At 33.6% G+C, this 125,671-nt stretch overlaps 8 protein-coding genes, 1 long non-coding RNA gene and 2 pseudogenes across 13 annotated transcripts; 5 read left to right on the top strand and 6 right to left on the bottom strand.

Annotated features, from left to right (window-relative positions):
* The first annotated feature begins 1,168 nt into the window (after nucleotides 1-1,168).
* LOC132050797 (acyltransferase Pun1-like) lies at nucleotides 1,169-3,285 on the top strand. Its single transcript, XM_059442154.1, has 2 exons — nucleotides 1,169-1,568; nucleotides 2,299-3,285. The coding sequence occupies exons 1-2, from the start codon at nucleotides 1,272-1,274 to the stop codon at nucleotides 3,172-3,174; spliced, it is 1,173 nt and encodes a 390-aa protein (XP_059298137.1). The 5' UTR covers nucleotides 1,169-1,271; the 3' UTR covers nucleotides 3,175-3,285.
* A 7,436-nt stretch (nucleotides 3,286-10,721) lies between these two features.
* On the top strand, nucleotides 10,722-12,132 carry LOC132050717 (acyltransferase Pun1-like). The gene is made up of 2 exons (XM_059442087.1): nucleotides 10,722-11,024; nucleotides 11,533-12,132. Exons 1-2 carry the CDS (start codon nucleotides 10,722-10,724, stop codon nucleotides 12,130-12,132), a joined length of 903 nt encoding a protein of 300 aa, XP_059298070.1.
* Nucleotides 12,133-17,383: 5,251 nt separating this feature from the next.
* Nucleotides 17,384-71,725, bottom strand: LOC132049094 (uncharacterized). Of its 2 annotated transcripts, none has more exons than XM_059439758.1 (3): nucleotides 71,714-71,725; nucleotides 18,359-18,824; nucleotides 17,384-17,772 (listed from the first exon to the last, which is right to left on the bottom strand). In XM_059439758.1, exons 2-3 carry the CDS (start codon nucleotides 18,800-18,802, stop codon nucleotides 17,611-17,613), a joined length of 606 nt encoding a protein of 201 aa, XP_059295741.1. In that variant the 5' UTR covers nucleotides 18,803-18,824; nucleotides 71,714-71,725; the 3' UTR covers nucleotides 17,384-17,610. The 2 variants fall into 2 exon arrangements, with proteins under 2 accessions (XP_059295741.1, XP_059295740.1); XM_059439757.1 differs by lacking the exon at nucleotides 71,714-71,725 and adding an exon at nucleotides 21,670-21,940.
* Nucleotides 25,140-37,454, bottom strand: LOC132049092 (uncharacterized). 2 transcript variants are annotated; one of them, XM_059439754.1, is made up of 7 exons: nucleotides 37,320-37,454; nucleotides 35,352-35,427; nucleotides 33,832-33,937; nucleotides 32,509-32,682; nucleotides 25,715-26,191; nucleotides 25,551-25,634; nucleotides 25,140-25,471 (listed from the first exon to the last, which is right to left on the bottom strand). In XM_059439754.1, exons 2-7 carry the CDS (start codon nucleotides 35,397-35,399, stop codon nucleotides 25,410-25,412), a joined length of 951 nt encoding a protein of 316 aa, XP_059295737.1. In that variant the 5' UTR covers nucleotides 35,400-35,427; nucleotides 37,320-37,454; the 3' UTR covers nucleotides 25,140-25,409. The 2 variants fall into 2 exon arrangements, with proteins under 2 accessions (XP_059295737.1, XP_059295738.1); XM_059439755.1 differs by having other exon boundaries at nucleotides 35,352-35,497; nucleotides 37,320-37,431.
* Nucleotides 42,507-44,687, bottom strand: LOC132049093 (two-component response regulator ORR9-like). The gene is made up of 5 exons (XM_059439756.1): nucleotides 44,238-44,687; nucleotides 43,851-43,954; nucleotides 43,672-43,749; nucleotides 43,219-43,289; nucleotides 42,507-43,112 (listed from the first exon to the last, which is right to left on the bottom strand). Exons 1-5 carry the CDS (start codon nucleotides 44,341-44,343, stop codon nucleotides 42,779-42,781), a joined length of 693 nt encoding a protein of 230 aa, XP_059295739.1. The 5' UTR covers nucleotides 44,344-44,687; the 3' UTR covers nucleotides 42,507-42,778.
* LOC132049091 (protein STRICTOSIDINE SYNTHASE-LIKE 10-like) lies at nucleotides 65,310-70,070 on the top strand. The gene is made up of 3 exons (XM_059439753.1): nucleotides 65,310-65,805; nucleotides 68,723-68,986; nucleotides 69,404-70,070. The coding sequence occupies exons 1-3, from the start codon at nucleotides 65,522-65,524 to the stop codon at nucleotides 69,972-69,974; spliced, it is 1,119 nt and encodes a 372-aa protein (XP_059295736.1). The 5' UTR covers nucleotides 65,310-65,521; the 3' UTR covers nucleotides 69,975-70,070.
* A 1,157-nt stretch (nucleotides 71,726-72,882) lies between the features above and the next one.
* LOC132049090 (uncharacterized) lies at nucleotides 72,883-76,676 on the top strand. Of its 2 annotated transcripts, none has more exons than XR_009413048.1 (3): nucleotides 72,883-74,112; nucleotides 75,178-75,339; nucleotides 76,405-76,676. It is a non-coding gene; the product is annotated as an uncharacterized LOC132049090 (long non-coding RNA). The 2 variants fall into 2 exon arrangements; XR_009413049.1 differs by having other exon boundaries at nucleotides 75,178-75,349; nucleotides 76,440-76,676.
* Nucleotides 76,677-89,401: 12,725 nt separating this feature from the next.
* Nucleotides 89,402-94,485, top strand: LOC132049089 (uncharacterized). Of its 2 annotated transcripts, none has more exons than XM_059439750.1 (6): nucleotides 89,402-89,869; nucleotides 91,783-91,889; nucleotides 93,098-93,206; nucleotides 93,314-93,475; nucleotides 93,856-94,029; nucleotides 94,257-94,485. In XM_059439750.1, the coding sequence occupies exons 1-6, from the start codon at nucleotides 89,597-89,599 to the stop codon at nucleotides 94,284-94,286; spliced, it is 855 nt and encodes a 284-aa protein (XP_059295733.1). In that variant the 5' UTR covers nucleotides 89,402-89,596; the 3' UTR covers nucleotides 94,287-94,485. The 2 variants fall into 2 exon arrangements, with proteins under 2 accessions (XP_059295733.1, XP_059295734.1); XM_059439751.1 differs by lacking the exon at nucleotides 89,402-89,869 and adding an exon at nucleotides 90,608-91,196.
* Nucleotides 94,486-97,228: 2,743 nt separating this feature from the next.
* LOC132050715 (protein HYPER-SENSITIVITY-RELATED 4-like) lies at nucleotides 97,229-98,615 on the bottom strand (annotated as a pseudogene).
* A 775-nt stretch (nucleotides 98,616-99,390) lies between these two features.
* On the bottom strand, nucleotides 99,391-102,013 carry LOC132050796 (protein HYPER-SENSITIVITY-RELATED 4-like; annotated as a pseudogene).
* A 4,743-nt stretch (nucleotides 102,014-106,756) lies between these two features.
* On the bottom strand, nucleotides 106,757-116,258 carry LOC132049087 (IAA-amino acid hydrolase ILR1-like 6). Its single transcript, XM_059439749.1, has 5 exons — nucleotides 115,547-116,258; nucleotides 113,814-113,939; nucleotides 109,071-109,385; nucleotides 108,270-108,398; nucleotides 106,757-107,482 (listed from the first exon to the last, which is right to left on the bottom strand). The coding sequence occupies exons 1-5, from the start codon at nucleotides 116,084-116,086 to the stop codon at nucleotides 107,114-107,116; spliced, it is 1,479 nt and encodes a 492-aa protein (XP_059295732.1). The 5' UTR covers nucleotides 116,087-116,258; the 3' UTR covers nucleotides 106,757-107,113.
* Nucleotides 116,259-125,671: the final 9,413 nt, after the last annotated feature.

Below are 125,671 nucleotides of genomic sequence, written 5' to 3'. Positions count from 1 at the left end.
GCCACATGATCTTTCCTTCATAGTAAATCTAAGTAGGCATTTGGCCATAGAAACTAAATTGGAATAGTATTTTCAAAGCATGGCCCCATTTGTAATAGACGTGTTCAATGAATTATTGGTAATGGTCACATCATCAACTTTTGTAACACTCAATGAATCCTTAATAATATTGCAACTCTCAAATCTTGTATACAAGGATCAGTTCTCATGATCAGAAATGAATTAAACATCAAGATCAACTGCACGTCTAATGGCTAATGGCTCGTGGCATATTCACAACCATTTCTTTTGAATCCCAGTCATTGTGCACGTCAGAGGTGTCAAAAGATATAGACATGTCACAACCCATAGGTTCGAACACGCAACGTTAGGGAAATTTTGCAACCTCTTAACCGCTGCGCCAAATCTTCAGCTTGTGTTTTGGGGTGTCAACACTGGAATACATACCTATAAAATCAAAATTTCACCTATCTATACAATGTAATTTCCAAGAGAAGGGTGTCGCTTGACACCCTCGAGAAAGGGTAGCTCCGCCCCTGGTGCAGGCGATTAATATTATTACAGATAAGACGTGGAAGAAAGATGCATGCTCTATATTCTAATGTCAAGATCCAAATTAACTTGAAAATACAATAATGCAGTATTAGTTGTATATTCTGGATTAACTACATGTTGGATGAAATTAATTATAATTCGTTGGCCTTAATATATATGATATATGATCGAAGGATTTAGAAGAAAAAAAAGAGGATATTTCTTCTCTTCTTTTTATTAGGTATCTTCACCAAGCACCCAAAAACGTGGTAGCTTGAGTCTAGTGATTACTCGGGTAACATAACAGAAAGAAAGAAAAGAAAAGATTATGATTCGTGGGTATCTTCTAACTTCGAGAGAAATGCATCCATTTTTTTGTTTGATTAAGCCGTTATAGAAAACATACGTTTATGAAAACATACGTTTATTAAATTAATTACAGTGTGTGTGTATATATATGTGTTATATTCTCAACACATACACCCCATGAACCGACCCGATCTTATGTGCAAGAACTACAGTGTCAAAGATCCACTGTTGAACTGTTAGCAGTAATTAATCCTTCAAAAATCCATATATATATAATACATGTAACCTATTCTCATAAAAGATCCACAAAGCATATAATGGCTGCATCACTTGCATCATTGATTTCCAAGAAAATAATCAAACCCTCTATTCTCACTCCTCCTTCTCTAAGATCTCACAAACTTTCCTTTATTGATCAAGCTATTCATATGTCTATTTCTATGGCATTTTTCTACCCAAAAACTGGCACTAATGTTCACAAGTCATATGAACTTCTTGAAAAATCCCTTTCTAAAACACTTTCATTTTATTATCCTTATGCTGGAAGGTTGAATAAGGATGGTCGCTCTGTTGATTGTAATGATATGGGAGTTGAGTTATCACACGTTCGTGTACATTGCCCCATGTCTCAAATTCTTAAACAACCTTACACTCATGCTGAACATGTAGTTTTTCCAGTAGATCAACCTCATGGCCACCAGAAAGGAAATTTAGCCATAACTCAGGTAAGTTAAATACTCCCTCTTTTCATTTTATGTGTCTAAGTGGCGTTTAATTTGAATATAGATTAAGTAATATTTGAAGAAAAAAAAGTGGTATTTGAAGTTAAGTTGGAAAAACATATTTGAAAAAATGTTAAATTTTTTTGAGGAATTCCCTTTTTACTTGAAAAAACTTCCTTTTCAATTTTGGAGTGAAAATTGACACAACCTATAACATGTTTTTGAAAAAGAAGCTTGAAAAAAAAAAAGTATGTCCAATTTACATGTCCTTAATTTGGCTAGACACGAAGTTCAAAAAAATAAGGGAGGCTTTTTTTAATCTCGTCGTCTTAATCTAAATATGTGTATATAATGTACCAAAATGTCATTTAAGTTTTGTGGTCTTAAAGATGCCACGTGGGATATCAGAAAAAAAAAAAAGAATTACTCCCTCCATTTCATTTTACGTGTCTTAGTTTGATTGAGCAAAAAATATAAGAAAATACGAAAAACATTTAAATCTTTTGGTCTTAAATTAAAAATGTGTATATAATGTAACAAAGTGTTCTTAAATCTTGTGGTCTTAAACATGTCATGTTGATGTTGGAATTAATGAATTGCTAAATACAAAAGGTGAAATTCTTTTTAAACAAACCAAAAAAATAAGACACGTAAATTAAAACAGAAGAAATTAATCATCTGACATTCAAAATTTACTGACGTGACTAATCTAGACTCGCGATATTTTGATCAGGTAAGCCATTTTGATTGTGGAGGAATAGCAATTGGTGGATGTACATCACACAAGATTGGAGATGGTTGTACAGCCAGCAATTTCTTCAACAACTGGGGAGTATTGACCCGTGATATAAGTGCAACACCATCTCCTCATTTTGTTGGAAAATCCATCTACCCTCAATCTAATAATCCTTTTGTTATATCAACTATCGAGTTCGAAGAACCAACATATCTAGGAAAAAGGTTCATATTCCCAATTGATAAATTGAATTCACTCAAAGCTAAAATTGCTCATGAATCAGGAGTTCAAAATCCGAGCAGAACTGAAATTGTGAGCGCACTTCTTTACAAATGTGCTCATGTAGCTGTTGCTGGAAGAAGATCGACAAATTTTGATTCATTTAAACCATCTTCCTTGTTTCAAGTTGCAAATATGCGCCAAAGGCTCAACCCACCTTTGTCACAAGATGCATGTGGAAATGTCATATCAGGTTATTTTGTGAAAATAAATAATGAACGAGATGTAAATTGTCCGAAATTGGTAAGCGAATTGAGGAAGGAAAAAATGAAAATTAACGCTACAAAAAATGTCATTATCTCAGAAGTAATTGATTCACTTGAAAAAGGAAATACACCATTTCATAGCAATATAATTGATAACTTTTTTTGTACCAGTTTGATGTCATACCCGTTTTATAAAATAGACTTTGGTTGGGGGAGGCCAGCTAGAGTGAGTTTTGCAACAGGGCCTTTCAATAGGTGGTTTTATTTGTTGGATAATCAAAGTGGAGGTGGAGTTGAAGTCATAGTCAATTTGGACGAACAAGATATGGCTATATTTGAAAGAGATCCCGAGCTTCTCGAGTTTGCTAGTCCAATTTCAAATATCTAATTAAAAGTAGGGGGAATTTAATCTCATATTGTCTTATAAATAATTAAAATGTGTTCAAGTCCAGCTTATTGTGACTTGTGCTAGACTAGTATGTTGCGTTTTCAGTCGTTGCTTTATGTTGTTTAACGTACAATATCTGAGTAATACATATTAATTATGTTGCGTTTAAATCTAGTATTTATTTATTCTAATAATTGTCGTTATCGGATAAATAACAAACCTGAAAACAAGTGGCTTTAATTGTGAAGATTGAGGATGATATGAGTATACATGGAACCAATATAATATAAAATACTATGTACCACCAAAAGTTTGTGTCGGAATAGTAATCATTCTTTATCATAACAAGGGTTTTGAATGGATATGGAAGTAACTTTAAGAGAGAAGCGCTTTTACTTTCAAAGTTGGACTTTCCGGCGTGAAATCAAACTAGTCGGCCCCAAAATAGGTACTTCATACCGGGTAGGAAACAAATTTTATAAAATTAATATCGTATTTGAACTAACTGAAATCATTAGGTACTGCCGAACCGTACCTAACATTCAAGAAAACGTATGTGTACTTCCAAGCTCAAGAGTCCTATGGTACAATATTTACTGGGTGCACCTTTACAAATGAAATAGAGATTTCAAATCCTACATCTATCTTATTTTTCTAGAATAGATCCCCAATGTTCAAATCTCACGTCTGTCTAGTTGTTTTTTTTACCTTATTCTTTTAGAATTGGGTTCACGTACGTACCCATGGGGGATTGGGATGTCTTATGTCCCCACTTTCGTTTTAATTAAGTACAGTTTCTTTCTTTCTTCGATTTATTCTTTCAAAATCTCAAATCTGACAAATTGAGATCCCTATTTTCTTTTATTGACATTAAATGTTCTATAACAAAATCGAATGTCTATAATATTAATTAGCAGCTGTAAGGGACGCAACATTTAGTCAAAAGGTTCAACTGATCTCAATATTTTTCAATATGGATCTAGTGTGTATATATATAATTTCAGAAGTGTAATGAGTTCATGCTAAGAACATAAAGGTTGAACCCGTCGAATGAAAATTCTGAGTTCACTTTTTTGTAACAGTGCATTCATCCTATTAAAATCCTGGATATACGCCTCTGCTATTATACATGTTTCTATACAATATCGATGCATTCTTTGTATAAGTGAATAAATACTGTACAATAATGTACAAGGACGTATAAAACATTGTTGCAAAAATTACCTTGTCTATGAGGTTGTAAACACATGACTACGTGGGTGCAAAGTATTGTGATCTTTCCTGTATATTTTTTAGAATCCTTCTTTATAGTATTAATCATCTAGTATTCAGAAGAGAAAATGGCCAAATGCACCCTCAACGTTTGGCCAAAATTCCAACTGACCACTTAATCTTTGCGGGAATTCTGTCACCCCCTTGAACCTTTTTAAAATGGAATATATTGCTCCCTAAAATGTCAATCCCACTTATGTGTTGGAAAGTGAAGTTCACACGCCTAATCCATTAAATTTGACCCCAAACAAAAAATAAAAATCTAATCCTTTCCTTATTTTCTCTTTTTCTTTTCTTATACTTTCTCTTTCTTCTCTAAAATCCACTAGTGACCCTATCACCGGTGTCTTCTCCACTGCCATGGCTGACCACCTTCACACCAAAAAAAAAATAATAATAATAATAATCCACCTCTATCTATCATCTCCGACCAGCCCCTCCACCACTTCGTCTCCCTCTCCACCAACATCGATCACAAACTACCACCGTACCCTTTTTGACCTCTCTCGTCTCCCCCACCGCCTCCGGCAAACACCACGGGGCCGACTTCTCTCTTTCTTTGCTCTTCATCACTGTCAAAAAGAGCAAGATCAGTTCGTTTTTTTTTTTTGTATATTTTTCCGGCGTACGCCGTTGAAAGCAACGCCGACAAGATCCGCAGCTAAAATATGGCCGGAAGAACCTTATTTTTCTCTATTCTTTTATCTTGTTGATGACTACAAGAAGACCACTAGATTTGGTGGCTTTTCAGTTGTTGTTGTCGGAGTTGATCGGAAAATATTTTTCGCCAAAGACTGACTGGAAAATGCCATCTCTGGGAACCTTTTTGATCGGTTAATCCAATGTTCCGTTTGCTTTTTTTAGCTGCTGAGGAGAGAAAGAAGAGAGAGACTAGAAAAAAAAAAAAAGTGAAAGACTTAAAAAAAATCAGAAAATTAATATTAAATAAAAATGCTTATATAAAAATAAAGTTTTAATAATTCATTTTTACCTCTCACTCACTCTCTCAAAGAGAGTGAGATACACTCTCTTTGCCACCTCAGTATTTTGAGAGCAATATATTCCATTGTAAAAAGGTCCAGGGGGTAATAAGGACCCGCAAAGGTTGAGTATTCAGTTGGGATTTCGGCCAAACGTTGAGGGTGCATTTGGCTATTTTCTGTATTCAGAACCACTGGCCAACTAATCCAAACTCATGACTTTTTGATCAGGTAAGTGGAGGAATATAGATTGATGGATGTTTTGACTTCTTTTTTTTTTGGAGTTGAAGCCATAGTAATGCTGACGAACAAGATATGGCTATATTTGATAGAGATCCCGAACTTCTGGAGTTTGCTACTCCAATTTCAAATCTTTAATTAAAAGTATGTGGTATTTAATCTCAAATTATTGTGACTAGTACCAAATTAGTATGTTGTGTTTTAAAGCAATCTTTAAGCCCTGCATGATCTATATAAAATATAAAGCTGGCGTAGATTTGTACGTATAAGCACATCTCTGTAGCTACTTAGAATAACATTTATCTTTTTTCTCTTTTTTTGGACTTTTCTCTCATTTTTAATGTGTTATATATTAAAAAAATAAATCAAAAGCTACTCTCTTAATTCTCTTAATTGCAGCTCTTAATTCTCTTAATGAATTGCATCTTTCCCCATTCCTCTATAACTTTCAAAGAGAAATCGATACATCTTATTAAATGAGAAATGATGGGTGAATGGTGATATGACTATTGTTTCATTTGTTGTGGATTGGTATATAGGGCAGAAACGGATAAGCTAAAAATTGTTATATGGCTAATGGCTACAACAGGTATCTTAATGACAAAATTCTTTTCCTTCAAATCTCTTTCTTCATATATGCCTACCTATGCACGGTTAAGCAAATGGAGGAGAAAAGGTTTCTCTTCTTCTCCTTAATTAGTTTCTGCTACGGATGAAGTCCAATTCTAGATATATTTATACTATAGAATGAATTATTTGTAGACTCTCTTATCATTTTTTTTATGTGTGTAACATATGCAGATAAATTGAGATCTGGAAGAAAAAGTATAAAATGAGGTGATAGCATCCTAAATTTAGGCATAATAAGGAACTCTTTGTCCTGATAGACATGGCTTGTAACCAAGATTACAAGCCAATTTTTTTCTTGCTGTGATGGATTTATGCCCTCCATAAGTTAACCATGATTTTTCATCCTTGAAGGTTAGAGTTTAAAATATATGATGCAGCTTTTACTAATTTCTAACAACTAAATTTCATAGCATAAAGTTTACTTCTTAAGTCTCATTTTGTTTGTTAGTTGCATTTGTTTTAGAGAGAGTATGAAAGAATTAAGCGTTTTTTTTTTTTTTTTAAAGATAACTCTCTTGAAACGTTTCTCTTTTTTCTGTTTTTAGTTGACATGTTCTCAAGAATTTAGCAGATTGGCTAAAGCACAAGTAAATGATAAGGAGGAGTTTTTAATTTTTTTCTTTGGCCTAATTTATAATTTTAATGGTGGCAGGTAACATTTCTAATGTGTAGAAGAAATTTCTTTTATTTTTTCCAATAAAGTTTTATATATGTTTTACACCTTGGAAATCTCGCATTATTCGTATTACGAGTAGACTAACGTAAGTCTAGGGTGTACATGAAGTCCCTATAAGTAAGAAAGGATATTTAATAATTCTAATTAAGATTCCAAAGACATTTGAGGCGAAAGAAACAAGTTCGTCGAAGAAAGATAAGGTTGAGCCATGTTTTGGGAAATTTCGTATCATTTGAGCTATACATTGTCTAGCATCATTTGGAAGAAGAGATATAAAGCCCCTTGGATGGTTAATGAAGTTTTATATAAGTGCCAATAAGGTTCCATAAGGATTGGAGGTTAAACGAATCAAAAGAACGCATTTTCGCGAAATCGGACAAAACAGGGCCATATGCGGCCGCATACTCAGTATGCTGGACCGCAAACCCCCCAAAATGGAATCCCTCACTGCCCAGCCTCCTCCCTAAGGAGAGGAAGGGAGATGCGGCCGCATCTCCACCATGCGGCGCCGCATCTCCACCGCAAGGCGGTGCGGGAGTACGAAGTTACCACCTTTTTAAATCCGAAACGACCCTACATTCATTTCTAACTTTTCCCACTTATTTCTCCACCTCTCTAGAGACTTTCAAGAGGTTCTCGAAGGTTCCCTAACACTCTACATCCTTCTGTAGTCATCCAAAGAGAGAATCAACATTAACACCCCAAGGTAATCCAAAGAAAGTGATTGTTCTTGATTTCTTTCAAGGTTGGAGTGAACTTGGTCTTGAAGGGAATTGAGCTAAGCGAGGTTCCTTGACCATAAGGTATGTATTTCATCTTGGTTATGTGGTTAGATTGATGTGGAGATTTAGTGACTCCTTAGAAAGGAAAAGAATTAAAGTGGAGAAGCTATGGAGGTTGTAGTGAAGAAGATGTCTATGGTGTGCACTTAAAGAGGGGATTTTGGATGAATTGATATTAAATTGCATATAATTCCTTGATCATGATATTATGGATGTTGTTAATGTTGTTTGGGGGCTGTTTTATGAAATAGTGGAAGTTGACGAAATAGGGGAAATGCTACCCAAATTCCGTTAGCTTTCTCAATCGCATTAGTTTGGGCTTAAGCATGTTCCCAAAACTAACTTTGGTATGAATTCCCTTGAAGGTAGAACTTGCGAGCTTTGAAGGAAAACATTTAGTCGTTAAGGAGACGTGAACGTATGTAAGGCTAACCCTTTCTTTCAAAGGCATGATTCCGATGTTACGATCCCAATTATGCTATCCATAATACCTTTATTTCTAAAGAGGGCTAGAAATCCATTGTTCTCAAGATTCTTATGATGACCCCATGTTTAGCTAAACCGAGGTCGAAGGATTAAATGTTCTCACGTTAGGGTTGAGTCTTACTGTAATGAATCGGATTATATTCTAATGAATCGGATTATATTCGTTATAATTGGCCTCATCTATGTTATTGTTATTTCAAAGGAAACAAGACAGTGATGATGATAGTCTCACTAAATTTCAAAGCTTGAGGTTCTTATTGTTCTCAGATTGTTATTGAACTGTCATGACTATTGATTGTATTCCTTGTTGTTGATCTCACCTTTTGATACTTGTTCTCTCAAGGTGAGATATCGCGATGATGATTGTTTTATAATGTAAATCGGAGGCTACTGACCTTACGTCACTCCGATAGAGTTGTAGCTTTTGATTGAGCTCTCATGCATGCTATATGTATATGTATGATTACACCGCGCCTATTTGGCCGGGCAAACACCACTTCAGTGGGCGGCTTATATAATCAATATGAAGTAGGTTTAATTTATGTCTACACTAAGGTACCTCGCATTCAGTAGAATCCGAGGAAATACTTTTCATTTTCAAAGATGAACTATTAGAAAAAAAATTCACTTTTTCAATGACTTTAATTTCATCTCCAAACTATATAGATGGCTCTACTTCATTTCTTGATTTTTAACATAACAAAATAGTATTCTCAAATTAAATTACCACACTCACAACCACATATCTCTTTTCTCACTTCTCTGTAGACTTATTAACCTATTTTTGTTAATTTGGGTCATCTCCAAACTATATAATTTCTTTATATATATATATATATATATATATATATATATATATATATATATATATATATATATTCTTAGATTATTTATTGAATTTATTACAAACTAATGTCTAATTCTTAAATCCATCCGTTACAAAAAGTCCTTATTATTTTAAGTTCTCTACTTAAGTCTAATCCATTTACATCCTCCATCGAGACAAAGTTTGCATATGGGCAAAAAAAAAAAAAAAATGTATGGCACGTGATTTTTAGGGATAAAGTTTGGGATTACCAGGATGGAATATAAAGAGAAAAAGAATAAAAAGGTGTATAAAGGCCAACAAAAGATAATATTTCAACATACAAAATTCTATTCCTTTATGAGTATGGTTGAATATTAATACATATAGATCTTTCTAGAATTAATTTGCTTGCTGTTCAATATTAAACATGGATCTTTAATTTTGAGGGGCAGATTTAATGTGAATGTTGGGTATAGGTTCGGCCGCCGTACCTAATGATTTTAATTAATTCGAATACTATTTTTATAGTAATTTTTTTTTTTGGGATAATAACACTTTCTTCAATTATTGGTAAACTCTAATTTTAGTCCTTGTGATATCTAACTAACCATATTAGCCTTCAACTACTTGAAATGTGTATGTTTAATCCCTCTATGTAGGAAATATGTTATACTTAGACATATTCTTAGAGGTATATGACTTTCAAATGTGGAGTAACAATACAAATTTAACGTAATACAAAGGTAATTAGATGGTGAAATGGTTATACTTTAGGAAATTTGTGATTATTCACAAGCAAAGGGACTAAAAGTGCATGTTTCAAGTAATTGAAGGTTAAATGTGCTTAGTTAAATTTCACAGGGACTAACATCAGAAGTCACCAACATTGAGGGACCAAAAGTGGTATTAACCCTATTTTTTTTTAATTTCCCACCCGGTGCTCGGTACCTGTTTTGATGCCCCAACTAATTTGAATTTACGCCAGAAAATCTCACTTTGGGGACTCCCTACCAAAAACGACTTTATAGAATATGTGCACTTCATTGCATGCACACTTATCTCCCACCTTTCATGTAGCCAATAGAATTTGTCCAAACAATTTTTTGAAATAGATATAGTTTTACCAACAGTACTTACCACTCTACCATAATTTTTGGTGATAAATATTCTTTTTATTAAGAAATCATTAAATATGTGTCAAAATTAAATACAAAACCCAGTTATTAGCATCTGTCCTCGGTATTCTAAAATTTAAAACTCATATTTCCGGTTTTGCCTGTGGATCTTTAATTTGACACTGTAATTCATGCAGATAAGATCGAGCCGGTTCAAGGAGCACAATCGATCTGATCTGCATTGTCTGTACATTCAAAATAAATAAAACAATCGATCTGATCTGCATGGTGGGTATATTCAAAATAAATAAACACTCTTGCTTTAAACTCTAGTAGTAATATACATTAAATGAGAAGATGCAATAAATAGTAGCTCTATGGAATAGTTTTGTCGACTTACCCAAATAGGAAATTTTTTGGTATTGCTCAAGAGCAGAAGTATAATGGTGTCATCACTTGTTTCATCGATTTCCAAGAAAATAATCAAACCCTCTATTTTGACTCCTCCTTCTCTAAAATCTCACAAACTTTCCTTTTGTTGATCAAGTTATTCCTATCATGACTGTTTCTTTGGCATTTTTCTATCCAAAAATTGGCAATGATCGCAAATCATATGGACCTACACATGTATCTCAAATTCTTGAGAAATCACTTTCTAAAACACTATCATTCTATTATCCCTATGCTGGAAGGTTGAAGGATAATGGTTGCTCTGTTGATTGTAATGACATGGGAGTTGAGTTATCACACGTTCGTGTACATTGTCCCATGTCTCAAATATTTAGACAACCTTACACTCAGGCTGAACATGTTGTCTTTCCTGTATACGCCAACAATGAAGGAAGTTTAGCTCTAACTCAGGTAAGTTTAACTCTTTTTTTAACCATTTGGTATTCCTGATTATATTAGGGTGTCAAATGAGCGGGTTGAACTGAACTTGAACGGGTTAAAATAAGATGAGTTAATAGATAGGCGGGTCATTGGTTGCTTGGGTTGAGATAAACTGGGCCAATGCTCAACCCGCCCAACTCTTACATAGTATTTATTTCTTTGTTTGTTTTCTCATAATTTGTTTAATTAAAAACTCTTTTATTTTCTTTATAATGGTTATATATGATGTATCAAACCAAAAAAGTCTGTTTAAAAGAATTTTGATAAGCTCTCTAATGGGTCAATTTGGAAAATACATTTAGCCAAATCAACTTATTTTTTAGATGAACTGAATTGGAAGTATCAAAATGGGCTGAATAAATGAATAAACATGTCATTATCCTGCCCAAACTTGGACGGGTTTAGTGAATCATGTTTTCATGAATTAGTTTTGTCATTCCTATTCTCGACTAATCCAAATTTGCGGCATTTTGATCAGGTAAGCCATTTTGATTGTGGAGGAATAGCTATTGGTGGACGCTTATCACACAAGATCGGAGATAGTTGCACCGCCAATAATTTCTTCTACAATTGGGGAGTTTTGAGCCGTGATATAAATGCAACACCACCAGCTAATACTCACTTTGTTGGAGACTCCATATACCCCCAACCTAATGATCTTTTTGTTATATCAACTATAAAGTCAGGAGAACAAGAAGGATATATAGGAAAAAGGTTCCAGTTCCCAGCTGATAAAGTAAAGGCACTCAAGGCCAAATTAGCTGTTGATTCAAGAGTTCAGAATCCTACTCGTTGTGAAGTTTTGAGCGCGCTTATTTACAAATGCGCTGTAGCTACAGGAAGAATACTGAATTCTGGTTCATTTAAACCATCTTCATTGTTACAAGTTGCAGATATGCGTCAAAGACTCAACCCACCTTTGTCACACGATGCATGCGAAAATATCATATCAGGTTATTTCGTGGAAATAAATAATGTAAGAGACATAAATTGTACGAAATTGGTAAGCGAAATGAGGAAAGGGAAACTGAAACTTCAGGACAAAGAGAATGCTACAAAAACACAATCATCTCAGTAGTTGATTCAATTGAGAAAGGAAAAACGCCATTCCATAGCGATACATATGATAATTTTTTTTGTAGTAATTTGATCGCGTTACCGCATTATAAAATGGACTTTGGTTGGGGCAGGGCCATTAGAGTGAGCAAGGGAAATGGGCCTTTCAACAGGTGGTTTTATTTATTGGATAACCAAAGTGGAGGTGGAGTTGAGGCTATAGTCACATTAGACGAACAAAACAGGGCTATATTTGAAAGAGATCCAGAGCTTCTCGAGTTTGCTATTCCAGTTCCAAGTCTTTAATTAAAAGAATGTAGTATTTAATCTCCTGTTGTTTTATAAAATCTTTAATATATGTTGTTCATGTCCAAGTGTCGACATAAAGGCGTGACAATTTTATACCCCATAGTCTTAGCTTAAGGGAAGTTATTGAGGGATCCCTAAACAGAAATGAAGAGTTACAAAGAATGTCTGACATAAACCATAATGGGACAGGGCAACTTAATAATCTCTCCTTTGAGCTGCCTGAAACTGTCAAAGAGGTTATTGCCAATACCTATATCAACCCTTATTGCACTGAAGAAGATTATAATCACTGGAAGCTTACTAGCAATGGAAAATTTAGCTCTAGCTCAACCTATAAAATGCTTGATACTAGAACTACTGATAGTGCTCCTGGAGCCTTCATGAACTTTAATGATATCTGGAAAATCAAGGCTCCAAACAAAATCAAGTTCTTCTTTTGGCTCTTAAACCATAATAGATTGCCAACAACATCCTATCTCCACTCCACAGGCATTCATATTAGCCCCAATCAAGTGCATCTTGTGGACACTCCTAGGAAGACGTCAGCCACATATTTTTTGAGTGCTACATTAGTAAACAATTCTGGAGTTGTGTGACTCAAAAATGTAACCTCACCATTAGCAGTTCCTCTTTCAACAACATTGCAAACTGGATCATCACCTGGAATAGATTACAAAAGCAAAACTTTGATCGCTTAATCCATTGGACCCACTTGATGCCTTCTTGTTTCTGGGGGATATGGCTTAACAGAAACCACAACCTCTTCAATCACAAACAGGATCATCCTTCTTTCAAGCATATCTATAATCAGGCCATAGAATACTCTATGATAGGCCTAAATGTCACTCCTCTTAACCCAAAAATCACCATTTCTATTAAATGGGAACCTCCTAAAAACAATGGTTTTAAACTCGGTACTGATGGAGCCTGCCAAGGAAACCCAGGCATGGGAGGACAGGGGGAGTGATTCAGGATAGTAGTGGGAAATGGGTGATAGAATACATGAAAGGATTAGCCCACACTACTAATACACTTGCTGAACCAACAGCTATCATACAGGTACTCAGAATTGCAGCGGAACATAATCTAGTTCCTCTTGGGATCAATTCAGACTCAACGGAGGTAATTAAAATGATCAAGGAAGGTTATCTGCCTTACATGTCTATCATTTCTGAATGCAAGTACTCAATAAGAAAGCTGGGTCATCCGGAGCTAAGGCATAGCTATAAAGAATAGAACAAGGTGGCAGATCTGTTAGCTAAGGAAGGAAGGAAGCAACGACTTTTTGAAGTAGTAAAATTTTTAGAAGTTCCTCCCCTTTTTGTAAGAAGTGTATATTGGGCAGACCATTGTGATATTGTTTTTAATCGTTGTGTTCCTTTTTGCGACCCCCATAAGTGTGGTGTTTTTGGACGACCAAACGGCTTTACGCTAATGTAGCTAGTATGTAGATATATGTTAATATATATGGAAAAGGGCCAAATATACCCCTGTACTATTGGAAAAGGGTCAAATATATCCTTCGTTATACTTTGGGTTCAAATATACCCCTACCATTATACTTTGGGATCAAATATACCCCTCCTTCGTTAAAATTATCCAAGGTGGATGTTAGATCTGACGTGGCATGACAACTCAGTGAGGTGGACGCCACGTGGCATGCCACCTCACCACCCAACTCATTTAACCCTCACTTCCCCTTCTTCATCCACCACTACCATCTCCTCTCCCTTCACAACCACTACCGCCATTAGCACCACCACACCACCATCTCCACCTTCACTCTTTCTGATCTTCCTTTTAGGCAATTACCATTCAAAAAATTGCGAATTCTTTCTCGATAATTACTTTGTATAGGGGATATGGCATAAGATTCATAAGATAAAAAAAGCTTCAGCAATATTAGTATTAGCATCTAAGTAATTGCTCTGATTGTCCACCAAGCTACTGAAATTCAAGTAAAACTGAAACCCACCAGTCAACATAACAACCAAAAGAAACAGACATAAAATGGGATCAAAATAAAAACAAAAATGAAAGAAAGTTCTTGGGAGAGATGCAAATACAGTACACCAATTAGGACCTAGAATCACAAACTCAATGTTGAAACAAGAACCCAGAAATGAAAATACAATGGTAGTAGCTAATAGCTTCATTGATATTCAGACTATTAAACCCAGTAGAGATTAAGAACTTGAGCAAGCAACCAAAACATGAAAAGTGAGGTCCGGCGATGCTATAGAATTATGAAGTCATTGGAGTTTGACTCTATTGGAACAAAGCAAAGAAGGAGGCGGAATGGAGAAAGGAAAGGGACAAGGGCGGTCTTGCTTGGCGCGAAGGCTGCTGGTTCGGGGGTAGAGTACAGTACTAAAGGTCCTCGGACTTCCAGGCGGTTTTTCTTTTGGGCAGCTGTTCACCGTTGGATCTCGCCAAAAATTTTGGTTATTCGTTGTGTAAAAACGAGGAGAAGATGAGCAGGGGGAGGAAGAGTGAAGGTGGAGATGGTGGTGTGGTGGTGCTAATGGCAGTAGTAGTTATGAAGGGAGAGGAGATGGTAGTGGTGGGTGAAGAAGGAGAAGTGAGGGCTAAATGAGTTGGGTGGTGAGGTGGCATGCCACGTGGCGTCCACCTCACTGAGTTGTCATGCCACGTCAGATCTAACATTCACCTTGGACAATGTTAATGGAGAAAGGGTATATTTGATCCCAAAGTATAACGGTAGGAGTATATTTGACCCTTTTCCAATAGTACAGGGGTATATTTGACGCTTTTCCGTAATATATATCAGCAGTATCTTTTTAACCAAAAAAAAAAAAAAGTCCTAGTGTCGAACTTATTGTGACTAGAGTTAAATTAGTTTGTTGTGTTTTTAGTTGTTGCTTTATGTTGTTTAACATACCCAAAAGCTGATCTAGCATGTGGCATATGTATTCAAATCAATTCATTTATATGAATTAAGAAACTTACCAATTATGTATGAATATTTAAGTATTAACTATGAGGGTAAGACTTAGGAGAAGATGCTGAGTATGAGACCAATATAAACTTTCGCCTTACTAATTCAACTATTCTATTTGCACGCCTTCGCATGGTTGCAAAACAATTCACCCATTTACGAACGATTCTTTTGTCAAATACTCAAATATTAAAAATAAAAAAAGGTTATTTTTTGGGCAACAACTAGAATATCTTTAGTTTTTGTTTAAAAGTGTAATCTAAACATATAACTTCAACCCCAATGTATAATCTAAACATATAACTTCAACCCCAATGTATTTTCCGATACATCAATTTTCAAAAACTAAACCGAAAATTCAAATCAATAAATAATCTTAAATAGAAAAGGCAAAAGACATAAATTTACTCCTAAATTATACCCGAAATCTCGATATCACACTCAAACTATTAGGCGACCTATTACTCCCCTACACATTTAAAAGGCGAATTTATTTAACCCCTGATACACATAACCAGTTGCACAAGGAGAGGTGTCACACACTCGCCCGCCACGTTAGCACCATGTCAGAAATATTTTAAATTTTAATTTTTATATTCTTTTCCTTATTATTCATTTGATTTTTCTTTTATTAATTATATTTACACCAATTAATCCCTAATAACCATTAAAATCCTCCAATAATTAAATCTTCTTCCTCACTAAGTCATACCACCACCACATCTCACCGGAAATATCATATCCACCACCACCACGCACAACCGCCGTTTCGAATACAGTACCACCAAAAATCACAGTATTAAAGAGAACTATTTTTTTTTCATTGACATCAATCTTCAACTCTTGTAAATCTTGATTCTTCCCATTGAAATGAAAAAAAAACTCCAACAAGAACACAAACGACCAAACACGAAGGAACTCCCATTTTTTGCTTGTTTGAAAATTGATGAGAAATTAAATAGACTTGGCTATTTCCTCTGTATATCACCGTGGAAGGGTGATGGGGCTACTAGCACAAGTTGAAAAAATCAAAAAACAAGAGAATGGTAAAAGAAAAGGAAGGAGAAATAAGATGGAGGAGGCGTGAGGGTGTGCAGATTAACAAGAAAGGGAGACGAGCTCATCGAAGCTCCAGCAGTGGCGGAAATGGGATGATTTCGTGAGATGGGGGAAAATGATAAAGAAAGAGAGAGTGGGGGTGAAGGTGGAGGAGAAGGGGGTTGGGGGGTGCGTGTGAAATCAGTTTTTTATTAAAATTAAAATTTATTTTTACTTTAATTTTGACCTCTCCTATTATTTAATCATAATTTTTTTTAATGTGCCACATAAGCTCATAGGGTGGTATAAATTTACTTTTAAGATTGTCGGGGATGTAATAGGTCGTCTTCTTGATAGTTTTGAGTGTGATATCGAGTATAGTGTAAGGGGTCAATCTATGTCTTTTGCCAAGAGAATATAAAAAGAAGTAGCCCTGATGGCACAACAAGAGGAAAACCTACAAGTGTATTTTCTTTTTTTTGCGTGGATTGCCCTTCATTTGGGGTGTTTAAGTTTTGCCCTTCAAATTGGCCATTTTAAAGGTTTGCTCACAGTGACCTCTTGGTCACGGGTTCGAACCCCCGCTCAATGAAAAGTTTAAATTTTTTTCGCAAGGCAGAAGTTGTAAAAAAAGACAGAACTTGCATCGGACAGAATTTGCAAATTCTGCCCATTTCTGCAAATTCTGCCAAAGGGAGAGTTATAACTCCGCCTTTTTTCTGAACTTATGCCTTGCGAAATTTTTTTAAAATTTTCACATGAGTGGGGGTTTGAACCCGTGACTAAGCGGTCTAGCGAAGGGCAAACTTTAAAGACCACCGTTTTGAAGGGCAAAACTCAAAGACCACCCCGTAATAAGGGCATTCCTGCTAATTGCCCGTGTACTTTCATATCTTTCTCCTATTTTAACTTGTTATCAGGATGAAGTGAAAGAAGAAAAAGAATACCACAAAACCCACACACAAGCTTTCACACTCCTGCAATAGCTTCATATATATAAGTTAATCTCCTACATGTTCACTTGACACATATATTAGAGTACATTTAGGCCAAAATACAATTCAAGATCAACCAAACTATTATAGGGTGAGCTACTATCTACTGCCTTAAATATGATCTTCAGAAAAAGCAAACCATGCCAAAACGCCGAGAAGCTGAATCTTTAGGTCTATGTTAGTTTGTTGTGCAAAATGTTTATTGGTGCTCAGCATCTGCAACACGCACTCTGTAACGTTCTGCCAAACGGTCAGCAACTCTGTTGCCAACAACAGTGTCTATGAGTTCAAACTTCTTATAGCTTGCGTTCAAGATCTCCGTCTGTTTTTTTGCAAGATTTTCTTCCTCCTCTAGTTGTTGCTGCATGCATAGGAGAAAATAAAACTACCGACAATGCGAGAAAATGACAAAAATGGTCGTTTATGTTTTGAGGGTAAGTTTAACATAGACCCTTAAGTATGCAAACTTTTAGTCTCTGTCAGATATCTACCGAACTATGTTCGTTAGATTTGACATGAACTATGCAAAAATATTAGCGGGAACTCACATTTAAAGGTACAATTTTTGTAAAGTTTTTGCTACTTTTGATTTATTTCTAGAATCTGGTGCAGCTTTTCGAGATATAATTTCTGCAATTTTTTTTTTTTTTTTAAACATCTTTTTAGTGTTTAATGCAGTTTTTTGTGTTGCATATTTTAGGATTTGATGGGACTTTCTTGGTGTTCATGGTTAATTCCTTTTTTCTACTGATTCTATCAAACCTAAAGTACATAAATTGTTAAATATTTTGACAGAGACTAAAAGTGTTAATTTTTGACAAACTTAAAAGACCAAAACTGTTCAGTGCATACTTAAGGGACTATTTTGAACCTATCCTCAAACAAAAGGGACTATTTTTGTCATTTTCCGATAATATAACACTGAAATGAAAAAAAAGAAAGTTTACCTTGAGCAAAAACTTGGCTTCCTCTGCTTGTTTCCTAATCTTAAGCTTGATCTTCTTGGCCACCTCGAAATCTGGATCGCTGGAATCCAACCATTTGCACACTATCTTCCGACCCGGTTTTCTAGGACGGTCATCAAACATCTCTGCTTCAGCAGCCTGTGCCTTAACAGGCCTTGGCATACCACAAACCATAAACGAGGAATTGCTTATTTCAGACACTATAGTTTTCGCCTGCTCTGGATTTTCCAGCTCAACTAATGCAGCTTGTCCAATGTTCTTTGGTTCGAGGTAGTTTGGGATAAACTTGACCTGAATGACGTTTCCAAATTGATCGAGAGCAGCTTTAACAACAGATTCAGTAGCCACAGGTGAAAGGTTGTCAATGTATATAGTACGGTTCACTTTCTTTAGAAAAGCAGCATACTCTTCACTTAGAGTTTCCATGATGAGTAATGCCAAATTTCACCTAAACAGAAGCAATTCACCAGCATCATTAGAAAATGCGGTAAACCACAGTTCACATAATTTTTGATAGCACAACAAATTACTCACGGAACAAATATATCATTTAGTGCTAATAATGATGCAACCAACTTAATGTGATCAAAGGGTATTATGTGAGTAGCAGTTCAAAAGAAATTTTAACTCCGTGGGAGATTCGTTTGTCTTAAGGCTTACTGAGATAAGAGGAGCGGTACTCATTGCGAGTTGGCAAATGATACAGTAGAGAGGGACTTGGCGGTGACATTGGAGGGGTTCATCGACAATGGGAAAGAGAGAAAACCTAAGTTACTCGGACTCTCCTAAAATGTCATCGGGTGCGTGTCGGATCCTTCAAAAGTAGTGTATTTTTGGAGGGTCCGACACGGGTGCGGCAACACTTTCGAAGAGTCCGAGTAACTTAGGAGAAAACTGGCTGTCAAATAGATGAAATTCATACGAGCTATACAAGTAACAAGCCAGTGTGTAAACACCGGTGTTTTTAAAAACGTGGTTGTGTTTTTCTATGATTTAGCAACAGCAAAAGGTTTATGGGACGCACTCAGGTGTCTCGGAGTAACTCAATGAGATGCATTTTCTGGAAGAAAGATCAAATAAGTACTGTAACTTCTCGATATGATGGAATTTTCAGAATTAATTCTGGACATGGACTTGATAGAGATTCCATTGACAGGAGGGAAATTCACTTGGTCTGAGAGGAGAAAACACAGGGAAGTTTTACAGGCTTGAACAATTTTAATCTCAGATTCTCAGTTAATTGGGAAGAGAAATAAGCAAATACAAGGCAGTCTTTACTATCAAGAGACCTTTCAGATTCCAAGAATGTTGAGGACTCTCGACCTTGCAACTAAGTCCAAGAAGTTGACGATAGGATTTATCATGAAATGCTGAAAGGAAAGCTGAGAAGATTGGCATCAATGAAGGACATCATATGGCAACAAAAATATAGAACATGGTGGATCAAGGAAGCAGACAAAAACACTAGATTTTGTATAGCATGGCAAGTGCACATCATCACTACTACAGTATCTTCAAAATGTTCATTAAGGGCAGAATAATTGAGAACTCAAATGAGAATAAGAATAAAATCTTTTTTCTATCAGAATCTATTCTCAGACATTTAGCAGTTAGCACTAGTGGCAACAGCTGAAGAAATTCATTCTACAGGTTTACCAGAAGAAGAGTAAGCTTAGCTACAGAGTTATTGAAGCAGTTATAGAAGCAGGAGATATGTTACCATCTAGGATGGCTTCACAATGGAGTTTATTTTATTTTAGAAGTGTTGGGCGATAGGTAAGAGAATTGTTCTGAAAACCTTTTATTTTCAGGATAGCTGCATCTTCAAGAAAAGAGATGAGCATGATTAAGCTTCAGATTTCCACTCAATTAGCATAATTGGCGGTATCTATAACTATTAGATTAACACCAAAGTTGCTGTCTTTGAGGTCAAAAGAAGCCAAAGACTATATTGTATCAGATGAATTGAACAAAATTTTTTTTGTGAAAGCCAGGCAAAGTAACGCTCAGATAAGAAATGAATGTCTGTATGTGAAATGAAAGAAGCAATTCTATACTAGCTTGCTAAGTTGCTCGGACTCTCCAAAATTGTTGCCGCACCTGTGTCGGATCCTCCAAAAATGCACTACTTTTGGACGATCCGACACACACCAGTCAACATTTTTGAAGAGTCAAAGCAACATAGCTAGCTTGTAAGCTTATAGTGAAAAAGCATGTAATCACGTGAACCAGGAAAGGAGAAAGAAACAATGAATCATCTAACAATGGATCATCTCCTTATTGGGCAATGCCTAAAGCTGTTATAAAGTGCTCAACTGCCTTGAGGTGCTTAGCAGATTTTTTTTTTTTTTTTTTTTGAAAAAAAAAAAAAAGAGTGCAAACCTAAGAACCTAACAGCTTACGTGATTCATCGCAATGTAGGCAAGAAATATGAACCTATTTAGCAGCTACAGAAAGAAGATTTGTAAAGCTTTTGCAGCACCACGCCACAACTTGGTGCCTTCAATATATTTGTGAATGAACAACTTTACTTATCAAAACAAATATAGCACAGGTGCAATTATCAATAACATCACTTTATTAAAAAAAAAAAAAAAAAAGTCTCCACTGTGTATTTGTGCCTCGCAATTCAAAAAATCTTTTGTACCTTTCTCAACATACTGCTATCTTTTTCCATAACTATCTTTCTTTATCGAATTAGAGACTTGTTGATACAACAGTTAGCTAGCACCTAACAATATGTTTTCACATAATACATGGCCATTATTTTTGCTACAACTCGACACGCGCTGTACCTACTTGTATAAAAATCACAAATACCAAAGCTCAAGCATCATCCAAATTACCTTCTGTTTATTACAATTACATATTTATGTTCATCCATAACTCAAACTTTGAAGTCTTTATGTAGCACATCCAGCATAATTTTCAAACCCAACCATAACTCAATTTACACATCAACATCTACAAGGCAAAGTGGTTCCAAATGTTCAGTAACAGAAAAGAAAAAAAAAACCATTTTTTTTTCTCAAAGAGATCAAGAATCCATCTAGTAGAAACCCTTCTCCTCCAACAATGAGATTAAGAAAAATAATTTTTAAAAAAAATCCACTTTAAAGAGACAGTAATCATGAAATCAAGAAGACAGTTCAATTTTCATATGCTAAACCTAAGTCTCAATTTCAAGAATCATTTTTTGCACAACCCAACCCCCCCCCCCTGTCCCCCCCGCCCCCAACAAAATAAAATAAATAAATAAATTTAAAAAAAAGGGGTTTCTTGATTGTGCTTACCTTTGAGCTCGCCTAGGTTTTACTCTTCTATACCTTCATCGGACTTCATATTGTGTTCTTATGGTTGTTTTTTATGTTTTCAGTTAACTCTTAGGATATCTGTTTTGTTTTGTTTTAACCCCTGGAACTATTTTGAAAATTACATATTGGGTCCAAATTATCATCCCTTTATAGTTGTTTCATGTTGGTTCTTGAATGCAAGCCAAATAAGAAAAGGACTGGGAGAATAACCTAATGGTATAAATATTATAAAGAATGTTACATTAAACAACATTTAAGGGACTAAAGAGTGAGTTGATAGCAAAAGATTTTAGAAATATAGATACATTTTAGAAAAGAATAAGTGAAAGCTGGAACGAATTGTAAATACTAAAATTTTGGCAAGTAATAGAAAGGAAATAATGGGTGAATAAAAGGGGGGGAAAAAGTTGTAACTGGTAAAAGATTTAAGGTAAAACTGATGAAATTAAAAAGTTGTGTCCTATTATTGTAGAGTAATTTCTTATATTAATTTTTAGGTTTCTTAAATGATTTGTTTTGTGTAGAAAAATCTCTGTTTTCCGTTCATTACGTAATTCGATAAATCATGTTACTGTGTAGAGTATATCATCTGAAATTTTTTCAGTGTATCGTGGGTAAGAATTTATTTGTATCCGATATTTATATCAAATCACTCTTGTTAAGAAAATCAATTTTTTGCACGGATTGCCCTTCAAAAGCACTGGTCTTTAATTTTTGTTCCTCAAATTGCTGGTCTTTAATTTTTGCCCCTCAAATTGCTGGTCTTTAATTTTTGCCTTTCGCTTAAAAAGGTGACCGAAAATACCTCGAGGTTCTGATTTCGAACTCCCGCAGTCAAAAAAAAAAAAAAAAAAAAAATCGCAAGGCAAAGCTTTCTAAAAGTACGTCTTATGCGAAATATAGCAGTTTGCCTTGAGACATAATTAAAGGGGAAAAGGACACGTAAAGATTTGTAAAACGCGTCCACTCACCCAAACTAATCCCACATTTAACCATGTTACTGTGTTTGGGCTTAATCCCACTAGGTGTCCGTTCGCCCAAAATAATCCAAAAAAATGGCCGGTTGGCCCAAAATAATAGGCCTTGAGGCATAACTAAAGGGGAAACCAACAAACGCGCTTTTTTTAAAAAAAAAAGACTTTTTGTGGTGATAAAACGTCGCCATTATATAAGGGTTATATACAAGATATATACATATATACATATGCTGGAATTAATGTTATATTTATTACACATAAATTATACGTTAATTATACATTTATTATACACATATTATACAATAATGATATGATATTTATTTTTAACATATACAATAGTGATACATATTATATACCACAATGATACGGTTTCTATGATACATTTTTTATACGTATGATGCACTTTCTATACAAGACTGATATAGTTTATATACACATGCTGGAATTATATATACACTTTCTATATAAAAATGATACATATTATATACAAAAATGATACAATTTTCTATTCTATAATACACATTATATACACAAATGATACATATTATATACAAAATTGATACATACCTTAGTGATTCATATTTTATACAGTTTCTATACATTATAGATAGGTACTGATACATATTTTTATACACAAACGATACATATTATATACAAAAATCGCCTCAGAGTTTTTTGGGATATTTCTTATTAAATATACACATATTATACATGTTTTGGGATATTTAACCTTTTAGTGGCGACTTTTTTAATTGCCACTAAAAAGCCTGATTTTCTGTAGCAGCCCTAAAAGTCGCCACAAAAAGTCTGACTTTTTTTTTTTTTTTTTAAGAAAAGCGATGGGGCTGTTGGACTACGCGGCCTTTAGTGGCGACTTTTTAGATCTGTTGTGGCGACTAAAAGTCGCCACAAAAGGCTTGCTACAGATTTGGCTACCAGGTAGGAATAGTTTATGGACTAATTTTTGGGTTTGGGAATAGATGGGCCAGTGCATGGGATTATTTATGGCCCAGCGGCCATTTGTGTCCTTTTCCCTAACTAAAATCTGCCGCACAAGGCAGACTTTAGTTATGCGTCAAGGCAAACTCTACTTCATAAGACAGACTTTTTGCCTTAAGACTTTTAGTTATGCCGTAAGGCAGACTTTTCGTGAAGCCTTGCCTTGCTAATTTTTATTTTTATTTTTATTTTTATGACTAAGTCAGAGTTCGAACCCCGAACCTCGATATATTTTAGAGGAAGGACAAAAATTAAAGACCAGCAATTTGAGGGACAAAAATTAAAATCCATTGCCCAAAAGAAGGGCGATTGTGCAAATTCTCCCTTGGGTCTAACCATAGGGGTTTTAGTTAATCTATTAGCCTATTAATTGGTCCTCCTCTTAACCCTACCCTATAATGAATGCTAAAAATTTCACGGGTTTTCCACCATAATATGATGGCTAGGATTCAAAGAGAAAACGCTACTCCGCATCTTCCACGATATCTAGGCGGGAGGATTCCCGATGACCGGTGACTCATGTGAGGTTGTTGCAAATTCCGTTTCAGAAAAATTCTGATGATCGGTAACTCAAGTCGAGGTTATTGCAGAAACTCATAAGTCTCCTAACAAATATTTTTTACACTAATTTATCATGGTTAAATCACAAATTAGGGGAGAAAGTACACCAATTAACTACGATTTAACGATAAAAATATATGAAAAGACATGTATCATATATTTATTGGAATTGGTGTTAACAAGGAATAAAGGTAAGTCCTGTATGGGTAAAGCAAAGTTGAATGGAGAACTCGTACAACACGTATAAACATTAATTTGAATGGTGTATACACTGTTTCAACTCATATGATGGATTATACAGAAATCCATTAGTAACTTTCTATTTCGCCAGCTTATCTGTCGTACTAGTGGTATCGTAGCTCTTCATTTTGTACTATCTATCGCAATTGATGAACATTAGATGTTAAAGATTTTGAAGATTTAACCCTCCTTATGACCTTTTTGCTTTGGTAACTTGCAGGTTAGCTTTCTCACTCCAGTTGGTGCACAAGTTCAAAACTTTGCTTATATTTGCTTATATCATTTCTACTTGTTAAAAAAAAAAAAAAAAAAGACCTAGGCACGAGCAAGGAAGATTGGTTTCCCCACCTTAAACTCTTAAAGTACCGAGCATTTTACGGGTCTAGTTCGCTGATACTATAATAAACAAACAGATGATTCAATCCAGTCGCAAGCATCCCTTGATTGAATCCTTAGTTAGAGAGGGGCTAAGCTAAACCTACGTAATACCGCGAGAACAACCTTTTTTTGTCCTCGTTCAGGTAAATAAGTAGCTTCTAGAATGGAATCCAGTGCAGCTAAGTAAGAAAAGGTCAAGTAGCTTGCAGGCCGGTCATCATTGCACACTAGCTAGTTAGTGGGAGGAAGAGAGTGTTCCATTGGTGTTCTCAATCGAACCACATGAATCAATACTTTCAAAAGAAACCAAAGCACTTTCACTTCACAATTCTATTCACGAGCAATTGGACAAGCAAACTTTGAAGTCGATACAAAGAGAAAACCATGGCAATAGCCAATAGGTGCTACAACCAGTTTAACAAAAAGCAAACAGCAAACAGTCTAATGCACAACTTGCTTTGCTATGGACATTAAGCTAGGATACTCGAACATACTATACCCCCCTAAACCTGATAAGATTACACAGTCAGGGTAACTTTGCAAAATGGTAATCTGAATAGTCATTCAATCACTGGCAAAATCTTCATAACTCAAGCCTTCTGATATAGCATCCATCCCGTTAGTGTCTGCCAAAATAATCGGGATGGATATTAGTATTGGTATATACTAAGCTAAAGAACTCAATGTCACATCCACACAGCTAACCTTGATGTTCTCCCCTACCCTGAGGATCCAAAAAGTTGGTATCTGTTGCAAGGAAAGCTGATCCAGAGTAGCTCTCTAGAATCTCTGTATAGAACAGACAGTCAAAACATATAAGTAATGTGAAATTGATTAAGCTATTAATCTACAAGAGCAGAAGCACAAACCAGAACTGTTGGTAAAATCAGCTGTTAAGTCCGACAGACTGAAGTTTCGAGGAATCCGTCCCAAGAAACCAAAGGAACGAGTATCAGCACCCAAGGCATTCTCATTCAACGGTTGTACGTTTGATTGTACATTGCTGAAAGGTGAAATAGATGGATCCCCAATTCCAGGACGAGCCTGCAGGACATTGTTCTCACCACCATATGAGAAGTGAGAGTCGCCTGAATAACCAGCTGATCTGAAAATCCCCCCATTTGGTCCTTGCATCATTCCCACGTTTACACTCTGAGACAATAGCATGTTTGAAGATACATCAATTCTTCTTGCATGAGCAGAAACATCCATAGCAGCTTGCGCATATGATTGGACTGACGACGCACCATTTGTGTAAACATGAGGTGAATTGTCATTAATAGTCTGGTGCATGTTCTCAGGATTTCCATTAGGCTCTGTTGCTTGACGTGTTGAGTTCTGTGGCACTGTCAATATGTGATAGCACAAAATTACTTTCTTTTCCTTTATCAGTATTTAATAGGATGAAATCGTACAAAACTTAAAGCAATATAACAGGTATACAACTGCATAAGATGTGTTTAATTTCAGAGTTGTAATGTACACTCCTTTCAGCCTGAATCTAGACAAAATAAAAACGGAAAATTAAAATAATAATATAAATACCATGCTTATCTCAAGTTTGACATGCATCTAGAAACTAAAGCAAACAAGGCAAAAGGAATACCGTGTGTTCATCCCAAGATTCTGCTGCTACAGCTTGAAGAAATCAAACCAGGAAGAGAAAATAGGAAACTTTGCTTTGTTCAGCTAACACTAGACTGGAGTTTGTCTTCTGGAAACAAGAGAAGTAAACATGACGTTTTCAACCAAGCACCATATTGAACTCTCACTAGATTGTCTTTTAAACTTCAGAAGAGATTAACAATGCCTGAATGAACTATTCTTCAGAAAACAACAAGATGATGAACAAATTTCCAAATCGACTTCCTCATCTCTAGACTGTTTCTTTACAATCCTTAATCGAAGTGTGGAACTTGAGGATAGGCTATTCCCTACCTTTGCACTTACCATAAATCCCACAGGAGTTATCACAACTGAAATTTATTGTAACTGAGAATTTAACCTTCTCTGATGATGTTTATCAAAAAAATCTACCTTCGATTTAGTGTAATGCTTGTCAACTAGAGGTAGAAACATACCCAAATATTCATGGTTAAAACAGATTTGTCTACAATCGGAATGTCAAAGAGATGATTAGTAAAACTGATTGGTAAATATTAAGCTGCAATAAGTATTGCTTCATATCTTGTGTCTCACAAAAGAAGCATGTAACAGTAGATTGCCATTTTATTGTTAAGCCAGGATGTGTTGCCAGTAGCTTCATCCTTCAAATGACCAACTAATATATATCCTCACAAATCATGTCAAGGCTCCAAAATATATAAGCTGCATCTTGAGGGGATTGTCTGAAATACTTGAAAGTATATACTCCATTAATTAAAAGCTCAGATCAGTTTTTTTTTCCTATAACCAAGCAATCTCCTATGAGTTAGTTCGCCCAACATCAGTTGGCCCACAGGTTTGGAATTTGGGGGAGTATGGGTCCTCCCCTCTACCATGCTCCCGCTTAAATACTAGGCTCCTTATGTGGCAGCGTTCGAACACGTGACGTGTTCCTTATCCATACATGTGTGTGTCCTTACTACTGAACCAGAGCCATCCTGGCTAGATTAGGAAAATAGTTCGTGTATTAATTAAAAAGATTTCAGATCGTAATATCTTACTCGAATTTTGGAGCAAGTAAATGTTAGTTCACCAGTTTTTAATATTTGAATTTTAGAAATGAATCCAATGGCATCAAATTAAGGTATTTTAAGATTATACGAACCAAAACTGTGAAAGCCTAGAAATGTACATTACAAGTAAACCCACTGTTGATTGATATGGATTTCCTAGCATAATTATAGGAGTAATTGATATAGATTGATTATGTAATGATTGTGTAATATTCTCTTTCATTATGTAATATTCTCTTTCTTTATTTAGTTATAGGACTTATTGTATAAATACCCATTGTCATGGGATGTAAATTATCAAGAAATACAAAGAATACTTTCTCTTCTTCTTGAAATTCTACATGGTATCAAGAGCCATTGCTGCCTTTTAGAGGTGAGTTATCTCCCTCGCAGCACTAGGGTTCCTTTTTTTTTTTTTTTTCCTCAAAGAGGTCGAGTTTTCTCTCTCTTGGTGGCTGTCCGCAACACAAGCTCCTTCCGGTCAGTTTTTCAGAATTTTTTTTTTCTTCCATTGGAGTTACTGGAACATTCCGAGTCAGCCCTACCAGTTTTTGATTTTTTCCGATCACCGGAAATTAAGGTTCCGGAGTGGCAGCCATTTTTCCAGCAAGATCTACTATTTTTTAGAGATCTGCAGTTTTATTTTCGGGCTATATTTTGCACCTACAGCCACTGTTTCAGATTTTCCGGCGTGTTTTCCGGCGACTTTTCAGGTTCAGATTTTTTTCTTTTTTTCGACAGTGTTTACCCACGGCATCTGTTTGTGAGGTATTTCTTTCTTGGAACACATCTAAATTATTTAGATCTATGACTGTTGTCTGTTCAAACTATGAGAGATACAAAGGGAGCAGATAATAGTTCTCTTTCACAAATCAGTGCTGGTCAGTCTAATATTGCAGAAAATGTGGAGACGTTTAGAGACACTACTTCTGGAGAGACTTTGTCTCCGGATGAAGTTCAACAACTTCGTCGTCTTTTGAACAAACTTGACTCTTCAAGTGCTGCTAGTTTCAATTATGTGCAGTCAGGTATTGCCTTTAATGCTCAGCTTAATTCTTGGATTATTGATTCTGGTGCGAATAGACACATGACAGGCTCTTCTAAAGGCCTTCAAAATTACTCTCCTAGTCCCAAAGGGGATTATGTCCGAATAGCCAATGGCTCCCTAACCCCTATCTCTGGAACATGTTCACTCCTTTGTACCCCTGATATTACCTTGTCATCCATTCTTCATGTTCCTGACTTTCCTGTTATCTATTATCTGTTAGCGCTATCACAAAAGCACTAAACTGTGGTGTAAAATTCTTTCCTGATCATTGTGTTTTTAAGGACCTTCAAACAGGGAAGAAGATTGGCAGTGGTAGATTGTATGATGGCTTATATTTGATCAATGGAGCTCGAGATTCTGGTCAGGCTTATTTAGGAACAAATAAGGATGTCAACCAAGAAATAATGCAGTGGCATAGACGGTTGGGACACCCTCCTTTTTTTTTTTGCTTTGAAAAGGTTATATCCCTAGAACTGAGTATGAATCTGTCTTGTGATGCTTGTGAATATGCCGAGCACACTAAAAACTCTTATCCTCTGAGTGACAATAAAAGCACAATTCCTTTTTCGACCATTCATTCTGATGTATGGGGCCCTACTGAAACACCTTCTTTGTCTGGTAGTCGATGGTTTGTCACTTTTATTGATTGTTGCACTAGAATAACATGGGTATATCTGTTGACAGCCAAAAGCGAAGTTTTCACATGTTTTCAGTCATTTTATAAGATGATCTGTACTCAATTTGAGGCTAAGATAAAGATCTTTCGAACTGACAATGGTACAGAATACTCTGAATAAAACTTTTGGAGCTTACTTGGAGTCTTTTGGGATAATCCACCAAACTATTTGTCTTTATACTAGTGCACAAAATGGGGTTGCTGAAAGGAAAAATAGGCATTTGTTAGAAGTAGCAAGATCCCTTTTGTTTACCATGAATCTGCCGAAACCTTACTGGGGGATGCCATTCTAGTAGCTGCCTACCTCATCAAGAGAATGCCACTTAAAACTCTCAACTTTCAGAGTCCTTTGGAAGCTTTAAAGGGTAGAAATGACTATATTGTTCCTCCTAAGAAATTTGGATGTGTTTGCTTTGTACACACTAGGAACTCCGGAAAACTTGATCTTAGAGCTCTTAAGTGTGTCTTTATTGGGTATTCTCCAACACATAAAGGGTACAAATGTTATCACCCTCCTTCCCGGAGAACTTTCGTCAGCATGGATGTTACCTTTCGAGAATCTGAATCCTATTTCAGTATTACACCATCACCTCTTCACGGAGAGAATTATAAGGAAGAAGAGATAGTTTTTCCTAATTCCATTGTTGAAACAAGAGAAAATGAAATTGGAGAAAGAATTCAGGGGGAGACTGTTGATCGTTTGGATAGGCACGATTTGATAACTTACTCGAGGAGGAATAGAGCGAGAAGAAGCTATCATGCAATACGCCGGCCGAACCTTCTTCGTCCGGTGAGTCATCTATAGTTCCTAATGAGTTAGATTTGTCTATTGCTCACAGTAAAGGAGTTAGATCTTGCACCAAACACCCTTTATCTAACTTTGTCTCTTATAATTCTTTATCTATAGTTCCTAATGAGTTAGATTTGCCTTGTCTATTTCTTTTGTGTCTATTCCCGTAATTGGAGGGAAGCTTTTGCAGATTCCAAATGGAAGCAAGCTATGCCTGAAGAAATGAAAGCCTTGTCAAAGAATGAGACTTGGGAACTTGTCACACCACCTCTAGACAAAAAACTAGTTGGTTGTAAATGGGTCTTCAATGTGAAACATAAAGCTGATGGTTCGATTGAAAGATTCAAAGCGAGATTGGTGGCTAAGGGATTTACTCAGACACATGGAGTGGATTATCGAGAGACATTTGCCCCTGTTGCAAAAATGAACACCATTAGAATTCTTTTGTCTTGTGTAGCTAATATTGATTGGGACTTACAACAGTTTGATGTGAAGAATGCATTTCTTCATGGAGACTTAGAAGAAGAAGTGTATATAGAGATTCCTCCTGGTTTTGCTAATAAACAGAGTCAAGGAAAGGTATGACTGAAGAAAGCCTTGTATGAACTGAAGCAGTATCCCAGAGCTTGGTTTGACAGATTCTGCAAAGCAATGATCTCTTTCGGTTACCAACAAAGCAATGTTGATCACACTCTTTTCATAAGACGTCAGAAGGGTAAACTCACTCTTCTCATAGTTTATGTTGAAGACATAGTAATGACAGGAGATGACAAGGAGGAAATGACCCGATTGAAGAAGTTGTTGGCTCAAGAATTTGAGATCAAGGATCTTGGAAAATTGCAATACTTCTTGGGTATCGAGGTTGCTAGATCAAATAGAGGAATCTTTATTTCCCAAAGAAAGTATATTCTGGACCTCTTGAAAGAAACTGGTATGACAGGTTGCAAGCCAGCAGAATCACCCATGGAAAGCAATCACAAACTACAGAATGGAGTTGGAAAGTCAGTTGATAAGGAGAGATATCAGAGGCTGGTTGGAAGACTCATTTATCTCTCTCACACTATTCTAGATATAGCCTATTCAGTCAGCCTGGTGAGTCAGTTCATGCATGATCCTTGAGATCCTCATATGGAAGCTGTCTTTCGCATTTTGCAGTATCTGAAGTCTGTGCCAGGGAAAGGTCTACTTTTCTCCAGACATGGTCACCTCAAAATAGAAGCCTTTACAGATGCGGATTGGACAGGATCTCTAGATGACCGAAGATCTACATCCTGTTACTGTACACTCGTAGGAGGAAACCAGATCACTTGGAGAAGCAAGAAGCAAAGTGTTTTTGCTAGATCAAGTGCGGAAGCAGAATATAAAGCTATGGCTCAGGGTGTTTGTGAACTTTTATGGTTACGAAAGCTATAAGAGGAATTGAGATTGTCTGAAAAGGGAAAGATTTTCTTGTATTGTGACAACAAAGCTACAATCAGTATAGCTCATAATCCAGTTCAGCATGACCGAACAAAGCATGTTGAAATTGATCGACACTTCATCAAAGAAAAAGTTACGGATGGTGTCTTGAGTTTGTTCCATGTGTCATCAGGAAAGCAGCTAGCTGATATGTTTACCAAAGGCCTTACCAAACGGACTTTCCATACACTAGTTTGCAAGTTGGGCATGTGCGACATCTTTGCCCCAACTTGAGGGGAAGTGTTGATTGATATGGATTTCCTAGCATAATTATAGGAGTAATTGATATAGATTGATTATGTAATAATTGTATAATATTCTCTTTGATTATGTAATATTCTCTTTCTTTATTTAGTTATAGGACTTATTGTATAAATACCCATTGTCATGGGATGTAAATTATCAAGAAATACAAAGAATACTTTCCCTTCTTCTTGAAATTCTACACCCACAAATCCAAAGATCAGAGATGTTGTCATAATAGGTTGAGAATGTATTCAGGTGATTGAAGGATCTATCAAGTCATTAATTTCCCGATGGGAAACTTTGGATACAAGTTTCTACAAAGGAAGATTTTGAGACTATAACGTGGTGATTTGGAGAAAGCTAAAACTTCATTTATTGCTTCCTCAATTTCTCTCAACATTTACTCAATTTCACATTTCAAGATCCAGAAACTACTTTTACCATATTCACCAACTTCAACAAGTATCAACGGTCTCAATTTGAAAATACAAGAGCCCAAAGACTGATCCTTTGGGACACTTTTCCTGATAAAATCCTTCCCAGAACTATCCCTTAGATTCACGTTTTGATCTGCCACTTTAAAACCTCAGACCTTTCCTTTGACTATCCAACCTAAAATCCTACAACTATATGAAAATATAAAGCAAGGAAGCTGAAAATTGGAAAAGAGTGGGATCTATGACGAATATCATTATGGAAAAGAAAAACACAGGCATAATAATTTTTCCAAGAAGATCAATTGGAGATCTATGATATTCATGTCCTACCTGGTCGAAGCTGAGATCCATTAGACACGGGAATGGATCCAGTTGCAAACATATGCATTGACTCAACCTGTCTCTCAAGCAAGTCATTGAATCTCTGAATTTGATCCTTCACTGCCAACCTCAAATAATAAGCCCTGAAAAACTCCTGGTTTTCTTCTTCAAGCTTTTGCCACACTGGAAAAGAGGTCAAGATGTCAAATTTACCTTCCAGTAGACACATGAAGCACATATCAAAACCATCCGCTACTTGAGATAACACGGGCCAAGCATATTTTGAAACAAATACTATAGATAATTTCATACATTTTCATCTCCATCAGAAATGAGCTCAAATATTTTAATTCTGATGGATAATTAATACTTCTCTGAAAAGGAAGTAGGGGGAGGAACGCCTTCCATTGAAAGAGAAAATGATCTTCTATTATTTTCTTCCTCTTCATCAAATCTTCATAATAGAGTTAATTCCTTAAATGGCCATCCAAGTAATGAAACTAACCTAACAAATTCACTTTTGTTTTGTTTATGACAAGAAAACCATTCGACTATTACTTTATCTCTTATAGAATCATCCTAACCTTTTAAGCTAGTAAACTCACCTAATCTGCATCCCATTTTAATGACAAACCCCATTAAATGAACCCACCTAAGACCCAAAATCTGAGCCAACAACAAATTAACCCTTCCGCATGCTAAGTCCAGTATTCCGCTAACATCAAAATCATTTAATCATAAAATCAATTGGCGACGTTCGTGTGGATAATCATTTGGCTGCTATTATCCGACATACCTGAAGTATAAAATGACGGAAAGGAGGCTAGTTTTCTTTTCTCTGTTTTTATTGTTTATATTTGTTTAGCTCCATCATCAACTGATATAAAAGGCACAATGCGTTTGTTAGATATTCCATTAAATTAATCAACATGTGGTTTATATATTACTAGTTATTTATTTATTTATAGATATTGTATAATACATACAAATGGGATTTAAGATGCCAACTAAGCAATTTAGGTGAGCTTAGTAGCTTAAAAGGCTAGGATGATTTTATAAGAGATAAAGTGATAGTAGAATGACTTTGTTGTCATAAAAAAAAGGTGACTTTCTGAGCTTATTTCAATTACTTGGATGGCCATACAAGGAATTAACACAATAATGCTCATAATAGATCGTTTTTTCTCTTTTTTCCCTCAGGCTGATTGTCTTCCAAATTAAGTAACTTCTAAGAAAATTAAGAGTACAGGATAAATATGTTTTTCCACAAAAGTCAAAAGCTTAATATTAGCAAAATATTTGGAACAAAACAGAGAGAGAGAGAGGACCCACCAAGTTCAGTGAAACCAGGCTCAATCTTTGCCTGCTGTAAGAGAGTACTAATAACTTCCTTCTGGTTCATGTAAAGCTGTAGACATCTTTCAATGAGATTTTGCACCTGAAATCAAAGAAGCTCATAGTTAGGAAAGAAAATCTTGTGCAATGCAAGAAATTTTAGAATTATCAAAGAACTAAATTTGAACTCCAGGTCATTTTTAGGAAGAATGAACTAAAAGATGCCAAAAGTTATCTCACCAACAAAAAACTAAAGGTTCTAATTATTGCCATGAGAACCTATTTTTTGGGGGGATAAATCACCACACAAACCCAATAGAACTAGAACGGCAGCAACTATATCTGAAAGTCCTGACCTGAGAAACAGAAAACACGGAGCTAGAAACCTACAAGAAATTCACAAGTAATCAACTACATCAACACCTAGGATACAAAACTACCATATTTGGCCCAAGAAGCCCATTTTTTTGAAAAGGTGCATCAGAAGACTGCGATGCTGTTCTCTATGATAATTTTCCGTAGAATTTAGATGAAATGTTAAATAGCAGATAGGTCTATAAGAATATTGCAGTATTCTCCTCTATGATAATCTACTATAACCCTTCCAACAGGAAAGAGGGTTAACTCCGTAGTTCCTTTTTGATCTGTAACTCATATATCTACTGATAGTTGATCTTACATAATATATTGTACTTGAATTTCTTTTCTAGTCCACAAAATTAGAAACCAACAATGAACAACTTGCTAGCTGCAACTACTGATACAATCATACAATAACTGTACATTATGAGGTTAAGATCTATTAGTTTGGAGAAAATTAGATGGAAAGAAGAGGAGCAGCATCTCCTTGATTTAAAAGATTATTGAGAGCCATCCATTAGAAGTCATGCAGTGGAAGGACACAAAATTATGTTACAAAGTCTGAATTCCACATGTATTTGTCTGTTTCTACCCCTTTGTTAGGATCCCCACAACATGTAATCCCCTCATATTACTCGCTGCATTAACCTTATGTCCTCAGCAACAACAAAAATTGGGTCATCAAATACTTCCTGAAGTGCAGATAATTCAGCTTAATATGGAATTGTATAAATGATCTAGATGGTAAGGTTCTAAATATTGAGTCTAACAGTGGTGATCTGTGATATAACCTATCACCACAAGTAAATCTAACACAATCAAAATGCAAAAACTGGGAGCCAGGCTAAACTAGAGGAAGATAATTTCAAAATAACGCTCTTGCCTGCATGCTCTGGTATTTGCGTTAATGGAACGATACATTCTTGTTACAGGGTTAGGAAACAATTCTTGTGCCTTCAAGTAACTGAAAGAGCTATAAGTAGCAAGAATTATGTCTACAGATTATGAAATTATCCACACAATTCAATCAACTACCTGCTCTATATGCTCAAAGAAAATGTGCATGCTCTATCTCTTTCCATTTGATTCAGGGCTTATTAAATGATTCATATAGAGAAATAGGAAAGCCAACGTTATGATTGCGGCTCAATGCTTACCACTTGTATATCTTCACGTGAGACTTTCTTAACCTCCCCATTAGGCATTTTTCAATCTTCCAATGCGATGCAATTTCTGTTGACAAGGCCAGGTAAAGGAAAAGTTCAACTCTTGCTAACAAATGTAAATAACAACTGATATAAACCTGATAAGATAAGGTAATTTCTAGATAATTAGGGTGTAATTAACAAAGCACCATAAAAAGTAAATAGTAAACAATACACAGTGAAGCTAGTAATACACATATGAAAGACCCAACACTATGGCATCAAGCAAAACCACAGCAAACTGTTGGTTGTTGAGTTAAGGAGAAATATCTAAAGCATGTAACCCTACGTGTTAAGAATATTGTGAATATATTGTAATCTCAATAAGGGAGATCCATTATCAGTTAGGATCAATTAAGAAGATTCTTTGCTTGTTTATATACTCTTTGAATTCCTTCTATTTTAGGATGCTATACATCACTGTTTAAACTCCCATTAGCTTGAAAGAACAATCAAGCTGAAATATTGCCCGAAAGTCTTTTCTCCCCTTTAGTACATGGTACCAGAGATAGGGTTTTGAGTACCTTCTCTGAAACTTCAATTATTTCTATATTCTACTAAAGAGACAGAGAGAGAGAGAGAGAGAGAAGCGCCAGAAATGGAGAACTATAGCTTCATCTACACTAATATCTCCTTGTCAATGGCAAGCATTCCCTATCGCTTATCACAAGGCACTTATAGCATAGAAGACACACTTAATCATACAATTCGAAGAGAAGGCAAAAATACTAGGTAGTTTCTTCTTATCTGTCCTGTCAAGCCTCGGTGAACAAACTTACTCGATACCAGTTTTGGTGGGAAGTCGTATGTGCCCCATGGAATTAGTCAAGATGCACACAAGCTGGCCTCACCATGATATAAAAAAAGACACACTTAGGGTGTGTTCAGTATGGAGGAAACATTTCTAAAAAATGTTTTCTAATTTTGTCATGTTCGGCTGGTCAAAATTTTTGGAAAACATTTTCTTTAGGAAAATAAGTTCCTTAAAAGTGAGGAAATTGACTTCCCTAATGAAAGAAGGGAAAACAAGTTCCACAAGTGATTATCTCCTCCTCACCCTTGAACGCACCTTATCTTCACCACCCAACACCCACCTCAACCCCCAACCCACCCACCCACCACCACCACCACCCATCACACCACCACACCCACCTCCAAGCACTCACCACCACCCCCACCCCACCACACCACACACACACACTCCCACACACACACCACACACACACCACACACACACCTCAAAGTATTTTGTTTAGATTATATATAAATGCTTTTCCATAACATTTTTTGCTTACGTACCAAACACAAGAAAATAAGCTTATTTTCCTAGTAAACATTTTCCTTCGTACCGAACACACCCTTAATCATAACCACCATAACTCCATGATCCTATAAAACTCCCATATCATACAAGCAAAACTTCACATCCAAAAAAAGAAATCAAAAACAAACAACAAAAATCAAAACTTTCTAAACCTTTTCAAACATATACACAACTACAACTACTACACCTCAATCCCAACCCCAAATTCAGCTATACACGTGGAATTAGTCGAGGTGCACGCAAGTTGGTTGGACACCATGGTTTTATTAAAAAAAAGACACACTTAATCATAACCATCATCATAACTCTATGATCCTATAAAATTCCCACATCCTACAAGCAAAATTTCACATCCAAAAAAAAATAACAACAACAACTTCAACAGAAATCAAAACCTTTTCAAACATATACACAACTACAACTACTACTACACCTCAATCCCAAATTCAACTATATATTCATCCTTCACTATGCATGTAACTCAATCTAAACATATCTCAATCCAACATTACAAAAAAAAAAAAAAAAAAAAAAACATAATTTGTCTATGTTACCACATTTATTCTATTCAGTATATTCAATAAAGGAAACTTTACCTCTAAATAATATCGCCGGACAAGCCAAATCGGAAAATTCGCCGGTGCCACGTGGCGTCTGATTCGATTCACCGCTTTTTCTTTTTTTTTTTGTCTCTTTGTTTTATGTTGTAATAACGTAAAGATGTTCGAACAGATCAATGAAATGCCAAATTCTTATATGCGGTCTATTTTCGATGTAGTTGTCTTTCTGACCCCACTAGTTTGGTAATATTATGAATTGACCCCTGATACGAAATGGAAACAGTTACGACAGTTACCTTTCTTTTTCAATAGTGTTTTAGAATTTTAAAGATTTTTCCTTTTTAGCTCCCTATCTTTCCAGGTTTTTGTATTGGATACTTGGGTTTTTCATACTTATGGTAATAGTCACGTAAAAATATTTACATAATCAAATTACTTATATAGTACTCTCTGATTCTCTTCGTCCTAATTTATATGACACCATCTGATTAAGTATGGAGTTTAAGAAATAAAGAAATATTTTCAAAACTTGTGATCCAAAATAAGTTTTAGAAGTTAAATTGTTTCTTTATATAAAAAGGTAACATTATTTTTGGACAAACTAAAAAGAAAATTGTGCCTTTAATAATATTAATAAATTTCTACAATAAGTTTAGTTTGTAACTTAATAAAAATGTTAAATTATTATAATAGGTCAGAAAACACATGCATGTAAACAAAATATTATCTTTTACCAAGTTAATTTACTATTTTAGTAAAATAGAAACAGTTACCTACCTTTTTGGATAGTGTTTCAATCACATTAAAAAGATTTTTCCTTTATATAGAAACTTTCCAAGTTTTACGTATTTGATAACATTTTTATGTATATGGTAACAATCGCGTGATTATTTGCATAATCTAGTTACTTATATAGTAACAATATAAATGAATTTCTACAATAAGTTTAGTTTGTAACTTAATAAAAATGGTCACTTATTATAATAGGCCAGAAAACACATGTAAACAAAATATTATCTTTTACCAATTTAATTTACTATTTTAGTAATATACGAACAGTTACGACAGTTACTTATCTTTTTCAATAGTGTTTCAATCACATTAAAAAGATTTTTCCTTTTCAGCTCCCCAACTTTGCAAGTTTTCTGTATTTGATAACATTTTTATGTTTATGGTAACAATCGCGTGATTATTTGCATAATCTAGTTACTTATATAGTAACAATATAAATGAATTTCTACAATAAGTTTAGTTTGTAACTTAATAAAAATGGTAACTTATTTATAATAGGTCAAAATACACATTTAAGTAAAATATTATCAAGCTATTAATTGTAATACTTACGATAGAGATTTTGTCTACAATTGCTGTGTTTATACTTATTTCTACCAGACTACCAATCAATACTTTTATCAGTAACCAACTTATTTCCAAATCTTTGCTTAAATATGTAGATTTCTTCTTGGTAAAAATAGTAACTTAAAAATAAAGTGTGTGCTATAGCATACATTTTAAGCGAGTTATTTTCATGCGAGCATTTCTACTCCTTATTTCATGTATATCACTTGCAGAGGTGGACCAAGGATTTGAAGACGACGGAGGCACCATCAAATGCAGATGCACGTTAGTCGAAGAGATGTCACGTAACTCCGCCTTCTCTGATGTTTTATTAAAACACCCATAGAACCGATATAGTAACATATAAATACTAATTGAATGGTACATGTGGATGAGACTTGTACCACGGACTAGTGGTTTGGACACTCCTTTTCATGCGGTAGGTTGCCTGTTCGAAACTCGCTACAACACCTTTTCTTGAAGCATTTTTTGTAATTGTCAACTGAAAACGAAAATGAAAAAAAAGTATGCTACAGCCCAGAAGCGAACTTGGGTTGCACAGTTGAGATTAAGGCCCTGAGGGCATGCTGACCAATGAGCTGGCCCAGCGGATTTGTTAGAGGGGTCCTTTGAAATATATGATAGAAATTCAAGGTATATACACATATATATACAGAGGTTGTTCCGAAATTAACGGGGGCACGTGGCCCTTCTCTGTAGGTCCGCCCCTGATCACTTGCTTCAATTAATATGCAGATATTGATATTATATTACTATATATTCTGGCATATTTAACAATCATCACAGGACTAGTTTTACTTTTTCTTTGTTTGCACCCTCCTTCACTACTATAACATGTCACTAAACTTTATTCAATCAAATACCAAAAATGATTCTCCTTGCTAACATATTATTCATGGAGGATATTTTCATGCAAATCACTTTACATTATACCAAACATTTAACTAATATGGTAAATTACGTATATATACATATTAAGGAGAAATATTTACGAAACGTGACAATAGTTTTCTATTTACAAAACATAACATTACAAACCCTTTTTAAAAAAAAAAAATTAAAATGTTTTTTATTTTTTATTTTTTTGGCTAAAAAATTTATGTATGAAATGTGTATATCTCGCTCAAGGCTTAAAAAGTTTGCTCAAAATATAGTGGATGAAAATGGTATGAAAACTGTATGACATGTGTATATCTCATTCGAGGCTTAAAAAATCACCTCAAAATTGTATGTATGAAAACGGTATGAAATTTATATCTAGCTCAAGGCTTAGAATTTCGCTCACATTTTCGTGTATAAAGTTCATGTTAGATTTCTCTAAAATTAATACAATTACAACAACATTTATACAACATTCAAGATTTAAAATAATCACTTAAATTTTTGTGTATGAAACGTGTATATCTTGCTTAAGGCTTAAAAAATTCACTCAAATTTTGTGTATGAAAAAGGAATGAAATGTGTATATTTCGATCGGGACTTAAACATTATTCCTTCAAAATTTTATGTACGAGAATGGTATGAAATGTGCATATCTCGTATATTCAAGACTTAGAATTTCATTCACATTTTGTGTATGAAAAACTATATTAAAAATTTCGTTACACATACACATTTCATACATTTTTCATACATGTACTCTACTTCCTTTTTCATACACAATAAATTGAGGTAATTTTTTTAAGCCTTTGAGCAAAAAAAAAAAAAGTTTAAAATAGTTTTTTTTTTTAAATAAAATTATTTTAAAAAAAAAATTATTTTCTGAAAATAAAATTAAAAAACAAAAAATATATGAAAATCCGTCATGTTTCGTAAAATATCGTTATGTTTTGTAAATATAGGAAAACTATCGTCAAGTTTCGTAAATATTTCTCCCTAACATGTATATATACGTAGTTTTCCCTAACTAATACTAGTAACTATTACGTCACCAATTCTTTTAAATACAAAAGTTTTGTTTTCCCACAAGGAGGTATATATAAGGAGTGATACATGGACATTCATATAATGTTTTCTTATGTGATTTTTTCATGATCATTTACAAAAAATCACACCCGATATTCATACCAAATAACAAATATTGAGTAGCGACCCTACTACCTAATGTCGTAATTGAATTTAACGAATGAAGCATTTTCTCCATTGTTTTGCCACTTTTTTTTTTTTTTTTTTTTTTTTTTTTTTTTTAAGTTTTCCAAAACTTTGTAGCTCAAAATGCACATATTGGACCTAGTTGAGCCCATAGTGTCATAAAAGTGGCAAGCCCAAAAGACTTTGACATAGCCAGGGTCACTCAGGCCCATAGCTAACAATATTAAGGTTGACCAAGTAAAGGATTGATGGAATATGTGACTAGTTCTGCAATAATTTTATCATGTAATAGTCATCTCTTGTAAAAAACATGTAAAACCCCTAAAAATAACGTTAGCGAAATCGCTCAGCAATAATAGAGTCAATTATTTTTTTAATCAAATAGCTGCAAGTTTTATGATTAAATCAAGCTTTCACAATGCCACCTCATTTATAAATTAAAAAAAAAAAAAAGTAGTTACATTTGACTCCAGCATCAAATCATCTTTTAGAAGAAAAGGTACAAGAAAGCCACCATTTTCAAACATCCAAAGCAAAAAATGCAACCCATCAATTGGGATCTTGTAAAGCTACCCAAATCTTTCGTCTTTAAAGAAGAAGATTTTGAGGAAGCTAAAGAAGAAAGATTTTGATGAAGCTAAGCAACTTTTAAACAAAGATGGGCATGAAACTTTGAGAGTCAATATTGCATTCATTAAAGTTAGTACTTAGTACTAATTCTTGCAAGCAATTAATATTTGAGAGTTTTTGATATTCCTCGATCACGTATATACTTGAAATATAACCAAATGTACAAGCGAACAATGCATAACAAACCAATAATGTAGAGCTGAGTTTGTCTTGTGCAACCCAAGAGATAGAATTTTAACAAAGCATGTATATGGGAAAGCTCTAATGCTACAAACGGTCAAAAAGAGAGTGAAACGCTAAACAAGAACGTGTAGGAGGGAAGATCACTGACCAGTAATAGGAGCCATCGTCTTTCTACGACAAGTGTCTTTTAATTTAGATAAGTAAAATGTTCTTTAAAGATGTCACTTTTTTACATTTCATTTGACTCAGATTATCAATCAGAAGAAGAAAAGGCAAAAAAAGACCAATATTTTCAACCATATAAAGCAAAACTTATGCAACCTATCAATTGCTATCTTGAAAAGTTACCCAAATCTTTCATGCAAAGAAGAAGATTTTGAGGAAGCTAAATACTTTATACAAAGTAAACAAGGATAGGCGTGAAACTCTAATAGTCAATGTTCCATATCTTAAAGTTCTTGTTGATATTCCTCTTACAAATGCTTGGGAAAAGACCACCGCTACCAAACCCACCCCCCTCCACCCCCACGCGCCACCCCACCCCCCACGCAAAAAAAAAAAACTTATAAATATATAATCCACCATCTGAAAAACTATGTTGGCAAGTGTGTGTCGTATTCTTCAAAAATAGTACTCCTTCCGTCCCAATTTATATAGTACTGTTTGATTTAGCACAAAATTTAAGAAAGGAGAAATTTTTTTTAAAATGTGATCTAAAACAGACGTTAGACATTTGTATAACTATAAATCATTTTATTAAGAATAAAAGAGAAATCTTAAAGTTAAATTATTTTTAATTATAGAAAATTGACATTCTTTTTGGGATAGAATAGAAAGAAAATAGTATCACACATTGGGACGGAGAGAGTACTACATTTTTTAAAAATTCAACGCGAATACGAGACATCTTTAGAGAGTCCGAGCAATTAGCAACAAGTTAAGGGTAATACTCGAGGAAAGTGAGGAAAGAAAAAAGAAACACTTTATGTTATATATTTGTCAATTTACAAGAAGCAAATACAAGATCTAGTCCCTCCTTAGATTAGCTAAAATAGAATTGGCTGTGAAATGTGTATGGACCTTCTACATGTCACTTAATATTGTATTACCCAAGCTGTGTAAGTAAGTAGAAAACATTATAACAAAACCAAAAAAGAATTAACCTAAAAAATGATATCAAAGTTACAAATTTGTGGACGAAAAGTAAAAATTATACTATATGCATCATTAGATCAGACAGCAGTAGTAAGGCTACTGTATCTTGGTCTTGTTCTGTCTTGTGATAAATTTTCTTCCATGGCCTTTCTCTTGTTGTTATTATTACTATTGCCTTGTGATTTTTGCTGCTGCTGTTGTTGTACTGTGTCTGATCCTGTTAGTGGTACTTCTGATGGAACAACATATGCAATTTCTATTGATTCTTGATTTTCTTCTGTGACAATTATCTCAGGTTCTTCTTGTAACTGGCTCTGACATTTTGTTTTCATCATATGTGGTCTAAGTTTATTGACATCTGATAATCTCACTGGCTTCAAGAAAAATTCTTCTGCCCCTTCTTCTAAACATCTGTAAAATTAATACACAATTGAATTAGCACACATCCAATACAGGAAGAAGATAAAATTGTTTCATTTGTATACTACAAAAAAAGATTTAACTGTTCTGTTCTTACCTATTGATTCTTGAAGGAACATTTTCAGATGACATAATCACCACAGGTATGTTTCTCAGAGATGAAGATTCCTGTTCAGAGAACAAACCAAACTGTTAATTACCAAAATTGGCCCAACATTCAGTACAAGATCTAAATACAAAGCTAAAAATAGGGTCCCAAAAAGGGTAACTAGTTATCAAGTATATAGTCGATCAAAAACTTCCCAATCAGATTCAAGATCTAAATTTTGTAAGGTAAAATAAGAGAGAAAAAAGATCAATATTTTTTGGGAGCACAAAAAGATTGAATTTTTACAATGCTTCAAACAACTTGATGGGTAAAATTTTGTTCTGATAAAGAACCCCATGAGGGAGAGAGCCCCTTGGAGACACAAAAGATAAATTTTTCACAATGCTACAAACAACATAATTGGGAGAATTTTCTTCTAAACTAATCTGAAAGAATAAATACCTTAATTTTCTTAAGCAAATCATAGCCAGTCATCCCAGGCATACAGTAATCCGTGATAATAAGATTGATTTGTGCTTCCTGCAAATCCCAGAAACAGAAAGAAGTTTTAACTTTTTCTGCTAAACATTTATGGAAATTCAGAACTAAAATGGACAGTTCCACCAAAGGAAATTAATTACCTGATGGTTATCAAGAGAAACACAAGGTTGATTTGTACGATTCTTGTCATGTTCATGTAAACCAAGAAATTCTAAAGCTTTACTTCCAGAATCTACTGTTGTAACTGCATAAACAAAACACACAATATGTATAAATAAATTGTAACTGCAAGAACAAAAACACAAAATACTCACACAAAAAAAAAAAAAAAAAAATCAATACCAAAACAAAACAACCATAAATTAAATAACTTTAGCTCAAATCTTAAATTGTATTTAAAAATCCACTTAATAAGTATGAATAAATTATCAAAGAACCTAATAAGCTACTACAATTTTTTTTGGAATTCCGAACTCATAAATTTAAAATCGTAGTTATATCTTGAATGACTTAAATCAAGAAAGTACCTTGACAAGCAGAAGTTTTCAATAGCCTTTCAATAAGCTTCCTATCAATTACACTGTCATCAACAGCTAAAACATGAAACTTAGACTCAGTAGCTGCCATTCCCATTGCTCCAAATTTTCACAAAGAGGAAAAAAAAAAAAACAGATCTTTAAAAGAAGAAAGAAAAAAAGTTGGTTTCTTTTTTTGACGAGGTTCTTGCTTTTTTTTCTTTCTTAAAAAAGAAGATGCCTTTGTATAGAAGTAACAAACCCAACAAAATCTCCACAACTCACAAAGCAAGATCTGACCAAATCTCTCCAAATTTCTGAGCTGATTTTTCTTTTGAATTAAAAGGCAAGCAATTAAAAAAGAAATGAAATTTATAATCTTTTTACAAATCTAGAACATGAGGTATATGATTCTTGGAAGCTAGAGTTCTTTTTGTAGTAGTAATATGTACTATATGAAAATAAAAATACACTTAACACTATAAATATTGAAGGGAAAAAAATGTTTTGAGGAAAAAGGGAAAGTGGGGGGTCGGTTATTTTTGGAAGGTGGAGGAGGCAGGGGGTGAGGGAGTAGTGGGACCCACAAAATCCACCCAAAAGATACAGGTGATGTCAGCAGTGATACCTTTTTTCCTAGAGTGAAATCTTGTGTGTGATTACCGTATCTTGAGCAGGTGCAAGGTGGTGCAAAAGTGCAATTTTTAAAACTTTTTATTGAAATAAAATTTTAATTTATTTTAGTTATATACACCGACTATATATTAAGTAATTACACATTCGAGTCACTGTAAGGTATTTACCGGTAAATTTAGTCACTCCCTCGTCATATTAGACTAAACATAGAGTTCAAGATTTTTGAAATATGTAGCAAAAATAATTTTAGATTTGTGTAAATAAATTTTAAAGTTAAATTATTTCTTAGAAATATAACATTCTTATTGAGACAAATTAAAATAAAAAGTGTGACATGTAAACTGGAATAATAGAAGTAATTGATAATCTGATAAAATGACAATGGATTGTATTATGTTAATAGGGTAAAAAACTATGTACATACTTAGAGCCCGTTTGAATTGGCTTATAAGTTGTTTTCAGTTTTTTTGAGTATTTGACTGATCAGTTTAAAGTCATTTTGTGCTTAAACTAAACATAAAAAAATAATTGAGCCAGTTTGGCTTAGCTTATCTAAAGCAGTTTATAAGTTGTCTTTGAAAACAGCTTATAAGCCAAAAAAAAAATAAGTTGAGCTATCTCAACTTATTTTTTTTTTAAAAACTGCTTTTTTTAAGCTCATCCAAACAGGCTCTTAATCTTTTTAGCTTTTTCATGTGTTAACTTCTTTATGACTTCTATTAGTGAAATTCTAACTCTACTACTATTACATCTTATTATACTAATAGAAATGATTCATGGTTAATTTAAAAATAGATTTAAATAAATTAACTACACTTAGTGCGTATGTATCTTGTGGGTAAGTTTTTCCATTCGATATGTACCCCCATTAATATGTGTTTCGTCTGATCCATTGTTATTCATGTGTTATTATATATATTATCATCTCACTCACCATCTAATGCAAAACAAATAACACCACCAGAAATTTTTGTTATTGTTTTCATTTGCAGTAAAGCTACTAGTTAATAATCTCATAAAGGTGAATCCCACTTGATTTGGTCTGCTTCCATTATTCTCTATTTAAAGCATCATAGGTTAGTTGATATAGTACCACTGCAATTTATTAATGAGAGATAAACATGTGCTAAGTACACAAATTTGTTGTTCTGAACAAAAGATTTGGTAACTTACATATTGGCCTACAAATTTGGGAGATCCATTAGTTGAGGTAGACTAGGAGACAAAGTTTTAGTGGACAGATAAATGTCACAAATTAGATTAATTTACAATTATGTTAGTACCTTTTATTCCCTCCCTCCAATATTAGTTGTCACGTTTTCCTTTTACACGCCCGATTTGTAGTTTTACTACATTACTCTTATCTCTCTCCAATATATTACACCCTAATCAATATTGATTATTTTCATGAACACTTAATAATAAGGTTAAATGGGCTTGAATTTGTAAATGAAAAGTATTTTGGGATAAATATTTTTAGTAACCTTGACAACTAATATGGGACGGAAGGGGTAATTAATTAGAGAATTTTTGGTATAATTGAGAATATTGCAAAAGATTTTGAACATCGAATCCAAAGTCATTATGAAATTGCATTGAAAGTGTAAGGTCGATGCTGTATTTTTGTTGTTATGAGGTGGATCGCCATGGATATTCGTGGAACTTGCTAACAATTTGACTGAAAATTACTACGTAATTTCATATTTCTTCGGATTAAAGATTGGCTATCGTGATTTTTTAAAATAATTTAATGGATACTATTCTGAGTATATGATTCTTTGATATATCTTTCCTTATCGGGAAAAGGGTCAAAAAGACTCCTCTACTTTCGAAAAAAAGCTAAAAATATCCTCCGAACTTATTTTGAAGTCAAAAATACCCCTCCCATCCTTAAAGTTTTCAAATATATCCTTGTCTTGGTAAATTATCCTCCAAAATAACCTGAAATTATTTTTTAAATCTGCTCCATCATTTATACCCGACCCAACTAAACAATACCCCATAAGATCCCCTTATTCCCCCAATACGTAGGTTTGAAGTTTGAGGAATTGGGGGAATAAGGGATCTTATGAGTTATTATTCGGTTAGGTCGTAGGTTTAAATGATTCAACATACATAAATATTGAATACGAACAAATCTTTAGCTTTTTTTTTATTGAAAATTTTCATTTAAAAATGATTTCTTGATTTTGCCGTTATTTTGGAGTCGACATGATACACCTTCATTTTGATAGATAATAAAAGAGAGAATTGCAAAAAGATTTTCAATAGAATATATAACATCAGATAGGGACCCACATAAGATTCTTCAAAATATGAAGGTATCAAGTATTAACCACCACTTAATTTATAGCAGTGATGATATTTGAAACTTTAAGGATGAGAGGGATATTTTGATCCAAAATAAGTTCGGAGGTTATTTTTAGCCTTTTTCCAAATTAGATATTTAATTATATTTTTTAAGTATTTGAAGAGATTTTTTACCCTTTTCCTAGAAACAAATGAGAATATTTACGCATGCATAATGCTATATATTTGGGAGAACTTGATAAATAACTTCGTATCCACTTATTAGAAACTCTGCAGCCAATATAAATCCATTCTTCCCTTCGTTAGTTTACCCATTCAATAATTGTCACGTCCAACGAGAGCGTGAGCATCTCATTTTTGTCATTCGTTTCCTTTCAGGATCAGTCGTGATCTTTCAAAATTTACCGAGAGTATGGACACCTCCCTTCATCCATATGTGTAAAAGACACTAGCCCCATTTACAATTCAAGTATTCTATCGTTGAGTTAGCAATCCAAAGTAGGTGAAAGAAAAGTGTACCTTCCTTAATTGATTCAACACATAAATATTGAATACGAACAAATCTTTATCGGCATGCTGGGGTGAAGCTAAGGGGATGCAAGAAATTCATTATCCGAATCTTTTTTATTGAAAAATTTCATTATGTATATATTTAACGTTGAATTTTCTTGATTTTTCCTTATATCTTACGTCTTGAATTTTCTTAAATAAAAATTTTGTTTCCGTTACAGTCGACATGATACACCTTCATTTTGCATCATTTGTTCAACCCGTAGTAATTGGATAGATAATAAAAGAGAGACTTTTGACCATAGGAGAGAAAGAAAAGGGATTTGCTCATGCAAAAAGATTTTCAATAGAATATATAACATCAGATAGGGACCCACATAAGATTCTTCAAAATATGAAGGCCCATTACTGTCAAGTATTAACCACCACTTAATTTATAGCAGTGATGAGAACCATTCTTTTTTTTTTTACGTAGGAAGAAAATTGAATGCAATCTCAGTTGCATATTCAAAATGTTATTCCATGAGACTACATTTTTTTCTTAAAAGGAATTAATTTAATATTTAGTAATAGTGTAATGGATTTTTTTATCTTTATAAGTGCAATTTAATATGCAACAAAAATATTTATCATAAATTTATGAGTATTTAATTATATTTTAAATATTTTAAGAATATATGATTTGTTACACTATTAAAGAGACTCTATATACCTTCTGGTTTTGAGAAGGGAAAAGTAAAAGGTAGTAGAAACAAATGAGAATGGATGCTTTACCAAAAAAAAAATGAGAATGGATGCTGGTACTATTACCTATTCACCTCCATTCTAGTTTACGTGACCTTATTATTATTATTATTATTATTTTTTTAGTAATTTCTCATTTTACTCTTAATCAAAAAAAATTATAGCCACAATAAATATTGTGACATGTTTAAGTCAACGACTATCAAAATTTTATAACCATACAAATATATTGACATATTTAGACTACAGTTTTAAAACTTTTCATTTATTTCGTAACTTTCATGTCTAATCAATAAAATCACATAAATGCGCGCCGGATGGAGTGATATTTGCCTTTTTTGTTTTAATTTCTACTAGGCTTCCAATATCTTCTTCGATGCCCGACTAGTCTAAATTTCATATTGGAAAGTTTCATTTTTAGAAGTAAAACCCTTCCTGTCAAAGACGGCTAATAATGTATTATTCGCGAGCTTACTGTAAGAATCACAAACAACGATTATCAAAGAACACACAAAAAATGTACAACAGGTACTAAGATCATAAACAGTATACATGTCTAGTATAAAAGATTCCCCGACTCACCATACAATCTGTCTCACTTAATCCACACTCCTAATATCATCAATAGGATATTCTGTGGGTCCAAAATTGATTTTACCGACAGATACATGATAGCTCTTTTATTATATAGTTTTTTTTTTTTTTTTTTACAAATAAATAAACAAACAATATAGCGTTTCCACACGTATGATATCACAATAAGAAAGGCATTTTAATGTGGAAAGAATATGTCGTTTAATGTGAAAAAAATATAATATTTAAAAATATTTGAGTTTGAATGGAAAGATAGAACTACTTACATTTTAATTTTAATTGAAAAAATAATATATTTGAATTGAGATAAAGAATCTTAGATTTGCAAAAGTGGCTTAATAGAAAATATGGTTTGATTTCTTTGCCGCATTTTAACCGGGTTATATTTGATTGAGTATAAAATATAGGTTTGGTTAAATAGGTTTTTGATGAGTTCAATAGATCTATTATTTTATATTAAAAAAGGCTTTAATGGCATGGCATGCCAACTAATAGAGAAAGAGGCTTTTGAGGTGTTTATTATATTTTGAGGAAAATAGAGATAGTTGAGTGACGTTTAGCCAGTTTGGCCAAGCTTCTAAAAATTAGCTTATTTTAGAAAGTGTTTTTTTCAAAAAATTACTTTTGGCTAAAAGCAGTTTGTGTTTGACCAATTAATTTAAAAAGTACTTTTGAGCAACAATTATTGTTTGGCTAAGCTTTTAAAAGTGCTTCTAAATGTATGTTTCTCAAAAATATTTTTCAAAAAAGTGCTTTTGAGCAAAAGCTATTTTTTTAGCTTCTGAAAAACTGCTTTTGCTACTCCCCAAAAGTACTTATTTTCTCCCAAGGCTTGGCCAAACACCTCACTTTTTTTAAAATAAGGGGGTTCAAAATATGTAAAAGTGAGCACACGAAGAAGTCGAAGGGGGTTCAACATCTACTAAATATACATAAAAAATAATTTTAACCATGTATAAATAGTATAATTTTTCGCCTAAGGGGGTTCGGAACCCCTTGCTCTCTGCCCTGTGTGTATATATAGAGAGTGCTAGAATTCTACTCACGGGTTTGACAAAATCTAATAACTAGCTTTGGTCCAGATCTTGTATTTGTATTTAAAAATGCGCTTAATATATGTAATTTATAAGCCCAATAAGCTACTTTTGCTAAAATTACGAACCCATAAACTCAAAATTCTAGTTCCGCCTTTGTGTATATATATAAAAATAATAATGTGTATATATGTAACTTGTTGAATTACCTTTGTATAAAAAGAAAGATATTTTGACCAAATATTCCATGATTCCGCTTGAAGGGATCCTTGGAGTAACGGTAAAGTTGTCTCCATGCGACCTATAGTTAGTCACGAATTCCAACCATAAAATCAATCATTACTGCTTGCATTAGGATAAGCTGTCTATATTATACTCCTTAATTTTGAGGTGCAATCTTGTCCTGATCAAACTTTGCGTGAACTTGAAATATTTCTTACACCAAACTATTTTGTAATATTATTTGAATCCGCTTGTTAGAATTTTCGAATCAGTTATTGGTAGTGTGGGCTGGGGCTTGACCTTTCTAGGCCACTACCCCTCCATCTTTAGGACAAGAAGAGTATTATGAATAATGCAACCAATAGATTCCAACAGATTGTGTCCACCCCTTAGGAACCTTGCATGTTTCTCTTCCTATTTTTCATCATCAATTTTGACCCTACCAATGTTTGATGGACATTTCCATGCATGTTTTGTGGATCCACAAAACCCAACTTATGGTCTTTTTCCTTAGGGGTATTAGTTACTCTACAACGAGGATGATATAGTTTTTAAATCGCAATTAAACTAATATTGAACCCTTTCGCGGGTAAATTACTATATATATAAGTGGAAAATCCATGTTCTTGTTTCTCTTTTGGTTGGGACTGGGGGGGATCTGAAAGAAACAAAAATAAAAAATAATTAAAGTCAAAAAAATTCTCCTTTGAATAGAATCAGGTCTGCAAAAAAATTCTTTGGTACCAACCCATTTAGCCCTTTAGTTTTGACTGACTTTTAATCAAAACCTTCAATAAGATTAGAGAGTTTGGCAATTTGAAATCACAACCGATTTAGTTTACTATTTTGAGATTTGACGTACCCGATTCGATGATACAAGCTGGCTGATGTGCCTTTTTTTTTTTTTTTTTGGTTTCTAATAAACATCAAACGTACGTAGGCCAGTTAGGAACACATATTAATTGCTAGGAACATAATATTCGTTATGAGCTGTTGAAATTATTGATTGCTAAATGACTAAAATAATTTGTCACATACACGTCTTCCACCATGGCTATTACTTTTAACATTTGTATATATATTCTTGCTTTGATATCTTGTTTGATGGTCATGACTCATGATACACATAAAATACTTACACCCCATTTGTTTATACTTGATGAGACTCTAAATTTGAATCATTCACACCTCAATTCCTCAAGTATATTTGTTTCTTGTTTTTGCACTTACTTATTTGCTATGAATATATAGGTCAGATAGAATCACAACTCAATCATTACGATCAATCACCTCCACTACCTTCGACAATCACGACTACCTTTACGATCAACCTCCATTGCATGGATCTTGAGCCTAAATCAACCCAAAAGCTAGCTGAAAGCTCAAGATCATATAAGGGATCAACTCCTCATCCCTTAGCCGAGATGACACTCAACCCCCCCCCCCCCTCTCCCATTCCCCCGCATGCCCATGTTACACCCCTCGTCTTCGTAGTGGTAGAACTTATGATTTCCTAGTTGGGTATGCCTTGGGAATCGAGACCCAAGCCCGAGTTTTGTAGATAGAAAGTGTCCTACCGCGTGTGCAATGGTACCAGCAGGAATTCCTGGTGATTTACAGGGTTAGAAGTTGAACGAATCGAATCGACGCGATCTGAACCGAATTGGAAAAGTCTGCAGACACCAGTCATGATCGACGGGTCGTCGAACCTGTCAACGGGCCGTCGTTGTGCGGCGTCGACAGGGTTTTGCAGCCCTGCATTCTGCAGGCACAGGTCGACGAGCATGTCGACGGACCGTCGACACGTCGACGAGTCGTCGATCCGCTCGTCGAATCGGACCACTGAAACATTTAATTCTCCGAGTATAAATACGTGGTCCATGACTTTATGTCTTATTTTCTCTCATTCCCAGATCAGAAAACCCTAATATTTTGCTCTCCCAACATTTATGGCATAGTAGTGAAGATTTGACAAGACCCGGACCCCCGTAAACCCGAGCTTGTGAAGAAGAAGGTTGTTTCTAGGGTTTCTCCAAGAATGGGAAGCTTAGGGAGTTGAAGTTAAAGTGATTCTTGGGATTCTTGACCCCTCAAGGTATGTAAATGATTTCTACCCTTGTATTTAAGTTAGTTACTAAGAGTTTTGGTGGTTCGTGAAGAGAAGATAGCTATGAAAGTGATAAGTCAATGAAAGGTTAAATAGTGCTTTTGGGGTTATGTCAAGAGATGATTGAGGGATGTGCTTAGGTATATCTTGTTATGAGAGTGTTGCCATCAATGTTATCCTTGATATTGTAGTTGAGATTGGATGGAATTAGGAGTTGAGGGTTTTCTACGTTTTCAAGGGATATGCTGTCCATAGTTGTTAAGCTCTTTTGTAATTATGATGATTAGTAAGTAAGATGAATAGCCTAATTAAGGCCTATGTTATCTTAATTGTAGACTTACGAGTTCAAGGAATAAGAGTTGGACGATTGAATATATCTCCAGGTATGTTAAGGTTATTCCTTTTTTTTTTTTTTTTTTTGGGATGATCCTATGAAATGAACCGATAAACGAGTAAGAGAGTTTCCATATTACTCTATTCTTATAAGTACTAAGAGAAATGCAGTTTTGATGTTCCCGTACCCCGGCTACGGTATTTCCCCATATTCAGACCTTGTGATTTCTTGTCCTAGTAGTATGAGTCCAGTAAGGCCCATGAGAGACAAACTGTCATTTTATTGTTTTAAGAATCCTGTCATTCAGTTCTACTTATACTATGCATTCACTTTCAGTTCTCAGGGGTACAGTGAAAGGCACACTTGACAGGGTGTGACATGTGATATTACGTTGTACATATGAAAGGCACGCTTGACAGGGGGTGAAGGTGTGGCCTATGAGTGGCCTATGATGTTGGGATATGTACATGAGAAAGGCACGCTTGACAGGGGGTGAAGGTGTGGCCTGTGATGTAACAATGAGGTGTGTACCTACTAGATATACATATATATATGCATGTCCATGTGTTCCGACATACAGATTCAGTCAGATGCAGACAGATACTAGTTCATACAGATTCATGCAGATAGTTATTTCAGCTTATGAGTTCAGATCTTATCCATGATTTCTATACATATATACATGTTGTCTTTATGCTTTACATATTCAGTACATTATCCGTACTGACTCCCCGTTGCTCGGGGGGCTGCGCTCATGCCCGCAGGTACAGGTAGACAGGGAGGTGGTCCAGCTTAGTAGGACCCTTATCCAAATAGAGATCGGTGCGCACTCCATTCGATCCGGAGTTGCGTCTATTTTAGTAGGCCATTCTTTTGAGATGTATATAGATGGGTACGACGGGGCCCCGTCCGTCCTTTCTGCAGCTTTATTCCGGTAGGGTACGTCGACGGTTGTATGTAGTAGTCGACGATGTAGCTTTGTCGGCTTATATTCTTTTGTGTACAAGATATATAGCAGCCTAGCGAAGCACTTTCTTCAAAGATGTTGTGTATATATATATATTGTACGGAGTTCGAATGTTTCTCTTTATGAGATTAGTTTGTGCCATTTATGGGCTATTGATGTTCAGCATGTTTCATGTTACACCCCTCGCTTTCATAGTGGTAGAACTTATGATTTCCTAGTTGGGTATGCCTTGGGAATCGAGACCTGAGCCCGAGTTTTGGAGATAGAAAGTGTCTTACCCCGTGTGAAATGATACCAGCAGGTATTCTTGGTGATTTGCAGGATTAGAAGTTGAACGAATCGAATCGACGCGAACTGAACTGAATAAGAAAAACCTGCAGGACACCAGTCAAAATCAACGGGCCGTCGTTGTGCGGCATCGACAGGGTTCCGTAGCCATGCATTCTGCAGGCGCAGATCGATGGGCAAGTCGACGGACCGTCAACACGTCGACGGGCCGTCGACCCGCTCGTCAAACCGGACCGCTGTAGCCTTTTGGCTTCCAAGTATAAATATGTGGGTCACAACTTCATTTCACATTTTCCTCTTTACAAAAATCAGAAAATCCTAAAATATTCTCTCCCAATATTTTCCATCATATTAGTGAAGATTTGACGAGACCCGGACCCCGTAAACCCGAGATGGTGAAGAAGAAAGGTTGCTTCTAGGGTTTTTTCAAGAGTGGAGTTTAGGGAGTTGAAGTTGGAGTGATTCTTGACCCCTCAAGGTATGTAAATGATTGCTACCTTTGTATTTAAGTTGAGTATCAAGAGTTTTAGTGATTCTAAGTGAAGAGAAGGTAACTGTGGAAGTGTTAAGTTGATGAAGAGCAATGTAGTGATATAGGGTTGTTTTAAGAGATGATTGGAAACGGGTTTACATATATTTTGATATATATGTGTTGTCATTGTTGATGTGAGTATTATAGTTGATGTGGGATCGAATGCGAAGTTGAAGAGCTATTAAGCTTATGAGAGAAATGTTGTTCATGATTCGTTAAGCCCTATATGCATCAAAAGGGAGTTAGCAAGTGAAGTACCTAGTCTAATAAAGGTCTATGTTGTCTTAAATTGTAGATTTACAAGTCGAGAAGTAGGAGTTGGTCGATTTGATATACGTCGAGATATGTTAAGTTACCCTTTTCTTCTTTTGGCATGATCCTATGATACGATCCAATAAGCGAGTAAGCGAGTCCACATTACTCTACTCTTAAAAGTATTAGGAGTATTACAGTCTTTGATGTTCATGTACCCCTTTACGACTATTCCTTCTGTTCATGGGTCCAGTTTTATGTATACAGTTATTCATGCATTACATTCATTTATATATATGTGTGTATTGACTCGTGACCAAAAGGCGTTATATATGCAAGTATTATATGTAAATGGGGTATGGAAAGGAGCAGGCGTTATATACGCATTACCACTTGATCAGATGGTGTACTAATATGATGATATGAGAATCAGGTTGCAAGTATCGCAGCAATGTATATGATGATGGCCGCAGAGAGGCCGATACGATATGAGAAAAGAAACAGGTGTTATATACGCGCATATATCAGGTGTTAAATACGCACCTATATATAGATGCATGACCTTCATTGATAGGCATGAGCATGCGTATTATGCGCCCACAGAGGCATTGTTAGATATACAGATTCATGCGGATACTAGTTCATACAAGTACATGCAGTCAGTCATTTCAGCTTATGAGTTCAGATCTTATTCATGATTCCCATGTGTGTGTGTATGTATATATATATATGATGTTGCTCTTATGTTTTACATGCTCAATACATTTTCCGTACTGACTCCCCGTTGCTCGGGAGGCTACGTTCATGCCCGCAGGTACAGGGAGACAGACAGGTGGTCCAGCTCAGTAGGACCTCTAGATTTAGCAAATGGTCGACGCTCCATTCGATCCGGAGCTACAGTCAGTTTTGGTATGCCCCTTTTGAGATGTGTATGCATATGGGTATGACCGGGCCCTGTCCCGTCCTTTCTACAGCTTTTATTCCATTAGAGGTCTGTAGACAGTTGTATGTATTAGTCAGACGATGTAGCCTTGTCGGCTCATTCTTTTGTGTACGGATATGTAGCGACCTAGTTGGCTTGCCGTTCTTCCGCATGATTGTGTATATATACATGTATGCAGATTGTACAGAGTTCTGATGTTTCCTTTTGAGATTAGTTGTGCCATTCATGGGATGTTCAGTATATTTTAGATACGAGTATAGGGGTATTTGGTCGCTAGAGGTCAGACCCCTCGTCACAGCTCATCGGTTTGGGTCGTGACATTTCAGATAAGTGTTTAGGGGTGTTTGGTCGCTAGAGGTCAGACCCCTTGTCACGGCTCATCGGTTTGGGTCGTGACAGCCCAGGACTGGACAATATAAGACGGGGGTCCAACATTGGTGACATTGAATAATTGTGATAGTCTGACTCTGATACCATGTAAAGAAATGAATCTTAGGTCTCAACCCAAAAACTAGCTCAAAGGCAAAAGGATTGCCCAAGACCATATAAAGAAACCAAATTCCCATTCCTTAGCCGAAGTGGGACTCAACAGTATCACACAATCAACCGCCATCATAACTTACTTCCACTATCTCTACCACTGACATTAGCCTTTATCGCACAAACATGCACCACCATAAACAATCTTCATTGCCAGCAGGCCATCACCACCAACCACAACCATAAATCCACAACATAACCCTCCAATCACCAATTAGGGGTGGAGCCAGTATTTAAGGGGCAAGGGAGTTAAAATTACATTGTATATATAAGGTTAAAATTACTTTTTATGTATATATATAGTAAACGTTGAACCCCATTGGCTTCTTCTATGTTTACTTCTTTATATTTTGAAACTCCTTTAATAAAAATCTTAGCTCCACCACTGTCACTAGTATACAATCATTATAGCCATCTACTTCTACCAATTAAGTACCAACCACGCACAACGACCATCGCTAAAAATTAAAATACTTAGACCCGTCTGTTTTCATGCAATTAATTAAACTCTAAATTTGGACAATTATGATATCCAATTCATTAAGTATATTACTATTTTTTTTTTCTTACAATCACGTATTTGTTATGAATAAGCCCAACTCATTTATTTTCTTGTACAAAATTTTAAAATAATTTGGACTTTTCTCACTAAAACGTTTTTGTGAATGTGACCTTTCTATTACTTAAGTCTTAACAACCGTCACACCAGCCTTTATCACCCTAAATCACCCTCATTGATGGCTAGCCACCATCACCAACTATAAGTATCATCTCTAGCCAGCATTACACAATTACATTGCAGTTAACCACATCTACTACCACGACGACCATCATTAACAAGTAACAAATGCATGCAGCTGCCACCTGATTAATTTTAATTTAGAGTGTGTTAATAATTTCATCAAACATATACTTAGCTTTTATTATTTTTAAAAAGAGAAGTTACACCCGGGATATTAAGCTATTCTTAATTATCCAATGTTCGGATTAGAGATAAACATGCATCTCTTCTTAACATTTTTTTTTAATGAAATAAGAGAATCTCTCTTCAAACTTAATCTTTAATTAACTAATCTAGCATGCACTTATCACAATAGACATGACTCTAACTAATACTCATCTTGCGTTTTCTTAAATTTATTCCTTGTAAAGATACACTGCACAAAGCACTAGATAATAAATAAAATATACTCGTATATAATTTCTAAAATGATCCTCTTGGAGATTATCCAGCATACCAAATCAAGAAAAAGGCCACAATAGTTTGTTCAAGTATATTGGAGTTAGGTCATATATTCCTGTACATAATGAACAAATAATGTGGGCTGTTGCTAAGCAAAGGTGTTGTATTATAGTATTAGTTATCAAAAGTAAAATTCTTATAAAAAGGAAGGTTAAAAAACCCTAGTTGTGTGGCTAGGCAGCTAGCTACTAGCTAAGGTAAATAATTTATTGTTTGCCAAAGCTAAGCTCAAAAAGTGAACTACTTAGGGATTTGAGTGTCTTTTGCTTGAATTATTAATGGATTTTCCACATATGGAAAATCTTTTGGAATTTGGACCTATATGTACATACTCAAATGGGGTATTCCAACTCATCACTACTCTTAACTTTGTGCATGGGTTCAAATTTAAATTACTTGAAAGTCGAGACGAATTTCTTTTTGTGGACAGTTAATTAAAGTACAAATTACTCTATTTGATCTATAAAGAGATACAATAAGAATTTTAAGACCTTTTAACAAGTTTCGAACTTACTTTAAGCTCTTTGGCTACAAATGCAATGATCCATTATAGTTATATTGAATAGAGATCCTTTTTTTCCGCAAAAGAGTGATAATAATATATCAATATCATATGATATTTATACCAAAATAACAAATGCAAGACATGTGTCTTCATACACATACGCTGATATATATTTTAACCTTAATTTTAATTGCTAAAATTAGATTATTTGATGTTAACATCGTATGTGGTTAATATAATTGACCAAAATGTACACGCAGTTGGTCAGAGTTTCATATTATGATTTATGATGAAATTAATTTTGAGTATCCAAAATTCAAATGCAATCATTTCGTCGAAACTTAATCTTCAAATAAACCTCTATTTCTGTCAAGTTTCTCGAAATTTCGACGAATTTTGAGATGAAGTAAAACAAACGAAAAGGTGTAGTAGACCTATTAAAATTTTCTAATTCTTTACCACTAACCCCCACCATAGGCAAAAAAAGAAGAAGAAAATAGGCCACATAAAGAGTAATAAGAGTAATGTGTTGAATTGAAAGGGACTAGAGATGGTCCCCAAGTACCAAATCTCTAATTCCAAAGATGGATTTGGTCTTAAAAACAAATGATTCTTTTGATTTTGTTTGTAGGGGTTTTTCAAATCGAAAGATTCTTGCCAGATATTGTGGGTCACCTCTTGCTTCTCTCTATTAGGATAAATAAATAAAAAATCACCATTAAACCCTTTCCTTGAATAAATACTTATCTGAATTTGATGTTTACATTAAATTAAATAATGTTTACATTATTATTAGTAAAGAAATAACAATCGCTTAGGAATTCAACACAAAAGTTAGTAACTGTTTTCAATTATATCCTTATACTAATGAATTACTTCTTAATAGTGCTCAATTCTCAAGAAGTATTTAATAAATAGGGATAGTTTAGTCTAATATACATTGACTTTATTGATGTCTTAATGGACGTGAAATGAGCAAAAACGACACTTATTTTTGGGACGGAGAGAGCAAATGCATACTCCCTCTATCCCAATTTATGTGACATACTTTCATTTTTAGTTTGTACCAAAAAAAATATTATCTTTCTATATTTAAAAACAATTTAACTTTATGAGATGATTTATAGTCACACATTTATCTAAGGCATGTTTTGAATCATAAATTTCAAAAGTGTTCGTTTTCTTAAAATTTCGTGCCTAATCAAATGATGCTACATAAATTAAGACGGAGGAAATTTCAATGGAAGTTACATGTCTTATATTCATTAATTTGGTACAAATAGCGAGAAATTTTGCCCTTTCTTTTTTTTTTTTTTTTTTTTTCTAAATTGCCCTTTCTTTATGAGGTTTGAAGTGTTCACGTCTCACTTACCGACCTCCACATTTTTCAAAAACTTACTCAGAAACACCATGAATAAAAAGGGGAGGGCAAACTTTTTACCCTTCCCTTGTGGGTTTGACGTGGGACTAAGTTTTTATCTGGGGCAGGATAGGGTTGGAGAGGTATAAAAAAAACTTCTTCAAATGTGGTATATTTATGTCAAATTAATGATAATATGATCACTTAACTATTGTTAATTAATATGTATCTTTTTACCTTAATTTATTATTTAATTATAATATAACCATGTGATTTGACGTAAGCATTCATCGTGAGTAAGTATTTGAAAAATTCCGAGGTTAATAAGTGAGACATGGACACCTCAATCATTACAAGAGAAGGGTAAAAGCTTACCCACATTCAGTATTTACATTAAATTTATAAATGTAAGCTATGTGTATTCTGCATGTATACATACATTTATCCAAATCAGTTACAACGTACTCGCTCAATCCCAATTTGTTTAACATTTTTCGCTTTTCGAGAGTCAAACTTTTTAGTTTTGACTGTGTGTTTAAACATAGATTCTTTAAATTTTTCGAAATAAAAGTTACATATTTGAAAACTACGTAAAAAGTATTATAAGTCACCATAATTAATAATTTAAAATATTTAAAAGACATATGAAAAATTGCGGTCAAAGACCAACTCGTTTAACTCTCGAAAAACGAAAAGTGTCAAACAATTTAGGACGGAGGGAGTAGTAGTTATACCTTATAGCGGTGAATTCACATTAAATTCTAGCATTAGTAGTAGTTACTACTACTACTATTATTATTATTATTATTAATAATAATAATAATCCATCTTAAGTTATCGCGTAGTTTTCTATTTCTTGATGTCTATTACCATCTGTTGCCACTAGTAGTTTGTATCTTGTTATTTTGCATTTTGATATTTTGTTTGCTTTCTTTTTTGTGTAATATTACTGTGCCAGGTACCTTTTCTCAGCTGTGAGTCTATCGAAAATAACTTCTCTACTTCACAAAGATAGAGGTAAGATCTGTGTACTGGATTTATTGTTGTTGTTGTAATCCATCTCTATTTCCTTCTTTTCTATAAAAGAAGAAAGCGACGACTCCACAATATTGGTCCACTCATCAAAAATGGTCTAGAAGGCCTCAAGTTGGGCACCTTTTCGAATACTTTTCTTGTTATAAACACTGGTGTGTTTAGTTATTCTTCGTACTATTGGGCCACAACTTGTACTCAAGTTACTCTTCTTATCTCTTTTTCTTTCATTTTTTAGTTTTCCCCTTAGTTTATAGTTGTACCTAACAGCCCCCCCTCCTCCACCACCACCACCCCTCCCTCTCTCAAACATACCCATGCCTATGAAATGACGGATTTAGAGCACAACTACATTTTCACGGTAATTCAGTAGCTTTTGCACATACATGATGCGTGTGTGTATGTATATTAAGAAATATACTAAAATATCTATAAATATTTATTTGTAAAGCTAATTATTATTGTATATTAACTTGAAATCATTATAAAAATTATAAATTTCAAATGCTAAATCCGTTTTACACCTATGCAATAGTATAAGTTAGTTTAAAAAACCTAAGTTAGGTTGTTTGGAGCACCTTATGCTGTTTAAGTGGTACCCCACTCCATAATAATACACAACGTGCCCTTAAGAAGGACTATTGGGGCATGTGTGACTGTCCCAAAAGTAGTCCTTTGGGACACTATTTCTATCAAAACATAATCTTTGGATTCACATTTGTGAATTATTAAGTCATTAATATTGACCAAACAGTAACCTACTTATAAAGTCTTTAATATTATTAAAATGTAAATCATATAGAAGTCCAATAATCTTTTTGAAGTCCTTGTGGGAGAGAAATTATTTTTTTATTTTAAGCCAAAGTTTGGTTTAGCATGAAAGTACGTTCATGCACGGTAGTCTCTTCACGGACATTAATTGTACTCATATCATTGACTTCTACACAAAAAAAACCTTCATGTTTCAGATACTTCCTACAATTGATCCACTTTTGTTATTGAACCCCTAGACCTAGCACGTACTATGATAAGAGATTTAAAATATAGGCATGAAAAAAATGTTTGCGTTTTGTTGGGCCAGGGTGGGGTGGGACGGATGTAAAATCTATACGGGATACTATATTTGGACACCAGTATTTACCATGTATCTAGATTTTTAATTTTTTCGCACATTTATTCACTTCGGAACAACTTCAAACATGTAGTACCTAAAGTTTTATATGACTGTAGTTCACGCAAAAATGATTGAATCCAGTCACATGTGTTTGAAGTTCAGGCACAAGTAGATGAACTTCAGCCAAATGGCTTAACTTGAGCCATATGAAACTTCAAAAACCGCATGTTTGAAGTTATTCCAAAGTAGATATAGTGGCAAATTCTTATGCACTACAAATATAGCTTAAATTGTGATCCTAAAACCCATATCGTGCACTTCATTTGCAGAAAAGTATAGGCCAGGAAAGAAAAAGACTTACTTACATCCAATATTTATAACAAAGCGCAATTGCTTAATACATGTAGTAACTATCATTTTATGTGTTCTCCTTGGACAAAGTGCAATTGATTAATACATGTAATAAAATCAATTGTTTCTTCCTCTAGCTCAGAATCTCCAAGTACCTATTGGGGACATTATTTCAATTGAAAATACTGTCTAATGAAACTTGAAAGAGAGTCAAAAGTGAAATAGGCGGTAACAAAACGAGTGAAGAACTACTAGATTAACAATAAGAGTGATACGGTTTAATTCTAATGTGCATTGAGGAGCCAAAAACATGCTGCAAAAGACTTTACCTTGTTATCTTTTGATGCACCCTTAAAATATTGGAGTACAACATTTTAATGTTCCCTTATTTCGCACAGTTCAGCAAAAACTTCAATCTTAACCCTGTGTACTATTTCGTTGGTCTTTGTTAACCTTCTGGCTAACTGGGCCTATGATGCTTGGAGGTCCAATAAGATGGGTCATTGGTTGGCCTTGCTTTAGACTGACCTACATGCTGAAGTGAGAAGGATTTGTTGTGGAATAGAACAGTCAAAATAGGCTAGGCCTGGCCCAATACAATTTACTAGTTGGCTGATGCTGGGCTAAGGCCATTTGATGGATAAAAATTAGGAATTTTCTTCGTTATAGCTACTTCTAATACATAATTAGTGGTAATAACTACCTTTTATTTTAATTACTAATAATAACTAAATACTTTTCTAATTTAACTATTATAGCTACACAGTAATTTTTGAATTACCATTTCACAAATACACCTAAAAACTAGCACCCCCAATCCATATCCCCTTTTAATGGTAACAATATTAATCACTTAATATACATTACCATTCTCTCTCCTTTTTCATAACTTCTTACCTTTTATGATCGTCTTCTTCCTCTCTTCACCCTTCTGCAAAAATTTCACTTCCATTCTCACCAATCAAGAAGATTCGTCATATTCTTTCTTTCTTTCTTTCTTTTTTCAAAAAAAAGGAAAAAGAAGCCTTAAAGTACTCACGTTCTATCCCATCTCCTTTGTTTCGTGAAATTTTCGCTATTTGTGTTATTATTCTTTCACAAAATCAACTTGGTGGAAGTGATTGTTTTTGCTTCAAGCCATGATGGTGGTTATGGTGGCGCGCGAGAGAAGGGGAGAGAGAGTTTTTTAGGGTTTTGAGAAGACGAAAAATATATGTATTTGTGTATGTTCTATGATATAACTATCAATTGTTGTGGTTGGTGGTGTATTTTTGTAAGTTTTTCTATATATTTGAGTATTTTGTTCAAATTAATTCCATCAGTTCATCTAGTTTCAAATACACGGGTGACGCAAATACATGGTAAGTTTTCTACATATTTATGTATTTTGTTCAAATTAATCGCATCAAATACATGGGTGATGCAAATTGTTACTCACACAAATACATGAGATTTAATATAAAATATATGGGGTTTGATTGGAAACTTCAAATACATTAGTTATGCTATCAAATACATGGGTAAATAAAGAACGAAATCAATATTGAAAACTTCAAATACATTACCTCTAAATACATGGGTGATGCAAATTGTTACTCACACAAATACATGATATTTAATATAAAATACATGGAGTTTGATTGGAAACGTCAAATACATTAGTTATGCTATCAAATACATGGGTAAATAAAAAACGAAATCAATATTGAAAACTTCAAATACATTGGCCGTTGATTGATCGTGTTGTTTTGAAATCACATAAATACAACTTGAATAGACGAAATTTGTGAAATCAAAACGGTGTTTTTGCACGAAATACCTGATGATTGATCGTGTTTGTTTTGTCAATGTATTTTCAGAGTTGTTGAAGATTTAATTTGAAATTTGAATTTTTACATTTAAATGTGGAAGAATGCATGGAAGAAGAGAAACGTGTAAGGAAAGGGAATATTACAGCAGATTTTGCGGAAAAGAAGGTAAAAAATATCTTAATTTCTCATTTAATACCACCAATTCTGACCTAAATTAAAGGAGCTCGTTCTTTTTTTTTTACCGCATGCTCATGTATTTCTTTGAAACAAATACATGCGAAAACATACACAAATCAGCTGATTTTTAGCTACGAATGGTAATATTAAAAAGGGTAGCTACAAATGGTAGGAAGCTACAATAAGGTAGTCATTTGAGAAATTTTACCTAAAAATTAAAGACCAGTCCATTTGAAGGAAAACTGCTCAATTTCACTAAAAAGATTTAATTCATTCAACCCCAATTAGCCCGCAACCTCATACGGCTGGGTTGAATCGGATGGGCCAACCCGCTTTGACAGCTCTATCAGCTAAGAGAACCATATGAGAGTATTTGTTCTTGATTATGGTGAAGTGGTGCTTAGTGCTACTGATTCGGATTATTTCATATTTTATCCGTGTAAATAATGACTACATACATTGCCATCAACTTATAGCTGCATAGAACTTACAAATGTTTGGTGAAATGGTAAGTACTTTTTTATCCTTAATAATAGGATTTGGATTCGTGCCAATGTTATCTAGTCGTCTTTGTTAGGAGGGGCTTTCCTGACGTCAATACAAATTTAATCCGAATCTCAATACGGATATCAAAAACTGAAAAATAGCTACATAGTGCAGTCAATCAAACACCGTATTAATTGGGCGGAACTTATTTTTTTCCTTACACAACCAACTAAACATTGTACTATTAGGGTGTGTTCGGTATGGAGGAAAATGTTTTCCTGAAAAATGAGTTGGAAAATAAGTGAATTTCTACTTATTTTCTCATGTTCGGTCGGATAGTGAAAAATAAGTGAATTTTTTATTTATTTTTTCATGTTCGATTGGTTGGTAGAAAATATTTTTCGGAAATTATCCACCCAAGCCGCATCAATCCCACTCCAACCCCACCACCCCATGCCACACTCACCCCACCCCCACGCCCACGCCCACCCACCAACCATCCCAAGCACCCACCCTCCACCACCCATCCCCACCCAACAACCACTCTCGAACACACTTCATTTTCACCCACCCCACTTGCCCACACCCCTACCCCACACCAAATATAACCACACAAACTTCTCACTTTTATAAAATGTTTTATAAAAGTAAAGTTAAATATATGAAGTAGAAAACTCGGAAGGGGTAGGGGTTAGGGGTGGGTGGTGTAAAAAACCAAAAAAATAATTTCAAAACTTTTTTTCAAGAAAAATTAATTTTTTTTTAGGGGGGGCGGGGGAAGGGGGCTGTAGAAAATCAAAAAAAAAAATTACAACTTTTTTTCTAAAAAAAAAATTTGGTCTGTGGAATGCCACTTGTGGACTTATTTTCCGTGGGAAGTCATTTTGTTCATTTTTTAAAAATTTATTTTTTTAAAGAAAATATTTTTCAAATTTTTTAACTAATCCAACATGAGAAAATTGAAAAAATGTTTTCCTCGGTACCCCCACACACCCTAGTTTAATTTTAAATCAAAATCATTTTGCTAATGTGGCCAATTAAACAACCCCCAAGCTGTATTTCCTAATTCCTGTTTCGCAGAAATTACTCCCATTTTATGACATGTCAATCTCACCCAAATTCTACTCACTCATTATTTTAGATTGAAATTTCCGTCTTTGTAAAATATAAACCGAATTTTTTTTATCCTATTTACCCTGTTTCCATGAATGCTAAAAATCTGATATTTAGTGCAATAGCACTTGGAATAATCACTGTAATTTTAACTTTAAGTTCCAAAAATGTTTACAGCCCACCTAAAATAGAAGGTTCAAAAGACCTGTTATGGAAAGCTGAGGTAATTCATCTGAAAGGAGCAGTTGGGCCTGAGAGTATTGGGTTTGACCCGAATGGTGAAGGCCCATATACAGGTGTTGCTGATGGTCGGATTCTTAAGTGGAAAGCTGAAACTGAAGGTTGGGTTGAATTTGCTGTCACTTCTTCTCAAAGGTAAAAAGCAAATTACCAAATTCTTGTTTATTTTTTGTGAGATTTTGTTTTGTATAAGTGATTTAAGTGGTAGTAATAGAGTTAAATTCTTTAAACAGGGGTTTAAATGATTACTCTTGTTAGTGATGCTTGTGATTTGGCCAATTAAAGGACCAAGATTTGAACTTTGGGTGTCTTTGGTATGAGGGTAAATGTTTTCTTGGAAAACGAAGTGATTTCTTACTTATTTTTTAGTGTTTGATAAGTACGACAAAAAAAGTATTATTCCAAGACACTTATATGTAATCTGGCAAAATATTATGGGGTGGGATGGGGTAGGGAGAGGGGGCTCGGGGTGGGGTTGGGGACGTTGGGTGGGTGGGAGAAGACAATGAACTTGAAATGCAACTTGTTTTTCCTATTTCTATTAGGTAAGTCATTTTTCTCATTTTTCAAGAAATTTGTTTTCCTACTGAAAATATTTTGACCAACCAAATATGGAAAAATTGAATAACATTTTCTGAAAATATTTTCGTCCATACCAAACACACCTTTTATGGTTTTTAAATTCTAGAATAGCAACATCACGTGTCAGTAACTGCATTCTGAATTATATTTTTGTACATATTTAATGGATTTCTTAATTCTTAATACAAATATGGAGTTTGAATTAAAGCTACTGGCTTCAGTTGTGTTCTTATCATGGATTGTTTGGAATGAGAGGGTTGAAGGAGAACTAGCACACTACAAGCTTTCAAGTTCAAACGCCTTAGCTTCCTAGGAATTTGGTGTAGAAAATTGTATGTAGAGGAAATGAGAAATATGATAGAAATGCTGCAGGAGTGAATCTTGTAAGAAGAGGGGCACTTCCTCTTTTTTTTTTTTTTTTTTTTTTGATAACCAAGAAGTCACTAAGCGCTAGCTGGTGTGCGGTTCGAATTTGTCATTATTGCTTTTATTTACCAATAAAACAAAGATATGCTTGCAATATGTGATTACCTGAAGAATGGTGATAATTGTATAGTATCATTCAAATGATAATGGTCGTATCTGGGCCAGCTTGCATGTATTTCGTTTAATCCACTGGTACCTGCTGCCTTCGCCAAAGCTTAGAAAAATGAGAATTAATAATCGAACCTTTTTGTTTGAAATCTGGTCTCACATGGGCCATTCCAGCTTGATTGACTGTCAGGCCACACCCTAAGTTCCAGACATATTCAATCAATCAATTAACTGCTACTCCTAACTATATCTGTATTCTATTGGGGCTTATTTTGTTCTTGTACTCACCAATTTGGCTTTAATGATTAATCATGGGTTCTCCTCATTTCCTTATAAAATAAATAAATAAATTAGGGGTTCTCGTAAGACTAGAGGTTCTCTAGATCTCACATATCTCTTATAGAACAGTAGGATTCCTAATAAATACAAGACCTATTTAAGTGTAACAACAATAACTAGGCCTTAAGCAATCAATTGGTGTCGCATCGCATATATGAAACCTTTACTTCTGTTATGTTTTTAACTAACATTCACAGATCTCTAGAGTGAGAGGACTTTCCTTCTTAAGCTCTGGACTTATTGTTTCTTATGATTAATTGAAGTGTCAGCTGTGACCAAAGTCTAAATTTTTAGACATATTTGTATGGGTTTATGTGCCTCTGATTTTGGAGTCTGCATACTCAAGAGGTTGAAGAACCCTACTTTACTCAATTAATCTTTCTACTGTGACGCGTGTTTTTCGTTGATGGAGTCAACTGTAAATTTATGTATTTAATCTCAAGACTTAGAAAAACAAACATTTTGGAAAAATCAGTATACTTTAGAAAGACCACAAGTAGTGTGGGATAGATGGAATCTCTTCACCCTTAACCTGAGTTACTCGGACTCGAGTGCGGTTGTCTGATACGGGTGCGGATCCTTCATGATCTAAACTTTAAGATTCGGGGATACGGATCCAGTTATGGATACGGGTGCGGGGATTCGGCTAAAAAAATTCAAATATCTAAAAATAGAGTTATAAAACCTAAATTATGGAATATTATGTGGAAAACTTGAGGAAAAAATATTGATCAAGAGGAGAATCCCCAAAGGAGATAAAAGGAAACAGAGTGACATAGAAATTTTTATATACAAGGTATTCCATTTTCTTCAATTTCACCTTAGCTTTGGCTTTGATTAAAGAAATCATTGAATCTGTCCAGAATTTCTACGACGATTTTGGTCGAAGTATCCAAAATCAGTTGACCAGATCGGGTAAGGATCCCACACCCACACCCACACCCACACCCATGTCGTGTCGACACGGGTGTGGCACCGAAAGTGAAGAATCCGAGTAACATAGCCCTTAACTAAAGGTCTCAGGTTCGAGCTCCGGTAATGGAGAAACCTCTAGAACCTCTAGGTGCTTCCTGCTTTAATTGGCCCCATGCAGCAGTGAATATGGATTAGTCGGGCCAGTAAGTTCCAGATACCGGAGGGTTATATCGAGAGAAATTTCTTTAATAGCTTATCTTAAAACTAGAATGTGTAAGTCATCCTTTTATTTGGCTAGTTCTTCCTTTCTGTCACCTGAGGATTCATACTGTATATAATTAATGTCATCATTTTATTTGATGGCTAGTTTGCTCTGTTCATGTGGTGTTCATTTTATCAGATTCCTAAAATATATGACCTTTAATACGGGTATTATTGAAAGGAGAAAGCAAATAGCCTTGTCTCAGCAGCGATACACCTGAAACTTTTTTATGCTTTTTGTTTATGTCTTTGAAAGTATGACTATAGCATTCTTCCTCATAGCACTAGCATGATTCTGGTTTAGTGTACAAGCATAATTTGAACTTTGCATAGTGAAGCTAATATCTTTTTCCACGCATACAACTTTCTCAAATTGACAATTTAAACATTGTCTAATGGAATTTGACATGCTATCTTCAAGGAAGGAATGTGTGCACCCTTTTGCTCCCCATATGGAGCATGTATGTGGAAGGCCGCTGGGCTTACGATTTGATACAAGAACTGGAGACCTCTATATTGCTGATGCCTACTTAGGACTTCAAGTTGTGGGGCCATCCGGTGGATTAGCTACCCCACTTATCACAAAAGTTGAAGGCCAGCCTTTGCGCTTCACAAATGACATGGATATTGATGAGCAAGAAGATGTAATTTACTTCACAGATACGAGCACACAATTCCAGCGGAGGTAATTTATTGCCAATTGAGTACAGAGAAATTCGAATCTATTCATGCGAAGTTTAATTGTTATGATCAGTTGGTAAATTTGTAGATTGTTTGTGGTAAGGTCTGCGTACGCTTTACTCTCCCCAGACCCCACTTCTGGGATTACAATGGGTATGTTGTTGCTTGTAGGTTGTCATTGATAATCATTCAGCAAAACAGAGAAGTCAGTTTCCTTATTAGCTTATAAGTGATATGGTGCATGTAGTAGTAGCTTTAATAGTTCGGGATCATTAATTTATAATCTCCACATAAAATTCAGGATCATCAATTATTGAGCTTTTCTGATGTTGGTATATTTGTAGATTTCATGTAGCAGCCTGCAAACATGAACTTAGAGACTCGTCCAGAAACTGATTCCAAATTTTCGTCTTTTCTTTAGGCAATTTATTGCATCTGTTGTAAGTGGAGATAAGACAGGCCGGCTGATGAAATACGACAAAGCAACCAAAGAAGTGACAGTTTTACTACGAGGCCTTGCTTTTGCCAACGGTGTAGCCTTGAGCAAAGACAAGTCCTTCGTACTAGTGGCTGAAACTTCTAGTGGTCGAATAATAAGGTATTGGCTTAAAGGCCCTCATGCAGGAAAGCACGATACATTTGCTGATCTACCAGGATATCCGGACAACATTAGAAGAAACTCGAGAGGGGATTTCTGGGTTGCGTTGCATTCAAAAAGATCGATGCTTGCACAGTTGGTCACGTCCAATTCATGGCTCGGCAGGACATTGCTAAAACTTCCTTTCACCTTCCAGCAACTGCATTACTTGTTAGTCGGAGGGCAGCCGCATGCAACTGCAATTAAGTTAAGTGAGGACGGCCAAGTTGTGGAAGTTTTAGAAGACGTTGCGAGCAAGACCTTGAAGTTTATAAGTGAGGTTGAGGAGAAAAACGGCAAGTTGTGGATTGGTTCTGTAATGGTGCCTTTCCTTGGAGTTCATGAATTGTCTTAAAGTAGCAGTTCCCTAAATAGGTTGTAACATTTTAAGTCCAGTTTGTGATAAGACTTTCTTCAGTAAACTGTTTGTGAATCCTCAGTTTCCTATTTACTAGCATGAGTAAAAGGAATTTTGTACTGATTTTCTTCTTTTTAGCTTATCATTTTTTTCTTTTGTGTACTTGTCTATCAGAAACAGTCTCTCAACCTCAGAAAGGTGTAGGCGTAATGTTTGCATACATCCTACCTCTCCGGATCCCACAACCCACTTGTGGGAATACACTGGGTATGTTGTCGTTGTTGTATACTTGTGTTCTTCCCCATTCTCATATAAGGCATTACAATGACTGCAATAAGAAAATAAGATAATGTGAACATATAATGGGAGAAACCACTTTGCTACATTTTAATCTCTCTTTTCTTTTTGGTTCTTTCTTTGCTACTTTTTAATCTCTCTTTTCTTTTTGGTTCTTTCTTAATTTGGTTTGGGAAGGTGCTTGTGAAGAAGATCTTTTCTTTCTTGGGTGCTTTGACAATGAGAAAAATTCACAAACAGCCAGTGTCCCGGAGTTTGAACTTTTAGGAGTGGAAGTTCAGAATATTATCATGGCGTTTCACCTGTAGAAATTGAAGTTCAGAACAATGGCTAGCTTGCGCTATTACTACAGAGGGTGTCATAGGTTCTCCATCGTTTCGAACTGAGGTGTTGGGCCTTTGTAACTGAAATGGGATCCAAACCCAATTGATGTTTTATGTTGAGCTGATTTGTACCCAAAAAGGGTTAGAGGAGTGTCAACTTGTTAAATTGCTGGGGAATTTTTCATAGTTATCCAGGCGGGAAAAAAATGTTTATTCGCCTATACGTATTTGCAAAATTTGCTTTTTATTGTTTCTTATTACAAAATAGTTATGCATATTGCATCAGGTTTACAATTCACATTTTATTTAATGTTGAACAATAGTAATAATAGTTGCATCACACAGTTATATCATGTATTCCGTTAAAGTATACAGCATGTACTTAATCATATCCTGATGTGTATGTATATATCTGCTGAATATTTTTCCCTAGATAGATATGAATTGTCAGAAAAAGAGAGTTATTTGACCTTAATATGACGATTCAGACATATCACGAAAACCAGAAAGAAAGATAAACAAGAAGAGAAAAAATATTTTCTTGAAAACTGAAACGTATTCAAAACAACGTGAATTATAGTGACAACATGACGAAGGGTGGAGCTACTTTTGTCCAAAGAGAATTAGTTGATACACTTTCGTCGGAAATTAATTATATATATATATATATATATATATATATATATATATATATAATGTGGGTTTAAATCTTTTAATTTTATTTATATTACGAAATTCCTTAATAAAAGTCTTCCTTCAACATTGACACATATCTAAATGGATAATGATTCTAGATGGATATATAATAGCCCCAGAAGAGGGGAGTCTACGTTATCGGGATGTCTGTGTTACAGAGAAAGCAATAAAAATAGCAATAACTTGTAGAGATAGAAGAAGTTTCTATAAATGTATATCCTCGTAGGTAATACTCAGAAAGATGGTTATACAGGGCGCTGACTAAAGTAAGGAGGGTTGTAACTTGTAAGTACAAACTTGCAGAAGGATAACACTTTAGCCCATCTTCTTCTAAATAATTAAATTATGATCATCATATATATCCACATTCTTGGGAACACAAATATTAGAAGCTTCCTCAAAGAAAACTCCAAGGTCAACCTTAGAGCTGGCGTAATTTAAGTTCATAGAGTATAAAAACGTTAAATTGAGATGTATAAACCAATAATACCTAACTTATCGTAATAAGTTCGGAGAGAATAGATTTTGTAATTCGTCACAAAACAATAATAATAATAATAATAATAATAATAAAAGAAAGATACTAGCTACAAGCGATCTGTAAATAGAATATCAATTTTTAAGATCATTTTCTTCCATTTTAATTATAAATGGATATGAGAGATTATTTCCTCAACAAGTTTGACATGTTAGCAGTAGAAAAATTACACTAATAACAGAAAAAATTAATACATATTTTTTATTTAATTTTATAGATTAGGTGAATCACATACTTAATCTTGGGCGGGACGAAGATTGACCCTCGTCCTTCAAGGTAGAAGGGAGCTTCACTACAAGAAAAAGGCTTATTAGCGACCAACATTTAGCGGCGAGTCAAAAATCTGGTCCCTAAAAATATACTTATAGGACGAGATTTTTCTCTAGTCCCTATTTTTTTCATTTTTTCATTTTATTTTGCGATGGGACAAAATATGGTCCCTGAGAAGAGAAAATTGCGGTCCCTAATACTCTGATGTGTACAGGAGTTAAAAGCCCACTTAATTTTGCCTAAAAAAAAAAAAGAAAGAATGAAACTATTTTTTCTAGAACCCCTCTCTCAAATGCCTTTCATCTCTTCAAATCCCTAAACCCTAGCTACAGCTCGTCTACCGGTAATGACAACTCGTCTACAGGTAGATCTGTCTATTTGCTTCAGTGGTAAAAGACCTCTATATGAAAGTCATCTCCTTCTAGCTGACTCGTCTAGACAGAACTGGAACTCTCCCAAGAGAAATTCATCTACTTTACTCTTAAAATTGAAAGGAAAATGATTTACTCGATGGATAAACTTCTGGGCCTTTGTGTAGCTGAGAACGGTTATAGTTAATAGTTTGTTTTGTGTTAAAATGTTTGTATATTTTTCATTCTGTTGATATAGTGGCTTGAATGGTGAGTGCAATGAGTGATGGGCCAATTGATGTCCTATTCAAGATTTGATTTGTCTATTTCAATGAATTTTGAGCTTCCTAGGAACCTTTAATTTGGTTTCTTCAATGAAGTTTCAATGATTAGATGTTTCTTGCTATTTTTTGTTTTTTGTTTTTTGGTTTGTTAGGGTGATTATTTTTACCAGCTACTTTGTTTCTTCAAATAAGTTCAATGGGCTTGAGTTTCCATTAAAATTAAAAGGGAAGACACTAATGTTAGTGGGTGATTCTTTAGGCCGAAATCCCTTTAATTAGTCCTTGATTACTCTATCTCTGATGCCAATGCCCTTCGAGCTCAAATGCAGATGTAAAGGAGTGACCCTATATAATCTGGCAAGTTCTTGATGGACCTTTTGATATCTATGACAAATTACACAAATATTTTCGTGATGTTATCAGGATTCATATTATGGCTCCAATTAGTTTAGGATAGAGGCGTAGTTTCATTGTTGTTGTTAACTTGGTTTTTTATTTCGCCGAGTTGTTTTTAATTGCTAAACACTTAGAATGTTGATTTGCTTGCGTTTACGACTTTCAATGTCTTCTTTCCGATGGATCATTGTAAAGCTTCATAACTGATGCAAGTGTTATTGCACTATATGGATTAAGTAAGCGTGCCTTTGGAGGGATGAGAAGACTTTCAACATACTACAGGAATATTTATGTTTTCTTGAAACGGTACATTTTACTCATTAGAGGTGCAGGTTTGCATTCTTTACCTTTTATATTTCTGATAGCGTGATTGTCAAATTCTATTCCACAAAGGGAGAGTGCGGGAGAAAGTGTTGCCAAGATAAAAGTTTATGTGGTATTAAGGTCAATAATGTTGTAAAGAATAATCCAGTATTTACATGGAGACTCATGATACTTTCTTCTACTTAATTAATATTGGATGACATTTGTGTGGTATTCAAAGATTAAAATATAATTTTGTAATGTTGGACATATTTGTATTTCTCTTTTGAGTGATCTTCTACATTTCTAAATTCATTCTAGTATATGCCTTAACAGAAGAATGAGAATATACTCTTATGTTGTTATCTTTGTGCTAGCATTAATTGCTTATACGATTTGCTCCTAATAGTCATTCTTCAATTTTTTTCACGTCATTGCAGTGAGATCTAATTACTAAGCTTATGAAATTCCTTCGTGCCTGGCTAATATGAACGGAAATCATTTATTTTCTTGTGTCCAGTGTAAATTTGGGTGTGTACTGATACATATTATCTTGTCACAATCTTTACTTTTGCTCTTGAACCAGGTAAATTCTAACAGTGTAATGACACCTGCTTATGATATGACACAGCTAGTTTGATGCGGGCAAGCAGAACAACCATTAGGTTAGTCTATTTCGTTCTTCTCTCATATCATTTTATTTATATCTAGTTCATGCGAATTTTTAAAAGTATGTAAAAGACAAAGATATAGTAAACCATTTCAAATTGAAATAGTATAGATTTTTCAATGGCTATGATTATCTTTTTGGTTGATAACTCGAAAAGATAAAAAATTAGATTTATTTTCATTGGTGTTGTGAACTTCTAATTTCATATTTGACATTGAAGAATGTTGCAATGGCCAGTGCATCTTAAGGTGATGACTACTAAGGCTTACGATCTTGTGATGGCTGGAGAATCAAAATCTCAAATAGCCACTTGAAAGATAAAGCAAATAATGTATGTCACTCCCTCCGGATAAAAAAAAGAGTCTACTTAGCCATTTGCACACCCCTTAAGAACACCCCTTAAGACAATACTAACTCCTAGACAAAAATAGGTAATTTTGACTAAACTACCCCTAATTAAATAGGCATTGGAATTTGATCATATAACACTTAATAGGGGCGAATCTGAAAAAACAAGGTTAATTCTTTCTTGATTTGATAAGTGGACACTTTTTTGACCCAAGAAAAAATGCTAAGTGGACACTTTTTTTTTATCCGAAAGGAGTACCTTTTTTTACAAGAAAAGAATATGCTAAGCATCTAAGATAGCTATGTGAGTTTAAATACATTTAGCCGTGTTGCCGGAATTAGGTGTTATCTAGTTATTTGTAGTGCTCATTATACAAAAAAATTGGGACATGTAGAATTATCCACATCTTTTGCTTAAATGCCGAGATTGAAACCATCTTATCTAATCTAAATTTTTCTATGTTGGGCCCGTGCTGGCACATCCTTACTAGTATACGTTAAGGCAAAGAGTACATTTGTATGCACATTGCGGGATTTAACTAGGGATGTTGTTGATTAATATGTACACTTATGGATAAAGGCAGTATGATAGGGAATGCGAGGTCATCCAATAAACTAGTGTTAAATAAATTTCTCTTCTGAAGTAAATGTAGCATTGCATCGAAAACAAATTGATTGCTTAAACTAATGTTATCACCATTCAAATTGAACAGATGTCACGTGAGGCTCGAATGTCGATTTAGCCGTTGAAACTTTGGGAAATCCAAAAACATTCGTGCAATGCGTACGCACACAGAGTGTTCGTAATGGAGACAATCGCAATGATTTGACTTAAACTATCTGGTGCTAAGGTGGATGTGCATATAAACCACTTAGTGCGACGACAGGTATGTGCATGTGTGCAGGAAGTCTTGTTTTGCTTGTCCCTCTCTATTCTGATCTGCTAATCATGAAGTTCCTTTTCCTCTTTTAATATGGATTAAATTATTATGTGTTGTATGAAAATGAATGGATTGTGTCTACTATTCATATACATGCACATGCTTTTGAAAACAGAAACATTCTGTAAGAATGAAGATAGTAAGAGTAAACACTGCTAGAACTAATAACCATCCAATACATGTGACCTGAAGGTGATAAAGTAGCTGTAGTAAACCACTAAGGGCTCGTTTGGTTGGAAACAACTTATCCCGGGATAAGTTATTCCGGGATTAGTTATTCTACCTTCAATGTGGGATAAAATAAGGCTACAATCCCGGGATAACTAATCCCGAGATTAGTTATTCCGGATTTTTATTCCAACCAAACATGGGATAAGGAGGCACTAAAATCTTATCCCGGGACTATTTTTGCTTATCCTTCACACCAAACGACCCCTAAATTATTAATTGCTACCTGAAGGTGATAAAGTTGTAGTAAACCAGAGAGATGGAGATAGGTTGACAACTAAGAAACTTTTGCATATACTGGTATATAGGAGAAAGTGCACCACCATCCAATCACATAATGAATGGGTGTCTCAAACCAAATTGAGCAAATTTAATGCACTATAGGCTAGTATATGGACTATTAGAAAAATATTGTATGTCAAGTTTTAAAACAATTAAATAGTTAAGCCGGTTAATATCATATACCGAACCCCATATTGGTGTGTATTAATGAGAATCTCAATTTATTAGTGATTGTGAGCATTTGATTGGGATTTATTTTGTTTCATCAGAATTCAGATTGTCTTATTGTGTAGAGTGTTGTTAAAAAAATGATTTTGTTATTTTATCATTGTTTTGCTTAGTTTTCTTATTTTCAAGGATGGTCGTTTCCATTTTTTTTTTTTTTACTATGCTTAGTTATATTGTAACTAGCTTCAGAACAAGTTGTTTAGTTTATGCAACAATTATGTTAAACAATTATTTTAACCAATTCTTATAGTCTATCTTTATTTTTTTTACTAGGAGAATTTCTTTTTCCGGTGCTTTTGCGTTTGGAGACTTAAAGCATACAAAGCGAAGATGCAAGATCTGAAGAATCCATACAACTTGCCAGTAGATTATCATTTTGCTAGGACTGTTAGGAGAAAGCTTATCTTATTCTCTAAGGATGATACATATTTTTGGCTGAGGGGTTCTGTAAAATGTAGTGACTACAGTGCTACTTTGTTTCCTTTTTTTGTAATTAATACAAAATATAAATGAAAGCAGATATTATTTATAATTTTGTTTATACTTTTTGGTTCTTTATTTAGTAAATTGTATGATACTTTAAAAAAATATGGTAGCATATATTCATTTGGGAATCACATTCAATGATGCAGAAACAATTGCGGCGACCGCATTTCCTAGGTCCCAAATGATTATTACCAGTGTCGCTAAAATTCTTCCAGGGACAAGAAATTCGCTCCCTAAAGATGTTTTAGGGACCAGATTCCAACCTCGTCACTAAGTGTTTTTAGGGACCGGATATTACATCTCGTCGTTGTTGACCTTTAGCGTCGGAGCCTATTACGACGGGTGGCGACCAGTTTTTTCCGGTCGCTATTCACCTTTAGGGACCAGAATCAGACTTTTAGGGACCGTTTTTCCCATCTCTAATAGCCATTTTTCTTGTAGTGGCTTGATTAAGACTCATCCGTCGAGTAAGGATGAAAAATGACCTTCGTGATAAGAACTAGGGTGCCGAACGAAAGGGCTCTAAATGAATAAAAGTTATTTTAGAGATAACAGACTAATCTTCTTCGAGAGCTCACATCGATAAAAAAATTGACATGCATCTTCATGTCGGCCTTTTGCCACGTGAGGCTGTAGTATCCTTCAAGAGTTGGGTTGTTCGCTATTAAAGCGACACGTATAGTTTTAATTTCCCAAAATAATTTCAATCGAACCAAAAGCATTCACCAATATAAAAGTGGTAATTTTAGTCTCGTCTGCCTTACAATAATAAAATATAGAAACCACAAAACTTTATCAGTGTTTCTTTTTATCAAGTAAAAGGGGTGGGAATCTTGTGATGACTATTTCACTTAAGATAAAGTAACTCTATTCTTTTTTCTTTTTCGGTAAAGGTAACGAATATAGCATGCATGACAATTTAATTAAGTACTAAACGATGAAACAAAAAGATGAGGAACATGAAGTTCATGTTCTAAAGATTAGGTTCTTATAATGTTCTTCTAATGTCTAACCTATATTTCATGTAATTTGGACACATTACTTTTTAAGCAAATCCAAAGTGAAGGAAGATTCCCTTTTCTTTTTAAAAATCCACTTAACAAGTTAAAGGGAAAAAAGTGAACTTTCCCTTTCCTTTCATGCCAAACATGAGATGCTAACGTTACAAGCTTTTGAGAATTATATGAAATTGAAGTAAGTACTTACATAGAAACTTCGAAAGATGCTTTTTACTATTTAAAATATCTTTTTTCTTTTTTTTTTTGGGAAACCACTACCACTACCTTCTAGAGCCGCACTGCTTAACCCTCCTCACCGCAATACCACAAATCACACATTATATATAAATCGCACAAGAAAGTCCGATGCGACAAGCCTCCTGGCTTGTCAAATGGAGTGTTAATCGATCTCAGATCTCCCATGTGGGAAACCACTTAGCCAACCAACCCTTGCTGGTTAAATATCATTTATGTTAATCTACTCAATAATAGAAAAAAAAAGGCCAAACCCATCGATAGACACCTGTGGTCGTCCACTTCTTTCACTTGAGCACCTAAACTGACCCTTATTCCATTTAAACACTTCAGGTGGGTCATTCTTATTCCACTTAGACACTTTTTACACCGTTATTCCAGCAAAACCAACACCAAAGGGGGCCACCTATTGCACATCCAATCACCCAAAAGCCCCAATTTTTAATGATCAAACCTCCACTAATTTACAAATTAGTGAATTTACAATTAAATGAGTTTGCACAATTTAATTGAGTTGACACAATTTAAATAATTTGTCACAATTTAATTGGCCACTTACTCCACGTAGAGACGACTAGTGTTATTTTTGCCTCCGATAATCTGCAAAAAGTTCTAAAGTTTGGAATAGAATTACCTTTGTTGCCTAAACAATGGCGGCCACTTTTTGGTCTTGAAGTGTTTTGACAACCATAAAGGTGTTTGTCGATAGATTCTTAAGCCTACTAAAAAAAATTATCCAGACCTAGTAGCTAGTACATACAACAAACTGTATAAATATTTCATGATTAAGCGACAAAATTTAAGTGAGAACACGTGATAATCAACTGAACTTAGGTGATATGTACACGTGGTCCAGATATTTTTCACCAAATTGTCCTCATAGTATGCGTTAATGATTAATTGTGCGCTTAAAACTAGGGTTTAAAAGTCAAATCCTGCATCAACGCCAGTGTTATCCATAATCAAATGATTGAACCAAATACAAGACTAGTTACTTAATCCCATGTTATATCCCTAAACAAATCTTCTTTTAATTAGCCTGTCCCTAAACAAAACATATGCTAATTAATCCCTCCGTCCCATATTATTTGTTCATTTTTCTTTTTTAAAAGTCAAATTATATAAATTTTGACTAACATTTAGAAATCTATTTTGTCACCATATTGATATAAGAAAAAGTGCAAGCTGTAGTATTTTCGTGTAGTTTTTAAATATCTAAATTATATTTTTAAAATATTAAATTAATCTAAAATTTAGTTTCGAAGATTGATCAATTTGACTTTCGAAATGTGAAACGGGACAACTAATATGGGACGGAGGGAGTAAATATGATCTCCAAGTCGTAGTATTCTTTATTACAGCATATAGGTTAATAATAAATTCAAACAGATGAAATCTTACATGATTCATGGTTGGGTTGTTCCCTAAGTCATTTCTCTAATCACCTTTCTTATCCAAAAAACTTCAGATAGACTTGTCCATCTTATCAAATGTTAGACTAATTACTTACAAAGAGAAGTCAATATCAATAAGGGAGCCACATTTTTGCTTACAAGTTTTTAAAAACTTAGTCATTTTGGCCCATATTTTGTATTTGTGTTAAAAATTCATTTAATATGTATAAATAATTTATTCAAACTCAATAATTAAGCTATCTTTTCTATAATTCATAACTTATAAACTCAAAAATCAAACTTAGCTTATGAATATTAAACGCCGTAACTAGAATGAAATTGTCGAAATTATCAAGTTCAATCAAGGCAATGCTAAATGATCAATGGTACGAGCTCTCGATCAGTAAGTTACTTATTAATAACGATCTCTTTTACGAGTAATTGCTTCTCGATTGTCTTTATCAAAATTTCTCTTACCTCTTTTATCACTGAACGGCCATTTAGGGATCTTAGAGGATTGAGTGGAAAACTGCATTTTGCTGCTTCTTTTTTTTCGTGGTTAGACTTTAAAGAAATGAAAATGGGACCCGTATTTTCCTTGTCAAGTAAATCATTCAAGCGTCCAAATCTCAGTAACCATAATTTCAAGACATAAGGGGCCCGATTTGCAATTTTGTGCTTTGAATTTGTTGATTCTAATCGGAATCTAAGTCTTTTTGTTACATATGGTGGGTCTTGGAACCTCCTGTTCCACAACATAATAGGGATGATATCTCAGCCATAAATGATTGTGTGTTGTTGATTCACCTTTGAATATATGACTTTTGTCAAGTTAGCCTTGTGGTTTAGTTTCAATAGTCAGCCTTGTGGTTTAGTTTCAATCTTTGCCTTCTCCCCTTTGTCATCTATTTTGAAATTAAACTTCTATATACGTAACAAGGATAATATAAATTCTTCAACATCATGAGATCACTTACAATAAATTTCAACAAATTATTAGTACACTTCTTTTTTTAATTCCTTCCACGCCCAAAATTTATTACTAGCACACTTTCTTTTACCAAAAAAAAAAAAAATCAACTTCACAGTTAGGGAGGGAGCTTGTCACGACCCAAATCGACGGGCCATGACTAGTGCCCGAGCTGGACACTCGTATACGAATCTGCTAAATATAATCAGACTGAAACCAAGGACAATATGGAAATTGTAAAATATGGAAATTGTAAAACATAACCAAACATGCAAGCCGGCAAGGCTGCTACTATATACATGAGTATCCAAAACGAACTACATCGGGATAGATGACCAAACCATATATACAACCCACAAATGTCTACAGACCTGTAAGGGCCTGTTTGGAAAGCCACCTGGTAATTGGAATTGGTGTAATTACTAGGGTAGTAATTACACAGCCTAGTAATTACACAGTAGTATAATTCTGTAATTACAACGTCCCGTTTGTTTGTCATAACGTAATTACGTTGTAATTACAAGCGTCTTTTTAGTTGTACAAAGTAATTACACATTCGATCAATTTAATTTAAAAATAAAATTTAATTATAAAAAATTTAAAATTAATATTTAAAAATATTGCCTTTATAAATGATATTAAATTAGTTATTTAATAACACATTGTTTCTTGAAAATATATTAATTAATAATCATATATTTGTAACTAATATTGTAACAAAAATAATTGATATATATTTTTCAAATTAATATTTAATTTTAATTAATTATAAAACTTAAAAGAAGACTTTTTTTGTAAGAACGTCATGGATTGGATGTTTGACAAAAAAATAATATTAATAAATATAATGCCATAACATTATTCAAATGTTTGACACAAAAAATCCATCAAATGTAAGTTAAAAATAAACAACATGCAATGTGAAAGCAAATAACTTAAAATTGAAAATATAACCTAAATTCAAAATCCAAAAGAAAAAGTTCAACATAATACTCTATGTCAAATTCCAACATTACATAAGTAAGTTCCAACGTAACTTAAGTAAATAATTCAAAAGAAAGGAAAAATATAAGTCTATAACCTCATTCACAATCAAATTCTACTTTAATAACGTCATTCGTTATATATCAAGTTTGTTAATGACTCATTCTTTCCAATATTAAGAGGTGTAGTTTCAAATATTAGAATAATAACACGGTTATGCTAAATGAATAAAATAAGAAAATAAAATAATACGAGCAATTACATGGAACCACAAGAAGCAAAGGTTGGGAATGAGAAGAAAGAAAATGAAAATTAATTAATATAAAAAGAAAAATACATTTTAAAAAATAAAAATAATTAAAAAGTAAAAATAAAAAAGAAATTAAAATAATAGAAATAAAAAAATATTAAAAATCAAAAAAATTAAAATAATAGAAATAAAAAATAAATTAAAAATAAAAAGAAATTAAAGTAAAAAAATAAACAAACTAAAAAGTAACCCTGTAATTACAAGATGTAATTACACCCAATTCTCAACCTCACCTTGAGAATTGGAGAGTGTAATTACACCCTGTCAATTACACCCAATTCCCACCTAACTGTGTAATTACTGTCAAACAAGTGCTAAACTGTGTAATTACACCCAATTCCAATTACATGGGTGGCTTTCCAAACAGGCCCTAAGAGTATATCAGTGACAAATGACGGATCAAGGCCCCGCCGTACCCCTGAATAAGCATAAGCATATATATCAAAAGGGGTCTGTACCGAGGTGGCTCAAGCTCCGAAACAATGGAGCTCTTCAAGCAGCTGAATAGAAGTCCTAGGCTGGAGGATCACCAAACTGAGCGTCTGTACCTGCGGGCATGAAACGCAGCCCCCGGAGAAAGGGGGTCAGTACGAATAGTGTACCGAGTATGTAAGGTATGAGATCAACGTGTACATAAAATCCCAGAAAACATTTGAGACATGTCAATGAATGGGCAAGATAAATGAATCAGTATAGCTATATCAAGAAAACACATATACATATATTATACTCATAGCATGCATGGGAGTTCAAATACAAGCTACTACTTTAGCGGAGTGATGTAAGGTCGGTAATCTCCGATTTATATTATGGAACAACCATCATCGCTATGTCTCACCTTGAAGGAATAAGTAACATAAGGTGAGATCAACAACAATGAATAAAGTCGAGGAAATCATGAAATAAGCTCGATAATCTCATAATAATATTAAATCATAAGCTTTGGAATTTCTAGAATTAAAATCATCATCCTCATGTTCATCATAGAAAACATCTCATCTTTGGCATCATAAGAAACTTTCAAGAATAATGAACTTCTAACTTTTGGAAGTAAGAAGGTTATGGAAACATATATGGAATCCTAACACAGGAATCATGCCTTTAGAAAGAAAGGATTTAGCCTTACATACCTGTTCAGCCTCCAACTACCTACGCTTATCCATCCGGGCCCACAACTCTATATATAAGACCATTCATACAGTGATTAGGCCCATTGTTATATACTTATCCCAAGCCTTTAAATAAATCTTTCTAGAATCTGCAGAAATTTCGGCAGCATCTCCTCTGTTTATATGCCTAGCCCAAAATTATAATTCAACACCCAACAACAACAACAGCAATACCAACATCAACCATAATATTCTCAATACCAAAATACTTCATAAACATCCCATGTGGTGTTTATCCCATATTTCCATCAACCGAATTATTTTATAACTATTTAACGGCTCTATCTCCGTAAAGGAAACAAGATTAATATTAATAATAGGAGATTCATACCTTTCTCCCGCTAATATCGCTGTATCTTCACTTCTCCAACTTAAGCTTAGGCCACAACGTGCTGCTATACAATTTTGTAACCGCAATTATACGCTATCCGAACCGAAATTCGGGAATTATACCTGATTTTAGCTTAAAAGTGGGTGTGGGAAGTTTTGGGAAATTTCCAGAAAATTTGAGAGGATTTGGGGTGTTTTGGCTGAGGAAAGGGAGGGGGTGACCCCCTTTTTATAGCGGTCCAGGTTCTGCCTGGACCGACTTAAAATTTACTCAGTGCGTTTGCGCCGCCACGTGGCGTGTTCGCGCTGAGTTGCAGGATCTTGCCCTGCGCGTTCGCGCCACTTTCTGGCGCGTTCGCGGAGGGTTAATTTCCTGCGCTGACAGCTGATCTTAAAATGCTCATAACGTGTGATATTGATATCGTATGAGAGCCCACGACCTATGGTTGGAAAGATATTTCAATTATCTACAACTTTCATTTTTGGTGTGATTCCAAATTCCAAACTTACAATGGCGTTTTGGCCTCTCCAAGTCAGATCATTCGAAAACATATCCTTAAATTATCCCTCTGGAAGGCTTAGGGGTCCTTCTTAAGACTTGCTCAACTTCTCATGTACTACTCATATTACTTTTCATATGTCCTTTATAAAACCCCGACATGTGGGCCCCACCTTAACTCTCTGATTCACTTGTCCTCCGACTCTTCCATGACCTGTTATATGAACTTAACCCTGATAATCATAGGACGAACATATATAACCTCGTACATCCTTAACTATAACCCCCACGTAAGCAATAGTACGGCTACCACCTAGCGAATCTCACGTGCCAAGCTGCGAGGTGTAACAGAGCTATAGGGCTTGCTTCCATCGGGATGAATCCGACCCCTTTCCATGTGCTCACCTGCGTATATCGAATATTTTAAGAAGTAAACACCCTTTAGTAGCAGGGTTCGGAGAAAGAATATGGAAGATTATTTGACTATATTTTTTGTCAGGGGAATGCTACAAGAACATTTATTTGTTAAGGCGATAGCTTTAAAAAGATAAATTGTCAATCGTTTCTTTCATCTCGAGAGAAATACGATTGGGAGGATCTAATTCAAACCCCGAAGGTAAAATAAGAACAACCGCCCGTTCCATCCTATTTGTTTGTCCTTCGCTGAAAAATTACATGTATCTTCTTCGTGTGTGTCTTTATATTTTGAATATTTTAGTGAAAATTTTAGTTTCGTCACCCTTCAAAACAGAGAGAGAGAGAGAAAAAACTAAGAAGGGAAAAGGTTCTTATTTCATTTTAATATTCGGGGATGTGAAGATGGATTTGTCATATTTGTCATCTCACAATAATGTGGTAATACCTTTCGTGCATAATCTCATGGGATGATAATTTTAAATATAAACTTTCCTTTTCCAATCAAACAATCTTTTGAAGCTATTGAAAGCAACAGACTTCTCTTAAAAAATCAAAGATAATAAGGTTTATATTATGTACAAAGAAATATTTCAACAACCTACTTTCTTTGTCATTTTCCTCGGACAATTTATTTTATTTTATATACTTCATCTACTAAAATAAAACAATGATTCAACAAGGCGTCAAGTTCATTTGATTAAAAAATAATTTTCTTAAATTAATAAAAAATAAAAGAATATCTAGAATCCTTTCCACACATTATTATTATTACTAATATTAAAATGTGAAATCAATCATTTCGAGACCATACTGGTCCTTTGGCTAAATGGAATAGTCACTGCGAGGCCAACAAGTGTGAGATGGAGATGGCACTTTGCCTTTTGGTCATTAATGGGCGTGAGCATACGTGCCTGACAGTGAGATGAAACCATCAAATATTGTTATATTCCAATCGCATAAATATTTATCCGCATCTAATATTTACATTAAGATTGTTAATTTAATCTTAAATAGTAAGAAAATAAAATGAAAATATGTCATGGCAATATAGTCGCATTGCAATTAGTCATCAATACAAATTACTTTATCTGACAGCAACAGTGTAATAGCAATTGCAGATAAGATCGGCGTGAGAGTTCAATTCTTGATTTCCATCCTTTCGTCCCTATATTTCTTTTTATAAAATTAGCCTACTGAATGGGTTGTCTTTTATTTCTCCCAAATTCAGAATATCAAAAGAGGACGTTGCAAATGTATGAAGCGGACTACTTTTTCTAAGGCTAGAAGAGCAAAATAAAATGATAAATATACATATGAAAGACACGTCTATTGCATTGATTCATCATTTGATATAAATATCAATAGCACAAATTTTTTATCGTTCTAAATTCATTGATTCAACTAATTTAAATTCGCATCATAAACTTAAAATAAATAAAGTTTTAGCACTCTAATCAAAGTAAATTACATTATCAGAACCTGAATGCGAGATATTTGCTCTAAAATAGAAAAACCTTCACTATTTCATAACGTCTCAATAATATAATAATACGTGTCATTTCATGCTTAATTAAATTTCTAATTCGAACTCCGATTTTCTAGTAAAGTTGCTCTTTAGCTTTCAGAATAACTTTTTTTAACTCTAATTTAACTTAATTGAGCTAATAATATTAAACTACCCAATGCTAGTGACAAAAGAAAATACGTATATAGAGAAGTGGATCCAAGTAAGGGATGTGGACCTCAAGATAAGACTGGTGCTGACGCGGATTCAACTATTTGTAACGACATTTATCATCTGCCACGTCACTATTCTATTTTTCTCACTAATTAGAATTCCCCCAAAATCAAATTCGAAATTCATAAAAAAGAAACGAATAAAACCAAACTACTTTCTGGTCATAAAATCTAATCGAGGAAACTAAAATATAAATTTAAATTGTCCTACATGTAGTTTAACGGTTAATAAATTGTGATTTGAAAGTTTCACCAGTTAACTATAAGTGGTCGTTTGGTGAATGGCCAAAATTATCTCGGGATTATAATTCCAGGACTAATTTATCCCATATCTTGGAATTATTTTATACCATCTCCTAGATAGTATAAAATAGCCTCGGGTGATAAGTGGTATAAGAAAGTATATCAAACTTATACCATGAGATCATTTTTATCTTTGTTTGATACAGCGATAAATTTATCCTGTGATAAATTTATACCTTGCACTAAACATATATAAAAAATTCTTTAATATCTCAGCTTATACTTTCTACCAAACGACCCCTAAAATGTCACCATGAAGGCTTTTTGATATGCCAAAAGGGCCAATTGAGTCGAGCATCGTGATTCATGAGCATCTGTTTAATACTTTGATTGTGCAAACATCGATAAAAGAACATTGACATAAAATAAGTAAATATAACGTAAAAGTGATCATTTTCCTGTCTTTTATTATCCATGTTTAATTTGTCAGTGGAGTATCTATTAAGAGCCTGTTTGGAAAGCCACCTGTTAATTGGAATTGGTGTAATTATTACCCTAGTAATTACACAGCCTAGTAATTACACAGTATTATAATTACAACGACCTGTTTGTTTGTCATAATATAATTACAGTGTAATTACAAGCGTGCTGATTGATTGCACAAGTGTAATTACACAGTTAGTTTAATTTAAAAATAAAATTTAATTATAAAAAATTTTAAATTAATATTTAAAAAATATGTGCCCTTATAAATAATATTAAGTTAGTTATTTAATAATACATTGTTTCTTGAAAATATGTTAATTAATAATCATATTTTTGTAACTAATATTGTAAAAAATAATTGATATATAATTTCAAATTAATAATATTTTAATTTAATTGATTATAAAAATTAAAAGCATACCTTTTTTGTGAGAATATCATGAGATTGGATATTTGATAAAAATAAATATTTATAAATATAATGCCATAACACTATTCAAATGTTTGACAATAATTCTATCAACTGTAAGTGAAAAATAAACAACATACAATGTGAAATAACAAGTCAATAGTACTAAAGCAAATATTTTTAAAATCGAAAATATAACCTAAATTCAAAATCCGAAAGAATATTTTTAACATAATACTCTTATGTCAAATTCTAACGTTACATAAGTAAGTTTTAACATAACATAAGTAAATACTCCTATAATTCAAAAGAAACGGAAAATATAAGTCAATAACCTCATTCACAACGAAATTCTATTTTAATAACTTCACTTTTTATATGTCAAGTTTGCTAATGACTCATTCTTTCTAATATTAAGAGATGTAGTTTCAAAAATTAGAATATTAACACGCTTATGCTAAATGAATAAAATAAAAAATAAAAATACGAGCAATTACATGGAACCACAAGAAGTAAAGGTTGGAATGAGAAGAAAGGAAATGAAATATAAATTCTATAAAAAGAAAAATATATTTTAAAAAATACAAATAATTAAAAAGTAAAAATAAAAAAGAAATTAAATAATAGAAATAAAAATAAATTAAAAAAGAAAAGAAATTAAAATAAAATAAAAAAGAAACTAAATAATAGAAATAAAAATAAATTAAAAAAGAAAAGAAATTAAAATAAAATTAAAAAGAAATAAATTAAAAAGTAACCCTGTAATTACGGGGTGTAATTACACCCAATTCTCGCCCCCCCCCCCCCCCCCCCCCCCGAGAATTGGAGAGTGTAATTACACCCTCTCAATTACACCCAATTCCCACCTAACTGTGTAATTACTTGGTGTAACTGTGTAATTACACCCAATTCCAATTACCTGGGTGGCTTTCCAAACAGGCCCTAAATTATACTCTAACCACATAAAAGAGTGCAATTAACATATTAAAGAAAAAAAGATTATTTTGCTTTGCTATATTTTCTTTTAGGTAAATGAGCATAATAAAATGGTTGGAATTCTTTCATGCCTCGAGTTCAAGTGAATTCAGAATAGCCGGATCAATGAAGTTTAACTATTGTATAATTAAACAAAAGTACGAAGAAATTATTTATTTGGACTTAGCTGACGTGCCAAAAAAATATGTGCATGACATAACGCCTTTCGTACATAATGTATACTTCACTATTTCAGTTTAAGTAATAACGAATGATTGGACATGATGCTTGAGAAAGAAAGGAAATTGTTTGATGTTTGTCATCTTGAACATGCAGTAATATTCGCATCACTATAAGAATTTATCAAATAACATATAATTTGAATTGTTTTCAAAATTAAAAAGTTATCAATTTTTTTTGAAGTTGACCAAAAAAGAAATAGAACCAACTAGAACATCAAAAGTGCGAGTATTATTTAATGGAGTAACATGGACGAGTACTTTTTTTAATTTAGTCAATTAATACTACAATAGCTGTTTACGGGAAAAATAATTAATACTACAATAAATTTTTTAAAAATCCTTTTAAATATGAACCAAGCCAAATAGTCTGCATAACTAATTATTCACAATAAAGGAAAAGAGTTGGAAAAAATTATAGTCAAGAGTTGTTTGACTCCCAAATAGGTCAACCCACGTATAAATTGGGACGGGAGAGTATTATTTAGTCATTGTTTAATGGAGCAAAATGTAGGATTTTTTATTTTTTTATTTAGTCAATTAAAACTACGATAAATTAAAAAGGAATCCTTCTAAATAAGAACCAAACCAGGATCGTTAAATAACCATCTTCCCCAAGAACTAATGTATAATTAAACAAAAATACAAGGAAATTACTTATTTGGACAAAGTGCACGTACAAAAACAATATGACACACATCTTCTGTAAATAATGTTTACTCCCAGTGTTTCAAGTGATCCTAATTGATTGGACACAGAATTTGAAAAATAAAACGACAAAGCTTTTGATCTTTGTCATCTTGAGCATGCACTAATATTTGCATGGCTATAAAAGAATTATCATTAAGAATACTTTCGAAATTAAAAAGTTATTACCATCATCCCAATTTATGTGATACTTTTCGTTTTTTTAGAGTCGATTTAACTAAATTTTGAAGTTAAACTGGACTAGATTAACTCAATATTTTAAGATTAAAATTTGTATATTGGAAAACTACATTAAAAGTATAAGTTATAACTTTTCTTATATCAATTTGATGAAAAATACATCTTAAAAATTAATTAAAATTCATAAAATTTGAATTTCGAGAAGCGAAAATATCACATAAGTTCCAATAGAGGACGTATCATTTTTCTTAAATTTGACTAAAAATGAAATAGAACCATCTAGACATAAGACGTAGGAGAATTACTTAGTCATCGTTTAATGGAGTAACATGTAGGAGTACTTTTTTTATTTATTAAGTCAATTAATTAAAACAACAATTTTTTTATTTTAAAAAAACCTGCTAATTAGAAGCAAACCAGGATCGTTAAATAACCACCTTCCCCCTTCTCAGATTTCATTTTCTTCTTCTTTATCTTGGCTTCCCCTCCACTCTCTCTCTCTCTCTGTTCTCCAAACCACGTAGGACATATGGAGAGTAAGCCACAACAACAAAAAAAAATATATAAAATAATACGTATTTAAAATTAAAAAAAAAATATAATTGAGTACATACAAAATTCCATATAAACATCAAACATCAAACGAATTTTCATTTCAAAACAAAGATTGTCTGTAATGGCGGCAAGAACAAGAATCGTTAGATCACTTAGCAATCTAACACGTAAACCAAAGTTGCAGGTTCTTGTAAATGGAAGCCACGTGTCGTCATTTTCAACGGCTGCCGCTGCCGTGTCTCAGGTGGAAGAAGCGCCGTCATCTGGAATATTATTTGGGTTAGTGAAAGAGTATGAAGAATATAGAAGGGGTTTGTATGGTGGACTTACACATAAAGCTCTTCTTGTTGATGCTGTTGGTACCCTTGTTATTCCTTCTCAGCCCATGGCTCAGGTTTGTCAATATATATATATATTTTTTTTCATGTAATGCTTAGATTTGTTGATGGATTTTTTATACCAATTTCTAGTTTTTGGTCTCTTTTTTTGAATTTGTTGATCATATGTTTAAGTTCTGCATTTTCAGCAGCTATATGCTCAGTTTCTTGATTTTACTTTTTTTTTTTTTCCCTTTTCCTAATTTGTTTCCACAATTTTGGTACTACTCCCTCTATCTTTCGTTTCCCGACATTGAAACTGATGCGCTCTGACAAAACCAACATGTATTTTTGCACTAAATTGATATGAGAAAAGTTGTAACTTATACTGTAATACTTCTTAGGTAGTTTTTAAGTATATAAATTGTGTTATTTTAAAATATTGAGTTAATCTAATACAATTTAGCTTCAAATTTTAGTCAAATTGGCTCTCGAAAAATGAAAAGTATCACATAAATTGGGACGGAGGTGTAGTACTTTTTTGCTGTATGTTTTTTTCTTTTCCTTTTCAAAAGTTTAGTACTTTTTTGCTGTGTTCATGTTATGTGCTGTTTATTGTTTTGGGTAACTACAAATTAAATGCTTATGTCTAAAGTGAATAATTTATCTTTCTGCTTTTATTATATCTATACTATTGTAGTAATGTTTCTGGATCTACTAATGTTGAAATTGAACAACTGCAAATATTATCTTTTTGTGTTTTTTTGAACATTTGTTAATGTATTTCGATACACGTTTCAAGTTTTTAGTCTTTTATTATAAATTTGTTGATCATATGTTTAAGTTCTGCATTTTCTGCAGCTATATGCTCAGTTTCTTGATTTTACCTTTTGAACATCTGTTTAAGTTTGAGTTTATGGGTTCTGTATAATTTATTTATCATATGAAGTGAATTTTTAAATACAAATAAAGGATCTGAGGCAAGATTATTGCTTCTACCGAACCCGTAGACAGGCTTGTAGCTTCGCAAGCTCTGCATTTTCTGCACCCCTATGTTCAGTTTCTTGATTTTTCTTTTTCTAGTTTGTGTCCAAAGTTTAGTACTTTTTGCTGTCTTCATATTATGTGGTGTTTATTGTTTTGGAGAACTACAAATGAAATGCCTATCTCTAAAGTGAACAATTTATCTTTCTGCTTTTAGTTCTGATGAAAAATTTATTAAATGTAACAATTTTTCTGGATCTGCTAATGTTGAAAATTGAGACAATACAAACACCACTATCCATTATTTTTCTGCTTGTAGTATATTGTGTTCAATTTGTTCTGTTTATGATGAAAAAATTATCAAATAAAGGATATTTTCTGGATCTAATGGTGAGGGTTGCAGAACCAGAAAAGCAGCTAGTAACTATTTTTCTTTCTGCTTGTAGTATCTCTAATGTTCTCTCTCTCTTATTGAAGCACTTTTCAAAGTAAAAATTTTTCTTGATCCGCTGTTTACGGCTACCACATAGAGGCGGAACCAAAATTTCAACTTGAGTTTTGCATTTTATAACGATAACTTAAGTGCTCATAGCTGGATTCTAAATTTAATGTGTACATATTTAACAAACTTTTTACCACAAATGCATTTTTGGAGCAAAAGCTACTAGGTTCGGCTGAACCCACATCTGGGCTTCTACCTTCTCCCCTACTTACACACCCTGTATCTCATTCCGCGAAGTTGTGTTTGAATATCTTGGTTAAATTTTAGATCTTTTGGTGCTCTTCTCTGTGTGTAGATGAGTATACACATATATATATATATTTTGCATTATCCCGACTCTTTCGTTATGGGCAGAGCAAAAGCAAGATATTGACCCCTTTACATGACTTCTTAAAGATATTGATGTCACTTTTATGGGCTTCTCTCCGTTTATTCTGTTTGTCCCTTTATATTCTGTTTGTACTTGTTCACAATATTTTAACCATATTGGATTGGATGTTGTAGATTTACAGGCAAATTGGTGAGAAGTATGGGGTGGATTATTCTGAAGCTGAGATATTGAAAAGATACAGATGGGCTTATGAGCAACCTTGGGGTAGATCTAGGCTCAGGTGTCTTGTTCTGAACCACCTTTTTTTTTGGGTTACAAAAAATATTAACCGGTTAGCTGTAATTTGTATGTGTAGTAACTTGCTTCCATGTTGAAAATATTTTGTTTCTTGAACCTTTTGAAAAGAACACCATCAATCACTACTTATCATGCTCTACTTAAATTAATTGTTGTTTAGTACTTTTCATTCATACGCATTATGTTTTTCGTTAAATTCTTTTTCTGGAAGATTATGTTTCTCCTGGATGGAGAAATGCTATTTGCAAAGTTTTTATTTATTTTACTGTTTACAAAATAATCAGAGTGGTTTTTAAGTCATAGTAAGTTGAAGTATGATACAAGAGGAATGCTGTTCTTTCTTTCACTTTGTCATTTTTTCTGCTTTGAAATGGATAATCATTAAAAACTAAGTTAAGAATTGATTGGTATAGCGACAGAGGAGATAAAAACAAAAAATTACAGACAAAAAGAATAAAAGAAAGTTCGTCTGGCTTGAGAATAAAAGATACTGTACTTGGTCTAATATTGGCTTGTTTTGAGAAAAGGGATTAACTTTGAGAAAAGGAAAATTTAATCCCTTTTTCTTTATCAAAAAGGGATTAACTTTCTTTTTTTCCTTGCTTTTGATTGTTGTGAGAAACTGGCTTAGCTTGGCTGCTAAAGAAATCCATTTCTTTTGTTTTGATCGTTGTCTTTCTCTTGTTCATAGGATTCTAGGTTCAGTGTCAGCTTGAATAGTTTGCTCTTAAACTTTTGTGCTTCCTGAAGCATGTTGATCCTCATTGTCCAGATATTCAATAATTTTATATTGTAATCTGTTCCCTTGTGTGATTGTCTAGTTGTGTAATAATATATTGTCTGAGCTCTATTTTTGCTCGACAAACTTGAATACAATTGTGAACGCAGTTTTTGGTTTCTTAAAAGGCCAAAAACATGTTTCTGGTTAAATTAGGACTTCTAGAGAACTATGCCTTTCAAACATATTCTCTGCTCTCATTCAACGATCAACATTCATAGGCAAATACACACCGGATATTATAATTTTTTAACAGTTCATGAGCAGATGTTGACATCTGAATAATTTGATATCATGCAAGTTATTGTTATAATGGTGATGACCTTTAGATCATCTTTGATATTTAGTAAATTTCTCTTGTCCGCAAGAGATAAAATAGGGGAATTCTTAATGATATAGTCTGTGTCTTGCAGATATGTTAATGACGGAAGGCCATTTTGGCAACATATAGTTAGTTCTTCGACTGGCTGTTCTGATTCTCAGTACTTTGAGGAGCTGTATAACTACTATACTACAGAAAAGGTTGGCTCACTTTGAGATAGTGTACTATTTCTGTTTACAGCAAATTGGTTTAATTCTTCCAGTTCATTAATAAGAATATACTTAAATTTACTTTCATTCATCAATAGGCCTGGCATCTTTGCGATCCAAATGCGGAGAAGGTTTTCCAGGCCCTTAGAAATGCAGGAGTAAAGTTGGCTGTAGTGTCGAATTTTGACACCCGATTGAGACCAGTGTTGAGGGCTCTGAACTGTGATCATTGGTTTGATGCCGTTGCAGTTTCAGCTGAGGTAATGTGTTTTGTTGCCTTTCCTTTTGATTCCTTAGTGATCCAACAACTAGGGGTTAGCCCATTAAAACATGACCCGCCCAATCTGTTCAAGCTTAGGCGGGTCATTGACCCGCCCATTTAAGTCCAACCAATTTCTGCCCATCTAAAATTTAGCCCAAATTGACCCATAAAAACCTTGTCAAAATATTTTCAAGAGGACATTTTTTTATTTGATGTGGTATGACCCACTTTTTAGCCCATTTTATCCCAATTCATTTCAACCCTAGTAACGTTTGCTTTATTAACTCAGCCCATTTTTCGCTTTATTAACTCAGCCCATTTTGACCCGCCCATGTGACACACCTACCAACAACTGATTTTCTTTTTGGCTTTTAACAGGTAGAAGCAGAGAAGCCTAATCCAACAATATTTCTAAAAGCTTTTGAGTTACTAGGAGTAAATCCAGATGATGCTGTTCATGTAGGCGATGATCGTAGAAATGACATTTGGGGTGCTAGAGATGCAGGTTGCGATGCCTGGCTGTGGGGAAGTGACATTAACTCTTTCAAAGAGGTAACTGATTTATTCGCCTTTCCAAATATACAACAAATATTCACTATTGTGTATCAAAAATGTATATTTATGTATATCATAGTAGTATACAAAAAATATACACTTGCTGGGCAGCTATTTGTGTCAATTTCTCTTTAATTTTTCCATAGCTTTGCTTTATTGATCCTGATTCACTAGAATACTTTTGCCTGAAAATGTTGCGTGACAATGTTATTTGTCTCGTGCAGGTTGCTCAAAGAATAGGAGTCGAGGTCTGAAGGGTAATATTAGTAGATGCGTTCGATGTGTGAAAAGCCACTTCTTGTGTAGAAATCTCCTCATAGTCCCATGTATGTATATATTGTGCTTTTGTAATCAGTATGAGAGATATCACCAAGGCCTTTGTTGGTGGCAATGTTAGAGCGTGAATAAACGGGCTGTAGAATTGTGGTTTCTCAATGCCATATTTTAGCTTCCTCTTTTTGTATGTTGGAGTATGGTGTTGGTTTTACCTAGTCATGCATATTGTTTCTGTTTGATGTACGCAAGTGTCCCTTTTTCAGGCCACCATCTAGATTTTTGTCCCTTTTTTCAAAGTTGCGCAAATAACCATTGAGAAATTAACCTTCAGGATAGCACTTATATTGCTCAAACTTGTAGACAAGACATTACATTGTCATCTAACGTCGCAAAAACTTACAAATTAAGATTTTCAAATTGCTGAAAAAGAAATTTTTAGAGCATGGTCCAAAAAGTTCATAAGTTGCAAGAGAAACAAAAAGTGGGTCATTTACTGACCTGAAAAGGGACAAGCTGCGAAAATTTCACTTTGGTTCCTCAGTGAAACTCAAGAGATCAGATAAACAACCATTCAAATAAAAAATGGCCCCTCTGAGATGAAAAGAAAATGTGTGTATATGCTTTCTTAAACAAACATATTAGAGTTACTAGGCAATTATAGAAAATAGAATTATGAAAAAAAAAAAAAATGAAAACTTGTACCGACTAAAATTTGGGTCCATCACTTCTTCATCCTGTTCTTTTTCACCCTCTTTATTCTTGGCCTCTTCTTGTTCTTTCCTTTTTGTGTTAAGAAAATCAATCAATTCTTTAACTGAAACATCAACTTCATCTTCTTTCATCAGCTGCCCCGCCATCTCTGCCAGTGTCACCGCTGTTTTTCCAATCAATTCCTCGATTTCTTCAAACAATAATCCAGATAATGTTATCAGTATACAACATTAAAAAAGTTACCTGGTCAATGCACGGTCGAGTTTTTGTGTGATTTGTTGTGAAAATTATAATTCTTTGAGAAGCTCGACCATAAATTTTTCACTAAGGGTATTTAAAATATAATGAAGTAAAACACACGAGGAAACCAAGGGAATTCAAAATCTACTATATACGTAAAAATTAATCTTGACCATACTAAATAACAGCTTAGCGACGGATGAGTTATGTAGCTAAACAATAGAATCCGTCGCTAATCTTGTTTAGCGACATTATCAAAAAAATTGTAAACTACGAGCAATTTAGCAATGAAGTTTCGAATGAAAGACAGATACCTTGTTTCCTTCCATATCTAACGAATGTTAAACTGGAAAGAATAGATGAACATTCAAAGGGTTTGTTTGGTAAGAACGATGAAAATTCAAAGGGTTTGTTTGGTAAGAACGATGAAACAAGGAAGAAAATGAGGGGGAATGTTCTAGGCTTATTCAAATCAGATCAATAAAAGCTTTGGGCTAAATTGAATTGGGCCAACATGCACAGATGCAAAGGAAACAAGGCCCATTATGTTTAATGCTGCACACAAGCCCATAGAGACTCATCCACCTTGAAGAAATTGATCTTAACCATTCATTATTTACTAGAGTACACTTGTAAATATATCAAAGGCTATAGAAAAGTTAGTTACATGAAAAACAAATAGAATAGGGACACATGTACAAAATATTTCTTGATCAACAATTCTAGTTTGTGTATAAATAGATGAACAGTGAAGGCAAAAAAACACAGAAAATTTTCCAATCTTGTTTCAATTTAATTTTTGCAATTTTAATTTTCTGTCTGATTTATTTTACTGTCTTTTATGGTATCAGAGCTGAACGAAACTCCTAATTTAATGGGAACTCAGTCAGCTACTGCCATCACTGGAAATACTGGATCCTCTTCCATGGATTCCAGTAATTCTCTTTATCTTCACCCCTCTGATTCTCCTCGAAGTTCTCTTGTGAATTCCATCTTTGAGGGAAGAGGTAATGCAGGCTGGAAAAGGTCTGTGTTGATTGCCCTTTCAGCTAAAAATAAGACCAATTTTATTGATGGCACCTCTAAACAACCAGATTCTGCATCTCCAGACTATAAACTCTGGAATAGATGCAATGACACGGTCACATCTTGGTTGCATCGTCTTTTGACAGGCTTAGGTTGTCCACCGGATCTTCCAATTCCGATTCACTTAGATAGTCAATTCACGATTCATATAGCAAAGAATCTAATGTTCCACGAGCGTACTAAGCACGTGGAATTGGATTGTCATTTTGTCCAACAACAATTTGTTACCGGACTCATTTCACTCGTATGTTGTTTAGCCTTCATAGCTATCGATTTATTTACCAAAGCTTTGAATGGACCTTCTCATCACGAATACTCTCCAAGTCAGATTTTACGAACCCCTCCAACTTGCGCAGCGGGGGCGGGGGGGGGGGTGTTCCGGAAAAAAGCAAATGAACATTCAAAGGGTTTGTTTTGTAAGAACGATGAAAATTCAAAGGGTTTGTTTAGTAAGAACGATGAAAACAAGGAAGAAAATGAGGGGGAATGTTCTAGGCTTATTCAAATCAGATCAATAAAAGCTTTGGGCTCAACTGAATTGGGCCAACACGCACTGGACTCATTAGCACGCACAAATGCAAAGGAAACAAGGCCCATTATGTTTAATGCTGCACACAAGCCCATAGAGACACATCCACTTTGAAGAAATTGATCTCAACCATTCATTATTTACTAGAGTACACTTGTAAATTTATCAAAGCCTATAGAAAAGTTAGTTACATGAAAAACAAATAGAATAGGGACACATGTACAAAATATTTCTTGATCAACAATTCTAGTTTGTGTATAAATAGATGAACAGTGAAGGGAATAAGAACACAGAAAATTTTCCAATCTTGTTTCAATTTAATTTCCGCTATTTTAATTTTCTGTCTGATTTATTTTACTGTCTTTTAACGAATAAGGATAATAATAGGCAGCCTTTCTGTTTGCTCAAGTTTTCTTGCAAATCAATTGTACAATCAATATCGTCCACAACCCAAAATAGAATTATTAGCAGTAGCCAACAGCAACCGCCGCAAATCCGAATTCTTCTTTATGGTCGTTAGGTCCAAATTATATATATCAAAGTCTAAATAATTAGCGATAGCTGCAATTAAACTAGATTTCCCAGTCCCTAGAGGACCATATAATAAATACCCTCTTTTCCATGCTTTTCCCACTTTCCTCTAATACTCTTTCCTTTGTACAAATCTGTCCAAATCCTTCAAAATCTTATGTTTTTGCTCTGTGTCCATTGCTTATGTCTCAAATGTGGTTGGATGATCAAGATTCACGGGCATCCACATTCCACTTAGATTATGCATCTTGTCACGATCCACAGTGTGAATCTTGAGTGTCCTACTTTCGTGTTTACGCAATTTTGTCTCTTTTATAACGTGGGGCAAGTAAGATTTCAGGACAAAATCCTTGTTCTTACGATGAAACGTTAGCTCGAATGATCTAACCTCGTTATCACGACTATACATAGTTCTTATTGATGATCCCATGCGTTCATGACATACCCAAACCCACTTGTACTTTTGACCATCGTAAAAGTCAACAACTTCTTCTTTACGTTCCATGCTAACGTTGAAATTTTTCTCCTTGACCGGTTTGATAACTTTGAAGCGATGAGTGTTTGTTGGGGAGATTTTGGTGCCTAAGTAAATTTTGGCAGCTTTGTATGCTTCGTTAACATCTAGGCCATCGAATTCATCAATCACCATAGTCAACTGATTCGAGAATTTGTTGAAAAAAATCCTTACACTGACGATGGTATAATGTTGTAATTCCAATGGGAGAATTCACGGCCTACTGAATGGACCAATATGGCTGTTGCAGCAACAGAGCCAACCGTGCCTATTTTTAGATCTTTTTGTTGGGTGTGTGAACAAAGTATCACATTGGTAGATGAAAAGAAAAAAGAGCTACTTATAAGGAGTTGGGATACCTTAATGATGTGAGGCCTTTTGAAAAGCCGTATATGCGGAATTAGCTTGGCCTCTTCATTGGAGTAATATCACATTGTGTGTATTCTCTTGGAATAATATTGGAATGTTAAGAGTATCTCTTTGGACTTCTTTTTTTAGTCCCAACAAATTTGCTCCTCTCGAGCCAATGACCCAGTTATGGTAATGAGAAAGAGCTATTTATAAGGAGTTGGGATACTCTTAATGATGTGAAGCCTTTTGAGGAAAACCGTGCGGGCTTGGCCCCAAAGCGGACAATATCACGTCATTAATGAGGAATGGTAAGATAAAGTATCTTTGTAATTTACCGATTAGCATCCCCAACACTTTGCTCAGGCCATGTTTGATTTTTTCGAGGAAGACATGTTTCTCGTTAACTTGTTGATGCAGGTAACTTGTCTTATTTTTAGTGCATAGTAGTTTTTTGATTTAGTTGGTATATTTATAATCGGAACGCCAAGTATTCTTGGAGTCAAAGTAAAGTGTCTTGGAGTCTTTGAACACAAGAGTAGAAGCATTGAAGTTATTGCCAGAGAAATTGCCTATATGTGTGCTATGAGAGCTCCTGCTAGAATGCAATTGCTGGTGCAATTTTGGCACATATAACTGTGATTATATGATGTTTGTAGTGAAATAGTGGTCCGTCTGTCTGGTAGGAGAGATTGACTAGAACTACCTCTAGGAGGTATGTTAGTTAATTTCCCTCTTTATGTCTCTGTGTTACTGGTTTCTCTAGAGAATAGCTCACTGTGGTAGTGTAGCTAAAGCTTTGTACTGTACATTTGGTGATTAATAAAATTGCTAGTTACCAAAAATAGTGTCTTGGAGTCAAAGAATGGGAGTATTTTCTTTTTATTCTTACTGTTTACTTGAGGACCAAGAACTTTCCTCGATAAATATGGGCCTTCTTCCTTCAATTGAATTATCCCACGTTTTGTAATAGAGCGTTTGTATATGTCGTAGAATTAGTATTGAAAATACTTCGAGTGAACCTCTTCATTGGAGTAATAATTATGAGGTATTCTCTTGGAATATATTTGGAATTAATTAGAGTTTCTATCTCTAATTTTGTGCCTTCTTTTGTGTGCCGATGTCCAATTGTTATAGCTAGTAAATTTGCTCCTCTCAGGTCACATTGACGAACCTCGTTAAATAGTGTGCTTTCCTTTAACATGTTAATGTCATTATAACATAATTGGCTAATTTTCCCGATCATAAAGAAAGTTCTATTCATAAACGTTTTATTAATGCTTCCCTAAACTAAATCAGTATTCATGAACCAATAATAGAAATAAACTCAACTTGATTTCGGGAAAACAATAATCACGATCTAATGGATTCTGTTTTCTGAGTTACAGTAACTTAAGGAGCCGTTTGTGCATCAAATTTGTCTCCTTTTTTTTTTTTTTTTCCAATGTTGTTTTTCAAAACATTGTTTGGTTATGCATTGAATTGATTTTTTGAAGACGAGTTTATCAACTTTGAAAAAATTGGTAGTTTTTTCCACACTAAAAAAAAAAACAATTTTTTCAAGTAAACTTCAAATATCATATTTTTTATGTCGAAATGCCTATTTAATCTAGACATATAGTTATTTTTCAAAATAAAAAACAATGATAAAATAAATTTAAACTTTGCTCCTTTCTACTCATTTTCTTCCTCCTCATCAACCTTGGCCTCTTCATGTTCTTTCTTCTTCGTATGAAGAAAATCAATCAAGCCATTAAGTGCGATGTTAACTTCATCTTCCTTCATCAGCCGATAATTTTTAAAATCCACCACAGCTGGCGTCACAACCGTAGTTCCGATTAAATTCTCAATTTCTTCAAAAAGTTGATGATATGTTATCCCAAGGTAATTGGAAGCAAGAAGCCTAAAGCCACAGGGAGTGCAATATGCCATGTGAATGTGCACATCCATTCGTCCAGGTCGCAACAATGTAGGATCGAGCTTTTCAACGTGATTTGTTGTGAAGATTATGATTCTTTCGTCTCCACAGCTCGACCATAATCCATCAATGAAGTTCAGCAAACCAGACAATGTCACCTATATATAATAATAAAAGACAGAACAAAAACATGTGGACATTTAGTATGACTTTTCATTTGGGTGCAAACGAAGTCTCATATTGGTTGTGACAGCTGAGATACATATAAGATAGAGGAATGCTCTAAAATGGTGTAAGAAATATTGAAAATCATCGCGAGAGCTGGGCGAAAGTGATGTCGTATCATGTTAGTGTGAGTGTCCATGGACCGGATTAGGACCTAACAAATTGGTATCAGAGTATGGATAGTTCAACCGAGTGTGACGATCATAGAGATGGCAAATGGTATGGAAGCGAGTTGGTTAGACACTTGGATGGGGTGGAGAGAATATAAAAGGAAGCCTTTTAGCTTGATGGTGAATTTTAGTGACCATAAGAAAAATACTTGGACAACGTGAATTACACATAATTGTCGCTAGATAAGACTGTCAATCTTGGTGATAGGTTGGCCCATAAATCTTAGTGACGAGCCATGTTGTACTAGGTTTGAGGGGCTTGTCAATATTCCATGACGAACTATGTGGAACTAAGTTTGAGGAAAAAATATATCATGGTGCGAACAAATCCGTTTTTGATAGTTAAGAAAAATAATGTGAACTTGACCCGAGGCGAATGATGACATTATACTAAATTAGAAAATGTAAAAAAGATAAAGACACTAACCTTGCTTTCTTCCTTGTGAGAGTCATTTGAAGGAGCCGCTGCACGACTAGACAACTTTTCTTGCAAATCAATAGTAGCATCAATATCCTCCACCACCAAAATGGACTTATTGGCGGTTGCCACCAGCAACCGCCTTAGGTCCGTGTTCTTCTTTCACCTCTGTCAACTCCAAATCATATATATCAAAATTTAAGTAATTCGCCATAACTGCAATCAAACTCGATTCGGCTGTCCCCGGAGGACCATACAACAAATACCCTCTTTTCCACGCTTTCCCAACTTTTCTATAATACTCTTTCCTCTTCACAAATCTATCTAAATCCTTCACAATCTTATCCTTTTGCTCTGTGTCCATTGCTAATGTCTCAAATGTCGCCGGATGATCAAGATTCACCGGTGTCCACACAGAACTTAAGTCATTCATATTCTCATAATCCATAGTGTGGATCTTGAGTGTCCTAGTTTCGAGTTTTTGCAATTTCGCCTCGTTCATAATGTAAGGCAAGTAACATTCGAGGACAAAGTCCTTGCTTTTTCGATGAAACGTGAGTTCATAGGACCTAACCTCGGATCTCAAAGTGGAGTTCATGTCACGCGGATTATAAAAATAATCGTGTGATGTTTGAATTTGTTTACATGCCCAAATCCACTTGAATTTATGACCCTTATAATAGTCAGTGACTTCCTCATTTCTTTCCATGCTCATATTGAAATTCTTTTCCTTCTCAGGTTTGCTTATTTTGAAACGATGAGTGTCAGGAGAGAGCTTGGAGCCTAAGTAAATTTGGGCTGATTCGTAAAATTCGTTGCTCACCATGCCATCAAATTCGTCAATCACCATAGTTAGCTGATTCGAGAATTTAATAAAGATGTTTCTCAGGCCGAAAAAAAAGATAATCTTGAACTTCTGGTGGGAGGTTATGTGCAACCATGGTGCAGCAGCAGAGCCAATTGCTGATATTACAGTTTTGGCAATTGCTATTTTTGATTAAGCAGAATCAGACATGCTTTTTTTAAGAATTTGGGATTTGGGTTATTAGGAGATTGATCAAGATTATAGATAATTTTGATTGTTGATAACTCCCTCTTTCTCCTGTTCTGATTTTTATAAGATGGGACTAGAATCTTGAAATGCACTTAATGGATGATTAGAACTGTGCTTTTCGTTTTTGACAAGTAATTAGGAACGTGCTAATTAATGAAATGATGAAGGAAAGAAGATTATACAGCCACAAAAAGATTGAAGAACGAATAGAAAAACACAAAAATTTATTCCTAATGGTGTTTTGTTTATTGCAAATTATTCTGTTAGGAGCTTCCATTGAACTTCTTAAGGTGGAAATGCTTTATACCAGATCCCGGATGTGAATTCTTCGAAATATTAAAATATTACTACATTTTGCTAGTCACATGTCTATCTTTATAATTTAAGTGTAGCATAAGATGCAATTCCTTTTAACATCTTAAATTATAAAAGATCATATAGAAGTTTACAAGATAATTTTGTTTGTTTTTTCATGTGATCAAAGGCAGTAGTGTCTGAGGAATTATGAAAGTTTCGCTCATTTTAGATTTGCAGGTGTTAGAACATACACTATCAGAAGAAAACCAGAGTTTGGGAAATAGTACTTAAGCAAAAGAAAAAAAAGTTAAAGATAGATTATTCTTCATGTATTGAAGTTCATTAAAAAGTCATATCCAATGCGTAGACCCAAAGCAATAAAGTTTTACTATGTGTTATGCTTTACTGTATTGCTCCATAAACTTACTTGGGCCTTCTAAATGTATATATATAGTTCTCACGAATGCTAAATCGATAGAGTCGTGAGAGATGAAATTTTCGCCAGTAGTTCCTTTTGGGATAGCTATTTGTTAAATGATCCTTTTTCATTTCTCTTACAACTTATGGACCTTTTAAATGTTAAACCATGAACTAAAATTTACACCACGGTCTAGACCAAAGTCTAGCGTTATCAGGAGGGGCATATTGTTGGAAAAATATTAGAGATGATCACATTAAGAAGAACAAATAACAGACAAACAAAATATTATAATAATAATAATAATAATAATAATAATAATAATAATAATAATAATAATAATAATAAAGATAGAACAGAGTTGAAATTGGAAAATCCGGTTCAAGACACGTTATGGATGACGCTATCTTCAGAGTAAATTTTCGTCGCTACCCTGGTACAAATAGCAAAGTGTCGTTCTACTTCCAAGATACAATGAACCACACAGAAATCTTCTAATGTGCACTCAAATAAAAGTGCCGGAGAGCTCTTTTAATCTTTGAACTGCTTTTGTAAGAATTCAGAATAAGAAGGAAATATGGACTCTAGAAGAAAATGAAAAGATAAAGAACTTAAAGATTTAGATCTCAAGATATTTGATTTTCCGCAATGGAATTATTGTTTATAGAAAGTGATCACATCTTTTAATGAATGGGTGTACCCCTTAAGATTGGATGACACATTTTCATGATAAAGAGGTGTATCCTTTAAGAATGGGTAACACTTTGTCATAATATGTTGTCTTTCCAAATGGTGTTTTTAAATTTTGAATCACTTCTAAATAAATTTCAACAATTCCCCACATGATTCAAGAATTTAAAGAAATAAAAAAGCAGTCTTTTATAATGATGTCAGTGAAGGTGTCTTGTGGGCTTGAACCTCACTTAGTATGATGAAATCCAGTCGGAAGGACCATAATGAACTAAAGTCTTGAACTAGGACCTTGTAGCCTGATCTTCAATTCAACAAACACATTATACGAGATCTTTATCGAGTTCATAAACGGGATCGCGCGTTATGGCCTTGCTCTTGTATCTTGATTAGCGAGTGCTCTAAAAAAAAGCCCATCTCATAGGTTGCGGTCTCACAACCACATTCGAATAGGTGAATTCTTCAAGAATATGTGTAACGTAAGCATATCCAACTTCATTTGCTGTGAATTCATCCTGAATATCTACTCTTCAAGTACCATGATAATTAATTATTCACGAAGGGACTAAGATAAAAAGATAAGTTATGGTACTTCTCTAATTACTAGACAGCTTGTTATTAGCACATTGAACCTTCGTCATGGAATCTCCAATCAGTAAGATTGGGTTGCCACCATCAATGATTACAAATTATAATTTCTTTTGAGAATTACGACTTGCTTTATGCAAGTTCTTTGCATCAGTTGATCCATGTCTTGACGAAGTGCACTTCAATAGGATCACTCTGATAATTCTAAGTCATTCATGATTGCTTTCTGCCTCAAGCTTGGATCTCTCTTCCATTTTGCAATAGTAATTCGATAATTAAAAATAAAAAAAAAAAAAAAAAAAAAAAAAAACAATTAGAATAAGCTTTTCAACAATGGTAATTTCCATTAATTCTAAACCCATTCTACAATTCATACAATCACATATAGGGCTACTACATATGCAAAATTCTAATCTATATAAAGAAATACACGTTTCTTGAAATATTTTCACCTGGAAGTAAGTTTTTCACCTTAATGAGTTTTTCACCTTAATGATATCTCTTACATCTAACTTCCTTTGATTTCAACTAAGATAATCATATAATAAGCCCTCACATTGTAAAAGGTTAATTTCTCATATTTAAACTATTTGAGCATACACATCAATCTCAAATACATTATAACAATTATTCACACGCTAACCCCCACATTTTATATGTCAACGCATGGACTTTAATATTCATGTTATTATGCACGTAGAAGTAAGATCACAAATTAACACTACTATGCAAAATTCCTTATTTAAAGTCAATATGGCTTGATCACATGCATAATTAAGCATGGAACATATTCATCCAGGAAAAAAAAAACATTTACCATACTTTAATTAGAGTCAACATAGAATCAAACATTAAAAAGAAAATTATGTTCTTCACATGTCACAAGAAAGACTTCAGATCTTGTAAGGTTTTTAACCTTTAATAAATCCCAAAATCGTGTCTCCATAAAATATCATTTTTATGACCTCAAAATGTCATAAAAATTTTCAAGTATAGATTTTTTTTAATAAGCAATTTACTTTATATCATATCATTCTCGTGATCTTAAAGTAATAAAAAATAATTTTCAAATATTGATATGATCCTTATAAATAAAATACTTCCTGTCACCTCACAACTTGAAAATAAATTCACATATGATCTTTACGCAAGAATAACAAATCATACACATTAAAAATGTTATGCCTAATTGTCATGCATATCTAGATCATCACAAAGTAAATTATTTGCTCTAATATTTATAAAATCATATTTCACAAAATCACAATGGATAGATCTAAATCAATTATAAATAAGTAAAGTTGAGAAAGTAGAACCCGATTTTATTTTACTGAGTAACTTCCTCCTTGGTTCCTCGCTTAGACTATCCGTAGCACGTTGACACTCCATTGTCAATGCCCGTTCAATTGATGTAAGTTTTTTTTTTTTTTTTTTTTTTTTAACTGCCCACTCCACATGTAAAATGGTTAAAGTTAAAGTGTAATTAACAAAGATGACATAGCACAAATCTTAAACATTTACAAACCGCTGTGCCCAAAACCTGACAACAAATTGCTCGAATATGGGCAATCCTTAATATATATATATATATATATATATATATATATATATATATATATATTAATCAGTATCACATTTTTAGGACAATAGTCACCTAATGGTTCACTGACTTTGAATTATCATAGTACCCTTAAGAAGAAACATGATGCAGCAACAAACCTCAGACGGTGAGGTTTGATCTTTACGTACTTGTTGCGGTCCTTCACGACGTATTCAACGTTGTCAATAAGTTTTCTACCTTTTTTTTTAATATAGTGTTATAGAAAGTCATAAAATGGTCTCCAAACTGGAAATTTAATAATCTGTCTCTACCACCAAAGAACGCAGAGATTTGACATTCAAGATATGCTTTCTCTTTGCTTGTCCATAACACAGAAACAGAACCATGAGAAATTCCATTCCAGGTTCCCGTTGGACACGGTTCATAATGAAAAATAATCAGTCAGCGCTAGCAATATCGTTTCTGATCAATTTCCCTCCAATTATGTTCTTCTCAATAATCATCTTTTCTTAACTAAAAAGTCCAAAATCTACTTTGAAATTGTTGGAAAAAAATTAGAGATGATCACATTAAGAAGAACAAATAACATACAAACAAAATATAATAATAATAATAATAGAACAGAGTTGAAATTGGAAAACCTGGTTCAAGGCACGCTATGGATGCATGGCCCTGTCTTGAGAGTAGATTTTTGTCGCTACCCTGGTGCAAATAGCAAAGTGACGTTCTACTCCAAAGATACAATGAACCATTCAGAAATCTTCTAATGTGCACTCAAATAGAAGTTCCAGAGAACTCTTTTGATCTCTCAACTGCTTTTGTAGGAATTCAGAATAAGAAGGAAATATGGACTCTAGAAGAAAATGAAAAGATAAAGAACTTAAAGATATAGATCTCAGGATATTTGATTTTCTGCATTAGGATTACTATTTATAGAAAGTGATCACACCTTTTAATGAATGGGTGTACCCCTTAAGATTGGATGACACATTTTTATGATGAATAGGTGTACCTTTTAAGAATGGGTAACACATTTTCATAATATATTTTGTCTTTCCAAATGGTGTTTTTAAATTTTAAATCACTTCTAAATAAATTCCAACACAAATTTCAAACGTTATATTTGCACAACTTTTAAAAAATGGGAACAAAATTTAAACTGTGATCTAAAATAGAGACATTTGTCAAATCTTGTAGAGTCAAGATACAGGGTGCAAATTGTAGCAAAAACCTCAATATATGATATTATATCTTCTCTTCTCCATGATTCATGCGTCCAACCTTATGAAGAAAAAACATTAAGAAAAAAAATTAATACAACTATTCTTGATGGAACTCTTTTAGATGTTAATCATCACATAGGTTGGCATACTAGGTTGGAGTCAAAGAGGAAAAAAAAAACAAAAACAAAAAGGTGGGGGAAAGGGGAAGAGGGCGGGGAGGGGGAAGTTGAAAAGAAAAAAAAAAGAAAAAAAAAGGAAAAATTGCATTAAACAAAATTCCTATTTCAAGATCCATACTCATAAAGTAATCTTTCTGCAATGGCAGCATGAGTAGCTGCACCAATAGGCAATACATCTTCATCAATCATGAAATGTGGTGAATGTCCTGTGTGAGTTGATCCTAATGTCTCATTCCTTATGCCTATATAGAAGAATCCTGCTGGGATCACTTCAGAGTAAAATGAAAAATCCTCTGCTCCCATCATCGGCGGAACGACCTTAAAGTTGCTCGTTCCGACCAAATCCTCGGCGACCATCTTCACGTGCTTGTACATTCTGTCATCATTCACCGTCGGAGGATAAATTGTGTCCTTGTCTTCGAAAAAATCCACTGTTGCACTGCATCTGAATACACTAGCTTGTTCTGTGAATACCTGTTAAAAAGTTATGCGCATCAGTACAAGTTAATAAAAAGCACATCTTGATGTAAAACTTCCTAGAGCTCTAAAATTATTCGATATGTTCTAATTTATGCGACACTATTTCTTTATTAGTCCATTAAAAAAGGAATGACGCATATCTATATTTGTAAACAACTTATGCTTAACTGGAAGCATTTTTAGTCATACACATGTTATGCCATGTTTCAAAGGTTTGACAGTCTGAGGTGAAATCAGGATTTTCATTGAAAGACAAAATATAAAAAAGTAAATACACTAAACAGCCAAAAGGATTCGACATCTACTATAGTCTATATATACATTAATTTTAACCTATTTTCCGACCCCAAAGCTCCGTCCTTTCTAACAACCACGAAAATGTTAATGTTTAAGATATTAAGTTTTAAAAATTCTTTTTATCTTTCTTGAACTTTGTGCTGAATCAAACTTCACGTGAATAAATGAACAGTATGCACGTTTAGTTATGTTTTCTTGTTCTACTGTTTTGGATTCTTTTTCAAATTCATGAACTTATCACACCTGGGGATCATACCATGTTATGATATGTAATTTCCCAATCAAATCCTGGCCTTTTTTGCGGACATGACCAACATTGGGTCCCTACGATATTCGACTAAAACAGGGCTATCTAAGCAAGATTTAGGACAAGTGTCGACTCCTGAATGAACTGATACTTTATAACTAAGACCAACAATTATTGAAATAACCTAAGATATGATTTCTTGAAGAATGTCAGTCTCAATATACTGTTGTTACCAACCTCTCTTATCCTTTTAAGAAGCTGATAAAAGTTTGTTCTTGAGAAAGCCCTGAAAGTGCCGCTGAGAGTAACTGTTTCTGGTATCACATCAAGATTATCTCCAGCATTGACAGATGTCACTGAGACCACCTAAATTGAAATTAAAAAAAAAAAAAATCAGTTCTTGAAGATGATGTTGCAAAAGCTTAACAATAATGACTCGTCTTCCTCTTTGCAAGTTGACTATCTCCTATTTTAACCCGTCGTAGTTGATAACCTACCTTATTTTTCAAGTTACTAATCTTACTTTTAATGAACGATTATATGAAGTTATCATTTAGGTGACTCAATAGCGAAAAATACTTTTTTAACACTGTCAGAGTATGAGCGATAAATTTGAAGATTTAGTAAATAACTTGAAAATATCACTATTGAAACACCAAGATATTGTTATAAAAGCTTAGGATTCTAACTTATATATACTACTAACACTCTAACAGTGAAAAAGACTTTCATGCTATCAGTGTATTTTCAGCAGCTATAGCTAATAACATGCCTTGTTTTTTCAGGTGACCTATAGTTATCTTTTAGGTGAACTAATGATAAAAATACTTCTTACACTGTCAGTTAGTGGCGGGACCACCAATCTTGTACTTGAGTTAAAAAAGCCATTTAATATGTAGAACTCACTAAGCGAAAATGATTGTGCTTCACAACCCATAAACTGAAAATTTTGGATCCGCCCATGTTGTCGGGGTATGACCGATAAATTTGAAAGTGAAATTTGAAGATTTTAGAAATTTATTTACTTGAAAACCCCACCTGAGAATCCAAGGGATCGGATTCACGAGAAACAATGCTTTGCAAGCTGATAACAGCAGCAGAGGCAGCAAGTACTGGATCCATTGAGTGGTGGGGATTGCTAGCTTTCCCTGTCTTTCCACTAATTACAACTCTAAAAAATCCACAACCAGCAAGTAGAGGACCTGTCCTTGATCCAATGACACCAGTTGGATGTTGATGTGAAACATGAGCAGCAAATATAGCCTCTACATTTTCTAATGCTCCATCTTTTATCATCCTTTTTGCTCCATTTCCTGCTTCTTCTGCTGGCTGAAATATTAGAATCACTGTCCCCTGGTGAAATATTAACAGCATCAGACAATGGTAGAACTAGGATTTTCACGAACGGGATTTCATAATATAAAAAATAAATACTCGAAGACGTCAAGGGATTCAACATCAATGGGATTAGATAGTGACGGAATCAGGATTTTCACAAAGGGGATTCATGAACATCAACGGTATTAGACAGTGGCCAAACCTGGATTTTCACAAAGGGGTTTCATAAACATCAACCACCTTACACAGTGATGAAACCAGGATTTTCACGAAGGGGACCATAAGCATCAACAACATTAGACAGTGACTGGACTAGAATTTTTACAAAGGGTTTCATAAACATCAACTGCATTAGACGAACCAGGATTTTCTCAAAGGGGATTCATAAATATCAACATCATTAGACAGTGATGAAACCATGATTTTAGCTAAGGAAATTCAGAATATAAAGAAGTAAACACACGAAAAAGCTGTTGGATTTACGTATATAAAAAATATTTTGACCTTTACACCCCTTGGCTCTTCCGTGGCATTAGATCAAGAAAATAGCTACTAAAAGGAGCTCTCAAAATCAAAGGTTCTGAAGAAAAGGGATGAGGGGATTGCTATTAAGAACAGTATTGTTATTTTGTTGTTTTGCTTCTCCCATAGAACACATGTTGTAATTGATCATTTAAGCAATCAACTTAACAGTTGGAAAGAAATGTATCTTTCTTTTCTTTTTGCCTCTGTCAAGAATCAGAATGGTCATGCTACTTTATTTTCTTTTAATTCTCACTAGTTTTTTTATTCGCTTTGGGATCTAACTAATAAATTTAGTTTCGCATCGGAAAATTTCACTTTGAGGGTAAAGCTCTTCCTATCAAAGATGACTATGTTTCAAGACTCGAACCCCAAACTTCTGATTAAGTATGAATGGATACTTATTACTCCATCAAAACCTATAATAACAGCTACTTTATGCTTTTATAATGAACATAGTTACTGTAAATGAATGTCCACGCAATCCGTGGAGTTTAGCCTGCTATAAAAGATTTGCTTACCTAATTTTAAGGCAATCAGTTGCACTTGTTATGATAGTTTAACTTTTTCTTTACCTTTTAAGTAATCATTTTTCTATAACCTGCTAAGTGATATGATAATGTAAGAATTTTCTATTTATACTGTCAATGTATAACATGTAAACCCTGAATTATTTTCAGTGCGCGCCTTCTTACTTGCATAGAGAAGTAAAACAGAGCAAACAAGTTAACGAAAAAAGATGTTCTTTAAGTCAATTATTAATCACAGAGAGATTCAATAAATGAGCACTCAAGGATGTGGCCAGATTCAATAAAATGTGTTAAAAGTTACGACGTCTCAGGTCCAATTTCCAACCAAGGCAAAAATTATTAGGTGATCTATTTTCATCGATGCAAGTCTTGATGAATAGAATTATCCAATACCTGTAATGGTAGGAGGTAGCACAATTTGTGGAATTAGTCGAGGCACGCTCAGATAATTAAAAACAGAGATATATAAATGAAGAAAAGGATGAGATCAGATGAGGGTCATTCTTTGCAAAAAAAATCTTTCTCTAATACAGATTAATGAAAGATAACCTCATTGCAAGTGGATGAAAAAGCATAGCATGAACAAATTCAAGATTGTGACTTATGAAGTGATGATTAATGTGGGCATCTCTAAATTTAAGTAATTAAAGAAAAGCAAAACTTAAAAAAAAAAAAAAAAAAAAAAAAAAAAAAGCACTATGAAACTTCCCATTTATTAAAGGGAAAAGGGTCAAAAATACCCCTCTACTTTGGAAAAATGGCTAAAAATATCCTCCGAATTTATTTTGGGTCAAAAATACCCCTCCCATCCTTAAAGTTTTCAAATATCCTGTCTTGATGGGAAATTCATCCCCAAAATAACCCAAATCATTATTTAAACCCGTTTAAACCCATTTAAGCCCACCTAAATAATAACACTTAGATCCCTTTATTCCTCAATTCCCTCAAACTTCAAACCTACGTATTGGGGGAATAAGGGGATTTTATGGGTTATTATTTAGTTGGGTTGGATTTAAATGATGGAGCGGGTTTCAAAATGATTTCAGTTATTTTGGGGGATAATTTACAAGACAGGGGTATATTTGAAAACTTAAGGATGAGCATTTTTGACCCAAAATAAATTTATGATATTTTTAAATTTTTTTCAAGTAGAGGTATTTTGACCCTTTTCCCTTTATTAAACCATTAGATCCTTACAATATATAGTACATTGGCCTTTTCTTCTAGGTCCTCAAATGTCGAAAATGACTTGAAACCGAAAGAAAACATGAAAATGAAAGGACAAAAAATAGAAGGATGCCTTACAATATATAGTACATTGGCCTTTTCTTCTAGGTCCTAAATGATGCCTTGCCTATTTCCGTGGTCCCAAATTAAACTCTCAATAAGTTGCTGGCTGTCATTCTCAATAAGTCCTTCTAAAATTAGACTTCTTAATCGAAAATAAAAGGAAAAAACTTGACAATAGTTAATATTAAATTATGATAAATCGCACTTTTGTTCCCTCAGTCATAGACATGTTCTAATTTTAGTCCTTGTAATATCTTATTGAGCACATTCAACTTTCAATTGCTTGAAATGTGCACTTTTGATTCCTTTGCTTGTGAATATTCACAAGTTTCCAGAATTATTAATTGTTTCGCCACTTAATATCCAATGTCTTATGTTAAGCTTGTATAGTTACTCTATATTTGAGGTGCTATACTTCTAGAAATAGTCCAAATAAATATTTCTAACATAAGGGGACCAAAGTTACACATTTTAACTAATTAAAGGCTAAATTTGTTGAATTATATAGTGCTAGAACCAAAATCATAATTTATCAATAATAGAGGGACCAAAAATTCTATTCTCCCATTCAATTTGGGCATGTAACTACCAGTCCAACTGTTCACACCTTGACAAGACTCCTACTAGACATTACAGTACACAACTACAATTGCCATGGGACCAATACTTTGTATCTATCTATCTCTATTAATTATAATATTATATAGTCATAATCATAGTACTAAACAAAGATTCCTAAGACTAATCTACTACCCACTTTCTAGTGTTTCTAAACTAATTGCTGCATATTAAGGGGCTAAGTGCTTTTATTATACTAATGAAAAAATAAAGGGTCCAATATTTGCACTGAGAAATGCAAAGAAAAGATTTGACTTAGACCATAGTATTTGTTTCTTTTTTAAATGAAAGGCCAGTTTAATTTTAGTACCAATCTTGGTGAGAGATAAGAGTTGAAGGGTTATGGCTTCTCACAAAATGAAAGAATATCCAAAATAGACGATAAAAATGGACCAATCAAATATTTTCCCATGTGACTAATAATGTTATGACAACCTCTCGATTGTCATTGTGTGGTCTCCTTTTATAGAAAGATCAAATAGATCTAATATGTTGAATTTTAGGGAGACATGCGTCAATCAAGTAACAACAACAACATACCCAGTTGGATCCCACAACGTGAGGTCTGGGAAATCCCGTCAATCAAGTACCCTATCGAAAGAAATGGAGAAAAATCAACTGAAGAGGAAACAAATCTGATCTAAATTGTTTATCACTCATTTAGGTTCCTAACTTTTGTTCACTAACTCAAACCACACATTCAAATTCAATTGACCTCATAAAAACGAAATTAAATTTTCATGGATTTTTATTCCAATATGAACGATAAAATTTTCATGAAAAATTGAAAATTTTTAAAATGCAAACCCCCCTAAAAAGCACTTGCAATGGAGAATCCAATGCAATTACATTCAGCCTCGCACAAAGCTCTAAAAGAAACATGAAAGTAGATACTCTGATTATATTTAAGTACTAGATATTATAACTAATGTTATTCGTACCAAATCCCCTTCTCTATAAAGGTATCATAATAACTAACTAAATGCAGATCACTAGATTTACCATTTGGCCAAAAAGTTTAGGTGCTATTCTCATTGTTGCAAATAAAATAGTCCAAGATACTCAATTACCCACGACCAATTGAAAAAAACAAATAATCAGAGGTCAGTACTCCAATATTCTCCAAATGTTGTGCCCAAAATTATGGAATCCACATATGGAGAACCAAAGAATATTTTAGTATTATTTTAAAATGGCACAAGAATAACGTTTTATTTTTATCTGTCAATCACAAGAATAACCTTGAATTGATAGTCCATACAAGGTCTTTTCACTAAAGGTTGGGGGAATAAAGAGAATAAAATTAGAGAATAAAGAGCATAAAATTATTATTATTAAACAAAAAAATAATAATTTTCTGTAGAAATAAAAATAAATATATGACAAAAGACTACCCAATAGGTGAAAATTTTATAATGCAAAATATGGCCCTACTAATTTGAGCGACATATCTGTCAATAATGGCTATTATTGTAAAACTAACCTTTAAGTTCTTCTCACGAGCCTTTAAAATTTTTGCCGCACCTAAGAGCATAGCCACATGAGCGTCATGACCACAAGCGTGCATTTTGCCCGCAATTTTGCTCCTGTGCTCCCATTCAACAGCTTCCTATATGTTGGATAAAAAATCAATGAAAATTTTAAAATTATTTCAAGATTTAAACAAAACAAAATTTATAAGAAATAAAATAAAGGCTGAATGCATATGCGGCCTCCTAAACTTACACCTTTTTTCTATTTTAAAGACCTCAATTAAGTCATTGCTCTTATCAACCCCCGAACTCGCCCTGCCGTATCTATCAAATACAATTTGACTTACATAGCAAACTTTGCTATAGGATAGAATTATTCTTTGTATGCGCGAGCAAATATCCAGTTAGTTTCATTAGGGTCATTTTCTTACTTAATTACCAACTTCCAGTTCATGTGCCACGGTTCTTTAGTTGATCATTGATTGAATTGATTTCTAATAGGTGTTACTGTTTCGTTGTATTTAGGTAGTCAAATAATTAAAAATATTTTAAAAATTTTGTTGCGGGATATCTGATTTTAGTAATATAAACGACATGGGTTTACACTTTACAACAATCTTATTTGAAGTTTCTGGAAATGAAGTAAAATATATGGAATATGGGTTTAAGATGGTCCATTGACCAGATGGGACTTGTGTAATAGTATGCTTAGATAGTCAAAGACATAAGTTTATATCTACTATTTGAAAAATGCTATGTAAGTCGAATTGTATTTGATAGACACACTTGAGAACGAATTTATTAGTTTAATAAAAATAACGCTTAATTGAGATGTCAAAATAAAAAAATTACAAATTTAGAAAGCCGCATATTCATTAAGCCTAAAATAAAAGCTTTAATGGGTGTGGTCTATTGTTATATATAAATAAATATTTCATTTATTAGGATTGATAAATTTACACGTGTTCAAAAATAGACATGAGACTAAGTCACATGGAGATCTAGCTGGCGTCAGATATAAGTGAGACACATGTTGTGAAAGTACATAAGAATGAACAGAAAGATCTGATACTGCCGTCAAACACAAGTAAGACACGTATTTTTGGAAGTAGAAACGAATGCGGATATGAAGATAAAGATTGACACTTTCTTCAAAATAGATATACATATGAGACTTTACCCCACATATATTTATATAAAAAATAAAAAATAGAAAGAAATTAGAGCAATAGCTAATAATTTAAACATACAATGGTAAACATCATGTTCTAGCTAGGGACCAGTTTCCTTCATATTACTCTATTTCAAAGTCAATTGATACCACAGTATAAGATTAATAACAAGTAAATAAAAATGAGTTTCAACAGAAAGAAAATTTAAAAACCACGAGACAAAGGACTCGTTTGGACATGATTATAGCATTTGGTTATATATTTGACTGATTTTTTTTTTTTTTTTTTAGATAGAGTTTTAAGTTTGAAAAAATGGTTTCTTAAAGGAAATTTTTTCGACTCACGAAATTTTAATTTTTTTTTCTTCAAATTAAATGCATGTTCAAACCTAGCTTTATTTTCAAATACCCTTTTAAAACTTTTTTTTTTTTTTTTGGCAAAATATCACATTTTTTATATCCAAAGATCTACAAAAAAACCTCGAGAAAGAAAAGACATGAAAAGGGTATACTTGAAAAATTATCAAATGTAAGAAAAAAAAATTAAAAAAAATAAAAATAAAAATAAAAAACCTGAATTGGAAGAGCATCCATATCAGCTCTGAGAGCAACAAATGGTGGTTGACCAGAGCCGATCATTGCTCGGATTCCGGTAATCGCCATCGGAAACCGATAAATTATCTCCATTTTCTCAAGTTCTTGACGAACAAGTTTACTAGTTTCATATTCTTGAAAAGCAAGTTCAGGATGTTCATGTATTTTTCTCCTCACTGATTTTATCCATTTAACATTCTCTCTTTTCTGGGCAACTTTTAGAATTTCATTTGAACATTCTTTTGTCCAGATTGAGCAGTCGGTAAAAAGATTGATTTTTGAGGTTCTTGATTGGTTTTGAAGGATTATATTCATGGGATTTTTTAGGAAAGTAGTGGATTTGAAGTATGTGAGCAAGTCATGTTGATCAGAATGAGAAGAAGAAGAAGAAGAAGAAGAAGATGAAGAAACAGAGGTTTTTGCTCCCTTTAATGAAGTAGTTATCATGCAACAGAGAAAAATAGCCAAAAAGATTGCTTTTTTACAAGAAATTGGAAAGAACTTCACTAGGGTATCCATTTTTGTAACACAATTATGAAAGGAGAGAGATAAAGGTATGAAGATTCAAGAGAAATGACAAGGATGAAAGTTTGTTGTTTTTTTATATGAAACAATGGAGAAATAGAATAAATTTAGAAGTGTGCGTGAGAGAGAGAGAGTGGGAGAGTAGGGGGGGATCCGGTGCTTCAAGTTCGGATTCACCTGAACTCATTATATGTTATAGGTTGGATTTATCTGAACTTTCTATTTTTGATATAGAATATACTTTCTCCGTTTCAATTTTTGTAAATTTTCTAGAAGAATGAGAGTCAAATTTTATAACTTTGACCATAAATTTTAATATAGATTCTTTAAGTTTATAAAAATAAAATTTATATATTTAGAAACTAAATAAAAAAAATATTAAATAGTTTTAAAAAAATATAAAGAAAACGTGAACGAAGAATCACCTCAAAAATTTTAATAAGTAATAAGCTCACATAAATCAAATAAGAGAAAGATATATATATATATATATATATATATAGAAAACAAAATTATCATCTCATTCACTAATGTGAGGCTATTAACACCTCCACATTTAAGTCTGATGACTAAAGCGTGGACAAGATAAACAAATTGGATGGACATGAATCTAACGTCGTAATACGAAAACAAACTTTGAATCAAACTTAACTTCGAAAAATTAGCTCAGAAGTTAAAAATTATCCAAGATCATATAAGTATACAAATTGTTATCCCATCCGCGGGACTACTAACCATCTTAAAAAGTACTCTCTCTGTTTCAATTTATGTATGACTTTTCATTTTTTTTTGAAATGTCAAATTAAATTAATATATAATAACTCTATGCTAAAAATTTTAAATATTAAATTCATCAAATAAAAATTTTGAATTTGCTTGCTTCTGCGTGGGGGTTGGGGTAGGGGAAAGGACGGAAGCCACAAGGGGAATAGGAGCAACACGTGGTGATAATAAGGGAAAGAAGGGTCTAATAGTACAAACAGAAAAAGTAAAAGACATTAGCGAAAAAAATAGAGGTGAAGGGAATTTTAGTGATTTGAGTCACGTGGTGGAATTCATTGCGTAAGTAAGCCTGAAATTGTGGGAACCAAGAAAAGTCTAGAAAACAGTTGAAAAGGTATAGTGGGGCCCACCATTTTTTTGTCCAGTCTTATTAAATTCGGCTGGAGTGGTTTGGTCTGTGGTGGATAGGCATAGGAATTTGGAAAGGGATGGGTGGTTGAAGTTGATGACAGAAATATACGTTTTTTTGATTTTATTTCCATAATAAGTATAAACACGTGGTTATCTTCCTTGCTTTGCTTTAAAGGAAAAATGAAAAAGGTTGATGGGAATTTATAGCTTTATTTGGCAAATTTTGAGAGGTCAAAATATAAAAAATATATTTTTGAGAATGAAGATAAACATCTAAGATTTTTAATGAAGAAATAAGTGATTTTGAATAACAACAAGAATTGTTTTTAAATTTTTATGCAGAAGTTGAAATAGTATCTTCTTTCAAAAAAATAAGCATGTTTTTATTTTTCTTAAACCAAATTACTTACTTCACATTCCCTAATTGAATTAGTAGTAGCTTCCTTTTATGTATCTTGATGCTTAAAAGTATTTTTTTTAAAGTCGATTAAATGCAGACAAAAATACTTATGAAATGATAGAGCTAAACACAAATTGTTATTCTCACAAAATACTTTTTCACATAGCAAATCTGGAGAGTAGTGATTTTCATTCAGACATGATCATGATTTTTTTCCCCCTCTCATACCATTAGATAATAACTCCGATTATTGTTTCTAGTTTTGATTGGGACTTCTCAAATAGAGTTAGTGTCACACATAAAGTGGAACTGATTAAACAAGACTCAAGAATGGCGACAGAAGGAATAGGCGATCTTCTATTCAAAATAGAATTAGGGTTAAAATAAAATAAAAATATTTTGGATCTAACTGTTAAAATGTAAATGTGTTTTTCTTTTGAGTACAATATAAGTTTGAAGAGTATGTCAAATAGCTATTAGACCATATCAGCATCAAGCTATTGGAGCTGAGAAAGAGTATGTCAAACAGTCATGGTTTTCTGTCTTGTTAGAACTCAAAAATAAACCCGACCCACCTAACCTTATGTTTCATGAAACATGTTTCATTCCGGAGGATAAAATATAGAACAGATCCTGTTCAAGTGAGGTCGTGTTAAGATGTCAACAGGAGATACACCACAAGGGACAAATTCTTTAATTTTGTACAGGACAGGAAGGAAGGACTATAGAGTAATTGTAGCTATAGTCTTATTGATCAAATTATATAGGGGTAGAGGAAGATATTTATGATTAAATGAAAGTGAGTTAAATAATAAATGTACAATTTGCAGTTGACGAAGTTGAGCAATTACTAGCGCAAATTAGACCACGTGATGAAGTAATGAAATATAGAGCACAGTGTCAAAGGATGTGATGCAGTGGATGAAACTGCTCTCCCCCAATCAAAGATCTCAAATTCAAGCTTTGAATATGGAAAAATTCTAGGTAGGGAGCGTTTTTCGCAGAAATGAGCTCTACCCGGCGCAATCATAATACAATTGGGCTCCAATGCGAGACCGGACGCCGGGTGAGAAAAAAAAATTACTCCCTGCCCCATTTTTATTTATACTACACAAATAGACACATAATATGTACTATTTGTTAATAGATTATTACTATTACTTAATCCAAATTATTTTATATATTTATATTTATTAAATCACTTAATCATAATAAATTAATATAATTTGGTACAAAATATTGGATGCGGAAAACTATTTATTTACCGTGTGTGCATATCCTGTTGTTTCAGTCCTCTCCTAGTGCTAAGAATATCTTGTTGATGCTAGCTCAGAATTATGGGACACATTGTTTTAAGCCAAGATTATTGATCATGCTGTAATAAAAAGTTTGGATTTGAATTGTCAAACTTGCCATTCGATTGGTACGGACCTATGGTGTGTTTATTGCTCAAAAAATTACATTCTAGCTCCCTCACTCTAAAGAAAATTCGTGAAAGCAGCACTTATGAATGAAATATGTAGAAAACGACAAATTTAATTATGCACTAAAAAATTATTATAATTATAAGTAAATATATCAAGTGCATGCTCCATCCCATGGAGTATAAATGTTACTTTGATTAGCGACAGTACTGGCGGAAATTAATTTTCGACTAAGCTTGAAGATATTTTAAATTTTAAGTAAGAAGTGAGAAAATCTCAATTTGGTTTTACTTCTGAATGTCGCACCTAACTATAACATGTTCGCCATTTCTAGACAGAAAAGAACAAACATATAATACTATAATTTAGACCATGATTCATCCACCTTAATATCAAAAGGCACTTTCAAGTAGGGTGTTCATGAAAAAACAAAAATTCGACTAAAATCCGACATCTTTGGTCTGATTTTCAATTTTAAAAATCGACCACATTTAATTTAGTTTGATTAAAGGTTCCTTTTGAGCATATTAATTTTTTTATGATTGAACGTTATACTACAGTCTAAAATTTTGTAGATGTTAGACACCAATTAATTAATACTGTATCACTCCCGGAGGTTATATTTAAATGATTTTTCAAAATACACTACTAAATAACCGAACAAAAAATCGACGGATTTGTCGGTTTTTTGCATTTCTAATTTTTTTAATTATTTTAATTAGAAAACCGATTTATTGACGACATCGCTTTTTTTGCGTAATTTTGAAAAATATATTTTCGCAAAAAAAAACCGACATCCCACATCGGTTTTATTAAAAAAAATTAATATAAACCGACGGACAACGTCGGTTTTATTTTTAAAAATATTTTACATAATTTGCAATTCAGTTTGTTTTTTAAAAAAAGAATAAACATTTTTTTTTAAGAAACCGACGGGCATGGTCGGTTTCTATTTTTTTTTTTTGGGGTCAAAATCGTCAACATTTTAAAAAAAAAACCGATGGTGATCGGTTTTGTCCGTTTTTTTTTTTTTAACAAAAGTGCGACGGGTTCGTTTCCATTCCTCTCCTCTTTCCAAACAAAGCTCCCCATTCCCAAAACCCGCCCTGTCTCCCTCCTCTCCGCCCACGCTAGCCCGGCCCAGCGCTCTCTGCGCAGCCGCCCCCACCTACCCCGTTTTTTAACTTAATAAATTAAGGTTAGTTTTTTTAAATTTGGGCTTTTAAAATTCTTTCAATTTTAGTTTTATTTGTAGATTTTAGGCCTAATGTTAGTCTATTTAGCTTTATTAAACATCATTTGCAATGTTATTAATGTTGAATTTGTGAAAAAATGTAAACTTTATTTGACTAGTTTACTTGTCATTTTTTTTTTTGCTTGAGATTGTGCTATATTTTATGTTCATTGTCAATGTATTTGTGTTAGCTTTAGTTATTATTTTTTGTAATATTATTGATGTTGAATATGTGCAAAAATGTATACTTTAATTATTTGACTATTTTTTTTTTTTTTTTTTTTTTGGATTGTGCTTTTTGTTAGAATCCATAGGTTATTAGAATTGTTATTGATCATTCCAAATTAGAATTGGTTGAGATTGTGCTTTTTAAAGTTAGAATTATTAAGTTATAGTATTTCTATAACCTCAAAACTAAAATGTAGACTTTATTTCACTAGATTTACTTTTTAATTTTTAGAATTGGTTGGGATTGTGCTTTTCAAAGCTAGAATTATTAAGTTATGTTAGAATTATTAAGTTATAATATTTCTATAACCTCAAAACTAAAATGTAGACTTTATTTGACTAGATTTACTTTTCAATTTTTAGAATTAAAGTTAGAATCCATAAGTTATTAAAGTTAGAATTGTTATTGAGAATTCAAAGTTAGAATTGGTTGGGATGGTGCTTTTCAAAGTTATATTAAAGTTAGAATCCATAAGTTATTAAAGTTAGAATTGTTATTGAGAATTCAAAGTTAGAATTGGTAGGTATTGTGCTTTCTTAAATTATTGATATTCAATTTGTGAAAAAATGTATATTATATACTAGTTTACTTTTCATATATATATATATATATATATATATATATATATATATTTATTATGATTGTGCTATTTTTTATGTTCACCGTCAATGTATTTGTGTTAGCTTAGTTAGAATTGGTTGGGATTGTGCTTTTTCCAAGTTATGTTAAAGTTAGAATCCATAAATTATTAAAGTTAGAATTGTTATTGAAAATTCAAAAGTTAGAAGTGGTTGGGATTGTGTTTTCTTAAGTTATATTTTAAGTTAGAATTCTTAAGTTATAACATATTTCTATAACCTCAACCAAACTCAGCCTGATGATAAGTTGGTATTTTACCAACTTATTTCTTCTTTAATCTTAGATTGTTGCTATGTTTTGATTGAGAAAATGGTGCATTTGATGCCCGTTTTACTTCCATTTTATAGGTTTATGTGATTTAGAAGTGATCGGAAGAATATCAAGTGAAATAAAGAGGCCAAATTGGACAAAATCTATGCACGTTTTGCAAAACTTAAAAGTGGATAGTTTTGCAAAACGGGACAGATTTGCAAATCTGAAAACTTGGGGCTTATTTGTTATTTTTGGACTTGGAAAACTTGGGAACTACAAAAGGAAGACAAGGGAGCAATTATATTCATCTTTGGCATAACCTCCCCCCCCCTCCCCCCCTAACACACAAGAAGATTTGGAGGCATGATGATATTAGGTTCATCTCTTCTTTATGTATTGAATAGTTAGTGTGTGGATTTAATAATAGACTTATGCTTACGGACTTATGTTAAAACTTTATGGTACTTTTGGTTGACATTTAAATATTTTTGAACTTCAAGGTCTATTTAGATGATATTTTATTGTTTAGATAGTTAATGTGTTTTATTATTAATTAGGTGATTTTATGCGTTGTAACTCTTTTAGAATTGATTTGGAGCATTTTAATGCTAGTTTTGAGCAAATTTGAGGTATTAACTCTTCAAGCTTTAATGTCAAGGAATAAAAGCAAAGAATTTTGTGTGTGGATATCACACTTTTTTCAATGGAAAAGAGTCCTTTTACGGATTTGGTTAAGAAAAGAAATTTTTATAAAGCAAAATCGATGGGGCATAAACCCGGTTTTTTAAAAATTGCGTAAAATACATTGGAAAGTTACTTTTTATTCAATAATGTTAAAAAAAATGCTTGTGGCCATTGATCATTTTTTTTTTTAGTTTGTTTTTATTTAAATAAAAAAATAATATAAATTTTATTTAAAAAACCGACACACTTATTTAAATTTTTTATTATTAAATAAACCCGACTCTTAGTTGTAAAATTGTAAAATACATTGGTACACTTTTTTGAGAGAAAAAATTTGTCGATTGTATTGGTATTTAATTTGATTTTGGTGTACTACACACCGCAATAAAATCATACCAAACCCGCTTTCTCAAAACTAGCATTAAAATGCTTCAAATCAATTCTAAAAGAGCTACAACACATAAAATGGTGTTAAGTAATAATAAAACACATCAAACACTATCTAAACACATCAAATACGATCTAAATAGATCTTAAAGTTCAAAAATATTTAAATGTCCAACCAAAAGTGGCTCATTAACTAGTTTTAACATAAGTCCATAAAACATAAGTCCATTACACATCCAAACTACTACAATGATCATTGTCCGAGATTTGCCACGTAATCTTGTGGTAGTTTCATTATCATCTTCTGTTTACGGACTGGGAGATTTTTAGATTTTTGATTTGGCACACCAAATTGTCCTTTTGCAATGTGGATCTTTTAATGGGTCTAGTGTCAAGAACAAATTGAAGTTCGCTTCTACGGTGATTTTAGTGAACACCATCAACTCTTTTTGATTTCGCAATTTAATTCCTATTAAGTTGGTATATGTTTTGTGTGCCATGTGGCACGGCAAAATTCGAACACCATCAACTCCTCGGTTTGTTGTCGAGAAGACCCTTCACCTCGCAATCCCGACCGAAGGCGAAAGTAAGTTGTTCCTGGGAAGACCGTAACGGTTTTTATCCACAAATTTTGAAAAAAACCAATGGTTGCTCATACACCAAAAATCTATCTCTAAATCTATCCAAGAACAATTTTACAAATTTTATAGCCGAGTTTGGTCGAGGTTATAAAATGTATTGATAACTTAAGAATTCTAACTTAAAATATAACTTAAGAAAACACAATCCCAACCACTTCTAACTTTGAATTCTTAATAATTCTACTCCTTTAATAATTTATGGATTCTAACTTTAACATGTTAAAACAATAAAACCAGCTCAAAACTAACTAGACAGCTAACACAAATACATTGAACAATAAAGATCTATTAAAAAATAGCACAATGCAAAATATATATATATATTGATATATATATATATATATATATATATATATATGAAAAGTAAACTAGTCAAATAAAGTTTACATTTTTTCACAAATTGAATATCAATAATTTAAGAAAGCACAATACTCTACCAATTCTAGTTTTAACCTCAATAACAATTCTAACTTTGCCAATAACTTATGGATTCTAACTTTAATATAACTTTCCAAGTCCAAAAAAGCACAATCCCAACCAATTCTAACTTTGTTTTCAATAACATTCTAACTTTAATAACGTATGGATTTTTGACTAACTTTAATTTAAAAATTGAAAAGTAAACCTAGTCAAATAAAGTCTATATTTTAGTTTTGAGGTTATAGAAATATTATAACTTAATAATTCTAACATAACTTAATAATTTAACTTTTGAAAAGCACAATCCCAATCAATTCTAAAAATTGAAACTTAAAATCTAACTTAAAATAAAGTCTACATTTTTTTTGAGGTTATAGACAATACTATAATTTAACAATTTAACTTTGAAAAGCACAATTTCAACCAATTCTAATTTGGAATGATCAAATAACATGTTTTTATGGATTCTAAGAATATAATATATATATATATATATATATAATATATATAAAAAAAAATATATATATATATATACATAGTCACAAATTGAAATAATTAAAGAATACATTTTTGCACATATTCAACTTATGGATTCAATAATATTACAACTAATTTTAGTTTTGATAAGAAAACTAATTTATGGATTCTAACTTTAATTCTAAAAATTGAAAATACAATTTCAACCAATTCATAAGTTTGAGGTTATAGAAATATTATAACTTAATAATTTAACATAGCTTAATAATTCTAACAAAAGCACAAAAAAAAATTAAAAAAGTAAAACTAGTCAAATAAAGTCATTTTAGTATTGACATTTTTTCAATATTCAACATTAATTTTAAAACAATCTCAACCAATTCTAATTTAATGATCAATAACAATTCTAATAACTTAATAATAAAGCACAACAACAAAAAAAAAAAAAAATTAGTCAAATAATTAAAGTATACATTTTTTCAAATTCAACATCAATAAATTAAAACAATGATAACACTAAGCTAACACAATGTGACAATGAAGTAATTCAACTAAACTAAGTTTTGTACAAATAAAAAACAAAAATAAAAATTCAACATTAATAACATTGCAAATGATGTTTAACAAAGCTAAATAGACTAACATTAGGCCTAAAATCTACAAATAAAACTAAAATTGAAAGAATTTTAAAAGCCCTAATTTAAAAGAAAATAACCTCAATTTATTAAGTTAAAAACGAGTCGGGGTAGTAGGGGCGGGGAGAGTGGGCACACCAAATTGTCGCGGGAAATGGGCGGCAAGGCTAGGCGGAGGGGAGGTGCGGCGGGTGGTTTTTAGTGGAATGGGAGTTTTGTTTGGAAAGAGGAGAGGAAATGGGAAATGAACCCGTCCGCCTTTTGTTAAAAAAAAAAAAAAAAAAACAAAACCGACCGTCCGTCGCCTTTTTTTTAAATGTTGATGATTTTGACCCAAAAAAAAAACATCGATTGACCTCGTCCATTGGTTTCTTAAAAAAAAATTATTTATTTTTTTTTTAAAAACAAAATGAATTACAAATTATTTAAAATATTTTTAAAAATAAAACCGACGTTGTCCGTCGATTTTATATTAATTTTTTTTTTAATAAAATCGACGTGGAGAAAGGTTTTTTTTACGGCGAAAAATAGTTTTTTCAAAATTTCGCCAAAAAACCGACTTCATCCGTCGGTTTTCTAATTAAAATAATTAAAAAAAACTTAGAAATGCCCAACGGGAGTCGGTTTTTTCTTTGAAGTCTCAATTTTTTGTCCGTAATTTTTGGCGAGCTTTTTTGGTATGGATTCAAAACTAGATCAACGGAAAGAATGTCAACGGAAACAACATACAAGACCCTCTTTACTACACATTAAATGGAGTTAATGCAGTAACGACAAGACGGTTACTAACGACCAGAATCAAGGAATTAAATGACAATCATCAACAATTAAATGACTGCCGTTACTTACATACAAAAGAATATATATATATATATACCTATAAATAGGATTTTCACTTGATAGCTAGGCATCCAATTCAGACTAGAAAAGATACTTCTACTAATTATTCTTTTTACTTATTCACACCATCATTATTCTCTAATCATTAAGTTCTTACTCGTTATTGTTGTTCATCACAATTGG

Source organism: Lycium ferocissimum, chromosome 3 (assembly GCF_029784015.1).
Source record: "Lycium ferocissimum isolate CSIRO_LF1 chromosome 3, AGI_CSIRO_Lferr_CH_V1, whole genome shotgun sequence".
NCBI lineage: Eukaryota > Viridiplantae > Streptophyta > Magnoliopsida > Solanales > Solanaceae > Lycium > Lycium ferocissimum.
The sequence above is the reverse complement of the archived record's forward strand: the minus strand, read 5'-3'. Positions and strand labels throughout refer to the sequence as shown.

Coding starts and splice junctions, on each gene's coding strand:
- LOC132050797 (XM_059442154.1), top strand. CDS start 1,272: ATGTCTATTTCTATGGCATTTTTCTACCCAAAAACTGGCACTAATGTT. Junction 1,569..2,298: donor GAAATTTAGCCATAACTCAG/GTAAGTTAAATA, acceptor TATTTTGATCAG/GTAAGCCATTTTGATTGTGG.
- LOC132050717 (XM_059442087.1), top strand. CDS start 10,722: ATGACTGTTTCTTTGGCATTTTTCTATCCAAAAATTGGCAATGATCGC. Junction 11,025..11,532: donor GAAGTTTAGCTCTAACTCAG/GTAAGTTTAACT, acceptor CATTTTGATCAG/GTAAGCCATTTTGATTGTGG.
- LOC132049094 (XM_059439758.1), bottom strand. CDS start 18,802: ATGGAAACTCTAAGTGAAGAGTATGCTGCTTTTCTAAAGAAAGTGAAC. Junction 17,773..18,358: donor AAGCCAAGTTTTTGCTCAAG/GTAAACTTTCTT, acceptor CTATGCATGCAG/CAACAACTAGAGGAGGAAGA.
- LOC132049092 (XM_059439754.1), bottom strand. CDS start 35,399: ATGCCTAATGGGGAGGTTAAGAAAGTCTCACGTGAAGATATACAAGTG. Junction 33,938..35,351: donor CACGTGAAGATATACAAGTG/GTAAGCATTGAG, acceptor CTTTGATTTCAG/GTGCAAAATCTCATTGAAAG. Junction 25,635..25,714: donor TGATTTTACCAACAGTTCTG/GTTTGTGCTTCT, acceptor TGTTCTATACAG/AGATTCTAGAGAGCTACTCT.
- LOC132049093 (XM_059439756.1), bottom strand. CDS start 44,343: ATGGGAATGGCAGCTACTGAGTCTAAGTTTCATGTTTTAGCTGTTGAT. Junction 43,750..43,850: donor TTTCTCTTGATAACCATCAG/GTAATTAATTTC, acceptor TGGGATTTGCAG/GAAGCACAAATCAATCTTAT. Junction 43,113..43,218: donor GTTCCTTCAAGAATCAATAG/GTAAGAACAGAA, acceptor TTAATTTTACAG/ATGTTTAGAAGAAGGGGCAG.
- LOC132049091 (XM_059439753.1), top strand. CDS start 65,522: ATGAATGCTAAAAATCTGATATTTAGTGCAATAGCACTTGGAATAATC. Junction 65,806..68,722: donor GCTGTCACTTCTTCTCAAAG/GTAAAAAGCAAA, acceptor GCTATCTTCAAG/GAAGGAATGTGTGCACCCTT. Junction 68,987..69,403: donor AGCACACAATTCCAGCGGAG/GTAATTTATTGC, acceptor TCTTTTCTTTAG/GCAATTTATTGCATCTGTTG.
- LOC132049089 (XM_059439750.1), top strand. CDS start 89,597: ATGGCGGCAAGAACAAGAATCGTTAGATCACTTAGCAATCTAACACGT. Junction 93,207..93,313: donor ACTACTATACTACAGAAAAG/GTTGGCTCACTT, acceptor ATTCATCAATAG/GCCTGGCATCTTTGCGATCC. Junction 94,030..94,256: donor ACATTAACTCTTTCAAAGAG/GTAACTGATTTA, acceptor TGTCTCGTGCAG/GTTGCTCAAAGAATAGGAGT.
- LOC132049087 (XM_059439749.1), bottom strand. CDS start 116,086: ATGGATACCCTAGTGAAGTTCTTTCCAATTTCTTGTAAAAAAGCAATC. Junction 113,940..115,546: donor TGGATGCTCTTCCAATTCAG/GTTTTTTATTTT, acceptor TCCAACATATAG/GAAGCTGTTGAATGGGAGCA. Junction 108,399..109,070: donor CCGATCCCTTGGATTCTCAG/GTGGGGTTTTCA, acceptor ATTTCAATTTAG/GTGGTCTCAGTGACATCTGT.